This window comes from Urtica dioica, chromosome 4 (genome assembly GCF_054948205.1).
Source record: "Urtica dioica subsp. dioica isolate 48M chromosome 4, U.dioica_male_clone48M_v1_H2, whole genome shotgun sequence".
NCBI lineage: Eukaryota > Viridiplantae > Streptophyta > Magnoliopsida > Rosales > Urticaceae > Urtica > Urtica dioica.
The window spans coordinates 17,625,285-17,769,463 of record NC_142759.1 but is presented as its reverse complement, the minus strand read 5'-3'; the positions used below and the strand labels follow the sequence as shown (position 1 = coordinate 17,769,463).

Sequence of the window (144,179 nt, the reverse complement as noted above, 5' to 3'; positions counted from 1 at the left end):
ATGAGTTATTTTTTATTTCGTTAAATGTATTTGCTACGTGTGCTGAATATGTATTTATTGACTTTCTTTTCCTTTTTGTAGGATTCAGTTGCCATTTGTTGCTTTAATGGTTACGTGTGATGTTTTAATGACTAATATATACACTGAATCTGTAGTATATTAATTACTGATTTTATTTGCATATTAATAACAAACTATTAATTAAGATTGTTTGATATTAATTTTGAAAACAGATTTGGGCGATAATTATAATATACTACACGTTTTTCAGAGACAGTTTTATATTTTGAGACAATTTATACAATTTATAATTTGACGGACTTACCATTTACTATCGTTATATTACCATTTATTATCATTATATTACCATTTATCAACATTAAAAGAGTTAACAACATTATATTACCATGTATTATCCAATACATATTTCAAATAAATTTTGAGTGTATATAGATGTTGTCTATTATCACTATATTACCATTTATTATCGTGTATCTTTTTAGAGATTTTATTTTAGTTTTCAGAGATTTTTTTTTATTACCATTTATGCGATAGAGCATAGTTTCTTTTATGCGATATTTTGGGTTGATGTTTGGTTTTTCATTTTTCAAATGGTGTAATCAGTTGCTTGTAGGCTTAAGTTTTGCCTCATTAATCGCGTCCATTTTTTCATTTTTTTCCCCATATATTCGTGTCATTGGGTGGGAATATGTTAAAGGGTAATAGAGTATTTAAACAATAGGTAATAAATTGAGGTGGCTAATAAGCAAAAATTATATAAATTGTGGCTAAATTACAATTTCAAGTTTAAAAATGGCTAAATATCTACTCCGCCCTTGTTTAAAATGGCCCGATATGATCCAATTTGGAGGATTATATAGAATTTGACCAATCATGCACAACTTTAGTAAGAGAAATTGTTACCTTAGTGACAACATAAATAATTACCAAAGCAACACTCAGCCATATAATGCTTCTAACTTTTAACTGAATGACCACCTCCTCAAACCTGCAGTCATATACTGGCTTCTAACCTTCAACTGAAGAATCATACCCTCAAAACCCGACATGTGTAGATTAAATGATAATTTGTGACGAGAGCTGGAAAGTTTGAGGATGGCGAACATTCCAATATTTTCTTTTTTATTACTGCACATATGAAATTCTTGAGGAACATCAATAAAAAAGGATAAATTACATTATTCCCCCCTGAAATCAATGCTCGATAACAATGTACACTCTCAACTCGAATTTGTTGCTGAAATTACTCTGAACTCTTGTTTTGATGCACTATTGCCCCTTCCGTCCAAAAAATTCCGTTATCATCTAATTTTTTAGCATGCGACTCTCACTTGACCAATATTTTTGAGCATCTAATTTTTTAGCATGTGACTTCATCGTCGAGATGGTTCCGAGACAGGGTTAGGTAGTTGATGATTCTCATTACTGTGATTTCGTTCGGGATCTTGCCGGAAGCTCGTTGTAGAAGGAGATCAGGTGAGGATTGACGGTTCAGTTTTGTGCCATTGAAGGCAAAATGGAATAACACGTTTGAAAAACCCCCAATTTCAAACTCTTAAATGAGTAGTAGTAATAATAATAATAATAATAATAATAATAGATGATGGTGTTTTAATAATTGCACATGTTTTCATCAAAAAAAATTTGGAGATAACATAGAAATATTGTCAGGTGCAACGTGCGAAAAAAAAATAAAAAATTCAGAATAATTTCTGCAACAAATTCGAGTTGAGGGTGCACATTGTTATCGAGCATTGAGTTTAGGAGGAATCCTGTAATTTATCCATAAAAAAAAACAACCCACCAAAAAAAATATACGTTGCAGCTAAGAAAGTCTAATCTAACCTACATATCCAACAACCAACATATGATCTTAACATTAAAGATTAAATCCACTAAACAAATCTCTTCGACCTTCATAGTTCATCCAAGCCCCATATGACAGGTTAAAAACAAGTTTTTGGATGCTAATAAATTTTATGATTTTCTACTAGAATCCTCCTCTAGTTTTGACTTCATCCAAATTCAACTACAAGCTTAAAAAGGAATAGAAGTAGTGAATATTAAGATGTAACACTCACTCAAGAGAGACAGTATACAAATTAGGAAAGTGGGATTATGGTGAGTCCGAAAGAATGATTCATAGATGGTCTGACAACTCATATTCCCATGCTAGCTGATCCAATATCATGTGAAACCAAGGCCTTTAAAATGCACAAAAGTATCCTAAAACAATTTTAAAATAAAAGTGGATTTCCTTTTATTAGATGTATAAATTAGTTTTCAGAATAATTGCAGAATGTGGGGTTATTATTGTGTTTATATGGCCGTTTGACAATATTGAATATATATTATCCTATTTCTGCCAAATGTAATGTATTTTTGTAGCATATATTCCAAAACACATGTATTATCTTCATCTGCATTGAATGGGTGCCGGTGTATTATTGGATTAAGTCCAAAAATTAGTAATCAGAATGTTACTATTTGTATATATTTCGAGTCATTGTGTGGATATGGTTTTTTTTTTCCCCAATTTAATGCCCTTTAATTCGATGGGTTGTATTTTGGCCATAGTCAAATAATTTTACATGACAAAACCCTTTGTGTAAAAAAAAAATCGTGTTTATTGTAATTCCCAGGTATATGGATACCTGGCTACATCTATCACATATAAAACATATAGGAAAACGATCGAAATTAACTATTTGAAACTAATATATAATTCAATAAAATTGTAAAAAAATTATGTAAATGTTATAAGGAGAAAATTTGAAATACTAAACTGGCTCAAATAATGTCTAACCGCCACAAAAAGACACCGAGCAGATAAAACATGCATCGTACGTATGATTAATGAACATAGATCATGATATATGATAACACACGCCTAAACATAATCGAGAGCTTACAATAAGACTAGTCAAAATTGAATGTTTACAATGATCACGTAAACACGATTAAATATTTAATGACTATGAAGACCATCCATCTATGAAAATAACTCTCACACACACAAAATCAACAAATAAATACATGAAAGAAAATTATCTGGTAGAGCAAAATATAGGGATGAGATTGTTGGGAAAAAAAAATTGCAAAAGGAATATGACCTTTGTTATTTGTTCTCCAATAGTCAATTTGGCGATGACTGAGTGACTTTCCTATTTCATGGATACCCTTTATGCTTGGGCTATTTACACATAGTAGTTACATAATCAAAAGTTGCTTATCTTCACTGCGTCAATCATAAAAAATAAAAATAAAAATAAAAAATAAAAAAACCCAACAAACTACATGGAATAATGCTAATTGATATTTATAGATTTACGTATGTCAACGTAATTAAGATGGTCTTTATATTTTGGGAAAATAACACATTTATACCCTGTGTTTTAGTGAAATGTCGAGTTTAACCCTCGGTTTTAAAAAATGTCGAGTTCATACCATCTGTTTAACTAAAATGATGAAATTATACCATCTGTTTAACTAAAATGACGAAATTATACCCTGAAATAGACAACAATGTCACGAATATTATTTTTATTGACTTTTCATTGACGTTGACTATAATATTTATATATAAATATCAATTATATTTATTCATTCGCGCCATATATGTAATTTATTTAAAAACTAAAAAATAAACAGCAGTCTCTTAATCGCGAAGAACACAGAAAGAGGTAAATGGGTAAACATTGATAGTTGATAGTCATCAAAATCGCATATTCGTACAGAGAATCCAGGATTTAGAGTTACAATTCGAACACGAAATGAAGTCATTTATTAGGAGGTATGCGTTTTATTATTTAATTTCAATTTAAGACTATTTTTATTTCAAAATTGAGAATTTGGAAGTTAAGGTACTGATTTAGATTTGATTCGGTTTTTCTTATATAAGAGTTAATATCAATGAAATGGAGATTTGTGACGCTGTTATTCATTTCAGGGTATAATTTCGTCATTTTAGTTAAACAGATGGTATAATTTCGTTATTTTAGTTAAACAGAGGGTATGAACTCGACATTTTTTAAAACCGAGGGTTAAACTCGATATTTCACTAAAACACAGGGTATAAATGTGTTATTTTCCCTTATATTTTCTTCGTTTTATACACTATTGCTAAAATCCAAGACACGGTAAATGGATTAGCGATTACTTTGAATGTTAGAGGGTTTATTTTTTCATTCATTTACACATATAATTGATTGTATTGTATATTTAAATAATAATTATAAAGATATCATTTAAACTTTAATAGTGAAGACATTTCGTTATTTCAAAAAACTAAATTCATACCCTCACACAAAAAAAAAAATCTCACAAAAAAAATAGTGCCACCCAAGCTATATGTTGTGATGATACTTCTATTATTCAGCATTGCTATACGTTCAAACGTGTCTTGTTACATTACATCCTTAATCAACTTCATTTATGTAAACATTTGACCTCCTCTAATATCGAGGGAATAGAAGTTTAAATACAATTCTGAAGTTGATAAAATGACAATGACTCTATTTAGCATTGTTGTATTAAAAAAAAAATGCTTTTAAATTTACTGTAGAAAAAATGTTATGTTCAAAAGCAAATAAGTGTTTGATAAATTGTTTTTGAAATAGTTTTTGCTAGTAGCAAAAAAAGATTTAACGTTTGGTAAAATAGAAATAATTATGAAAAAAAAAAATCAAAATAGACATCTCTTTCAATTATAAAGAATTATATATAGTGTTTCGTAATAAAATTATATCTATTTAATAAATAAAATAAACAAATAATTGGATGCGTAGCCATCTTAAACACTAGTAATTTATTTTTAGCCAATCTTTCGTTAATATGCTGTAAATAGCCATATTGCTTACGTGGCAGCTTATTAATTAAATTAAGTTTACATTTTTGCCCTTATTTAATTCGGCAGATTGAATTAATTAGGCAGTTTTTTTTTTCAAATTTCGAATTAAATAAATAAGGCAGTTTTTTTTTTTAATTTTTTTTTTAAGGAAACCGATTAGGAAAGTAGTTATAGGTACCGGTTGACCTTAGGCAATCAGTTTCTATTTTTGTGGCAAAATATAATATTCAATCTGCAAAATATCCCTCATTTATTGACTTTATTCTGGAAAACAATTCAAATATTACAATTACGATATTCATGATCTCAGTTGGCCGCCAAAATATTTTAGAACGTCCAAAATATTTACAGAATTTTTTCCAGTTTTTATTTACACGAATATACTGTAAATATGCTTTGTATTTACAATGAATATACTGTAAATATGCCTTGTTTTTACACGAATATACTGTAAATCAGTTTTGTATTTACACGAATATACTGTAAATCAATTTTATTTTTATAATGCTTTACGCTGAAACACGAGATATTAACTGTAAATCAACTTCGTATTTACAATACTGGAAAAGAAGAAGAAGAAGAAGAAGAAGAAGAAGAAGAAGAAGAAGAAGAAGAAGCATGACCACGACGGAGAACACCATGGCCGACATCACGGCGTGGACAAATGAATATTTTTCTCTTTTAAACGAATCTTTTCTTCTTCCGCCATCTTATTTCTTCTCGTTGCCTCCCCGGAGAATAAAGAAGATGACAGAAGAAGAAAAGATTCGTGGTGAGCCTGTCGACGAGGGTGCATCTCGGCGTATTCTGTGGTGCGTTTTTTTAATAGATTTTATGGTGCGTGATGTTTAAATTCATTTGTTAATGCATTTATGGAGTTTTAAATACTCCCTTGATTTATGCAATGTAGTTATGATCGAATTTTTTTTTTCTATTTAAATTATTACGCTGAAAATAATGGGCGGGAATAACAAAGGGCAATCCCGTCCAAATTTGACTGTTAATAAATGACACTGACTATTTACAGCATATTAACGAAATGTGGGCTAAAAAAAATTTCTTATTTTCGGGAGGCCATTTAACTTAATTACCCTAAAATAAATCATAATTCATAGTTAAAAGATAGAAATAATTTTTATATTTACTAATTTATATTGTATACACACATATATATGTATATATATATATATATATATATATATATATATATATATATATAATATACGTGACCCAAAAAATATAAATAGTTGTTTTGTATCTTTACATGTTTCTCTCTCAATATATCTCCATTAATATATGTAAGTTTTAATATATATATATATATATATATATATATATATATATATATATATATACACGTCTAGATTTGTTTGTTATGTTCAAAGCGTGCATGACTAGTTAAATGTGGTCATCCATTAAAAAAAAATTACTTTTTAATTCTGATAAGAATATAATAAAACTTAAAATAATAAAAATTATAATACAGAGTCTGGGCAGATGGTAGGAAATGGAATTCCATTTCCATTGACCACGGAATTCCGGTCAATATTGGAAGAAATTTTTCTTTCCACCGTTGACCAGAATTCCGTGGTCAACGGAACAGAAATTTCCACTTCCAAATGGTGGAAGGAATCATTTCCGACCATATGTATAGGGATTGATTTTCGGCCGTTGGATTTGCATCAGCCACAAATCCAACGGCCGATATTAAAAAAAAAAACCATTTAAATTTTTATACGGAAATTATCATTTCCGTCCCCCTTCCGTTGACTTCCACCCCATCGATGGAAGGAATCCTTCCACTCGCCCAAGGTAAGAAAGAACCTGTAACCACTGTGTGAAACAGTGTGGAAAGGTCCCCACACATCTGCGTGAATGAGATCCAAAACATGTTCGCTAGTGTGAACAGAGTTAGTAAAAGGAAGTCTGTGTTGTTTTGCCATAGGGCAGATGATACAAGGATCAGGGTCCTGAGTAGAGGAGGTAAACTGTAAAACATTTTTGAGTGAAAGAATTTTCTTGTAGGAGGGGTGTCCCAATCGATTGTGCCAAAGTCGTGCCGAGACTGCATTGATCGGATTTGTGTTGTCTTCAGTCAACACGTATAGGTCATCCACTTGGTCACCCTTCCCAATCATCTTCTTGCTGAGCAAATCCTGTATAATAAATCCTGTATCAGTGAAGGCTACTCCGACCTTGTTGTTCTTAGTGATGGCACTAACAGACAACAAGTTATATTTGAAAACAGGAACATATAAGACTTCACGCAGAATAAGTTTAGAGTTTACTTTAACATCTCCAATGTAATGTAATGAAATGACACTGTTGTTAGGCAAGGTGACAGTCGACCCATATGTAGGACTCAAGGATATGAACATGGATTTCTGATTACAAATGTGCTTTGAGGCACCAGAATCAAGAATCCATGCTTTGCCAAACCTACTTGTCGAATGTAAAACCTTTACTGAACAACAAAAACCTGTTTGGAAGGATGCAAGATTTGCGTCAGCTTTGGTCTTGGCAGAGGAAGATGAGGTTGAGGTGAGCTTGTTGGAGAGCATCTCGATCAATTGGTGACACTGATCATCTGTGAGGGCGTTGATAGAGGCACTTCGATGATTCTCTTGTTGTCCTTCTGAGTTGCTGCTTGAAGCCTTGGATCTTGGTGAATACCCTGGTGGATAGCCATGAATTTTGAAGCATTTGTCCACCGTGTGGCCAGGAATCTTGCAATGAGTACAGTAGGGGCGATCCTTCTTGTTGGTCTTCTTGGAGGTGGAATCATCTTTGACTGCCATGGCATTGGTGTTTGACTGCTCCTGAGTAGAAGATTCTAATCCGACTGCTCTATGTTTTTCTTCTTGAGCAACAAGAGAGAACACCTTGTTAATTGGCGGTATTGGATCCAAGAGCAGAATTTGACCTCTAGAGCTAGCGTACGAGTCATTCAATCCCATGAGGAATATCATGACGTAGATATTGTCATTGAACGTAGCCAATTCCTTCGTCGCTCCACATTTACAGCCTCCACACGAACAATTGGGCTTGAATGACTGGAAATCTTCCCATAGAGACTTGATTCTTGTGAAGTGTGTGGATACGGTCCTGGAATCTTGAGTTAGGTTGACAAGATCTCTCAAGACTTGGAAGATTCTAGGACCATTGCTTTGCTGAAATCGCTCTCGAAGATCTTTCCACACCGCCTCAGCTGAATCGCCGAATTGAATGCTCGCCGCGATTTCCTTCGACACGGCGTTAAGGAGCCACGAGACAACGATATTGTTGTTTCTTTTCCAGGCGTTGAATCTTGGATTATTCTGTTCTGGTTTGGAGATTGTTCCATCGACGAAACCCAACTCGTTCTTCACAGAAAGAGCGATTAGCATCGATCGACTCCAAGAAGCGTAGTTATCACCATTGAGCAGCTGAGAGACGAGAATTGCTCCTGGATTGTCGCTGTGATGGAGATAATAGGGATTCTCCATCGGATCATCGATCGGAAGCTTCTCTGTCGCAACGATCGATTGAGAATCAGCGGATTCCTGTGTGCTCGGATTCATGGTGGCTTGAAGGCAGTGATGAGAACTAGGTCAAGAAAGCTTGAGAAGAGTGCACGATTTTGCGGATTTGTGCTCTGATACCATATTGCATTTCACGATCTTGAGATTGGACAAGAACGAGAAAGAAGAAAGAAGAGAATGTTTGAAACAAATTAATTCTCTGATAAAATGAATATTGATGTGATGATCTTTAATTCAAACACAATCAGCAATATTTATACAAGTCAGCGAGTAAAGCTCGCAAACAAAAACGATTTGTCGTAAACAAACAAAACTAAAAACGACAAGTGAAGAATATAAGAATAACAGACTAGCCAAATAACTGACTAGCTTGACCCAGACTCAATACTCCCAATAATACCACATGCCCAGGTTTAGGTGAGGATAATATTACGCGAGGAAGCAAAATAACTAACAAATGTATAATAGTAATTGAACAAATCGAAAAGAAAAACATTTTTCAAAGACTACGAAAAATTCTCTTTGATATCTATCAAAAACACATTCAGTTTTTCTAAAAAATTTTTTTTTACTAAACGTCTAAAAACAATTAAGATTATAAAAAAAACAAAAACAAAAAAAAAACAAAAACTAGCAATCCCAAACACACCTAATACATAGAGTTCATTTGTCGGTTAAAACAATAATTCGCCTAATTATAATGAAAACATTAATGTCTGTGTAATTTAAGAAAGACAGGAATGCATGAACTCCATCATAAAAACTTGACAAACGAGAACTTCGTTGCAAACAAAACACCATAATTTTTGGAGTAGAAAAAGGACAAGAAGAAATGTGCTTTATGAAATCAGAGAAAACAAAACAATCATATAAGTTATAAATTTTAACAACGCTTGTGAAGTGTGTTAAAATTCAAGTCATAATTTTTTCTCAAATGGATCTCTCTCTTTCAGCGAAAGAAAAAAATAATAATCATAACAACCATGTTTTGATGTCAGCCATCATAGTTGCAATAATAACGTAAACGTATAGATGGAAATTATTTTACAAGAGAAAAGGAGACAAAGATGGAGCTCCATTACTCATGTTGCTATATATTTGAATAGTTTAATTGTTAAAAAAATGGCTGAAACTTCTAATCTAATTAAATGTAGTTCATTATAGATTCAAGTTTCAGCTCACATAAAAAGCTAAACTATCATCATCTCATTTTTCTTATGATGATTTTTGCAGGTGTACCTCGACCCTCGACCCTCGAACTCATCTTGTCCATCTCGTTTTTGTTCAATGATAAAAATGTATAAATAGAGAATAATTTTCTTATAAGCCTTTATGGTATGCACCTATTGATTAATTAAAATTATTGATAATTATTAGATCTAATGTCTTAGATTTTTGGAAATTTGAATAATTGTTCAATTTAGGAAAATAAGAATGTTTGCAAATCAAGAATGGCACGCTAGTATTATGATAAAATATATTATTTATGTTATAGTTTGTTAAATATTTTATAATTTATATATGCTTTTTATTAATAAAAGGGTTTTTCAACAAATATATATTGATAAAAATTAAAAAACTTAAATTACAATTAAGCTCAGGGAAAGTTCAAAATTTCTTATAAAAAAATGAAAAGTGGATTACACAACAATAATGATATATTACCATCTTTACATGTATCACGAACCATCAGCAATAATGGTCAAACCTCATTTGCTTTAGATTATTGCGTTCTTGAAGACCATCATTCTCGTGGATTCTCCTATTGAGATTAACGTCCATAAAAAAAAATCACTATTTAGATCTTAGACTCAAATATAGAGTATTGAAATAAAATCACTAAAAATAAATATCTAATGGTACAAAAATTAATCTAAATCTGGTGTCAAAGAGATCTTACATGAAAACTTGCAATAGGACAAACCTCGATTAAACCTTTTTTTAGGTCGAACCAAAGTTTGAAATGCCTGATTTTGTACCGATGATCCAAAAAAGCGGAAATTGTTGTGACCGATGAAAATTGCGACGGAAATAATGTTGCACAATTTTAAATATAAAAATAAGTTTCATGCACATATAAGAAGTTCTAAACATACATAATAAGTTTCAATTACAAACACACATAATACACAACCATAATAAGTTCAAATTTCAAAATCAGATAGATATAAACAACACACATAATAAGTTGAAATATATCAAAGTCAAACACAATATAAGAAACGCACATAATAAGTTCTAAGCACATCATAATTTCATGACCTACCCCAGATATGAAATTCACTAACAATGTTTTATTTTCATATTTTCAAATACTTGTTTACGAATACATATATATATATATATATATATATATATATATATATATATATAACTACAATATCCTAACAATTAACTTCCAAAATTAACATCAATTTAAAATTTGTAACCTCTCCAAAAATATTAAAACACAATTTCCAAAAACATTTTCAAATACTTGTTTACGAATACATATATATATATATATATATATATATATATATATATATAACTATAATTTTCTAACAATTAACTTCCAATTAACATCAATTTAAAATTTATAACCTCTCCAAAAATATTAAAACAATGATATGTTTACCATGAATCAAGTACAAACAACATCCAATGAAAAAACCTTAAAAATTATAATTTATATACTGAAAAACACAAATAAACGCAATTTTCACATAATTTCCCGAAATATTATTGAATTTGCATTAGCTTTGTCGGCTTTTGGCTGACACGACCGAAATTGCGGCGTGAAATGCGATGGAAATTGTGATGAAAATGGCACAATTTTTTGTGTTTTACACATTGGGCTAAACGACATTAATGGACGCAACGACATAGAAATTTTCATGCAACTTCGACGTAATACCGGCGACACAAAATGACGAAACGTACATATGATTGTAAATAAGACGGACTTCTCAAATTTCCGCAATTTCGACGTAATTTTCATACAAATTCCCGAAATTTTTAATATTGGGTTGAACACATTAGTGATTCATGACTCTCATGCCTCAGAAAAGACGGCTGCTAAAACAAAAGACTTAATCTTTCCCGTTTCACATTTTGAGTTGAAATTTAGTTTTAAAATTTGATACGTGATTTAAATATATAATGATATTTTGATTTAAATTTATAAGTTAAGTTAAACAAGTGTTTGTACTGTTGTTGTTTTTCCTATACCAGAAACAGTATATGTTAAATTTGTAGTTAGTTTGAGATAAATACCAAGAAGCTATAATATCAATCCTCAATTGTAATAACAAAGTAGAATCAAATAAAGTAAACAGTTGAAAATTGTCATTTTAACCGAAGAAAAGTAATTAAAAAATATAGCGTTTTAGAGTCTCTTAATTGAATAATAAACAAAATAATAAACTGGGGTTTAACCAATTTTTAGGAATTGAAGTTAATGGTTACAGTAACTAAAAAAAAAAAAAAAAAATCAAGATTAAGGGTAATCGAGGGTAACCAAAACTCTACCTTAACGTGCAATGTAAAACAAATATGTTAGGTTGAAAATAAAAGTAGTGTATGGATGTTACCTATGATACAACAAGTTTAATATGATTGCCAATAAGCATGAATTTTTGGTACAAACTAGTTTGTCTTGGCTATATATAATTTAATAAATAAAAACTAGTCTGTCTTAAATTATTCGGTAAAATAAATAAAAGTGAGAGTAAATAGTCTTTTTTCACAGGCCAAATCCGAAACGTATAGGATACCGAGGCCCACGATTTGGGCCCTGAAATAATCGTGGAAATAGACATGTGGTCCATGGACCAACCGGGTTGTAAATATAAGTGAAATATGACCTTGAAAAAGGAGCGAGTCAATGCCAAATACCCTTATATTGGTCCCTAAAATTTAATAATCTTTATTTGCTTACCAAACAAAATACCAACAATTTTTGTCCGTATCTTTTCGCAATTTTTCCTTTTGGAATAATTCATCTATGGGGTAAAAGAAATCGTGGATTTTTTTATTTTATTTTTGTAACTAAATATGTATTCATATATATATATATATATATATATATATATATATATATATATATATATTCATGTGCTTCATATTTTTGTCGATAAATATAATTTAAAGAAAGGCATTGTAGCAAAATAGCCAAAATGAAACTATGAATTTTGTTTTTAGCCTATGTTTAACAATTTTTAGGGAAATAGCCAACAGGTTTACGTGGCAATAATTAAGGTCTGATTTACCCTTATTTATTAACAAATTCGTAATTTTCTCTCTCCTACTTTTTTCCTACACTTTTTTTTTTTACATAAAAACATCAAAAAACCATATCTATCTCATATGAACTCGAAATTAAGTGATTCCAAATCCTACGGATTCGTGACGCCGAGATCTTCAAAAAAAGATCCATTGTGTTTGATGAAAAATCATGTTTAATACTATAGATGTAGAAAAATCATGTTACTACCTTAAATATGGAAATAACTGGAAATTTTTGAAATTATCAAAAAAATAAATGGAAACGTAACTATGATGCATTAAACATAATTTTTCATCAAACACAATGGGTCTACTTTTGAAGATCTCGATGCCACGAATTTGTAGGATCTGAAATCATTTAATTTCGAGTTCGTATGAGAAAGATATGAATTTTTTAAGTTTTGATGAAAAAAAAATTATTTGAAAAAAAATAGTAGAGAGAAAGTGACGAATTTGTTAATATATAAGGGCAAATCAGACCTTAATTATTGCCACATAAGTCATTTGGCTATTTCCCTAAAAATTGTCAAACATAGGCTAGATCCAAAATTACATGTTTAAAGTGGCCTAGTTAGTTACAAATCTCTTTAAAGATCCTTACGTCATATTTCATTTTTCATAGCTTGCATTTCGATAACATTTAAAAAAAAAAAAGAGCAAAAACTAAACCACTTGAAATTATGACTATTAAAAACTAACTAAATTTTAGTAAGAAAATAGCTCAGCAGGTCGAAATTAATTAAATTAATTGAAGGACAGTGTAGCAAAATAATCGAAATGAAACTATGAAATTTGTTTTAGCCTACGTTTCACAACTTTTAGGGAAATAGTCAATATATTTATGTGGCAATAATTATCTGATCTGCCCTTATTTATTAATAAATTCGTCATTTTCTCTATCCTACTTTTTTCCTACACTTTTTTTTACATAAAAACTTAAAAAAACCATATCTATCTCATATGAACTCGAAATTGAGTGATTTCAAATCCTACAGATTCGTGACGTCGAGATCTTAAAAAATAGATCCATTGTGTTTGATGAAAAATCATGTTTAATACCATAGATGTAGAAAAATCACGTTACTACATTAAATATGGAAATAACTGAAATTTTTTTAAATTATCAAAAAAATAAATGGAAACGTAAATATGATACATTAAACGTAATTTTTCATAAAATACAATGAGTCTATTTTTTAAGATCTTGACGCCACAAATTTGTAGGATCTGAAATCACTTAATTTCGAGTTCATATGAGAAAGATACGAATTTTTGAAGTTTTGATGCAAAAAAAATATTCGAAAAAATAAGAGAGAAAAAGTTACGAAATTGTTGATAAATAATGGCAAATCAGACCTTAGTTATTACCACATAAACCATTTGGCTATATCCCTAAAAATTGTCAAACGTAGGCTAGATCCAAAATCACATGTTTAAGGTGGTCTAGTTAGTTACAAATCTCTTAATTGAACATCTAATTTAATTAACTTCGGCCTTGGGGTTATTTTATTAATAAAATAAAACTTGAGCTATATTTTTTAAAGGAGGATGAGCTATTGAGTTATTGACTTAATTGCCCATATCTTTTAATAACTAGCCATTTTTAATTATTTAGGCAGTTTTTTTATAAATCAATTTACTTTTTTATTCTTTTATCTGTAATTCGTTTTTTAATTAAATTTGTTAAATTTATTTTAATTTTTTTTATTTGACTTTCTTGTTTTATAGGATTCTATTTAATTGCTAATTACTCTGAAATTTCCTGATTAAAAAAAGAAATTAATCGGTTTCCTTTTTTTTCGTTTTTTTTACTAAATAATGCTAAATATATTGGCAGTTTTTTTAGTGATGATTAACCTCATTAACAGGGCATTAAGTGTAGTTCAACAAAATTTCCGTTGTTTAAAAGAAACACACAATTAGTTTGTAGTAATAGCTTGTTTTTGGTTGGATCTTAAACAAAAAAAAAAAAAAAAAATTAATATAACCATAAACAAACAACATCAAAACTCTTGACTATAAAATGTTACAAAAAATTTCGAAGTTGAAGACGTTTGAGCTTGAATCACGCATGAAATGCGCTTTTCTTATAGTATCTCTTACACCTTGAAAATGTCTTGAGGTCACAGACAAGAATACCGCAGGATACAACAAGCCTGAATTAGGATTGCACCAAGACGCAGTAAAATCCGAACGTAGGCAATAACGATTTTTTTGGAGAACGTGTTTTAGAGAGAGAGGTAGGTTCGAAAACTAATTGACGAATTCCAGTAACCCATTTTAGTTTATATAATAATTCGTACATGTTCCCGAAAGGTAACAACGAAAAGTCGTACACGTTCGTTTGAACGAAAGTTATAGTCGCAAATGATATGACCGTTGGCCAAACAACCGTTCGTTTCCAATCGACATAGTCGTTAGTTCAAACGGACACTAAAAAATAACCACCATGTCATAGGATGCGGCCGTTCGTAAGGCAACCGCCACAACGAGAATCGCCGCGAAAGAGCCGGCTACATGTGCCATCTCGCATGATTTCATGCTGAAGTGCATAAGTTTGCCTACAAAGAGCTACTAAAGCCTCTACGCTCGAGCCCGACGCTGGCGCCGCGCTCGCGCTTGCTTGCGCTAGCAACGCACATAAGAGAGTGACAAGTGACACTCTATAGGCTCCATAGTATTTAATAAGGGATTATTATAACATATATAAGGAGCTCAAATCTTTACTGTTTGTTCCATGCAAGGCTTTTTGCCACACACACATTCTCTCACAACACACTATTTTGTCATTTAGTGAACAATGATAGGAAAATAGACTATTGTCAAATAACAAATGTTTTTCCAAATGTTTTTCGAGTTAAGATTCTAAAAGAATTGCACATCTCAGATTCTACTATGACATTACACTACTACAAAATTGATTTTCTGATGCGCAAGACTATCAGATGCGACTAAGTCGCATCTAAATAACTTTTAGATTAGTCGCATCTGATAGTCAATCAGTAGCCGAAAAAATTCGCTCAAATTGTCTTTTGATTTTGACAATCCGATGCGACTAGTCGCACCTGAAAATATGATGAAACTTTCAGGTGCGACTGTGTCGCATCAGATAGTTTTAAATTTTAGGCGGGCCTCAAATCCCCCTCTTTTATTTCATTAATCTGACGTGGCGAATGAATTTTTTTTTTTTATTATTATAATCAGGTGCGACTAGTCGCACCTGATTATAATAATCAGGTGCGATTCTGTCGCACCTGATTATTAGGGTTTTGTTTAAAAACCCAGGTCGCGGTCCTTCTTCTCCAGCCGCTCAAACTCTCTGAACTTCAAAAAAAAAAGCCCTGCACTTAAAAAAAAAAAACCCTCTCTCTCTCTCTGACGTCCGCAGCGCTCCGCCCTTTCCACCACCTCCGCCGCGTCTCTCTCTCTCTGCCTCATCTGCGACACCAGCCACGCTCCGCCGGCAGCAGCTCCTCCGTCAAGCCGAGCTTCGATCGGCGGCCAGCAGCTCCTCCGCCAAGCCGCGCGCGCCACCACTCTCCAGCTCTCTCTCTGCCTCACTCTCTCTCTCCGGCTCTCTCTCTGCCTCACTCTCTCTCTGCCTCACTCTCTCCGGCTCTCTCTTTGCCTCAGTCTCACTCTCTCCGACCTCTCACTCCCCGGCTCTCTCTCTGCCTCACCTCTCACTCTCTCCGACCTCGACAGCCTCGGCGTCTCTGCCCCGACAGCCCCGCTGCCTCGACGCGTGCTCAGCCTCGGTGTCACTGCAATCCCGGTAAGCTATCTCTCACTGCCTCTCTCTCTCTCTCTCTCTCTCTCTCTCTCTCTCTCTCTCTCTCTCTCTTATTTTCCCTTTGACTGAACTGATGCGTTGTCCCGTGCTCAGCCTCGTCAAGCTGCTGTCCCGAGCTGCCTCGCGCGTCCCTGCTGTTTCGACGAGTCCCTGTCCTCGACGAGTCTCTCTCCCCGCTGCACCGAACCGTCGCTGCCTCGATCCCTCCTCCGCCGTTTCACCGAGCCGTCCCCTGTTGTCCCGAGCTGTCCAAGTAAGTCTAGCCTTTTTTTAAAAAAAAAATTGTTTGTGTTGTTAGTTTAGTTAATTAGGTTAGTTGATATAAAATGTTAGTTAGTTAGTTAATTAGTATGTAAATGTTAGTTAATTAAATAGATATGTTAGTATGTAATTATTTAGAATGTTAAGTGTTAGTATGTAAATGTAAATGTTAGTTAATATAATTGTAGTTAATCATTGTAAATTTTAATTACATAGTTAGTAATATGTTTAGGTTCTTTAATTTAATTTTGATTAGTATGTTAATTGTAATTGTAAAGAAATTGTAATTAATTACAATGTTTTGTGACATGTTTTGATGTTTTGTGACATGTTTAATATAAAATGAAGTTTAGGTTAAAATTAAGTTAATGAATTTGTGATTAGTTTTAGTTTCTTTAACATGAAATGAAATTGTAAGTTTAAATAAGAAATTAGTATGTAAATGTTAGTTAATTAAATAGATATGTTAGTATGTAATTATTTAGAATGTTAAGTGTTAGTATGTAAATGTAAATGTTAGTTAATATAATTGTAGTTAATCATTGTAAATTTTAATTACATAGTTAGTAATATGTTTAGGTTCTTTAATTTAATTTTGATTAGTATGTTAATTGTAATTGTAAAGAAATTGTAATTAATTACAATGTTTTGTGACATGTTTTGATGTTTTGTGACATGTTTAATATAAAATGAAGTTTAGGTTAAAATTAAGTTAATGAATTTGTGATTAGTTTTAGTTTCTTTAACATGAAATGAAATTGTAAGTTTAAATAAGAAAAATAGTTTGTGACATGTTTTGATAGTTTGTGATATTTTGTTTATTTCGATTTTTCATTTATAAATGTTGTGATCGAACCACGGAGGTTCGGTTTAGGGCTGAGCTAATTTATAGGATAGTTCTGGATGGTTTGTGTATGTTTTTAAATAATTTTGCAGGTTTTTGGTTTGTCAGTATAATAGGGGAAACTCTGCCGAAATTTCGGTAGAGTTTCGAATGAATTAGTTTAAAACCTCCCAACTTATTCGATCCGAGCTCAAAATAACATAGAATTCATAATCTCTCTTTCATTTTGATTTCCGTCGTCCTTTATCAATAACTCTTCCAAACTTTCATTTCTCGCTCTCATTCAGCGAAATGTCCAATCCAAGTAGAGATTGGATCACGGAGAATAATCGGGTGACATTGCAGTACAAAACCGGTGTTAACGAGTTTATTCGCGCTGCAAGAAGATTCCCTAACGAAATTGGCAAATATCGGTGTCCTTGCAAACCTTGCAACAACGTGAGATGGCACGACATCGGGGTTGTCAGGAATCATTTGCTGAACAAGGGGTTTACCCCAAGCTACACAAAATGGTATCATCACGGCGAGCTCGAGCGTGTCGTACTTCCTCATGAAGAAGATTCCATCGGAGGAACAGATCAGAGAGGAATATGAGGATTGCACGGTGCTGTGGAGGATATCAGGGATCACGAGGATTTCGACGATGCTACGGAGCCGACCCAGAGCGAGGTGCGTGCAGAGGAGCAAGTGGAAGACCTCTTCACCGAGTTGGAAGCAGAATTGTACCCTGGATGCAAAGAGTTTTCTTCTTTGTCGTTCTTGGTTTCGTTGATGCACCTCAAAGTCACGAACCATTGGACGAACAAGTCTTTTACAGAACTCTTGCAGCTCTTGAAGAAGTCTCATCCAGCTGGTAATCGAATTCCGGAGAAGCATTACGAGGCAAAGGCGAAGCTGAAGCGTTTTGGCATGGGATACGAGATGATCGATGCGTGTATTAACGACTGTGTCCTATTTCGAAAAGATCTCGCGGAAGTCGACGTGTGCCCAGTATGCAACGAGAGCAGATGGAAGCCAACTGGGAAAATGATACCGCAAAAGATTTTGCGATATTTTCCCCTGAAAGATCGATTGAAGCGGTTGTACGCGTCTCGACACACGTCGCTTTTGATGCAGTGGCACGAAAGAGATCGCGTCAGGGAAGTTGGTGTTCTACGACATCCTGCGGATGGTACGACGTGGAAAAACCTGGACGAGAGATACCCAGGCTTTGCTGCAGAGCCTCGAAACGTGCGACTTGGACTAGCTGCGGATGGATTCAATCCGTTCGGAGAAATGAGTTTATCGTACAGCATGTGGCCTGTGGTACTAACTGCGTACAACTTGCCGCCTTGGTTATGCATGAAGAAAGAGTACTTGATGCTGACGCTTTTGATCCCGGGGCCTCACTCACCAGGAAAGGACATGGACGTGTTTTTGCAGCCAATTGTCGAAGAGCTGAAAGAACTGTGGGAGACCGGATTCCGCGTTCGAGATGGCGCCAACGATGAAGTGTTTCGATTGCGTGCCGCGCTACTTTGGACGATTAACGATTTTCCAGCTCGATCCTATTTATCGGGATGGAGTGGCCAATGGTATCTCGCTTGCCCGACGTGCAACCTTGACACGCCGTCTTTGAAAGTCAGAAACAGGATCGTTTACTACGACCATCGTCGATTCTTGCGTATGCGTCACCGATTGAGAAAAAGCACCGATCACTACAAGGATCGCCACGAGAAACGTAGTAAACCCGAGAAGTTGACTCCGCAAGACATACTCGCTCAGTTGGCTAGTGTCTCTTCCATGACAACTGGCAAACATGCTGGCTCTGTGGGCAGAAAACGAAAGCGAGCCGAGTGCGAACTAAATTGGGCCAAGAAAAGCATCTTTTACGAGTTGCCGTACTGGTCAGATTTGGAGTTGAAGCATAACATGGACTTCATGCACATAGAGAAGAACGTGTGCGAGAATCTTCTCGGAACCTTGCTCAGCTTAGAAAAGAAGAACTACGACACAGATAAGGCGAGGTTTGATTTGATGGACTTGGGCATCAAGATCGCTCTCCACTTGAAAAAACAAGGGGATTCGTGGTACAAACCGCGAGCATCGTACACCTTAACCCTTGTTCAGAGGCAGCGATTTACCGAGTTCCTCCAATCTGTCAAATTTCCAGATGGGGTCGCTGGGAATTTGAAGAAAAACGTGACTGCTGATGGAAAACTCACAGGTTTGAAGTCGCATGATTGCCACGTGATCTTGCAGAGGTTGTTGGCTGTTGGTATTCGTCCTTTTGTGCCAAAAGAAATACATCAGACGATCTCCGAGCTTTGCAACTTTTTCAAGCTGATAAGTTCGAGAACCTTGAGAGTAGAAGATCTTGAAAATGCGCAAGAGTCTATCATCGAGATCTTGTGTAAGCTTGAGATGATATTTCCACCAGCTTTTTTCACGATCATGATTCACGTGGCGATTCATCTACCAGATGAAGCGTTGTATGGCGGCCCGGTGCATATGCGGTGGATGTACCCATTTGAGAGATACCTTGGGACATTAAAACATTTTGTCAAAAATAGAGCTAGACCAGAAGGCTCTATTGCGGAAGCTTATGTTGTAGAAGAAGCTCTGACGTTCGTTGCAAGGTATCTTGAAGATAAAAAAAGTGTAGATGAAGTTCAAGTGCAAGAGCTCTCTGTTTTTCGATCCGAGATGTGTGTGCCTTATGGGATGATGAAACCGATAGTATTAGACGATGAACAGAAAGAGAACGCGGAGTGGTACATCTATACCAACTGTCCTGAAGTGGATCCATATTTGACGTAAGTTATCGTTGGGAATGTGTTTCAATTCATTCTTTTTTATATATTGCTATTGAAGTAATGTTTTTAATAACAGCGAGCATTTGGATCTCTTGAGCGAATCTGGAGTTCGCGATATTGAAGCGGAGCATAGAAAGAGGTTCAAAATTTAGTTTGAGAAGAAGGTAATAACACAATATCGATGCAATTTTTTGATAAACGCACAAGTGCTAATCAATGCTTTCTTTCGTAATCAGATTTTTGATATGAAAGCTAGTGGTTCTGACGTGTCTGACGAGCTCTATTCGCTTTCTATCGGTTCCCTTCAAGTCGCCTATCAATATCCGAGCTGCTTTGTAAATGGCGTGAAGTTCATCACTCGTCGTCGCGATAATCAACGAGTCACTCAAAATAGCGGTGTATGTGTACTTGTGGATGATTTCACTTACTATGGTCGAATGGAAGACGTCATCGTCGTGAACTATAGGCATAACTGTAGTGTTGTATTGTTCAAATGCATTTGGTACGGTGACAAGTATCATGCAAACCGACTAGTGCACACCGATAAGACTACTGGAGAAACGAGTGCTTATACTGCGAAACAGTGGTTTAAAGGGGAGCCGTACGTACTCGCGACTCAAGTGAAACAAGTTTTTTACATCGAAGATCTTATTAAAGGCGGCGACTGGGAAATCGTCCAGGAATGCAATCATCGAGGGATTTGGGACATTCCTGAAGTTGACCCCTCCAACTCAGCCTCGATCCCATTGACTATAGAGTTGTCAAACATCGAGCGTTTGAATCATCGACACGAAATCGATGAAGCTGAGTTAGTGACTGTCGTTGACGATGATGAAGAAGACGATGATGAAAATGAGAGACATGTCGTTTTTGAGGGAGAAGATGTTGATGTCGATATAGAAGATGATATTAACATTATAGGCATAGATGATGATGAATGATTAATATCTTTTTTGTATGTTTATTTACTATATAATGTAACCACGGTTTTCCTCCGCCATATGTGAGGTTTGTTAATAATAAAATCCGTGGTGCCGTCCACGTTTTTTTTAAACAGAAAACTAATATTTATTTACTAATATTGTTCACATCTTACAGGATGTCAGATGCAGGTGGAGCAGGTGGAGATGAGTCTCCGCTACACCGTTCAGGAGCAGGTGGAGATGAGTCTCCGCTAGAGACACCGGGTTCCCAAGGTCCTAAGAAAACAAGGGGACCAACAACCGGGTCTACTTCGGCAAAAGCAGCGCATGGGGTACCCGGTGCGAAAGTTGTTAGGTACGACCCAATCAACCAAACTTTCTACCAGGACGTAAGAAAAACAATAAAAAAGGTAGGAGTATTCAACAACCGCGTCGGCGCTTTGGTGAAAGTCCATATCCCGGTCACACTTCGTGATTGGAACGAAGTGACGCCGCAGATGTTGGGCAATATTCTGAGCGCACTTCATTCCGAGTACACTTTCGTGTACAAGGATGATGAGACCGATGAGCTGCTTCCGGCGGATTGCTATCGTCATCAGATTGACCAGACTATCATTCGCGATGCAAAGCGTATGAGGCGCAACCAAAAGTCTAGATTATCAGGGACTTTCTTAGGAAAATGTTGTGGGCAAATGAATGTCGCCAAGAAAGAAATCCCAAAAGGATATCAAAAAGACGATTGGGAGAAGGTGATAGAGGAGTTCGCAACTGACGATTGGAAGGTAATGTATAATTCTAAAAATTATGTTATCTTCTATGAAATCGAATTATAATGCAATTTAATATGTGCAGAAAAAGTCTACTCGCAACAGAGACAATTCCAAGAACAAGAAAACGAAGTCCACACAAGGGTCGATTTCTTTTTTGGCTCATCGACATTTGAACGTAAGTTTATTCTAATTTTGTAATCTTTTTTTTGCAATAAATACATTACTCATATTTTCATAAGAACTGCAGAGTAGGGAAGATGGGACTTTGGCCTCGGCGTTAAACACGTGGGAGAAAAAACATCAAGACGATCAAGGCAATTGGACGACAGCTTGGGCGCAACAAGCATTTGTAAGTTACTTGTGTTAATTACTTAATAATCAAGTTTCGATAATCTTAATAATTTTTTTAATATATGTTTGAAGGCGCGAATTATGACTCAAGTCGAGGATATGCAGCGACAAGCAGCGGAGTCAGGCCAAATGTTTGACATAGACCAGGCGGAGCAGTTCGCGATGGATACTGTTCTCGGGCAACGTCGAGATTGGTATGTCGGGATAGGTCCCTCAATCCCGAGATCCTCGTATCTCTTGGCTCAGGCTCAGGACGACAGCTCGTCCTCAGGTTCTTCATCGACGCGCGTTCCAGATCCAGTGATTAGCGAGCTACAAGCAGCGTTGGCCGCACAACAAGCTCAGATGGAGGCGTTTCAGCGACAGTTCTTTGCCTACACACAGCAGCATCCGTCTCCCATGCAGACATCCCCCGCGATGATGCACCCTGGCACGACGCCGCCATCAGCTTCAATGCCGAATGTTCAGACGCCGGCATCCGCTTCAATGCCGAATGTTCAGACGCCGCCATCCGCTTCCATGCCAAATGCTGATCAGACGCCAGGTTCGGTAGAATTTCAGCGACATCGTTCGAGCGGCAGCGCATCAGGCCGCCAAGGCGCACGAGCAAGATCTGGCGGAAGAGGAGGCCGTGCATTCCAGAATTGGCAGACTTCGAATGAAAAAGGGAAACAAAAAGAATAAATTGTAATTTTTTTAATTTATTGAATGTAAATTATCAAATTTTATGAATTTAATATTATTATTTATATACTTATTCTAATTAATATTATTCAAATTATTTATTTAATTTAACAAAAAAATTATTTAATTCATTTTTTAAATTATAATTTTTATATATTTAAATGGCTGATTCTATTAGAATCAGCATTTTAAAAAAAATAACTACAGACAATCAGATGCGACTAGTCGCATCTGATACTTTCGCGGGAAGAGTATTAGATGCGACTAGTCGCATCTGATTGTACTAACACCCGCCAAATATTTCGCGGGGAATTACTATCAGATGCGACTAGTCGCATCTGATACTCTTCCCGCGAAAGTATCAGATGCGACTAGTCGCATCTGATACTATAATTCATGCTTTAATTTCTTATTTTTAGGGATATTTAGGTGCGACGTTTGGTGCGACTTGTCGCACCTAAAATGTCGCACCTGATAGTGATGACTTTCAGGTGCGACTAGTCGCACCTAATATCATCAGGTGCGCACTTTCAGGTGCGACTTTGTCGCATCTAAAGTCGCACCTGATGATACTTTCAGGTGCGACATTTATGCTTTCAGGTGCGACTTTTGTCGCACCCGATGCTATCAATTGTATTAGTGTTAGACTCTAAATTTAGAAGTCTATATGCCTTGATATTTGTAGCATAGCCAACAAAAACACTTTGTATCCCTCAAGGACCCAAATTGGTCCTTTTAGGATCCATGTTTTTGTAGTAGGCTAGGCATCCCCCACACTTTGAAATACCCAATATTGGGCTTTGTCATTTCCATACCTCGTACGGATTTACTTGAGTTTTCGTTAAAGGAATTCGGTTTAAAATATAACATGCAGAAAGTAAAGCTTCACCTCACAAACTAAAAGGCAATTCAGAATGCATTAACATAACATTTATCATCTCTTAAAGTGTCCTATTTTTACGTTCGGCTAAACTGTTTTGTTATTGTACACTTGGTGTGGATCATTCATGAACAATACCGTTTACTTTACAAAAAGCATTAAAATCACTAGGAAAATATTCTCCACCCCTATCACTACTAAGGACTTTAATATTAACTTATAATTGATTTTCTATTTCAGCCATATACACCTTTAAAGCATTAAAAGCCTCATCTTTTGGTACCTTATTCCTCCGGTTTGAACTTGTACTCGAGCGCCTTCCAAATCTTCGTCGTCGATGGATTATTGGTGTAGAGATCGTAGAGGCGTTGGTAAGATAATCGCCCTAAAATTAAACACTCACCCCATATATATATAATATAACAATTGTCTCGCGAAGAGCACTTGGTTCAGAGCACGCAGTTCTGAAAACTCTAAGTTTGTAGGCAGGATTATTATATAAATATAGACGAATCTAATACAAGAGGTAAAGAAAATGAAGGTGTTGAACGATAGGTGAAACTCTTGACTTGTGTTTGTGCTTGTGTGTGCAAAAAAGTGAATTCTCCTCATTTTATAGTGGTTGAGATCGAGTATGTGGGGGTGATCAGTCCCACGTCTCTTATGGTTATTGGGTAAGTGCTCGTAGAACGTGTGTTGTAGGTAGTTATGTACTCGAAATAATTGTTGAGGTGTGCATTTTACTCAAGTTTTTCATTTATTTACACGTGTTTTTTTTGTTCGACTAGTCTTTGACCTATCAGTTTCTCTTCTCTTCGAAGGTTTGCTCGATAGGGTTCGTTCTTGGCTTATGAACATATAGTTTCTTAATTTATTTTGAATCCTCAGACCTATTTGATTCAAATTCGTACTGCTTCTTGAAACATCCGATCATTTCTTCGAATATATATGCGAATTATACAAGTAACTATATATTTCTCAGTATGAGTATTCCAAAGCTTGTACCATCTCCTACTTACTTATCTTCATTTCCCTTCAAAGCTCGAACCTAACTCTTTAGAGAGGTTTCATTAGATTCAAAGAACACACAACAAAAACACAAAAGCGCCGTCGAGACGAGGGACCCAATTACTAATCAATTACAATTTATAGACACAAATTATTAAATAGATAGGAACGTGTGAGAATTTATTCCGTGGAGGCTTTCTTTTATGCATGAAATTAAACAACCAACAAAATACTCCATCCGGAATATCACAAACTAAAGGACAAACTTAATGAGAGACCGACTTAATGATATGTTTTGTCACCCCCCAAATAGAATATCACAAACTAAAGGACAATCACAAAAGAAGCAGAAGAAGAATATATGTATATATCCATGTTCAAAGATGACAAATAGTCCAAACGTTTATGGTACCAAAAATGTCAACTTTAAATTCGTTTGGTTACATAGATGAGAGAGTTGTTGGTTTGTTTGTTTGTTTTTTGTATTTTTTTTTTTTTTTTTTTTTTTTTGTATTTTTTAGCAGAAGAGATTCACTGAGATTGACCTGCACCGTGTTCTTGACATGGTAGATTTATCTAAAATTTAATGTCCTTTGATGATTTTGCTAGCGTAAGGTTCATTGCCGCAAATCAGAGGTCCATCGGGCTAATAATGAGTCTTCTTTACTATATGATAGTTTATTAGGGGGAGTAGTATTTTTTTTTTTTTTTTTTTTTTAATGTAGGGGGAGTAGTATTTTAAAAGCCTAATATTTTGGGATTTATTATAAGTATGACTTTTTCAATAATTTTAGACCAAAATTATTTAAGTTTATGTTAATCTAAAAGTATGATTACACATTTTGTGTATTTACCTTATTAACATTTTTCTTCTTCTTCTTCTTCTTCTCTCTCTCTCTCTCTCTCTCTCTCTCTCTCTCTCTCTCTCTCTCTCTCTCTCTCTCTCTCTATCTTGTGGCTGATTCGTTTAAAGATTTATTAATATTTTTGTCAATAAATTTTATGGATGTTAATAAATCTTCAACAGACCAAGAATCTTCAAACGAATTCTCATAATCTTTGAAGATTTATTGACATCGTTGTCAATAAATTGACAAAATGTCAATGAATCTTCAAACGAATTCCTAGATTCTTCAAATGATCCTTTTTTTTCAAATAGTTCTATGATAACGAGAATGAACGCCATGGGGATTTAGCAACTCAAAAACAAAAAAAGACTAGTAACACGAGAGAGAGAGAGAGAGAGAGAGAGAGAGAGAGAGAGAAATGATTAAAAACGTAAATACACAAAATTGGTAATCATATTTTTGGATTAAAACAGACTTATTGAATTTTTGTCAAAAATTATTGAGAATGTCATACGTGTGATATAATCCCTAATATTTTTAAAAGGGACATTTCCCTTGTATAGGACTAATTTAAGGAACATTTCCGTTTTCCTACTATTTTTAAAAATTTATCAAACTAGGACTAGTAAAAAAAATCCTACCCTAAATCAAATGAGAGATAACAAAATTCTACCTATTATACCCTCATACTAATTACCAACCTACCATCTTCCCCAATAAAATCTCTTCTTTTTTCTCTTTTTTCTCTTTTTCCCCGCTCAGCCCATCTAGCTCACCCTAATTTTTTTCCGAGCTTACATCTCGGTGGTTGATCTGTCTCTCAGTCCAGTAAAGCTTCCATTCTCTCTCGGAATCACATCTCGGTGGTGGATCTCTTTCTCTCGCAGTCCAGCCCAGCTTCCGGCAAAGCATCCATTCTCTCTCGGAATCACATCTCCGTGGTGGATCTTTTTCTCTCACAGTCCAGCCGAGCTTCCCTTATCGCTCCGAGTGTTTGATTTTTCTGTCAGTCCACGTAATCATCTCTCTTACTCTCGGAATCATCGCTGTTGTGGATCTCTCTCTCTCTCTCTCAGTCCAGCTTCCCTTCTCGATCGGAGTCATCGCTGCCATAACAGCTCCGTCGTCGTATCCTCTGAATCTGCAAACCTTTATTCCCCTGGGTCGCCGGCCGAGAATCTACAAACTTCGATTCGTCGGCTAAGTCCGTCGAGGGTGCAGTCCAGTGATCAGGTATGTAGTAGATTTATGGTGAACGAAACGTATAATTGATACATGTAAAGGAAAGCTACAAACTTAGGGTTCCGGTCCTAGGTTTGTGTGTTCCTTTATTAGTGACATGTTAGGTAATTAGTGATATCTGGGTAGACTATACATGTTTAAGATTTAGTGTGTCGTGGTAGGTGATTAGTGACATCATAGTATATTAGTGACATGTACATGTAGTTACTTGTTTTACGTTTATTGACATGTTTGTTGATTAGTGACATTGGCATGTACCAGTAGTTAATTGTTTTAGGTTTAGTGACATGTTTTTTGATTAGTGACATCAGTATATATTAGTAACATGTCCAAGAAGGAATTATTTGAAGATGTAATGACATGTAAGTTGATTAGTGACATGTACAAGAAACTATTTGAAGATGCAGTGACATGTAAGTTGATTAGTGATATGTACTTGAGACAATGATTTGAAGATTTAAGGACATGTTTGCTAATTAGTGAAATCTGCATGTATTAGTGATATGTAGTGATTACTGACATGCTAAACGGTAGTGACATGTCGTGTTTGAGATTTTTGATGTGCAGTTATGAAATGAGATATTTTTACGTTCGTCAAGCATAGTGGTGTATGGCTCAGAGACGATTATTACCAAGCCGGTGTTACACATGCATTGCTCATACCGCCGACGATAAACTACGAAGATTTTATGAAATTATTGTTTGCGGGTTCAGAGGGGAAGTTGAATCCAGAAATACATAGGTTGAATGTTAAATACAGGTAAAACCTGTACGATTGACTCTGACATGAGTTTGGCTTATTATTTGCACATTCGGAAACAGAAATCGGATACAATGAAATTCTCCCTGGTTTTGAATATTTTACTGTTGGGCGAAGAAAATGACACTGCGCGTGTGGGTTCAACTCCGAACACAGTCGAGAGTGGTTGTGCAAAAGCTGAACCTGCAGAAGTCCCAACTCCATAAGACAGAGGTGCAGAAGTTCCACCTCCACAAGAACGAGTTTCAGTCGAACCAACTCGAGAAGACCAACTTCTAGAAGACTCCACTCCAGCCTTACATGAGATGGGTAATGAGCGCGGCAGCGATGAAGTTGATGAATCGGGTGAGAGCAATTATTCTGGTGAATCGGGTGCGTTTTCTGAAGCGCATTGGTTAACAACGAGTATGGATGAAGGATTAGTCGAAGTGGTTGATATCGATTCCCAACAACTGTTTATAAAGGAGGAATGTACGCGAACAAAAAAGCATTACAAATGCATTTGAGCTTGTTTGCGATTCAAAATCATTTCAGTTACAAGACCAGAAGCTCTACTAGAACGTATATCCATGTGGATTGTCGCGATCCTACGTGCATTGGCCTGTTCGGGTAGTTAGGATGAGGAACACGAGCATATTTCAGATTCGAATGTGATTAATTCTGCCACTTACAAACTTGGTTTTTTTATGATTATTTTTATTTATCTATATGTATGAAGTATGTAGTCAGTAGGGACAAGTTTAGCTATATGCCAAGTGGTTTAAGAAGTAAGTAGTGACATATTTATCAATTTAGCCGTTGACATATGTCATAGCATCCGATCTTTTCAGATTCGTCTCTGTTCATACATGTTCGACGGAGTTCAGAAATGGAACGCACCCTCAGGCCACCTGTACTTTGATATGGACTTTTATGAAGGACAAATACATAGATCCCACATTGTCTCCGTATAGGCCGAGGGACATCATGACTCACATGCAGAAGAATTATGGGGTGGACGTGAAGTATAAAAAAGCTTGGAGAAGCAAAGAGAAGTGTTGGAGTTGTTATACGGCACCGAGAAAGAATCTTTCGGTAATTTACCTTCTTTGAAGTTCATGATAGAGCAAACTAATTCAGGTTCTTCCCTCGACATTGTGACCACTGTATGGGCCCAGTATTTCAAAAACTTTTTCATGCCTCTTAGCGCATGGAAATGAGGATGGAAACGGTGTCGTCCTATCATTATCGTTGACGGTGCGTTTTTGAAGAATTATTTTAAAGGTACTCTCTTTTCGGCCTGTGCGATGGACGCAAACGAGCAGATCTTCCCCCTAGTATTTACTCACTCGCAGCACGGATACTGCATGTTCCATCTACTGCAAAATGTGAGAAATAAGTTTAAAGGATTGACGAAACAAGCGAAGTGGAAATTTTTCGGTGCTGCAAATGTGTACACGGTCGTTGAGTGGGAAAAGTTTATGGTTATGCTCGATGAGGAGAACCCAGCAGTCCGAGCCTATCTTATGGATGTCGGTCCAGCCAAGTGGGCGCACTCTCATTTCAGCGATAAAATGTACTCTATTATGACATTGAACAATTCCGAGTCTCTTAACGCAGTACTTCTTAAAGCTAGGGAGTTCCCGATATCGAAGATCGTCGATTTCTTGAGGGAGAGAATGACAAAATGGTTTTTTGAACGGAGGCAACGTGCCACTGAAACCGTAACGCATCTTTCTGTTAAGGCACACCTCAAATTAGTCAGTTACATCGCGAAAGCTTCTGGAATGCAGGTACTAATTTAGTAAACCACATGTCGTTAGTCTTTGATACAAGTATTTATTTAGTTACATGATCGACTTTAATGACATGTTACCTTTGTAGTGACATGTTACCTTATTAGTGACATGTTAACTTATTAGTGACATGCGACCTTTTAGTGAGTTACATTTTGTAGTGACATGCTGCCTACTGCACTAATGACAAGGTTAGTGACAGGTTATCAAATTCGTTGTTTGTACAGGTAAATCCATCCTCTGTGTACGAATTCGAGGTCATTGACAAATTCGAAAAAGCATGGGCTGTCAACTTATACCATAAGACATGCACATGTCGTGTGTTTCAGGTTGACAATTTCATATGCCCTCATGGGATTACAGCTTATCGGCATTGAAATTTTGTTGTTGAAGATTATATTTCGACGTACTACACAGCAGAAAACTGGGTATCTGCTTACGCATGTGTAATTCATCGATACGGCAAAAAAGAGACATGGCAAATCCCGGAAAGAAGTGAAGCAAATCATTGTTGAAGCACCAAGATGTTACAAGCGATAGGTTGGCAGACTTAAGAAGACCAGAACGCCATCTGACGGGGAAGGGGACGTGGTTACTAGAAGAAAATGTAGTCGGTGTCGTGGAGTAGGACACAATCGTGCCACATGACAAAACTCGATCCCGTTGAATGTCCAACGTGCATTATAAAACTCAATCCCATACCTTTGAATCAAAACATTGATTATTCATTTTTTTTCCTCAGACATATTTATCACCATAATTTGTAAGAAGCAGGTTGATGTCCATAGTGACATGTATGCGTCTGTAGTGACACACATGTCACTATTGTTGTTGGGACTTTTAGTGGCTCATTTACGCGTGGACTTTTAGTGACTCATTTACGCGTTCAATAATATCATTAGTGACATATTACATTGATTTGATTTGTAGTGACATTGTTGGTTGGTAGCGTTAGAACTTTGTAGTGGTTGACAGCATTTAATATTATGGGAAGGTAACTACATCTCTGCATCTATAAGTGACTAGTTATTTGCGGTTTTAGTGACATGATGATGTCGTTAATGACATGTTTATGTCCATAGTGACATCTTGTCGTCGCTAGTGACACCCTTGTCACTAGCTTTGGGATTTTTATTGGCTCATACATGCGTTGACTTTTATTGGATTTTTAACTTTTTGGAATTTAACCTCATAATTTAATAAACATTTTGTTGGTTGGTGGCATTTACAACTTTGTAGTGGTTGGCGACATTTAATATTATGGATAGGTAACTACATGTCTGCGTCTATAAGTGAGTAGTTATGTGTACTTTACTGACGTGTTGATGTCGGTAGTGAAATGTTTATGTCCATAGTGACAGATTTGCGTCTGTAGTGACATCTTGATGTCCACCAACCAACCTACCAGTCAACCAACCAATTCCGTCACTTAATTTGTTTGGATAATTATGGTGGTTGTATTGTATTTATCACATTAGAGGACATTTAAGTGGTCATAATTTCGGTAGATAGCAATTAATAAATTCCTATAAACATGTTTAAAAAGACGTGCAGGGATTGTATAAACGCTTTCACACATCAATGGATATCAACAAGGCAAGCGGTTCGAAGGTCGACGGGGAGAAACACACTGATACAGAACTCCCTGAGGCACAACTCACCGACTTTCAAATCAACGAGGCTGAATACAAATGGTATTTGGATACTTATGATGACAGTGGAACATGTCCAATTTACTGTGTCGAATCTGTGTTGAAAGAAGTTTATGGAGATGACTGGGAGGACCTCTTGAAGTTAAAGGGAGATTTTATGGAAGTCGTGCCCAGTGGGAAAATAGTGTTTATGTTGAAAAGGCAGAGAACGGATATCCTCTACAACAAGAGGATTAACAAGAAATTATCTTTTCTGTTAATGTATGTGTACTACATACTTTTGTTTTCCTTTCTTTTCCTTCCATGCAAGTTTTTATGTATTCATTAGTGATTTGTAAGTTATTGTAGTGACATGTTTCTAGCCATAGTGACGTGTTCGTGACAGTAGTAGTGACATGAAAAACATTTAGTGACAAGTTGTCCCGCTGCCTACATTTAAGTTGGTAGGTGGAATAAATTAAGTGAAATTTAAGTATATTGTTGACATTTAATCCAAGTACTTGGAGATGGTAGAATTTAATATCTCGGATTTTGTGGTTGGTACAAAATTTAATCCAAGTGGTTGGAGTCGGTGGCATTTAATCCAATTTAGGGACGTATGTTGACACTTAGTGACATACAAAATGACTAATGATAGACAAATGAAATAATGACACAAAAAATTAAATATTGTCTGATATATAAAATAAAATGTAAACACAAAATATTGTCCAAAAATAAAAAATATAACAGTCCCAACACTAACGACAAAGGTGTCAGTACAGACGAACACATGTTACTAAGGATATCAACATGTCACTAGCGACATCAACATGTCACTCCGGTCAAGAAGTAACTAATGTTGGAAATAGACAGTAATACTCATGTAACTAATACTGCATGGATTGTGTCACTAATAATAACACCTTATGTCTATAATATTAGATATTATGGTATTTCATATACAATATTATATATTTAAATGTTGCATTAAGGCCGTCTTCCTACCAACAAAATCTGATAGTAAATGAGACACATTAGTATCTCCTCTTTGTAGATTTTTAATGATATTTAGTTACTTGTATGCGAGGCGTTTTTAACGTGTTGACATGTTTTTAGTGACATGATTATATCCATAGTGAAGTGTTTGTAACATGCGTAGTGACATGAAAACATTTAGTGACAAGTTGGTAGGTGGAATAAATTAAGTGAAATTTAAGTCTGTTGTTGGCATTTTATCCAAGTAGTTGGAGTTGGTGGAATTTAATATCTCGGATTTTGTGGTTGGATTCAAAATTTAATCCAAGTAGTTGGAGTTGGTGACATTTAATCTAATTTATGGATTAATTAAGAGCTTTAAATTCTAACAACTCATGTTTATGAGGGAATTAAATAGTCACTAAAATTAGTGCCTATGTAAATAAATACCAGTAAGAATCAGTAATAATCCACAATACGCACTACCTAAAGATAGAACGTCCAATGGATGCTAATGAAGAGAAAAAGAAGGGTAACCTCGAAGAGGCTGCTTCTAGCTCGAACCTCCAGTCCCCCAGTAATGAACTCTCACCCCGTTTGATTGTGGAATCCTTCTTGAAAGAGACTTTCTGCGAAAACTGTAACGCGTATTTGAAAGCAAGTGGAGCTATTGTGTCCGACCCTAAGAGTGAGGAGAGTGTGGTTGTCCCAAAGAATGAACCATGAAATAACTCGACGTAGTTATTTGTACTGTTCGTTTGTAGCGTTCTTATGTACTATGTAATCAATTAATTATTATCGTATAAATGTCACTATTTCTATAATCAAGTCAATATAGATGCTAAAATGCGACTCCACAATGGCGTCACTATAGGCGTTATGATGTCACTTACATCACAAATATTTCACTGTACACATCTCACCATAGACGTCAACATGCCACTAAATTTATCAACATATCACTACGGGTAACGACTGTCACTAGTGATACAACCATCTCACTAAATGGATATCAGACGATCACACGTTACTATGGATATCAACGTGTCACTAGCGACATCAACATGTCACTCATGTCAAGAAGTAACTAATATTGGAAATAAACACTAATAGTCATGGAACTAATACTGCATGGATTGTGTCACTAATGATAACACCTGATGTCTATAATATTAGATATTAGGATATTTCGTATACAATATTAGATATTTAAATGTTGCATTAAAGCCGTCTTCCTACCAACAAAATCTGATAGTAATGACATGTATTTATTGAATTCCAACCTCTAGTGTGCCAACTACCCAAAAATATTAATTGACCCAGGTTCTCTTACTCATATATAAAGTGAAGCAATGAAGAACAATATAAATTCGACCCTTCACGAATATTACGATATATACGTCATTCACGAATAATGTGCTCTTTTTTATAATTCCAAACATAAAAAAAGAGCACATTTTTCGGGAATAACGTGGATATCGTCCACAGTTCTTCTATTCTTTTACCTAATCGAACTGTAAATTAATATCTGCTCTTTGTAGATTCATGTTTAATGATGTTTAGTTACTTGTTTGCGAGGCATTTTTTCATGGTGACATATTTTTGTAGTGACATGTTTCTAGTCATAGTGACGTGTTTATAGCACGAGTAGTGACATGAAAAACATTTAGTGACAAGTTGTCCCGCTGCCTACATTTAAGTTGGTAGGTGGAATAAATTAAGTGAAATTTAAGTCTATTGTTGGCATTTAATCCAAGTAGTTGGAGTTAGTAGAATTTAATATCTCGGATTTGGTGGTTGGGTACTAACTTCAAAAATGAAAGAAGAAGAAGAAGAAAACCAAAGAAAACAAAAACAAATAAAAAAATATCTTACTCCAAAAATGGAACCTAAAGAAAAAGCTCTCATTCCACCATCAACTTCCCCCAAAAATCCCGACCACAACAACGAAGGCTTAACAGATTTAGTGGTTAACCGTTTGAGTGGGAGGGCAATTTTAATTGGGGAAACCGTGCTTCGAGAATTGTTAGGCCATAACTGGGAGACTAATTTGAAAGCCACCGGAGCTCTTCTGAAAGTACCAACTACGGGAGAGATAATTTTTGTTCCAAACTCTGCCATTTCGTGAGAATTGTTTGGCGATAAGCCCGATATTCTCAATATCTCATGAATATGTACGTAACTGTTTTTCACTATCTATCTGTAATGAATGCTTTTTTATAATCAGTATTTATGTGTAATTAGTGACATAGTGATGTCACTACGTCTCTGTCTAATTAGTGTCATGTTCAAGTTGGAGTTGTCATTAGTGACATGTTAATGTCACTACTTCCCTGTAATTAGTGACAGGCTAGAATCAATCCAGATGTATCTAGTGACTAGTTATAATCAATTCAGATGTAACTAGTGACATGTTATAATCAATCTCGTTGTAACTGGTGACATGTTAGAATCAATCCAGATGTAACTACTGACGTTTTCTGGTAAATACTAGTAACAACATGTTTTAAAAAACGATAGAAGAAAACCAATACAACTCTATATGTACGTTCTCATAAGTTGGACCCCCAAATGAAAGAAGAAAACCATAATGAAAGAAGATAAACAAATCCAACTCCATCTTACTAGTCACCGATACTCATTCATCGACCTCGGACTCGCAGTTGTTCGCAGCTTTGATTGCACCATGCCTGAAAATTTCCATACACTGTTTTTTCATGTACATTGTCATATCTTCTTGATGCAATTCAGTCAGAGGCAAGCCGTGTGTAAGAAATTCTACTATTTTAAAGGCAAATTACCACAATCACCACTGCAAACAAACACACATGTTAGTATTTAAGTCAAAATTTTGAATTGTTTATGTTTCGAAAAATTACCCGTTCAATTGTTGTGGCATGTAACCCGCGTGAACGACCTGGAATAGTGTGGAGCTGGGATAACTTTAGACCATCATACACTTGTTTGCACATGATGACGGGGATCAGTTCAACCATTTGTGCGATCACCGGATGCACGTACTCTGTGTCACACCGTAGAGAGTCATAAATGGTGAGGGTTATTCCGGGGACGGAAACTACGACTAGGAGCCCGTGGTTGTTGTTGACGTTCACTGGAATGTAAACCATCTGAGCCTTGACCTAGGGCAGCAATGCATCTTTGTTGCGTTTTGGTGAAACAATTGAAGTTACGACACCGCATTTCCTGGTCCAGTCATAAATGTCTTTGTCCTCGTGTTTACTCCATTCTGCATGAACCATACCAAGTTGGACGCTAAAAAATGTGTTCATGGTCGTGAATGGATGCGTGATACCCCTGACCAAACCCTTCTTTCAGAGGTAATAGAAGGCCACATCCAAGTGCTGAAACGACATATTTACATGTCACTAATTTTTACATATACATGTCACTTAACTACTATTTACGTAAAAAAAACATGCACTTACATCTCCAGACAGCCACTTAACTGGGGTCTAAAGCTGGTAGAACCAAGTCTTCGAACGTGTATCAAACACTCGGTAATTGAACCTCCTGTGCAGCTTCTCGTAGATGGCGACGTACCCAACATCATGTTTGGACCTTTTTTTTTACATAGTCATTTATTGTAGCAGCAATCCAGTACTTAAAATATACAAAAATTATGATGTATATCTTACCTCTTCAATCCTTTTTTCAACCACGTTGCCATGTCCTCTACATCAACATCCGACGGCGCTGCCTTAGGCTCCAAGAGCGGATGCTTTGCTGGCTTCCTTACTCCGGTGGTGAATTTAGCATAGAGCTTTGGCACTGTAGGAGTGTATGGTTGTGGACTTCTCCTAACCCTCTTCTTCTCCCGTAAGATTAAATTTTCCATACATCGAATGTCACAAACGCATAAACATGCCAATAACTGAAGTACATGTTAGTAAACAAGAAAGATGTCACTAATGTTATAACATGTCACTAACGTAGATTCGGGTCACTAAATGCAGAACATGTCACTAAGGCAGACTTAGGTCACTAGATTCAGAAAATGTCACTAAAGCCGAATTATGTCACTACAGACTAAACATGTCAGTAAACCTCTTAGACGTCACTATAGGCATGCGATGTAAATATCTATATATTATTGCAGAATTAAGTAGTTTACCGGAGAGTCTGGAATGTTTATTATCGCCTCTTCACTCCAAGATGTCTTCGACGAATCATACGCACTGGACATGTAAGTCTCGAAGCGCCGCTGCTCTTGGGAGTAAGAAGTCTGGCTAGGGGTGACTTGTATGCAAGAACTGAATTCTCAACATCCGCGTCAATGCCTGAAGACGCAGACGAATCCAAATCCACTAGGATTAAATATGACGATGAGGCTGGTTCGGCTAAAGATGCGGCATCAGTACATCCGCCGACAGCAGTTGGGACGGGATGCGCTTCTTCTTCTTTTGCATCACCTTCAACCGCATCTCCAGCAGCAGAGTCTACACTTCTTTGCTTTGCCTGCTTAGCCTCATCTCCATCATCATCATCATCATCGGCATCGTCGTCCTTTTTTTTTGTCTTCTTCTTTGCAATCCCGGTCTTCTTTTTTCTTTTTCTTCTCATCTCCATCTTTCTCATTTCCTGTATTATTTCTTTATCGGTAGTGACAACGGTTGGGTCACTACTGACATCATTTTTCTCACCGATGACAGCCTCTTCGTCACCAGTGACAACCTGTTTCTCACCGATGAGAGAGTCTTTGTCACTGGCGAGGGTCTCGTTCTCCTCATTCTTTTCTTCTTCTTCTTCTTTTTCTTCTTCTTCTTCTTCTTCTTCTTCTTCTTCTTCTTCTTCTTCTTCTTCTTCTTCGTCAACTTTCTTTCCCTCTTCTTCTTCTTCTTTTTCCTTCTCACAGGCTTCACTTACACCTGCTTGTCACCCTCCGTCACCATGGTTGATTTTCTCTTTCTCAGCCTGTTCTCTGCTCCTCCTCTCCTCAGACTCTTTCTCTGCTACCTCCTCCAAAATCTTGTCCTTCGCCGCCTTCTTTGGCGACCGCATGTCAAGATCCTCCAACACGTTCTTTAGGTCATGCGCAAGCGAACCTATGTGTTTTCGGATCTCTTCCAGCTCTACTCGCAGATGACCAACCTCATTCTCCAGGTTAGTCAATTGCTCCTGAAAAATCAGTCGCAAAATCTCTCACTCAACATGTCACTAATATTTCCAACAATGCCATTACCGTCTGAACATGTCACTAAAAGTTACTTTTGAATTACGTACCTCGGTTTTTGTGTCACCCGACTTGGTCTTCTTCGAGGCAGGCGGTAAAACAAAGTCTCGCGAAGGTTTGGAGGACTCGGGCTCTTCATCACCAGCCTTCTCGCTACCAAGATCTCTGAATTCGATATCGTCGAGCCCAATTCATTGGATACCCCCGTCGGTCACTTTGGAGTTCGAGGACCACTTCAACAACAATGGATCTACAGAAGCATTGAAGACCCTGTAGAAACCTCACTCTTGAGGTCTCGGGATGCACTCGTATGCCCAGACCTGCTGAGGATGTAAGAACCCAGGGAGATGCGGCTTCGACTTCGTCCCTCGCTTCGTCTTCGCCTTCGTCACGAATGACCTCACTCCGGATATGAAGTAGTCCCACGCTATGTTGCCCCATGGAAAGTTGTTGAATTCGTCGGGATCATCTACCATCTTTATGTATAACAAAGTCGGCAATGGACTGGCCGGTTGGCCAGAGAGAAGCACGTTGTATAAAAAATGGAGAAGTATGAAGCGAGTCCACTTTACGTCGCCCCATTCCTTGCTCGGCTCAATGAAAGCAAAGATATTTCCTCTAGAGGCAAGTGCCCTTTTTTGGAAAGTCTCGTCGAAGAGGCCTTTTTCAATTACATCTGTGTACTCCATCTCCTTGAAGTTGTAATCCTTGGCCAACTTCAACCCCATTATATCTGCGTAATGCTGCTTCGTGAACTCCCTAGGAGTTCCGCCAAGCTCGATAAGTAGCTTGTCGGCCGATTGGAGTTGTCCTTCGTAGTACCCGGTCCTCAACATCAGATTGCTAATTAGTTTTGAAGACTGTGTGATTGTTGGCAGAGACATAAAGCGTCCAAAACAAGATTCCTTGAACAAATCTATTTGATTTTGTGTCATTGCACAGTTCTCGGCAAAGTTATCCACATTCCCGTGGAAGTTGAAGTTGTCTTCGCCCGTCTGGTCCTCGCTGACATAACTTTTCCATGACTGAACATAAATCAAAAGATCAGACAAACAATTACAATTCATCATGAAACACAAACCTGAAGCAATTATTTATTTTCGACTACTTAAACCATGTAACTACTGACATAAATGTAACTAAACCAGGGATGTGATATAACAACAACTGTAAATAAAGCCTGTGATCAAACACAAAGAAAGTGAAACAACTTTTTTTTTCCAACTTCTTAAAACAACTTATCCAGAATCCATAAATTCCACTAAACCAGGGTGTGATATAAATACAACTTCTTACTGAAATTCTTAAACCATGTAGCTACTGACATAAATGTAACTAAACCAGGGAAATGATATAACTGTAACTTGTCACCACAACTGTAAAATGTAACTACACTCGTAAATAAAGCCTGTGATCAAAAAACATATCAAAAACAAAGAAACTGAAGCCATTTTTTTTTTTTTTCTTTCCAACTTCTTCAAACAACTTATCCACAATCCAGAAATTCCACTAAACCAGGGTGTGATATAAATGCAACTTCTCACTGAAATTCTTAAACCATGTAACTACTGACATAAATGTAACTAAACCAGAGAAGTGATATAACTGCAACTTGTCACTACAACTGTAAAATGTAACTACACTCATAAATAAAGCTTGTGATCAAACAACAGATATAAAAAAAAAAAAAACTGAAGCCATTCTTTTTTTTTTTCTTTCCAACTTCTTCAAACAACTTATCCAGAATCAAAAAATTCAACTAAACCAGGGTGTGATATAAATGCAACTTCTCACTAAATTTCGACTACTTAAACCATGTAAATACTGACATAAATGTAATTAAACCAGTGATGTGATATAACTACAACTTCTCACTACAACTGTAAAATGTAACTACACTAAAGCCTGTTACCAAATAACATCTTTCACACATAAAAACTGAACTGAAGCAGTAATTTATTTTCAACTTCTTAAAGAATGTAACTGCAGACATAAATATCACTAAACAAGGGTGTGATTTGACTAAAACTTGTCACTAAATTGGTCACTTTAACTACACGTCTCACTAAAGCCTGTAAAATTTAACTACAGCAAACCATTCTATCCAGATTTAGTTACATCTTCGTCACTACTACTTTGGTAACTAACTAATACTTGACAATAAATATTAAACATGCAACTACAATCTGAAATCTTTCGACATTTAGTTACACCTTTGTGACTAAATCTCTGTCATGTAATGCAAACTTCTGCTTACCATTTCAACTGCATCTTCATCGATTTTCTCACTTTGCTTCAGCCGTTTGGCAGGTGATTTCTTCGGCGATGGAGCCGATTTCCGCTTCTTTGACAGTGATAATTTCGCCAACACCTTCCCACCCTTCTTTTGTAAAGGTGGTGTCTTGTTGGGGGACGATCGACTTGAACGACAGAGTGATGAATTTGGGTTCTTGGTATCGGTCTTCCCCGACAAAGACATTTTGGAAAAATGGGTTGCGTTGAAAAAAGGGGTTTTTGGGTAGCGGTTTAGGCAAATGGGTTTTTGGGTATCGCCCTTAGCACGGTTGGGTTTTGGGTAGCGGTTTAGGAGGAGGGTCGTGGGGGCGTGGGGTGGTTACTATTGTTAGAGGGGCGTGGGGGGCGGTTTAGGTTCGGGGTTACATCACGGAAGGGTGGGTAGCGGTTTAGTTTATGGTTTAGGAGGAGGGGCGTGTGAGAGAAAGAAGAGGGAAGGTGGCATGAGACGGTTAAGGTGGGCGTGGGAGAGAAAGAGGGAACGGAGAGAGAGAGACCTGAAATGAAAAAAAAAAAAACTGTGGGAGGGAGAGTAAGAGGGAACGGCCGAGAGAAGTGAAATGGAAAAAAAAAAAAAAATACACAAACATGGAATGGACGAGAGAGGGAGATGGAGACCTTAAATGAAAAATATAAAAGTTAATATATGGATTATATAAAAATGGGTATAATAGTATAAGCACATTTAGGGAATCATAGAGGACTCTTAGTTTGATAAATTTTTGAAAAAAAATAGGAAATTAGAATGGGCCTTAAATGGCAAATCTTCCAAATTTGTGAGTGCTTAAATCCTTCTTTTGAATATAGTGTTTTTTTTACATAAATAATTATTTTCTTATAAATGAAAATGTAAAGAGTAAATAAAGTCAGATCAGGCATTACGCATTTAACGAAATATTTACAACTTAAAAAGTACTAGTTCGTGACACAAATTTAGACTAGTTATTCTTGCTTTAGTTAAAAAATAAGTACAACCAAAAATAAATTTCACTATTAGACAAATTCATTTTAAGTTTAGACCTGATCTTTTTGGTACAAGCATTGAATGTCCTAATAAATGTGAATAACGTTAACCAACTTATCAAAATTTGCAATCTAAAAAGAAAAAAAAAAAAAAAACTACCCAAGGATTTAGCTTGGGTGACAAGAACTCCTGTCTATAAAGTGAGCTCTACAAGAGAGTGAGTGTTCAATTCTTTGAAACGCAATATTAACGTTTGAAGATTAAATCTTATAATTTGTGTTTAAATGTAAAATGTAATCGATAATATGATGTATGATTTAAAAAATGAATTATTAAAAAAACTATACAGATCAAGTTATTCAAATGCAACGACAAAAATAAACAAATGAACACACGAGAATTTTTTACCATGCTTAACTTGCGAGAGAACAATTTCAGTAATCAAGTGTCAAACACAAGTTAGAATCTCAAGATTTTCTCTTCTTGCACAAGTTTCTGGAACATATCACGAATTCAAAAATAGAATATACAACCGAGATAAACTAACCACGCAAAGCAAAAACGACCTATGTCTCATCCGGTACAAAAACTGAGACTTAAGCCCAAAGTCAACTCAAGTCCCAAGCACTAAGATCATGTCAAGTCCAAACTCATCACTCAACACTTAGCTAAGAAAAATATAGTAATAAACTTCAAAAAAAAAAGGAAGAAAAATGTCGTCCATCTGTGGTTCGTCTGCCGGTCATTTGGGCCTTGGCACTAGCACTGTTTCGAATCCATCTTTGCCGGTGCGGACTCGTGTGGGTCATTCCCGTCCGCCTTGACCCAAATTTGTATGAGCCTCGTCTGACTTCGTTTTGGATTCATTTTGTGTCCCCGTTGGTCCATCCTTCTTTGACCCGTAAGCGTCCTTCCTTTCTCTTCTATAGATACCAAATCTCTCACAAAGACACGAGGTTAGACTTTTAAAACTCAAAACTCTCTCTCACTTCTCACTTTCTCTCTTTAAAACTTAGAGATAGGAGTGGAAAAAAAAATTCGAAAAAATTATAATTCACATTCGTGAATCATTTTTTCGAAAAGACAAGAACGGTAAATTTAAAGAGTCAACTATATTTTAGTCTACGTGCTGCTATAAAATCAAGCCTTGATGAATTCTTGATTAAGCGTTGATTGAAAAATGACATTTTTTTTAATAGAATCACTTTCTTATATCTTTGTTAAATTATTAAGTGAGAGAGAGATAGAGAGAAAGTATAAACGATCATTATCAAGAAAGTTACGTCACCAAAAGTAGGAGTCAAGTGGCACTGCGTGCTCAGTGACTCCGCCAAAAACGACAACATGCTCTTTCAGACACTATATTATTACTAAATATTTAATTAACTCTGTCAAGAACATTTTTAACGCCTTGAATTGAACCTCATGTGCTAATATTGTTCCATATATCACATACATAATTTGCATTATTTCAGATGAGGCCACGAGATATGTGTGTGTGGTGCTTACTTCTCCACCGCGCTCGCTCATATCCAAAACTCAAATCACACCAAAGAAGAAGAAAGAAATATCTCTTTCATACTCATATAGTATATACACACTTCATTCAATTCTAAAAAGAAATCCCAATTTTTGTTGCCATTCAGAATCATACTTTTTTTTTTACACTCAGTCACTCTCTAGTCTTCCACTTGTTGCGTCTTCAATGGCTTCTTCCATTTCTGGAGTTGCCACGAGAAACCTCAAGCTAAGCACGTCTCGTAGTTCGTACAGGCTTAGCTCTGGTCTATCTTCCAGGTCCGGGCTTCAATCTCATCTAGGTACGCTCTATTTTCATTTTTCGTTTTTGTTATTATTGGTTTCCGCTTGTTTTCGGTCCTCAATATAATGTCAATATCGCTCGTATTTAGATCCGCGAGTGCGATTTTGTGGAGCCGAGAATGGACGGTGTTTCGCAATCCAAAGCAAGGCTCGGAGTCCGATTGTTGCTCTTCCCTCAATCACCATATCTTCAAGGTATATCTTGACCTTTACATAATGTGATCACTGCAAACATTTGGATTTGATTATGCCTAGTAATGTGATGGAGAAGAAGAAGAAAAAAACAGCATGATTTTTTAGCCTAAAATGCCATTGTTGATGACTGTGGTCATTTCAGATGACTTGATTGTATTTTTTTCGGCTTTTGATTTCTGGTGTCTGATTTTGTTTTTCAATAACTTGTTAGTGAACCAACAGTTTGGGTAATGAACTAATGTGTGGACATGTGATCGAACTTTAATATTTCTTGTATGTGTAGAGAATGCCAAGTTATGTGCAAAGCTGCGGAGAATGTATCTGGGGACGTTTCGAAAAGCCCTCAGACCGAGTTGAGCACGTACGAGAAAATAATTGAAACGCTGACCACTCTTTTTCCTCTTTGGGTATGCGTTTTCGATGCGGTCGAAGTTTTTTTTATTTTTTATTTTTATTTTTTGGATTTGGGATGGTTATTTCTGTATTCTTATGTCTAAACGAATCTGTTTGCCTTTGACAGGTCATTTTGGGCACGATTATCGGCATCTACAAGCCTTCTGCGGTAACATCTCTTGCCTATTATCGTATCCCTTTAGCTGAATTATTAATGAGGATTTGTTTTTTATAGATGGGTTCTAACTTTCGGGTTCTTACAGGTAACATGGTTGGAGACGGACCTGTTCACTGTTGGCCTGGGATTTCTCATGCTGTCTATGGGTTTGACTCTGACTTTTGAGGATTTTAGACGGTGTTTGCGTAATCCGTGGACTGTAAGTGGACTCCAAATCTGTGTCCTCTTCGTAGTCTGAAGTGAAAGTAGTACAAGTTCAATTTTTAGCTGAGTTGAATATTATGATTGTTGAAATTTGTGTTGCAGGTTGGTGTAGGATTTCTCGCTCAATACTTGATCAAGCCTATGTTAGGCTTCGCAATTGCAATGGTAATATCTTTAGTAGATTTTTTAGACTAATCTGTGATTCTGTAACCAATTTTCGGTAATGTGATTGATATGTCGTCTATTGGGAAAATGTTTTAGAAATTCTGAGAAACATTCAAGACCTTTTAAAAACAAATAGATGCAACTCTGATCATACAAGTTATCTACCTCTGTGGCACAGAACATGAGTTCATGGCTGTAGAAAATAATGTAATATCTTTTTTTTTTCCTTTCTCAATTTTATTTTTATTATTATTTAACAATCAATTCTATGGATAATTTCAGACGATGAAGCTTTCTGCACCGCTTGCGACGGGTCTTATATTGGTGTCGTGTTGCCCTGGAGGCCAGGCATCGAATGTTGCAACATATATATCAAAGGGAAATGTGGCCCTTTCTGTTCTCATGACAACGTAACCTAGTTAACCCTTTCTCTGTCTCTCTTTAAAAGTAAAGCTAGACTTGCTTTTAATTATATTTCTGTCGAAAACGCTGTAGGTGTTCGACCATAGGAGCTATTATTATGACTCCGCTTCTCACCAAGCTTCTTGCTGGTCAGCTTGTCCCTGTTGATGCCGCTGTAAGTTGTTCAAATACGTGTCCCAATCGTTGCGTGATTTATCCATATATGCTCTAATCACTTAGAAGTATTCAAGCTTTGTGTGTAACACTCTTCTCTCGATCTATTCAGGGCCTAGCGATCAGCACTTTCCAGGTTGTTTTGGTACCAACAATTGTTGGAGGTAACATTTTACCTCTTTCTTTGTACTTCCAGTGGTAGAGAAAAATGGTTATCTAGAATGTGTAAACATCTTTGTAGGTAAAAATAAAAAATCAATTTCCAAGACCCGGCGATTAGAATCTAATCATCGTTTTATCTGACAGTATTGGCAAACGAGTTCTTCCCAAAATTCACTTCAAAAATAATCTCGGTGACGCCTTTAATCGGAGTTATCCTCACTACTCTATTGTGCGCAAGTCCGGTAAGTCTGTACTGCAGATCACATCAATGTAATGCGTCACAATGATTTGCAGTTTTCTGCGGAATAAACTAATTAACGCACCGTGATCGCTATGAATCCATTAGATTGGACAAGTTGCAGATGTTCTGAAAACCCAAGGAGCTCAGCTGATATTGCCAGTGGCTGCACTTCACGCCGCGGCATTTGCTCTCGGTTATTGGCTTTCCAAATTCTCGTTCGGTGAATCCACTTCTCGTACAATATCAATCGAGTGTGGGATGCAGGTAAACTTTACCAGCAAGTTAACCGAGTTTTAAGAACTAAAAAATTTAAAACTAAAACGAGGATTTTGGTTACTGGTAAATTCGGGTAACCAGAATCTTCATTTTCTAATGGTGAATAATTATTCCCTCCTCGAGTCTTTTGTATGAGCTCTATTATGTAAATATGTAATGCCATTTGCAATCAATGCTCGATAACAAGTTCCCATATCTTGGTACAGAAACATCACTGTGTAATGTGGAGCGGTTGAATTTATTGCCTATTGGTTTTTTTCTTGTGTATTTTTGATGATTTGGTGACTTTTAGAAAAACTTGAAGTCTCATGGACTTGCTTTATTTGGCAGAGCTCGGCGCTGGGATTTCTACTTGCCCAAAAGCATTTCACTAATCCACTTGTCGCCGTTCCTTCGGCTGTCAGCGTCGTCTGTATGGCGGTATGACCTCGATCGCTCTTACAATTTCACTCTTCTTGTTTTCGCATATAATTTGAATATATGATCGTCTCTCTCGTTTCTTTCCTTGCCCGACAGCTTGGTGGGAGCGGTCTCGCTGTGTTTTGGAGGAACAGACCGATCCCGGTCGATGACAAGGATGACTTCAAGGAATGATCCCAAGATAACATTTTGTCTTAGTAATCTTAGTTTGAGGTTTTGTTGATTCTAAAACATTAATGTTTCTGCTTTGTAGACATTATAGTGTGTAGGTTTCATAGTATTTGCTGAGAGCTTTGTGTTATTTGGTTAAATTAGTGTCTTGAATATTTTCTTCTTAGCTTAAGTGGGTTTTTATTAAGAAATTTCACAAAATAGACCTAGTAAGTGGTCTATATTCATGAATGGACTTCTGAGTTGTAGTTTTATAACCAGCTTTTAGACAAAATTATCCTTCAATTATAACAACATATGTTTAGTTTCTTTATAACGAAAAAACAAAAACACCACTCCGAGATATTTTTTTATTTTCTATTTTAAAAATTAAAAAAAGTTATTAAAAGAATACTAAAAAAAAGGGAAATAAATTCAAAGGTGGTATAATTTTTTTCCCCCTTCTATTCTAATATTATCTTATTTAAGTATTATCATTTAATTTTCCAATCAACTTTATTAAATGCAAAAATCTTTATTTTTACGTATTCTATCCCCTTTTTATTTACATATTCACTTTTAATATATATTTTCATATCTACTTTAATAAAAACCCAAAATTTCATACCAATAAAATACCTCCAAAGAATACATATATATATATATATATATATATATATATTTTCTCTCCTATCATTTTTCTCCTTCTTCCTCTCTCATTCCGACGTTTCAAATCCTTTCTTATTCTCTTCTTCTTCCTTCTTTCCCTCTTCCTCCATCTTTATCTCTCTTCTTATTTGCATACTTGTTTTTATTTATTTTTTCTTACATACTTTATTTTATCTTCGTTTTTAGTTGTTGTACAACATATCTGAGAAATACATTTAGAAAGTCGCGTTTTTAAGCTTAATATATGAAAAATAAAATTTTAATTTTCAAAGGAAATCTATATTTACCCTCACTTATTTAGCAATTAAATATATAATAAAAACTTAAATTAGATAATAAAAGGAAAATTACAATTATCTCTTTCCACGAACATATATAACACAAAAGTAATTATTTAAACAAAAACAAAGAAATTATATAAACAAAAACAAACATACATTTATACAAACTTGATTTGGATTCATCACTCAACTATATATACACACAAACAAATATACACACACAAACACATACATCAATCTAACCACTCCTTTGGATACCAAAAACAAAAACAGAACATCATGCTGCCAAAGTTCTAAATATGGCCTCCAGGAGCGTTTGAGCACGCCGACGATGACACATGAGTGCTCAATCTGCCACAAGATGTTTTCGACAAGACAAGCTCTTTCACTATGGGAGAATAGAAACACCTTCTCTACCAATTTTTTTTTAATCTTTTTAAGATCGTTACATTTCTTATTATCCATCTTCGGCGCATAAAAATGAAGAACAAACTTGATCAAGCCCTTGCTGGATCACCAACCAAAGAAACCTCAACCAGACAGCCCAAGATAAACCTGACATACGTCTCAAGGTTTCTTGTGACTGAAAGAAAAAAGGTTGGGATTTGAAAACTGCCCCAAACTATACATGAGTTTGATAGACAACAAACACTACTCATTTTCGGCGTCGTTACACTTACCTCATATATCGAACAACATCGCTCTAAGAATCTTCCTTGACCAATTATTCGCACTGATGAAAGACCATACATCATCTCCGCCTCTCTTTTCTTCCTTAAGCAAACCTCCACTGTAAGTCGCCTCAGCGCTCAAGTCCTTCACTAGCTTTTGCAATTTGAGGTAGCTCATGTGTTCATGAATATATGTGTTTGTGGGGAGAGGGAGATATATATATATATATATATATATATATATATATATATTTCATTTTTTTACTTGTTCTAAACTAAAATTATATTATATAAATAAAGTAGAAGAACTCTCTGTAGACAGAAATGGAACATATCAAGAACGAGGATGCAAAAGCCTATGATTGGCTAATTTAGAAAGGCCCCCAGCATTGGACTAGGAGCCATTTCAGAACAGCGCCTAAGTGTGAGATTTTGCTAAACAATCTTTGCAAGAGTTTTAATGGTACCAGGTCAGTTCTATTGGCAAGGGAGAAATCTATCTTAACAATGCTAGAGAGAATGAGTATGTACTTGCTTCAACGGTTTAGTAAGCAACGACTTGCTGTCTAGAAGTGGAGTGGTGAACTCGGCCTTAGAATTTTTAAAAGTATGGAAACAAACAAGGTGTTAAGTGCAGAAAATATAGCGCACTGGGTAGGGCAATCTTCATTCCAGGTCTCCAACATGTATGGTTTGATGTATAGTGTTAATATTGCACAACAAACATGCTCTTGTAGACCTTGGGATCAATCAGGTATTCCTTGTTCCTCTTTTAGTTTATTAGATGCTGAAAAAATTAATCTAATACTATATGTGTTATGTATCAGGTATTCCTTACTCACATGCCATCAGTTGTATATGGAAAAAACATGAAGACCTATTGACATACGTATCAGACTGGTACAATAAAGAAGGTACAACAACACATACATGAACATGATCAGTCTGATCAATCCTACTGATCAATTGCCAAAGACAAGGATGAATCCACTAACAATGCCACTGGATAGAGTTAAACCTGGAAAGCCAAAGAAACTCAGGAATATAGAACATTATGAGATTGTACTTCGATGTGGAACCAGTAGGACAAGAAGATATGTCAAGATGACATGCACAAAGTGTGGGAAAGATGGTCGCAACAAGGCCACTTGTTTCCAAAGACAACAAGAACAAGAGGTGCGGATTTACATAACGTTGAAACCATATGATCGATCACTTTGTTAATGAATGAGTATTTGCAGAGGCAATAACGAGCAAACAGCACACAAAGCACTCATGGCGATCAAGGATCACAACCAACTACTCAAGGACCTCGACCAATAACACAAGCACCAGATATCAGGGTAAGCAATAGATTTCTGTATTTTGTTGATTCTTTCTATTTTGTACATTGTCTAACTCATGTTATCTACTATATTCTCAGATAAGCTCACGTTTTAGGACTAACATCATCAGGAGGGGCGTAATGGAGCCTAGAGGGCTCTTTAGAGATTGATAATATGTTGATCAGGGCTCATTTTTTTTTTTGTTAGGGTTTAGGCTACGTACAACCCTATAAAACTTGCCACTTTTTTTTTTTTTTTTTTTTTTTTGTAAAAGGCTAAACATATTTAGTTTCTTAAATATTTTGTGTAACTTGCCACGTAGGAGATGAAAGTGTTTGGATGTGTGTAACTATTTTGTGTATTAAGTAGTTGACAGTTATTTAGGATTTTGTAATTTCAACTTTGCTTATAGCTATTTGTGTTATAGCTATGATGAGTGAGTTTCTTACGTACGAATCCAAAAAATATTGAGCGAATCTGGACCATTAGATTTCATCTAAAGGCTCAGATTGACTCCGAAAAATATATTCCCAACCTTTTTTAACACCTCTTGTAACCTAAAAACACATCTTTTATTCATTCTCATTTGTAATTTTTTACTTTGCACCTTTTGAGAGCTGTTGAGGGGAGAGATAGAGTTCTTCGTTGGAATCGACAACTCTGGCGCTGTGCACTTGAACTCCATTAATAGTTTTTCTTCTTTCCTTCTCTTTACTTTTATTTTGTAAGCTCTGAATTATTGTGAATCTCTGATTTCATTTATTATGAATTCTCTTTTGCTCTACATATTCATTCTCCTACTTTCTATAATTATTTTGTGCTTGTCTATGATCATGAATTCCATTAGAGGCTAGTTCTTTAATGGAGTTGTGATGTAGCCGGGTTTAGTTTAGTTAGGGGGTTTCATACGGTTAGATAATAGTTTGATTGCTTTGGAATTTGTAATCTTGACTGAAATAGTTCTTCATTATGTTCTTGTGCTTGATAACCATTAGTATAATCTTTTAAGAGTGTTTAATTACTTGAGAGAGAATAGAGACTCTTGTTTTTGTTTTAGTCAACGTATTGTTTCTAGGTTGCTAGACGGCTTAGATTAATTGTGTAATTGCTTGATATCTTGTGCTTAGTGCGTGTGATTGCTGTAACATGATTAGAGGCCGAGAGGATATAATCCGACATTTGCATAGGCTTGCTAGATCACTCGAGAGAGGCTAGTGGATATAATAGAGAGAGTGAAATTAGTTTACATAGAAGTAGTCGTAGTTGTTCAAACCCGAAACCCCTGATTCTTTGTTGCCCAGTGAAATCGTGACCCCTATTTCTCGCGTTTGGAATCTTGTGTTCATTTTCTGTTTTGTTTAATTGTCAATTTAATTTTGCATTATTCACATCACGCTCCTCGAATCAACTTAGAATCAATTCGTTACAGGTTAATTACGGTCGCTTGAGTAACTAGTCTTTGTGGGTTCGACATCCGTTACTTCTGTAACTATATTACTTGTTCGATACGTACACTTACGTGCTTGATCATAAAAATCGCAACAAGCTATATGAAGCAATGTGTTATATATAATATATATAGATATATATTTACGGGTATGGATATTCAGAGCTATTTCTCTATTTTTGTTATAACTATATATGAATGTGTATGAGAATAAAGAGTGAACATGATTGCAGTTTGATGATGGGGTACAACATTACATTGTTAACATGACTCAAACTAAAAAATCTTATAATCAACACATCATATTTTCAGTCATTAACACATTCAGTCAAACACCTTGAATTCGACTACTTAAACAACACCAAACAAAGAAGAAAAAAAAGCTTGAATTCGACTGACTACTTGAACAACACCAAACAAAGAAGAAAAAAAAGCTTGAATTCGACTGACTACTTGAACAACACCAAACAAAGAAGAAAAATGACTATGAGAAACAAGAACTTCATTTTTGTGTGATTTCGAAGCAATCAACATCATCACATGCTTAGTTGAATCATTGGCTGAGAGACACAGTACGCATCCTTCAAACTCGTTGTTCACGCGTACATCGAGGCCGTCTTCGAGTGTCTTGATCTTCTTCAACAACCCGTTATTATTGGGATCGACCTCAAACACATTGGTGGGTCAATCCAGTTGAGAAAACCACAGCCTTTTACACTTGAATTCTGAAACACAAAATATTCTACATTTTTTCAAAACTTATAACACAAAATCGTGAATGTGTTCATTATCGACAACACAAATTCAATGAAGACAAACTTTGTACTTCGGACACCAGAAGAACCGTCTTCCTGGGTTTTCATTAGTCCACGACGCTACTCAGAGAGCATGAACAGGCGGGTCCTTGTTGCTCAATCGAGCTATGTAATTTCCTGCGATAGGACAAAACATTGTCACTACTATCCATCACTGCCACGCGACGCGAACCCAGTAGAGAGATTTTGGGGATTTCAATTCGAACCCTAGCTGTGATTTTGGGAATTTCAAACCCTAGCTACAATTATGGAGATTTCGATTTCTAATTGTTATTCTTTATTTTTTAGATATTATATACAATATTAAGTGATAGGACAAAGGGAAATGATGTTATATACAATATTAAGTGATACAATATTAATAATGTTGATATTAAGGGGAAATGATCGAGATTTTATATTACGAGGGACTGATTGTAACATGAGATGTAGTTCAGGGGGAAAAATGTCAGTTATTCTTTTCTTAGTTCTCTCAGTTCTCAGTCCTCATTCCATCGTCCGATGAGCAGACGAACACGCACGGAATCAAATTTTAAAAAAAAATTCTTTTATTTTGAACTCAATCATTGAAGAACATATTAAATTTCATCGGAATTAACCGCGTTTGATAGAATTTAATCATAATTAATCAATTTAATCATATATAAGGGCAACAACTCCTTATTGAGTCCCTATTGCCCTAAAACGGAGTTGATGATTCCATTATACCCAACTCTGATTAAACTCGATGAATTCCAATGAAATTCAATATGTACTTCATGATAGAGTTCAAAATGAAAAATATGATTTTGTTAAAAAATTGATTCCACGCGTGTTCATCTACGGTCGTCGGATGAATGGGGTGAGGAATGAGAACTGCGAGAATTATAGTGATAGAGAAGAGAAGTGAGAAAATGAGCAAAGAATTTGAATAAGGGATATATGTATTGAGAGGCATATTTGTTAAAAAACATGATAAAAGTCTAGATTTGAAAGTGTGCAAGTAGCAAGCTTATTCATGAATTATTCTTATTGTGAAGTCTACAAAATGAAATTATATATATATATATATATATATATATATATATAGACACACATATAATTTTATTTTCTAGATCTACGAGTAGCAATTTTTTTTAATAGACTTGTTATGGGCAACATATAAAATATTGGACTTTTGTCACGTATTTGGACAAAAATGTCCCTCCAAACACTTTCTCTATTTCTCTCACTCATTTCTCATCTCTAATTCTTTCACGGTTTTCACTCATCTGACGATATCCAATGACATTAAGCAGACACATGCAAAATCATTTTTTTTTCATTTTGAACTCTATTATTGAAGTAATCATAATTTAGAGCAATACCGACTCCCTTTGTAGTCGTTGTGGCCCCGAGAAATTGTTGTTGCTCTTTATTGTGATTAGAGCAATTAATTATGATGAAATTTAATATTTTCTTCAATGATAGAGACATATAAAAATAATAATTTTTTTCAAATGTAATTCCGCGCATGTTTATTGGAGATCGTCGAAAAAGTGAGAACCGGAAGAGTAGAGAAGTTAAAGAAAGTGTTTAAAGGGGTATTTTTGTAAAAAAGAATTGTGACAAAAATTTAATTTTGATAAGTCGCACATATTTGTTTTTAAAATATTTAATAGACTATTTTTTTGCTATTTCGTTACATGTCATTTTTCTTTTATTTTTAGCTTCGAGGGAAAAAATAAATAAACATATAGTTAGTTTTGAGGAAAAAAATAAACATATAGTCATTTAGACCACATAATGTCTATAAATAGAAAGCCGATTGCAAAGTTCAAGATGTTCACAAGTCTCGGCTGTACAAATATTTATCATAATTTGTCAAAGGATTAAATTAAAACCTTGTACTATTTTCAAAACTTGTTTTGGTGCATGAAGTACTCAAGATTTGCTACCTCGAAAAACAATGAACTTGATTATATTTTTGAAATTAGTAAAAGGCGGGCTAGCTAACTAGCCCAAATTAGGCATCTCTTTTAAAATTCTAATTTAATTATTGCTTTAATTAAGTAAATAGCACAATTCCTTAAACAACAATATTATCTCCGTATTATGCCCCTAAATGGTCAAACACGACCACCATTCTCTGAAACGAATTCTCCAAACCTCTCAATTCGTGATTTCAGAAAACAGACTATCGAATTCTCACCACGACCACAGTAAATATAAGAGAAAGAAGAAGTTGATCAAATACACCATTACTGACGTGGTAGTAAAAGCAATCGTCACCAGAATCTTCTTCCTCATTGTGGTCCGTATTTCAGGATCGGCGAGATTGACCTCCGAAACCTAGCATATTTTGGCCATCCAAGTTCGTCGTTTTTCCACCTCGGATTTGGCGCTGAGTTAAGAATCAAGAACACTAACTTCTTCAGGTTCGAACACGAGGTGACGAAGCTGTTCATTTTTTTGCGACGGCGTCATTTTGGGACAAGCAATGATTAGGCTGAGATCATCGAATGAGGCTCTGATTTCTGCGACGGTGACTGGGAATTTAATGGCAGCGGAGATCGGCGGTGCCGCTGTTCGAGATCGTTTCCGGAGGAGGATCGTCACAGTTAATCGAATTAACTATCATAGTTAATACGCAGAACTTGACTTACGACCTTCGAGCGACCGGATCGGCTCAACCGTTGAGACTCGCTGATGTTCGAGATTGTTTTTGGAGGAGGATTGTCACAATTAATCGGATTAACCTTCTTAGTTAATCCAATTAATTATCACAGTTAATATGCAGAACTAGAGTTGTGACCTTCGATTGGTTTGATCGGTGAAACTGCGGGACTCTCGCCGATTTTCGAGATCGTTTTTGGAAGAGGTTCGTCACAGTTAATCAGATTAACTGTCGCTGAACTGGACTTGCAGAAGCGAACTCGACTAAGACGATGATAGCTCGTCCCTCTCTCCGTCCTCCCATCTTTCTCCATCTCGAATTGCGCCACCGTGACCTTCTGATTCAATCAATCTCAACGATTCGATTTTCGCACGAGAATGCGAATATTCACGAAACCTCCTTAATAGGAGCTGGAGATCGACATAACATCCCCACCAGAGAAAAAGCCTCGTTCTGTATCCCCGGCCATGGCCTCTCAAGCCTTCGTCTCCGACGCGAGCTTAATTTCGCTCTTCATTAAATCTCTGACACGTCAAGATTTTGAAGTCCGACGAGAGGATTGAGGATGAGAAATGGTGGCGTAATGATTGATCGACACTGCCGAAAATGGTCGTTGGGTAGAGGTGAGAGAGGAGAGACATGGCTTCCTTTCGCTCACTGTTATGAAAAATGAGATCGATGGTAATTAGGGGCTTGCAGTGATCTAATGAAGAAGAAAGAGAAAATGGAATAACGTGTGAGCAGTAGCACATAAGAGTAATATTGAAATTCAAAATAATGTAGGTCATTCTCTTAAAAGAATTGATAATTTGTTTATTATTTTAACAAAAAAATTAGGTAAAATGGGCAATAAAAACGTTTGGAATTGCTATATAGATAACGTTTCGAAAATATTAGATATATAGTCAAAGATGACGTGACCTAATACATGGAAATGACTATTTAGTTAAGATTTACGTCTGTAAAAATATGAAAGTGGTTATATATTTACTTAAAATTTACTAAACGTTGATTATTTAGCAATATCAAACTATAAATATGACTATTTATCTATTGAATTCTTATTTTAATTGCCTATATTTAAAGGGGTTAGTTGGTTACAAATCCCATTAGTAAATAGAAGAAATAATAATAAAGACCGCATTCACATCTAAAAGTAAAACAATAGTCAAAGTATAAAGTTTATGTGCTGTAAAGTTTAAAACTTTGACATTGGATCGCTACAAAACAGAAAAAAAAAGGTGCCATTATCAGAGATATAGAATATGTCCTTGGAATGATCTTATGATCTTATCACAAAAGAGTACGATATTCGCACTATATCCACGTGTTTATTATATATTTATATATTTGTTTTTTATTTACTTAAATAAACTGAAATCAGTTAACTTGTGACTTGTTTCTCAAGTCTTGTTTATTTTTATTTTTATTTTTATTTTTAATTTTTTATGTTTCCTTTTTATCAAACCATTACCTTAGAATCTCATATAATAGATGCGATGCACTTGAAGTAGATTTATGAAATGAAGAAACTGTATCACTTCTCTTCTCGTGGACTAATTTATAATAAAAAGAGGAAATGACGGTAAAAGTCTCTAAAGTTTTCAGAAACAGTTAAGTTAGTCCCTAATTTTTTTTTTCAACGATAAAAGTCATTAATATTTAGTTTTTCCAATTCAGTAGGTCCCTAACCCCATTATGTTGTTAATATGTAACGGTGTTAGCAAAAAAAACGTTAGTTTTGTTTGAAAACACATATTAAATCGAAAATAAAACAATTAAATGAAATTAAATAAAAAACGAAAAATAAATAAATAAATTAGGCTCTCTCCTCTTTTTTCCATTGTTCTTCTTCCTCAGACCTGTAAAAAAACTTCTTCCTCAGGCCTGTAAAAAAAACATCATCTTCTCGAAGCGACGCCATTGAAGAAGATGAAGACGTATTCAATCTTAAAAGCGCTCTGAACCTCGAAGACGATTCCAGGGTTAGGGTTTTTGACATGGTCCGCACGCGTGGTCTGGTTCACGCCTGGGTTTGCTCGTAATTTCCTGGTTCGCGGCTTGTCTGGGTCGCGCGTGGAAAGGGTTTGGTAGTCGGGTTTCGCGCGAAGGTGTTGGGTTCGGGTGAGGTCTGGGTTCAAGGAGGTTCGCGAGGTCTGGTGTTGTTCACGATTTTCTTTTCTTTTGTTCCGTGTCTTTGGCTTGCTACGATGAAAGCGCTGCAGCGGCGATCGCAACGCTCTCCGCCAGAGATCTAATGGCATTCGTCGATGGCGGTAGTCCTCCACCGGGAGATCTGGTTAGGGCGGTGAATCGGAGGATGGAGGAGAGAAAACTCGACGGGATCGTGAAAGAGTTTGGTGCTCTGTTCTCAGAGAGCTCTTCATCGTCGTCGGAGGAGTTAGAGGAGGAAGATGGCGAGAGATCGTCGACGACAACGCTTTCCCGGCAGCCTTCGGGGAGGCTATAGAGGTCGACAAGCTACTCGGCAAGGATGGGATGGAGAGCGGAGGCGATCGTTTGCCATCCAAAGAGCTCGCTTGTGGCGGTGATGATCCAGGCCATCGCTCATTGCGTGAGCTACGTTTGCCATCAGAGTATATAAAAACAAGAGAATTTAATTTCTTTTTTTTTTATTTGTTTTTATTTCTTTTATTTGTTTAATTTCTGACTTAAAACATGTTTTCAGTCAAAACTAACGTTTTTTTTACTTAACATTGTTACATATTAACAGCTTAATGGGGTTAGGGACCTACGGAATTAGGAAAAGTAAACATTAAAGACTTTTATCGTCGAAAAAAATATTAGGAACTAACTTAGCTGTTTTTGGAACTTTTGCCACCATTTCCTCTAATAAAAACTCAGTACATAGCATCCACGCAATTGAAACGACGACATATATAACACGCATTGATGGCTCTAGCTTTAAGCATTTTACCTCAGGCATTAATTAAAGCCCTATTTCTATCAAATTTATGTCACTTCAAATATAAAAATGAAACAATTTATTTTAAAAAGCAAAATTAACCGATTTCAATTAATTTTTAGCCAATGAAAATCTTGATTAATGGAAATTTATCGAGATTTTAATTTCTTTTTTAAATGAACCGCTGTAAATGTAATGGCTAAAAAAAGAGAGAGTTACGTATATAACTTAAGAATCTTGAAACAAGTATTACTATACTTGTGCCACATTATCAAAATTAAAATTTGATGATGTTACTAAAATCAAGAGAGGGAATTATTCTCTAGCAAAAATACCATTTCGTGGTCGTTTTCTTATTTCATGATTGGTTTGCTACGGATTTTTTTTTTTTTTTTTTTTTTTTCACGAAATCGAGCGAAATGTCAAGAAATTTTGTATACCGTGGTTGATCTATCACGAAATTATGAAGTGTATTACTATTTTTGCACAACTCATTTAGTAATAAAATTGTCAAATTTTGAGTTTTAGTTGATTTTAGTAAAGTGACATGAGTTTAATACATTTGTGTTAAAATCCATACTTCTTTATATGGTTACGCTATAATTTTAGTCTAATTATCCAAAAATAAATAAAATAGTTCAAATTAAAATAAGATGCATGTGTCATATACTACAAAAGAAGTATGTATGAATTGGACGATATGTTTAATATTTGAATAGTGACTATAGTTCAAATTGAGGGTAACTATATTAGCTATTTCATACCGTTCTTTAAAAAAAGAATCCGATAATAATTAAGAGCTTTTTTGCTCCACGACATGTAACAATAATATAAACTAGGCATGTACATCGGGTCAGTCGATCCCAGAAATCCGACCACCCAATCCGACCCATTTGCCCGAAGAAACCCACCCGTTCAGACCCGACGATCTTCGATTCAACCCAAACCGCACCGAAGGCATTCATCAGACGGATTCGGTTCTCGTCGCCAACACCACGGGTCACCTGACCCAACCCGAGGTAAGCCCTACTTACTTCGCTTCGTCTTCGATCGATGTAACTATTTTTCCCCGAATCTTTTTCCCTCTGACCTAAATTTTTTTTCTCCAATTTTTTTTCCCGAATCTTTTTCCCTTTGATTCTGGGGAGAAGAGTAGAGCTTTAAACAGACTAAGCTTGATTCCGCCTCTGACCTCTGGTGCCCAAATCATATCTTCTCTTGTTGATTGAACATCGTGAAGTCAAATCAGGCTCAATAATATGATTCCTTGGTTTTTATTATTAGTTTGGTTGTTTGAAACTTTCTATATTGTTCGAAAAAGATGAGACTTTGTGAATGAATTACCTGGTTTTGTGACATGGTCAACTCCCGAGTGACCATCGAGAGCTGGTTCTGATAATACCTGGTTTGTGAATGAAACTTGAAAAAGTTGTGAGTAGACTATCTCTATATTATAACATTCTTTTTCATGTTTTTTCGTTTAATTTGCTATATGAAACTTGCGAGTAGACTATTTATTATTAATAATTATATGTATTCACATATTAAAGGTTTTGTGCAACTTTTTCATAAATTTTGTGTTTGATTTACAAGCCTATGATAATGCTACCGATCTCTTATCATAGTGTTACCATTTTCTACTAGTTTTAACAAATGTAAAACATAATGGAAGCTTAGCCAATAATGATAGTTTGATACACAAATTATTCAACAGGCATGATTAATTACCGATCTCTTATGATAGTGTTACCATGTTCCGGTCACCGTTTAAAATAACTCAACAGGCATGAATAATTTAGAGTAACATTAAGAGCCAGAGGCTATGACAGTTTGCGCCAAGACCACTAGTTATTGTCTTCGGTTATTACTGTGAACCCGAACAAGCCGACTCGAACCGCCCCAAACAAACCAATCCAAACCAACCCAATCTTTTTAGGTTCGGGCTGGTTTGGTTCACATACTATAAGCAGTTTGGTTTGGGTTTTCAAATTGACAAACCGAATGCATCGGGTTGGGTCCGTCAAAAGTATAAAACCGAATAACCCAATCCGATGTACAGGCCTAATATAAACGCATTGTTTTAAAATGAAGTTTGTTGGAAAGAGAGTTATCACCCCGATTAATTAGATGATATAAGTTTTCATTATTTTCTTTTATGTTTTACTAATGAATTTAAAATTTAAATAGCCATATTGATCTTCAACTAGTCCATAGATAGAATGGTAGTTTTTATCTTGTATCCAATTTTAATAGGTCGAGTAATCCTCACTTTAATCGAAAAATGGGTAATACATGTTATTATTTTAAAGAGGGTGGGTCTGGATAACAATTTTTTTTTTTTTTTTTTTTTTTGCGTAATTAGTTATCTGCATCTAGCCTATTAACATCTAAAAAATTACTTTTACTAAGAGAGGAACGTTGGTATATAACGGAAATGGATTCTGGAATTCATACGTTTATTTTTTTTAGCCAATTGACTAGTATCAAAATGTATGAAATAAACTAATTTTAAAAAATGGGTGTAGTTATTTTCCACCCGTTATCTCATCCTGCTTTTAAATTTAATATATAAGCATGGATAACGGGTACTTTTGTGAAATTAATACGGGTAGCTATATAATTATACCGTCATCATTCTTGCGAGAAATCCTCACAAAGAACAAAAGACTATTGCAATAAAATGAGCCACTTTATTCATAGATCATTTAACAAATCAAATTGAAATATTGTTAGGTAAAAGGCTTAAAGGCAGTATAAAGAACACAGACTAAATAGGAAAACCTTGATGATTATTTCATTACTCGACTACAATATTTATACACAGTGTAGGTGTATTGTTTGAGAAAAGAAAATACAATTACAGGCTGTATAGCGGTAATAACAGGACGAATATTTTTGCAGGTCAGCTGTCAATGTACGAGGATCTTCATGCTATTGGACACATGTCAGGTGGTCCTCACTAGGAGGAGAAGGAATTGGTAGAGGACTGCACATTAGTCGTTTGATGAAACGACCAGTGAAGATGAGGTCGTTTATTTACATTCAATACCCCTCCTCAATTCCAAAGCTCCTAGAGGTACTACCTTCAGCTTATTTCTGATTTTGTCGAAGAAATTTCCTGATAGTGGCTCTGTCGATATGTCGGCGCCTTGATCGGTGACAGGTACGTGATTCACAATTAGTTTCTTCTTGGCTACATGTTCTCGGACGAAATACAAGTCAAGTTCTATATGCTTGGTGCGAGCATGTAGAACAAGATTTGCAGATAGCGACATTGTCCCCAAATTATCGCACTAGATCACCAGAGTTCTATCCATTTTGACTCGGAGTTCCTGTAGCAGAGACTGGAGCCATAACACTTCTGCAGTTGCTGATGTTAGGCTTCAATATTCAGATTCAGTGGAAGACCGTGACACAGTGTTTAGTTTCTTTGAGGACCAGGCGACCGAATTTCCAGCGAAGTAAATACATAATCCCGTGGTGGATCTTCTTCGCAGTGAAGTGAATGCCGTAGTTTATCGTCCCCTTCAGGTATCTTAGAATCATTTTTAAAGCTTCCCAGTGTTGGTCCAAAGGACAGTGCATGAACTGGCTTAGTTTGTTGACACTGTAGGCGATTTCAGGGCGTGTGATGGTGGCATATTGCAGAGCCCCTACTATGCTGCGATAGTTTGTACCCTCCTCAATAGGGTCACCGTCAAACGCCAAGAGCCGAAGACTGGATATCATAGGTGTTGGAGAATGAGAAGCTTTGTCCATGCCGAGGCGAAGAAGAATGGACGTGATGTAGCTTGACTGACTGAGATGAGGACCTAAGGAGGTGTGGTGAACCTCGACTCCTAAGAAGAAGTGAAGTGGACCCAAACCTTTGAGGGCAAAGCATTTTTTGAGGGACGAGGTGATGGAATTGATCTCGACATCATGGCTTCCGATGACACTGATGTCATCAACGTAAACAAGAAGAAACAGGGTCGAGGAGCCTTTGAAACGCATAAATAGAGAGATGTCGGCCCTGGAGTTTGTGAAGCCATGTTGAAGCAGCCAGAGACGCAGCTTGTCAAACCAAGCACGAGGCGCCTTCGTGAGGCCATACAGGGCTTTGTGAAGACGACATACATGGTTTGGGCGTGACTTGTCTTCAAAACCCAGTGGCTGATGCATATAGACCTCTTCGTCTAGAGTGCCATTCAAGAAGGCATTATTGACGTCGAGCTGTCGTGATGACCATTCATGGGATAGAGCAAGAGAGAGGACAGTGCGAATGGTGACTTGCTTCACGACGGGGGAGAATGTCTCCGAGAAGTCAAGCCCAACAACTTGACTATGCCCTTTGGCGATGAGGCATGCCTTTAGACGAGATAAGGTACCATCTGATCGCTTATTTACTTTGTAAACCCATTTGAAACCAATGATAGCTCGATTTGATGGAGGCTCAACTAACGACCATGTTTTGTTGTGATGCAGGGCGTTGAGTTCGTGCACCATAGCTTCTTTCCAGCCAGTAAAGGATAGCGCAAGCTCAGGGGATGAAGGCTCAATTGGGTCAGGGGCTGGTTGAGAGGCCATGGTGAGTGCCTTGGGCTTGAAGATACCATCCTTGGAGCGGGTAGTCATGGCGTGAACATGTGTGGGAGCCTCGGCTTCAACAAACTACTCATGAGATGAGACCTGAGAGGAGTCAACAAACACATGAGTGTCCTCGTGGACAATATCAGTGGAGGCAACAAGAGCAATCACAGTAGGAGTAGTGGTAGAGTACGTATCAGAGGTAACCGGCTCTTCTATTGGGATTGTAAGGGGTATAGGACGTATGTGTAGTGGATTGATGATTTGGAGATGAGGGATAGGATTGGGGTTGATTATAGGAGGTCTGATTGTAGAATTTGTCTTATTTTGAAAAGGAAAACATGTTTCATCAAAAGTGACATGCCGAGAGATATATAACCTATTGTTTGAGTCAATGCAGTTATACCCTTTGTGCTGATTGCTATAGCCTATGAAGGTGCATACTTTAGACCTATATTCAAGTTTGTGAGAGTTATAGGCTTCAAGATGAGGATAAAGCACAACCGAAGATTTTTAAAAAGGAATAATTTGGTTTTACCTTGTGCAGAGTCTCGAGGGGAGTCATGAGCTGCAGGGACTTGGTGGGGAGTCTATTGATGAGAAACACACTGGTGGTGAAGGCATCTTCCAAAAAACGAGGTGGTAAGTGGGATTGGGCAAGTAGAGTTAAGCTCATTTCAATGATATGTCTATGTTTGCGTTCAGCTGTGCCATTTTGCTCAGGGGTGTGAGGGCAAGAGACTCTATGATTGATGCCATGTGTTGAAAAAAAAGGTATGTAGATTTCTAAACTCACCTCCCCAATCACTTTGAAAGGTTTTAATTTTGTGATTGAATTGGGTATCAACCATATTTTTGAAGTGAACAAATTTTTCGCAGACCTCAGATTTTGTTTTTAGCAAAAAAATCCATGTAAAATTTGAAAAAGCATCAATGAAACTGACATAATACCGATAGCCATTGCTTGATAAAACAGGTGAGGGGCCCATACATCTGAATGAATTAGTGAAAAGGGTTCAGTGTAAATGATGCTAGATGATGAAAAAGGTTGTTTGTAGCTTTTGCCTTGCTGACATGGTTGGCATAAATGAAAGGTACTAGTCATATCATTCAAGAGATTACGACCTTTTAAAACTTTTTGAACAATGTTGTGGGCAGGATGACCTAAACCCCTATGCCATAAGTCTATATGACTGTGGTCAGAGTTTAGAGACATTGCATTGGCCGAGTGACCACTGAATAAACAAGGACCAGGGTCATTGATTGAATTTACAAACTGAGTAAAACAAGAAATTGGTGAGCTTGAAAGACTTTTGAGCAGAGTAGATGATCTTTGGTGAGTGGTGAGGCTGAAGCGATATAGACCCCCATCAACTGTCCCTTTGAGCAGTACTCCCCGAGTTGCTAGGTCCTTAACAAGACAAAAGGTAGGGTGAAACTAAAAAAATACATTATTATCTCTTGAAAATTGCAGGACACTAATAAGATTTTGGAAAAATGATATTTTTGACCCCTCAACTTTTTCACCAGTAACAAGTTGATCCCTGAACAAAAAAATCTGCAGTTTTACCCCTTCGTCATTGTAATTGTTTCATATTTGGTCCTTACAATACTTATATTGCCAAAATAAACGAGATTCGATCGTGTGTTTATCATGTGTTGAAAAGCAATGCTATATTGGTTATAACATGAGATATTAATTCGAGAGAGACCCATTTTGAGAGAGATTAATTACTTACCGATGGTGGCGACAACGGCTTCATGAAAGCCAAACCGTCTCAGAAACACTGCCGAATGGATTCGAATGTTGCGAATTCATGTTATTACCAATATATTTTTTTTATTTTTTTCCAACACATGATAGACACACGATCGAATTTCATTTATTTTAGTGATATAAGTAACATAATGACCAAATATGATACAATTACAATGATGAAGGGGTAAAAATGCAGATTTTTTTGTTCAGGGACCAACTTGTTACAAGTGACAAAGTTGAGGGGCCAAAAATATCATTTTTCTTAAGATTTTTTGTGATTTCAGGGACAAGCAAAAGTTTTGAGAGAATGAATTTTGGAGAATTTTTTTGTGAAGACAATAGAAGAGCATATACGAGAGTTACGCAAACTTGCACCATTTCCCACGGTGAGTCTGTTGCCACCAGTGTATTTTGACCCCATGTTCATGTTGCTGAGCTCGCTGGTGACGTGGTTGGTAGCGCCCGAGTCAGGGTACCAGTCAGAGTTGTCAGGGGAGTCTTGCTGGCCTGTGAAGGTAGTGTTGAAGGCGGCTACGGAAGAGCTACTCCCTGAGACACCCTGGGATGTTGGTGATGACCCTGAGAAGTTGGAGTCAAACCTGAAGTAGCAGCGCTAGATGGTATGACCACTTTTCCCACACAGTTGACACTGGAGGCGGTTCTTATTCCAGTCACGACCACCCCGACGGCCTCTGCCACGGTAAACGCCTCTTCCAGAAAATTGTGAGGTGTGTGAAGAGGTTGAGATATAGTTGTGGACAGGGTTTGTGTTTCTTTGAGGGTACGACTTTTTTGTGGTTTGTGAGGCATATTGTGCTGATGGATTTTGGGTGTCATTTGACGGGTCAAAACGATTTTCAAAGCTTAAGAGGAAAGCTGCAACATCATTTAGGAGGAAAGGCTCAGTTTTGGAGGTGATAAGGACAATGACAGGGTCATATTCATGGCCAAGTCCTGAGAGCACGTGCAAGATTTGGTCATCTTCACTAAGTTTTTGACCAGCAGATGCAAGAATGTCTGCAAATAACTTCATCTTGGTCAGGTATTCTCTCATTGTTAAGTTTTCCTTTTTTTGAGTCTGTATTGCATGATCCTTGCCCTTAATTGAGAGGCAAATGACCTTTCAATAGTGTCCCAAATCTCACTGGAGCTCTCACACCCTACCATGTTCACGAGAACAGTCTCGGACATAGATGCAAGGAGCCATGAAGCCAAGAGTTGGTCTTGTCTAACCCATAAGACATATTCAGAGTTGCCTGGTCCTTGGGTTAGCTGACCAGTGGTAGGGTCTCGGGTTACAAAGAACTCATTAGGTCTAGGGATAATACCAAAAAGAAAACCATTTAGGCCATTGCCTTTCACATTAGACAGAACTTGTTGTTTCCATAATAGGTAGTTACTGTCAGTGAGTTTAATGGCGAGTAAGTGGTTTGATGGGTTAACGAAATGAGAGTTGTGATGTATATGTGTGTTTTGGTTTTTCAGACTATGACCCTTTATCAGTAGGGTTTTCTGTCATTTTCAGAAAAGCCTGAGCTCTGATACCATAAAAGGCTTAAAAAAAGTATAAAGAACACAGACTAAATAAGAAAACCTTGAGCTACAATATTTATACACAGTGTAGGTGTATTGTTTGAGAAAATAAAATACAATTACAGGCTGTATCACGGTAATAAAAGGACGAATATTTCTGCAGGTCAGCTATCAATGTACGAGGATCTTCTGGCTATTGGACACGTGTCAGGTGGTCCTCACTAGGAGGAGAAAGAATTGGTAGAGGACTGCACATCATTCGTTTGATGAAGCGACCAATGAAGATGATGTCGTTTATTTACATGAGGGCCCGTTTGGTAGTTCACTCAAAAAGTTTTTGTTTTCTATTTTCTAGTTTTTGTAGTTATACTGAAAAATTATTTTGCAGTTGTTTTCAAAAAGCTGTTTGATACAGTTTTCATTTTTGTTTTTGAGAAATTGAAAAAACTGAAAAAAACTGTTTAGTACAGTTTTCATTTTTTTTTTGAAAAAATGAAAAAAAATGAAAACTATTTGGTACACCTTTTGAAAAAAAAAAAATGAAAACTATTTGGCGGTGATGGTGAGGCTCGGTGGTGATTGAAGAAGATGGCCGGATTTTTATTATTTTTTAATTTTTTCAAGTCTTTCCAAAAACACATTTTATTTGTTTTCAGTTTTCTTTACTCTTTTACAAAATAACTTCAAAATTTTTTAAAAAAATTTTCCAAAAATTTTACCAAACACAATTTTCACTTTTTGTTTCCAATTTTTTTTTATCTCAAAAACTCTTTTTGAGATGCGCTGTCAATTGGGCCGGCCGGCCCAAGAAAATGAGGCCCTTAGCAGGCCCGGGCCTAGGCCCAACCCGTCCCAATAATGAAGGGGCCCGGGTCAGCCCAACCCAAAGTAGAGAATCATCAGGACCAGCCCGGACCCAGGCACAAGGTCCTCTGGTTCACGGGTCGGGCCTGGTCCTCGGCCGGGCTTGGGCTTGGTCCAGGGCATGGTCTTGGGCCTTGTTTGGGGTTTATTTTGGGCCTGTTTTGAGCTGTTTTGGGCTTTTTTTTAAGGTCTTGTTTTGGGCTATTTGTTTTTTTTAATTGTTTTGGCTGCTTAAGGGCCTATTTTGAGATTGAGATTGATTGGTATTTCTTTTGTATATAAAACACTGATAAATTGTAAAAAAAAAACAAAATTCCTCAAAAAAATCATTTCATAACTATAAAAAGAATTAAAATACTTAACCGTCTTCATTAAAACTTTTGTGAAGATGACGACGATGAATGATGTCTCGAATTATGAATCAGATAATACTTCCACATAGTATATACCTGATAATACTTTTGTGCCTTTGCAAAATACTTCCAAAAGTCCATGAGAAATAAAATGAACGATTTAGAGAATTAAAGATGTACAATAGTATCAAATAAATCTCTTGACTTTATATAGAGAATATGACATACAAAATGAACAATTTAGAGAATTAAACACCAGGAGCTAGAATATTATATATTTTTCTACTTTATTTTAAACAAGTGTAAGTGTTATTGATATAATATATATATATATATATATATATATATATATATATATTTAGAGAATAAAAAAAATTGGGTCTCAAACGGGCTTGTGCCTGGGCCGTGCCGGTTCTGTGCCTTTCAAGGGCTTTGGGCCGGGCTCGAATTTTGGGCCTAAAACGAAAACCCAAACCAGGACCAATTTAAAAACCGCCCCGGCCCGACCCTTCTTTAATCCGGGCTGGGCCGGCCCAAAACCAATTAAAATAAGGGCCGGGCCGGGTGGCCCGCGGGCGGCCCGGCCCAATTGACAGCTCTACATACCAAACTCAATATTTGGCAAAACAATTAATGAGTTGCAATATATGAGCAGTTGCAATACCCAAGAAATGATAAATTTTAAAAACAATTGCAAAATAATTTTTCAGTAAAACTACAAAAATTAGAAAATAAAAAATAAAAACTTTTTGAGCTTTCAATATGGTGGCGACGTCCCCATTGGAAAAAGAGAATATATTCTCTTCCCAGAATAGCATAGGCATACATGAATTAAAAAAGATAATAAAAACTAAAAGCAGACATTGAGGGAATTTTTTTTTTTTTTTTTTTTTTTAGAAAACATCAACAGTAACGTGTCAAAAACAACATAGAGTAGCCGATTTTGTGGCCGGTAACGAAGTGTTTGTTTGAGACTGCTTGGACCCTCTGCTTTCTCAACTCTGCCTCTCTCGCGATAATGTAAGTAAGAATCTGGTTATTTATTTATTTAAATGATAAATCTTGACTTCAAAATAAGACAAATGAGTAAATATCACAAACTATATTTTAATTGACGTAAATAATTGCATACATTTAGACTGACCCCATTGACGTGAATTCTCTCTCTCTCTTTTTTTTTTTTTTTTTTTTGGCGGGAGTGGATTCTCTTTAAAATTAAACTTATGACAAAATTGTATAATATTCGGTTGATTGACATAGTAGCAATTCCAGTCGTCTTATGATTCTGAATGAACATAATTGTAATATCATAATTACAATCTACTGACCACAGTTAACAGACACACATTAATGATGAAGAAAGACAAAGCACCAAGACCCATCCAACATGTGAAAAAAAGAAGTCAATTAGTCAAACAAATCAAAACACTGTGCCTGGCTGTCAAATATCCATTCATTTGTTTGCATCAGTTTTTGAAGATTTGCGTGATCTTTTTTTCCTCTAAAACTTAGCATATATTGGAAATGTTTAGACTAATTAATGTCACATCAATCAGTTAATAATGGTCATAAACATCTTCTTTTCACATACGAGGTGGTTTATAATCAACGCAATATAGGGTTATCAGTTATTGTTTTTTAATAATGTCATTAATATTATCTATAGTTTTTCGTAATCAACGTAATTTTATATGATATAAGTGAAACCATCGAATACAAGCTATTCTCGCAATTAAAATTAAGTTGAAATATAACATCGGCCTATAATCCAGTTCATGATATATAAAACACCATTATTTGTTATTTGATAGGAAAAAAACATTTTTTTTATGTGTCTAAAATGTATAGATTAATTAGATAAATACCCGTTCAATCAGTATTTATAATTTATTATGTATTTATATTTTAAGAACTGGTAGTTCCGTTAAAAAAAAGTGGTAAAATAAATAAAGAGTCAATCAAAGAGAGCTCGAATGGCAAAAAAGAAAAATTAACATTTGAAATTGGTATATATTGCATACACCATTTGAACAGAGTAATTTTTATGTATTTTTTTGTTGTTGCTAATTACACAAAATTTGGCAATTTATTAGCACAACTTGGCATCAATTTCTCCCCTAAAACATACTCTATTTCCGTAAAAAAAATTCATGGAGTAAGCTTCATAACATGCAAAAAAAAAAAAAAAAAAAAACAGACTTATGGTTTTGGACAAAAATACTCCTCATCTCAAATAAATTTCATCAACTTTTCTTCCTAACTTCCATACTAATCAAGTTTTATATATACTAGCAAGTGACCAATCTAGCTTTAATCTATTTTATTATGCATTTCTAATGATTTCAGATTACAATACATCATATTCGAACATTTTTTTTTGTGACTTGAGAAAAATTTAAGTTTTTTTAATCTCTGCACTCTTATCTTTCCCAAAAAATTTAAAAATGATATATAATGTCATGAGACGACGGGACGTGTTAGATGTCGTTTTTTATGTGGCTTTAGGCCTTTTGTCTCGTATTATTTGTGTGATATTCTCTCGTTCCAAATTATTGTAAGATGTCTTTTATGTTGTGAGATTTTTTTTTTTTTTTTTTTGGTCTTGAGATGTCATTTTGCCCGTCTCAAGTTTTTTGTTTTAGCATTCTATACGGGTTTTTGGTTAAAAAAAATTAGTTATTATTTTTAGCATATTATGAGGCTATCCATGAAGTTTCCCTGCCATCGACTACTAACATTATGTGCAAATAGTTTAAAATTGTAAGGGTATATCTGAAAATTATCAAAATTTAAGGGATCTCAGTACAATTTCAGAACAAATGCTAAAATCGTGATATAATGAAAAATAAACAAAAATTATAATAGAGCGATAATGCAGTTTTGGGAAAGGTAGCGTGGAATTTTGGCAGAGCAAGACACGAAAAGCAGTCCCTTCTCTACCAAGCCGACGAAAAACAAAACAAACTTTTTAAAATAAGAATAAATTAATACAAAATAATTGAAAAGTAAAAAAAATAAAAAAGAATGAAGAAAAGAAACCAGAGACGTGAAAATTAAAAATACGTCTTATATCTTATATAAATATAAAAAAATAATAAAACCAACGAAGTCGTCTTCTCTCTCTTATTAAATTCTTACTTGCTCTGGACAAAACGAAAATAGTATTTATGAGAAAAAAAAAAGAGTTGAGAACCAACAAGGAACAAAGTGAAAGTTCTAAGTAATCTTGTAGGGAATAGAATTATACGAAGATTTTTCTCGGCCATTTTTTGGTTGTCGCTCTTTACATTCCTGAAAGGAAGTATGTCTCAGACCAACTGGGAAGCCGATAAAATGTAAGTTTCGGTTCATGCAATTTCGATTTTTTTTTTTTCTCATTTCGCGTCTTTGAATAAAAAGTTCTCTCTTTTAATATTGTTTTTGGTTTTCCTGAGGGTTCGTTGTTTATTTTTTTTCTCACTTACTAGGGTTTTTAGTTTAAATTTTTTTCTTCTTCCTAATTCTCCGTTCTGTCAAATGGGTGTGTATACCATCAATGGGTTTCGGGTTGCTTTCTGGTCAAGCTTTCGATGAAATAGTTTTTGTGTTGTGTATGTGTGGGTTCGTGGTTAATCATTATGCTTTTCATTTTTTTTTCATCAGTTGTCTTTTTCATGTACTTTTATATTGGTGGATTTTTTTTTATGTTCAAAGCGTCTTTTTAATTCCCATGGTTGTGATTTTGACGTTATCTTGTAATGGGTACCACTGTTTTTTTAATTTTTTTATGCATATATTTATACAGAGACATATATGCTTCTGAAAAGTTACATCCTTTTTGCGTTTTGTTGATGAAATTCGTTATGTGTTGATGATTCTGGGACTTCATTACAATTTTTTTGGGGGGTTTTTTTTTCCGGACTATTAGACTTGTAATGCTTTCTTCTAGGGTTGACTGAGTTATGACTTCATTTTTGTTGGTTTGTTTATAGGTAAGACTCTGTTTTTGTGAGTGTATATGTAAATATGGCTTTGAGAAGTATAGCCAATAGGGAATAAATAGTTGGAACACATTCACAGTTATGAATTTCATTTTTTATTTTTTATTTTTAAATTTTGGTGTGTGGACCAGTTCAAGGAATTTAGGTTCAAACTTCAAAAGTAATTTAATGGGTAAGGATGCATTGTATGAAAGAACTGTACTTCAACTCTGATAATGAGGATTCGATGAATTTGACTGAATTGTGTTTAATCTCAGTTCTGAACTTCAAAATTTCAATTAATTGTTTTTTTTTTTTTGTTTTTTGTTTTTTTTTATCCTTATTCTATGACAAGGTTGGACGTGTATATTTACGATTACCTTATGAAAAGGAAGCTACACAACACTGCAAAGGCCTTTCAAGCTGAAGGAAAAGTTTCTACCGAGCCAGTTGGTACGAATTCATGAAGCAAAAAAATCTTTTATCAGTTGTTTGCTTAGTTCATCAAATAGTTAAATTGTGTTTGTATTTTGGTATTGATCAGCTATAGATGCACCGGGCGGGTTTTTGTTCGAGTGGTGGTCGGTTTTCTGGGACATATTCATTGCTCGAACTAACGGAAAGCACTCAGAAGCTGCCGCTTCGTACATCGAGGTTTGTCTAACTAAAAAACGAAACACGCTCGTTGCTATAGATTTTCTAAACCGAGGCTAAGAGTCACGATTATTAAACAAAGTTCCGACTTTTTTCTCTAAATATCTCATGAGGAGTTGAACCTTAGACCTCACGAGAAGAGTTTCAATACAATTAGGAAATCACCGGTAGCATATAATTTCTTGTCTCCTTGTCTGTTTCGAAAAATGTCAGAATCAAATGAACAAGGCCCGAGAGCAACAACAGCAACAACCGAGCCCGACTCAGCAACAACTACAACAACAACAACAGCAGCAACAACATCAGCAGAAAGCTCCGCAACAGACTCAGATACAGACACAGCAACAACATCAACACTTGCAAATGCAACAGCTTTTGCTGCAGAGACAGGCTCAGCAACAGCAACAGCAACAGCAACAGCAACAGCAACAACAACAACAGCAACAACAACACCAACAACAGAGGAGAGATTCGGAGGCGGGTCTCACGGGAAACGACTCTCTCATGAGGCAGCAAGCTCAGAGCCACTCTCCCACTGCTAGTGCCATTGCGGCCAAGATTTACGAGGAAAGGTTGAAGATTCCTCTGCCCAAGGACTCTTTCGACGATGGAGCCATGAAGGTGTGTGTGTCGAGGGGTTCGGTCTTAAATGTATTGTTTTCCTCGTATTTACTCTTTTGGATTGTCTGTTGCAGCAAAGGTTTGGGGACAATGTGGCCCAAATGATGGACCCCTCAGTTTTGAAAGCCGCTGCTATGGATGGGCAGGCTTCTTCCGGGTAATCTAAATATATCTATATATATATATATATATATACGTATGTATATCTGTGCTTTTCTCGTCCCTTGTTTGTGCAAACTTTGGCGTACTTTGTGGGGTTATTGTCTTTGATTGATTGAATTTTTTTATTTTTATTTTTTTTTCCGGCAGGCAAATGCTGCACGGCACACCCAATGCTATGTCTGGAAATCTTCAGCAAGGCCAAAATCGGAACCAGCAGCTTCAAATACCCAATGTTCCTGGGTCATCAATGGTGAAATAGATGTCGATCTGTGATATATGTTTTCATAGTATTAATAGTCTTAATATTAATCTTTTCTTGTTTGTTGGAGCAGGAGATAAAAAATGTCATATTGAACTCCAAAGGGGCTGGTTCGGATGGATCAATGTCTGGAATTCACGGTACATTTTTATTTACCCTATCACAGGCTTAATGGATTTAGAATTCTGTTATGATAATAATTAAACTCTGTATTATGTCTTAGACTTCTTATTCATGCTTGCAGCAAAAACTCTATAAAAATAATAAATATGTGCAGAATGGGTTTTTGACAATTTGAGGTTTTTGATACAGGGCCGAACCCAGGTGGCAACAATTTGACTCTAAAAGGATGGCCTCTGTCGGTACGACAGAAAATGCAATTCTCTATGCAATACATTCATTCGATAAAGCTTTGTCAATCTTCTTCTTCTCTTTTTTTCAGGCTCTTGACAAACTTCGGGCAGGAAATCCGATGTTGCAGTCGCCGCAGCCATTCCATCAGCTCCAACAGCAGCTTCTGCTTCAGGCCCAGCAGAATCTGACGTCCCAATCTCCCAACGATTTCGAGTCGAGAAGGCTCAGAATGATGCTCGCCGGCGGCGGACGGAGCATGAGTTTCGGCAGAGACGGGCAGTTGACTTCTCTCGGGAATGACGGCCAGGCTGGCTTCCCCGTCTTACCTCGCGCAGACCCCGAAATGATGCTCAAAGTATGCTCTCGTTTTTTTTTTTCCCTTTCTTTTTTCTTGTTCAACTTTGACATTGTTTTCTTATGATGAGAAGTACATGTGTTTCAGATTCAGCAGCAGCAACAACAAATGCAGAGCAACAATCAGCAACAACAACAGTATTCTCAGCAGCACCAGCTTTCGGGCCAAACCCCTCAGAACTCGAACCAGCAGATTCGCCAGCAAGACAAGATCATTGGACCCGGCAGTGTCGCCGCAGATGGTAGCATTTCCAACTCCTTGCAAGGGAATAACGACCAGGTTTGTTTGAACCGTGAAAATGAGTTTGACTCGGTGCATTTATTTTTTCTTCGTACTTTCTTGGACTGTCTAACATTAATAGTATTTCCATGTCATGTCTAATCACTCAAGGGTTCGAAGGGTCAGATCGGGAGGAAGAGAAAGCAAGCGGTGTCGTCTTCGGGTCCCGCCAACAGCACTGGGACGGCGAACACGACGGGGCCGTCTCCGAGCTCGCCCTCGAGTCCTTCTACCCACAACGCGCCCGCCGATGCTATGCCTCTTAACAACGCCGCTTCCTCTAAATCTCTTCTTATGTACGGATCGGACAATCTCGGCTCACTCACCACCGCTTCGAATCAGCTCGTATGTTATGCTTACTGGTTTTGATTTCTCAGAGTCGTATAGTTTGCTCTCACCTCAATTCTCCACGAGAGACATAAATTTTATATGTAGAATATAGGATTAAAAGGAATATGGATTTTTTTCGGACTTTCCTTTACATGGTACAAATTTCATGCCTCCCCTCCATTGAAAATACTGTATATTCCCAAGCTCCTAACAATTTCACTCCTTGAGCTTTTAGGGTTAGAGCTGGACCAGGGAAAAAAATGTTTGTAAGAGAAATTATTATTTGTAGTGTTCGGAACTCGGTATTGAGAGTATAATAATAACATTAGATAATTAGGGGGTTAGCAATAGAATGCTTGGAAGTTAGACAGCCTATAAATAAGAAGAATTAGTAGAGAATAGGGATGGAAATTCTATGAGAGACAAGAGTGAGGAAAAAAAATACCCATTTAGGAGATCACGGACGTCTCGGAAGTACCTATCTATTTTGTTTCGTTTATATTTCGGTTAATCCAAATACAAAAGTATCAGCTTGTATCAGGTAGTTGATGATGATGATGTGGAACTTTGAATTGCAGGGTGATATGGATCGGTTTGTGGACGATGGGTCGTTGGAAGATAATGTGGAGTCGTTCTTGTCTCAGGAAGATGCCGACCCAAGAGACAGAGTCACTCGCTGTTCAGATGTCGGCAAAGGTACACCACACATCCATTTTCATTCATATATAATACATACAAGTACACGGTTTTCATTCATTATATAATCCATTTCATTTTCATCCAGGGTTCTCGTTCTCGGAAGTGCGGGTTATTCCTGCGAGTACGAGCAAAGTTGAATGTTGCCACTTCTCTTCGGATGGTAAATTACTGGCCACTGGTGGACACGATCGTAAAGTAAGCTATGAGCTACACAAATTGTTTCTTTTAACTCACACACACACACACACACACACACACACACACACACACACACTCACACATATATATGTGTGTGTGGAAAGAAATTTAGGCTTGATGGAAATATTGTGCAGGCGATACTATGGTGCACGGAATCGTACGCGGTTAAGTCGACACATGAAGAGCATTCGCAATGGATAACAGATGTTCGTTTTAGTCCAAATGTCACCAGACTTGCCACTTCTTCTGCTGACAAAACTGTCCGCGTCTGGGACGCCGATAATGTTAGTCAATCTTTCCTTTAATGCCGTGTTACCCTATGTTTTTAGGATGTTCTATCTAAATAGCCAAATGAAGCTAATGGATATTTACCAAGGTTTGTTTGAAATTAGGGAAATAGCCAGAATTTACAAAAATGTGCTAGTACGAGGTGTCAATAAATTTTTTGATAGTGGTAAATAGGTTGTAGACGTGTGTATTTTTATTAATAAAAAAATGTAGTGTTTGGCTATTTTGCTAAAAACGAGAACTTTGATTATTTTGCTAGTCAATTAGTTTCAATATTTTGTTTATTGTTGTAATGTATATGTATACATTTATTTATTTATTGTACTTATATAGACAAAAAGTAGGTCATTTGAAAATCGTAAGCATGAGAAATAAAACGCTTCGTCTTTGATGCAACCCGTATTTTTTTTATTGCGTTTCCACAAATGAAAGATACTTGTCGGTGACTAAAAGTATGCCTTGACACTCCCATACGAGCTCTTGGTGGTGCTTTGTTCATTAATTATGCCATATTTTTTTTTCATTTAAGTTGAAGTAAAGGTAGCTATTACCCCTAGTAAAGGAAGCCATTCCCTTATAGGGTCAGTAGATATAATTCATAATAGTTACCAAAATATATAGATTCTTGGTTATCTGATTATGGAGTATAAAAATGGGATATGTGCAGCCGGGATATTCGATCCGTACATTTACTGGGCACTCATCAACTGTGATGTCACTGGACTTCCACCCAAACAAGGACGATCTGATTTCGTCGTGCGACAACAACAGCGAAATCAGATATTGGAGCGTCAAGAACGGAAGTTGCACCGGAGTCTTTAAGGGTGGAGCCACCCAGCTCAGGTTTCAGCCTTCTTTCGGGAGGATTCTCGCCGCCGCATCCGATAATTATGTCTCGCTTCTCGACGTCGAGACCCAAGTTTGCAGCCTCAAGTTACAGGTATGATACTAATTTATTATTTTCTTTATTTATGGATAAAGTGCGAAATAATATTAATACCCCTAACATATTGAATCTCTACTAAATATCAGCCCCACTTTTCAAATTTATTTAAGTTTACCTTTTCCTAATTTTACAATGTTAGTTCGGTAGAATTTAATTTTCAAACTCTCTCAAATCAAGTGTCTAGTAAAATTTTCAAAATTATGGATTAATTTTTTAGTTGCAGATCAATTGAAAAGTTGGCATTATTTTGCACGATTAAGAAGGGCATTAGTTTACCCCCTTTATTTTTTCTTTGATTTTTTTTTTTATGTTGAATTGTTTGAAAATGTATTTTACGGTGTGATGGTGTAAATTGCAGGGTCACAAAAGCGTGGTCCACACGGTGTGTTGGGATTCTTCGGGGGACTATTTGGCGTCGGTGAGCGACGAACTGGTGAGAGTGTGGAGAGTCGGGTCAAGCTACAAAGGCGAGTGTGTTCACGAGCTCAACGCCACGGGCAACAAATTCCGTACCTGTGTCTTTCACCCCACATACCCCGTCCTCGTCATCGGCTGTTACGAGGCAACAAATCTCAACCCTTTTCTTTTTCTTCTTTTCTTTATATAATACAATGACAAACCCGGTTCGTGTTTTGACTCATTTTTACACATTCTCTCTCTAGACTCTGGAGATTTGGAACATGGCTGAGAAAAAGACGATGACTATTCATGCTCATGATAAGCTGGTATCTTCGCTGGCCGTGTCCAAAGTCAGCGGCTTCATCGCTTCGGCTAGTCATGATAAGTGCGTCAAGCTCTGGAAGTGATCCATGCTTTTTTTTTTATCTTCTTCTTTTCGGGACAAGAAATCGGTATAGGTTTAACTCTCTCCCTCTCTCTCTCAACTGGGTTAAGCTATGTCTGTGATCAAGACCTTATCTTGTGAATATTGACCTCATAGGGTTTTTTTGTTAGATGGGAAAATGGGTTGTTTTTGGTCACAGAAACCCAGTCTAACCTTTCAGTCAGAAGACAAAATTATGAGGGTGATGCCTTTTTTTTTTTTTTTTTTTTTTTTTTTTTTTTTTTTATTCGGATCGTTTTGGGGTAAATGTGTAAAAAGGGGTTAGTTTTTGGTATACTAGTTCCCTCATGAAAATCGAGGTCATGTCCTTGTGACGTTACCATGACTTAATATATTATAGCTCACTTACTATACTTTATATTATCGTTTCAAAATGTTAATTCTGTCTCGTGATTGCGAATCTCGGTCTTCTAAAGATCTTGTGTAAATGAATCATGTGATGCACTCTTGCCGAGCTGTTTCTAGTTTTACTCTTACCCTTTTGCTTAATGCACCATTTTTTTTTATTACCTATAAAAATTGCTCAAAGGTTATTAATAGAATAGGATGAAAAAATGTCGTGTGGGAACTTGAAATTTCCAAATTTTAGGATATGTATTATATTAAAATTTGAGCAACTCATTGTCTCTTTTGAAAAAATCCTCACATGTAAATAAAGTAATAAACAACTCAAAAGTGTTTGAGCACCACTAACTGTGGAGAAAAACATTTGAGTATTTGCATTGTTATAAGACCAACAAAAAATCGAATCACACCACTTTTTTTCCTGCACCATTATTTCTAAGTCACCATTTTTACACGTTAGAAGTTGGTGATCTTTCCATGTCGTTAACAAAATAAATAAAACTATTGTTGGGAAAAAAAAATTCACAAATGATCTCATAGATGCGATTAGATTTACCTTTTTCTTTCTTGTAATTAATATTGAATACATATTGTTTTACATTAAATTAATATAATTGTTAGATCCATTTTGGTTTAAGATGCCAAATAATTAAAAAAAAGGCAAGTAGTTGCCCTTTTAAATTTAACTATTACAAAATAGTCATTAATTTATATGATTCTAAATGGATAGTCAATGAGTCCCTTTAAGGAATATAATTTGTCTAGTTTAGCCTCGAAATATTTGAATAAATAAGTAAATTTGAATAAAATAAAGAAAAAATTGTACAAAATAGCCATTTGAAACTTATTAATCAGCAAAATAGCCAAAGTTTCAACTTTTCAATAAAGTAACCAAATTTACGTTTTTCAAAATTTTTATGACAGCCAAGATTAAAATTATTGATGATTATTATAAGCAATTTATCATTTAAAAAAAAATTAATCTTGGGGTCAAATTTTTTTTTTGAAACCAGATTGCTATACATTTTGGTTATTTCACTCATTTGAGTCAAACCTTGGTTATTTTGCAAATTCATAACTTTAAATTGACTATTTAGCTACATCATCTAAATGAATTCATTGCTTTTAATTCAAAGTGATTATTTATTTATCAATTAATTAAGGAAGAGTATTAAACACACTAAAGGAAACTGAAACTAATATCAAACGATTTTTTTTAAAAAAAAAAAAAAGAAGGAAAACTCGTTTTACATGCTAAGGAGTAAAGCTGTCAGTTGGGCCGGGTCGGGCCGGCCCGGCCCAAAAAAATGAGGCACTTAGCAGGCCCGGGCCTAGGCCCAACCCGGCCCAATAATGAAGGGGCTCGGGTCGACCCAACCCAAAGTAGAGAATCATCAGGACCAGCCCGGGCCCAAGCACAAGGCGCTCTGGTTCACGGGCCGGGTCTGGTCCTGGGCTTGGTCTTGGGCTTGGTTCAAGTTTGGTCTTATGTCTTGTTTGGGGTTTATTTTGGGCTTTTTTTTAAAGGTCTTGTTTTGAGCTATTTGATTTTGATTGTTTGACTGCTTAAGGGCCTATTTTGAGATTGAGATTGATTTGTATTTTTTTTTTTGTATAGAAAACACTGATAAATTATAAAAACAAAATTCCCCCAAAAAAATTATTTCATAAATATAAAAAGAATGACAATACTTAACCACCTTCATTAAAACTTTTCTAAGTAAAACCCAGAAGATCGGGATAAAAACTTAGTGAAGAAAAAGAGTACGGTTTGAATGAATAAAAAATTACATGTGACTACTTAAAGAAGCATAAACTTCATTCTCTAATATTGTAAAGTACAATATTAATTCTCTAATATTGTAAAGTACGTCGCAATCGAGTCTTTATAACTGTTTTGTTTTCGCCTTCTTGCATCCTCCCAATCCTTTAAAACACATTAGGCCTTCTAAAATATCTGGACTCATTGTTGATCTTCTGTCGTCGAGAACATGGTTGCTTACACTAAATTCTTGCTCTTACACTTAATACTGGAGTGGCAAGAATGTCTCGGGCAATTAAGGACAGTGTCGGAAAACACCCTTGTTTGTTTTTTCACCACTCTAGAATATCCGATTCGTCTGGATTCTCTGTGTAAAATTAAGTTTCCAAATATTTCACAAGCTTGGAAGATGATGTTTGAGAAGATGACGACGACGAATGATGTCTCGAATTATGAATCAGATAATACTTCCAAATAGTATTCACCTGATAATACTTTTGTGCCTTTGCAAAATACTTCCAAAAATCCATGGAAGTAATAAACCAGATCTCACTCGTAGTTCTCAATCTGATAAATAAAGATGTACAACAGTATCAAATAAATCTATTGACTTTATATAGAGAATATTACGTACAAAATGAATGATTTAGACAATTAAACACTAGGAGCTAGAATATTATATATTTTTCTACTTTATTTTAAACAAGTGTAAGTATTATTGATAATATATATATATACATATATTTAGAGAACAAAAAAAATTGGGCCTCAAACGGGCTTGTGCCTAGGCCGTGCCGGTTCTGTGCCTGGGCCGTGCCGGTTCTGTGCATTTCAAGAAAGCTTTGGGCCGGGCTCGGATTTTGGGCCTTAAACGAAAGCCCAAACCAGGACCAATTTAAAAATCGGGCCGACCCGGCCCTTCTTTAATCCGGGCTGGGCCGGCCCAAAACCAATTAAAATAAGGGTCGGGCCGGGTGACCCGCGGGCGGCCCGGCCCAATTGACAGCGAATTAAAAAAAATATAGCAGTATTCTATTATTGTTTGTTGTCATCATTTTTGTTTATTAATTATTGTAATAATGAATTTGTTTGGTTAAAAAAGTCTTGTGGTGCGCGGTGCACCTGATTGCCCTTGACTTCTTTATAGTTTCTGACGGCCCGATAGATGGTTTTGGTTTTCTCTCATAATGTACATAATAAAGTCGACACATTTAATGAACTAAATGCTAGTTAATTTGACCAGTACACTAAAGTAAACTTTTTCACACCACCAATGAAACCCTGTCTTATAATTTTTTTTTAAACGAAAACTGTATTATTGATGATTTTAATGAAGATTGAATACAAAATTCAAGCGGAGATAAACTCCTACAAATAGTTGAAATTGTTAGCCTTCAGCCAAAGTGCTTCACAAATACCAAGAAATGTGGCTCTAAGTATATGATAGAACAATAACCCAAAGTTGATCGGCGATCCGTAGGGGAACCTGTCCAATTTGCATCAATGTACACTTCAATACTCTGATTTTCACTCTTATTGAAAAATAAACCTCGTCCAGCTGTCCCCTTTAAATATCATTCCTTTTAATTCAAAGTGATTATTTATTTATCAATTAATTAAGGAAGAGTATGAATCACACTAAAGGAAAATGAAACCAATATCAAACGATTTTTTTGGAAAAAAAGAAGAAGGAAAACTCGTTTTACATGCTAAGGAGGAATTAAAAAAATAGCAGTATTCTATTTTTTTTTTGTTTTTTTGAAGATAAACGGATTTCATTAGGAATTGGGTAAAATACCCACAAATATAGGAGAATTACATCTTAGTACAAGGAGCACAAAATACCTAAGTCGAAGTGAATCTAACACTAAGTTCAGATAATCGCGCAATTTTGTGCATGCTTCCGATAAGAGGAAGAACAACGAGCACAAGAGATATCGAGCACACATATAGCTCTTTCATAATATCCATAACGGATGATGGAGAAATCCAATCAACCTCTGTCCGGTGACCAAGAAGAAGATGATTCTTCAACCTGCATAGAGAAAACCCTAACAGGAAATCCATAACGGAAAATGGGACGACGGCTAATCCACCTCCATAATAGACCAAATCATGCAAATCACAACAATAAAGTAAAAGTTTCACACACAGACTAAAAATGAATCTAAAAAGAAAATCTAACATCGGAATCAGAGCCCCGCACACGAGGAGCAACACCGATATGATGAGAGGATGATGACCACGAAGAGCCACGTCACACTGTTGTTGCTGAGGAACCACGCTGCACCACTGTCGCCGAGTAGCCAAGCTCGTCCGCTGTCTTCGAGGCCCCGAGTCGCACTGCCGTCGTTGTGGGACGAGCCGCACCACCGTCGATGGGGAGCGGAGCCACTTCATCACCGAGGCTCCAAGGCGCACCGCCGGCGTAGAGGAGACAAGCGGCACCGCCGACGCCGAGGAGACGAGCCGTCGTCGTCGAGGAACTGAGCCGTCATGTCTCTGCCTCCAAGGAACCGCGCTGCAACAATGCTCGTGACTCAAATCGTCACACAAAACCTCCATCACCATTCTTTGCTATTGACTCCTTTTGCCGGATTAGACCCGCCGTACCTCCTCCCCCGGAGCCTTAAGATACCCAATCGGTGACCGAAGTCTCCGCTGGATTTGGCCCCAGGGGAGAGATCTAGATCTAGATCTGAAAAAAAAAACCCTGCGACTGAGAGAGAAAAGCTTTCAAGGAGAGAGAAAGACCATGTCAAAAGTGCATATATTTGAAAAGGACGTATTCTATTATTGTTTGTTGTCATCGTTTTTGTTTATTAATTATTGTAATAATGAATTTGTTTGGTTAAAAAAGTCTTGTGGTGCACCTGATCGCCCTTGACTTCTCTATAGTTTCTGACGGCTCGATAGATGGTTTTGGTTTTCTCATAATGTAATAAAGTCGACACATTTAATGAACTAAATGCTAGTTAATTTGACCCGTACACTAAAGTAAACTTTTCACACCTTGAAACTTCGTCTTATAATTTTTTTTTAAAAACGAAAACTGTATTATTGATGATTTTAATGAAGATTGAATACAGAATTCAAGCGGAGATAAACTCCTACAAATAGTTGAAACTGTTAGCCTTCAGTCAAAGTGCTTCACAAATACCAAGGGACGTGGCTCTAAGTTATACTTTTCTTACTCCTCCAACTCACAAGATTGCCGAATATGACAAAACAATAAACCAAAGTTGATCGGCGATCTGTAGGGGAACCTGCCCAATTTGCATCAACGTACACTTCAATACTCGATTTTCACTCTTATTGGAAAATAAACCTCATCCAGCTGTCCCCTTTCAATAGCTGAGTTTCACATTGGTGCCCATTGGACTATCTACTGGTTTGCATCCCAACATTCTGGTGGCTGTAAGTAGATCTAAGATATATTTCCGTTGTTAAAGATAAATTTCGTTCTTGTTTTTGGCTACCTCCATTTTCAGGAAATACCTCAAGTTTCCTAGGTCTTTCATTTCAAAGTCTCTCGCAAGCTTTGCTTTAACCCAATCAATTTCAGTCATACTTGTAATAATTATGTCGTCAACATAGATTATCAAAATCGCAGACTTTCTGATACTCAACTTGTGAAAGAGAGTATGATCACATTGCGCTTGCTTGTACCCCCGCTTTTGAATGGCTTTAGTGAATCTCTCGAACCAAGCACGAGGATATTGTTTCAGGCCATATAAAGCCTTTTTTAGCTGACATACCTTCCCATTTTTTTCTTTCCGAGTCAAAACCCAGTAGTAATTCCATGTACACTTCCTCCTCCAAGTCTCCATTCAAGAATGAGTTCTTCATGTCTAATTGTTGAAGAGCACAGTTTAGATATGTAGCAAGAGATAATAGTACATAGATAATGTTGACCTTTGCCATAGGTGCAAAAGCCTCTTGATAATCTAACCTGGCTTTGTAATGTTCGACCGATCCAACTGCCTTATAATTCACCGTGAAAAGCCACTCGCACCCGACTGAATTTTTTTCGTGTAGTCAATCAACTATATCCCAGGTATTGTTTTTATCAAGAGCTCCCATATCTTATTTGAAAACATTTTTCCACTCATTGTTTTCGAAAGCTTCTTCAATATTTTTTGGGATCTGAATTATCGAGAGGTTGGTTACCAAAGCCTGTTGCATTGACTTAGAGAAATGCGAATACCCGAGAAAATTATGCACAAGGTGCTGCGTGCATCTATGAGTTCCTTTTCGCAAGGCATTCTGTATATAAATTTCATTAATGTTAAGATCAATACCTTTTTTCGAGTCAGATTCTTGGTGTCCAGGTGGTTTGGTATCCACTTATTGCAAAATCGGTCATCTCTAATAGATGACAGGAAAAATGGATAACAAAAGTAGGTTTTTTGTGGTTGTATAGGATGAGGTGGAGTAGTTGGAGAGTTGTGGAGATGGGACAATAGGAACATGATTTTCATGATTTCTCGGTTTGGATTTGGAAGGGAAATAAGATCAGATTAATCCTAAGAATGTGGATCCCTCATAATCTCCCCCTAAGATAGATTCAAGAACAGAGTTGAAATACTTGGTACCGTTATCAGTGCGTAAACATTGAATTTTCATGTTGTATTAAGTTTCGATCATGGCACAAAAAATTTCAAAAATATTTGAGACTTCATTTTTTTCGCTTAGCAAATACACCCAACAAACATGAGTATGACCATATATGAACGAAACAAACCACTTTTTTATCCGATACAGAGTTGAACCCCATGAGTCACTATGAATAAGTAAAAAGGTCTAGATAGTCGATATGATTGTATAGGAAATGGAACACGAGTGTGTTGGCACGTAAATAAGTTTCACACGAAAATGTGGTTTTATTGGAAAATAACTTTGGAAACAAATGATGTAGATAAGAATAAACTAAGGTGTCCTAGTCGACACTAGAGACGATCCACTTGTTGGTGACGCGAGGAAGTTGGTGACTCGGAGATGGATAGACAGCTCCTATCGGATCATTGATTATGCAAAAAATAGTAAAGTCCCGAAACCTCCCTAGTACTCCCAATCGTTTGCCCCGCGAGCTGGTCCTGAAACATAAACGAACTAGGCAAAAAATTGATGACACAATGATGATCAACAGTGACTTTACTAATTGAGAGAAGGTTCAATAGTGCAAAATCAGTATCGATTTGGATGGTACACATACCGCTTACACGAGTGAGAGAACCATCTACTATGTTCACCATACGATTTTCAAGATATGGAGAACAAGGAACGATTACTTGTCATGTGATTAGAAGCTCCTGAGTCAATTATCCAGGGCTTGGTGTTCGAGGAGGCAATGGAGGAAAAAGTTGTACCATGAGCCAGCAAGGAAGTTGAAGACTCGGATAGAATATTGTTGAGTTAATCAATTTGTGCCTTATTAAATGGTAATTTAGCGGTCGAGTTCGAGGATGTGTTGGACGCAGTCAGAAGGCCTATACTCTCAGGACCGCGGAGATGGCAAGGCACCCAATCAACTGGTTTTCCATGAAGCTTCCAACAAGTAGCTTTCGTATGATGCGGTTATTGGCAATGGTTACAAAATTGAGACGGTTTCTTGGGATTGCGATTATCAGAGTGGTAGGAAACCAAGGCCGATGACTCTATTTGAGGCACTGACTACTGCTACGAGGCGGTGGACATCATAACACGGTGATGAGATTCTTCACGACAAACTTTAGCAAAAATGTCATCTAGTGAGGGCAACAGTTTGATTCCAAGGATACAACCACACACATCATCAAGAGTGCCGCCAAGTCCTGCTAGGAAGTCATAGATCCGTTTCTAAGTGATAATATCATAGTAGATTTTGGTGTCCTTTGGATCATACCATGCTAGTGTATAGAACAGATCTAGTTCCTGCCAAACTTTGCTGAGATTATTGAAGCAAATAGTGACTGAAAGTCACCTTGGCGAAGTGTAGGAAACCAAGTACGCAAATGAAACATCTGAGATGAATACTCAAGATCATAATATCCGATGGCCACATCGTCCCAAATAGCATTCGCTTACGGGTGCAGAAGGTTGATTTCAGCAATTCACTACTATAAAAAGTGGAATAAACGACGGTTATTAACTATCGTTTAAGGCATCCACGACGATTAAAACCTTCGTTTATTTCAATGTCGTATTATGTTATCACGATGAAAGATCTTCCGTCGTTAAATGTCTTTTTAAGCGATGATTCTTTTTTTCTCGTCGTTTAAGGCTAAAATTGGGAAGCTATAATGGTTTATATCGTTGCAACGTGATTTTTCTTCCGTCGTGGCTTTTTTTTAAGAGAAATGTCACGGATATTCCACGACAGTTATTAACCGTCGTATAATGTTTAACCCTCGCCACGATGTGATTATTTTTTTTTTTCTGTCGTGACGACCTGGTGTGCAAATTCATGGAGATTCCACGGCGTAATAATAACCGTTGTGGAAGATACCCCTAATATTTGTCGCGGCAATTTTTTTTTTTTGTCGCGACGTATATTATTGTTTGTTCCACGATGGGAATGTGTTGTTTATACGATGGAAAAAGACCGTCGTGGTTATTAAGTAATAAGTTTTAAAAATACTCTATCGTGGCGAGATTTTGTTTCATGAATTTGATTTTCCTGTAATTATGTTTTTATGTTTCTCACGCAATAATGCTAGGTGGTTTTGCGATTTCCAAAAACCTGCAAATCTTAAAAAAAATTTCAATATGCATACACGTATCCAAATCCATAAATCAATATGCAAATATTCCATTATTCAATATTCATATCCAAATATCTTATAAATAAAAATGAGGACTTAACTACATCCACCAAGAAAAATAGGACTAAAGTACTATGTCCTAAACTATTACGTTCATAAGCAATGATAACTATACTATGTCCACCATAAAAATATGACAAGTCTTATTTCCTAAAGAAAAATAGGATCAACCAATTACGTCCATCAAAATTCAATATCCAAAAAAAAATACCGAATGACGTCTAAGAGTCTCTAACACTGTCAATATCAACTTGTGCAAAATGTTTTTTTTTTTTTTATTCTTTTTTATTGAAACTTTTGAATACCTTCATCGAGTTGCGCATGTATAGCAAAGTATTATATCAGCACTCCGTATTTCGGGGTTGTATAATGTTTTCTTAAATCGTATTTTATACCTTTAGAAGTTTTGATATCATAAAAGTCTGAAATCAAGGAGAACCAAACATGACTAGGGAGAGAGAAAAGAGAGATTATTTTATTCTCTTATTGTTATTTGATATTGAAAAACACACGTTCATTATTTATAAATAACAATATAATTAATTTATAGTAACAACACAGCCTAATAAAAAGGAAATAACCTAAGTGCCTAACAACTTAACACGTAATAGTAATGCTATGGAGTAATTAGCTCATAAACTAACATAATACGCAACTATGATATCGTTAAACAATAGTAATGCTATAAGTCCATGCAAATTACTTTCAACATATTTTATTTGTTGAATTTTATAAGCTCGAAAGCATTGTTAAAATGGCTTGACTTGGCAGCCCGAAACTCCTTCCACGTCACGGGGCGATAAAGAGCGGGACGATCAAAACCCATTAGCTGAGTCAACGGGGACACTTCCACGTCATCCGGTGGGCCATAGAAATAAGCAGCCGAGACCCGGTCACGTGTCGTGCTGGGGACCACGCGATGCGACGCGGTCTTGTAGAGTCCGTTGGATAGGATGTGCATCAAGTCCGCCACGATCACGACGATCGCACCGTCCACTGGGTGGACGCGCACCCACCCGATCCCGTTCTCCCCAACGACTTCGAGCCCGTCGGAGCCGTTGCTTTGGAGCAGAAGTGTGATCATGGACGAGTCCGTGTGTGGGCCCAATCCCATCGCCCTTGTTGGGTCGGGGCAGGGTGGGTATGAGTTTAGCCGAAGAAAGCCCTCTGGATGAGATAACCCGTTATTATTGGGCTTGGCCCATTTTATGCCTTTATGGGCTAGGCCCAATGACTCGATCATCAAGCCCATAATCTTTTCAGATAGAGCTTTCATCTCCTTTTGGTACTCAGTCATTACGTCGCTGCATAACACATATTATTTCCATATATAGGCAGTCGTCATGATTTCATATGCATTGAAATTATAAGAAAAATATCAATAGTATCTCATATGTTTAATCGAAATGCGCTAATTATCCCATCATTTTTTCAGAAATATGAGATATATATCTCTCTATTAAGTTTAATATAAATAAAACATACCTCCCTTAAAAATCCCTAAAAATATGTTATATCCCAAATACCACCTTTTTGTCTATTTTTTACAAAAATAAAATTTGAATTCCCCGAAATACCTTTAATGAAATAACTATTTGTTTTCTATTTATATACAAAAAAATTAAATCAAAATCTTTCTTTATAAGAAGTTAATAATTTTTTTTATAAAGAGAGGTTTTTTATTTTTTTAATAAAATAATAAATAAAATTTATTTTATTAAGGGCATTTTGAGGGGTTCAATTTATTATTATTATTTTATTTTTGTAGAAAGTAAAATAAAATGATGGTACTTGCGATATAATATATTGTTCGGGAGTTATGTGACATTTATACTGAATGAAGATGTTTGATATTTTTGAAAACCGAAGGAATAAGTCGCGTATTTCGATTAAACACAAAAGATATTGTTGATATTTTCCCGAAATGATATGATCTTATCTAATATATATAAATACCGCATATTTTAATATTGACCAAATATAGGCATGCCCTATCATGATTTTATTATACATATTATATATGTATATATGGGATGGATAAAAAACTATAAGCAATGAAAATATATTGCACTCATAATTTTTTTTTTTTTGAACGGTCAATATTCTAAAGTCGAAGACAGAAAATATCATATGTCACGCTTATGTTTATATACGCGGACGTGTATACATACACAACTCACAAGTTGCAAGGCCAATATTTTAATGTGTGAACATGGTATTGGTATTGTCATATATCCTATCTCACTGACAAATATGAATTGAGGCACCGTATATATAGGTGGTAGAGCCTCTGTCCCCTCAAAATTTATCATCTTTGTTTCTTTATATACATCTCCAATAATTCTATATATCGAAATATTACCACGTGTGGCGCTAATGTTTTCTACGATGGAATAGTTTGCCACGTTGCTCAATCTCACTACTCAGGAACAGCTAAATGGTAAGACTGAAAGTTATGGACCAAATTTAATTATTCGTCTTCATAAGGTAAATTCATTAATACAAATGAATATTGTTTCTAATTTTCTCCGAGGTTTCATTTATTTAAACCATCATAGTTTATACAAATATCTGTAAAAGTGTTGGATGTCATGATCCATATTGTTTAATATTCAAACTTGAATTTTGTTAGCTTTACTACATTAGAAAGGAATATGGAGAGCTTTTTAATTCCTGTGAACATAGAGAAAAGTATAAATAGAAAAGACGAAAAGAAAACAGAAAATAGCAGTAAAATAAAGCGAACTTAAAAGAAAAAAAAAATCAAACAAAGGAAATAGAAGTAGTTGCTTTATGAGTCATATATGACAATGAATCCACAATGATATCTTGCTAGGCAACGTGAATTGCTTGGACAGCAAGTTTTGTTCACGAGAAATGACGTTCTTTTATAGTACTCACTATTTCTTCGAACTATAGCACCTTATGTCAGCTATCAGCATTAACAATAATATGTATGACAATGAAAAAAACAAATAATAATGTCACTTGTGCATATATCATTTAATACGATGTATATATGTATATATACGTTATCATGAAATTCATATAAAAACTAATTTAGCCATGTTAATTACAGAAGAGGCGTTTCAGTATTACCTGAAATTTTGACGATCGACCTGAAGAGGCCAAAGCTTGTGAGCATGTTCCGCCGGAGATCCAACGATGGAGAATCCTTCCGACCACATGAGCTTCGGGAAGAGAGGCGAGATCGGCGGAGTCCCGTAGCCGGTTCCAGACCCGGGCACCCGAGCCGCAGCGAGCTTCCGATCGGCCGGGAGAGCAAAGAGGCGGCGAGTCTGGAGCTCCACTTGCCGCAGAAGCTCGCCGGAGACGCCGTGGCCGGTGACCTGAAACGCTCCCCAGCGCTCGGCGGCACGACGGACTAGGGAGGGGAATTCAGGGTGGGACAGGTCAACGACGGGTATGGTTGACCCGGATTGAGAAGGCGGGTTTGTTGAGGGACGTGATTGTGGCCATACGTGGGAGTCTGGGAGTGTTGTCGTTGGGAATGAATTAAAGTCCATTCTTGGGATTGTTATTATCAGTTGATAACTATTTTATGGGATTGTGATGTTGTGTTCTTTTGTTCTTTATATAGTGGATGCGTGTATCTATATATCATAAGTACGTTTTTTTAGAGACAATCATTCACGTTTATTGCAAAACAGGTATTATCCTACTCATTATATATATATATATATATATATATATATATATATATATATCTATAATATATTATAAGTCATAATCACATAATCACTGTTCATAGACTATTCACTCTATTTTAACATATTAAATAATGACACGTCATAGCTTTTTTCATCATTTAACCGCAACAACTCTTCGTATCCTAATTATTTCTCAAACAAATTGAAAACCTTTCGTATCCTTAAAAAAAAACTGTATTTTTCTGTCTTTCTCCATCATGGGGTTCCATTTTCCGTCGATCTTCACTCTCTCTCCCTAATTTAATCTCCACTTCATTTTTTATTTCCTCTTTCTGCTTCAAAATTCTCCAACGTTAACCTAGCTACGGCGTCCGAGCAATCACGTAAGAATGTTCTGTCTTTCTCCATCATGGGGTTCCATTTTCCGTCGATCTTCACTCTCTCTCCCTAATTTAATCTCCACTTCATTTTTTATTTCCTCTTTCTGCTTCAAAATTCTCCAACGTTAACCTAGCTACGGCGTCCGAGCAATCACGTAAGAATGTTCTGTCTTTCTCCATCATGGGGTTCCATTTTCCGTCGATCTTCACTCTCTCTCCCTAATTTAATCTCCACTTCATTTTTTATTTCCTCTTTCTGCTTCAAAATTCTCCAACGTTAACCTAGCTACGGCGTCCGAGCAATCACGTAAGAATGTGAATCCAAGCTTCTCTTACACTGATGTTTTCCCTTTTATTTCTGGGTTCTTAAATCGTTGGATTTCATGGATTCTTCGTTTCAATGGAAAAAATTATTTGATCAGTGATTTTTCTCTGATCATGTTTCTGTAATTTCGTTTCTCTTCTCGCACCTCCATCGTCGAATTTTGATAAGCAAATGGTGGGTGAAAAACGGTAAAGATTTTATTTTTATTTTTTCCATCAATGGTCCTTACATTCCTTCTCTACCAATTAGTGATTTTATGCTCTGTGTCCCCATTAATTTTTTTGTGCTCTGTGTTTTGGGCGAAGTATCTGTGCTTTTATATGGTTGTTTTGACTGCTCAAGAATATCTCTGTAATTTCGTCCAAGCTTCTCTTGCACTGATGTTTTCCCTTATATGCGAATTCTTTTGAAGTTCGGTTCGTGTACTAAGCGATTTATATTATATTTTTTTGAGAGGTTTTGAAGAGTGGTAAATTTTTTGGATCTCGATTCATGTGCTTGCGTTGGCATTTTCATTCTTTAATTCCCCTGATTACAGAGCTATCGAAGTAACATACAATTTTTTTTTTAAATCTGATATATGCCTCATTTTATTCTTTAATCCAGCAATTTCTTCCAATAGATATGTCTTTTTTTCTCAGTTCTATGTTTGTTTAAGAATCCATGTTATTGAATCTAAGTTTTCCTTCGTTCATAACAGTGTCTACGTTTATAGTTCATCATAAGAAATCTTATGATTGACTTGATTAGGTCAGTTTTATTTTTTGAAACTGATTAAATAGGCGAGTTTACCTGGTTTGAACTTTGAAGTCAATAAGAAGAGTTAATAAACGAATTCATGAAGACCATCAAATTATCTGGTTCGGCAAGTTTTATCTCTTTCTTTTAGGGTTTGAATATTTTCTATTTTTTGTTTCTCTGAATCAGAATTTAAAATTGTTGCTCAATTCAAGTATTTGGTTCACTCCCTCTTTGATTTTTTACTCGTTTTTTGGTTTGGTTTCATAATATATTTCAAACATCTGGTTTGATTTGAAGCATGGCTTCTATAATGTTCGATCGTAAGTTTCTTTGGGGTTTTACTCATTTTCATTTCACTTTGACAGATTTAGAGGGTTAAGGTTATTCTTGGTACTCTTGCAATAGCTAAATTTGGAGGTAGAGAATGACACTTTTGACTAATATTGTGTGGTTTTTTTATTCTGGAATTGTTTAGTTGTGCCTTCTGATTTTGTATTTTTGGCGATTCTTGATAAAACTATTCCTTTTCATTCTTGATATGCTATTCCTTAGTGCAAGCCATTATTGGTGAAGCCGAAGTGGCCTCCGGTGAGGGCGTCGATTGCATGCGGTACAGTCAAGCTCCACCAACTCCAACTTCAAAAGTGCCGTCCAAAATTCTATTATCAGCGATATAAAGGTCTGTAATTTTATTCTCTACGGTTATGGGATTCATTATGAAATCTAGATTGATTTCGCGGTTTAGCTCGGATTTTGAAATTGATTCAATAGTTTGGTCTAGGTGACTCTTATGAGATCATTATTTTGAAAACATCAGGTGACAAATCAATTTTTTTTCTTTCTATTTTGTAAAATGAATTTTCGTTTAATGTTTTCTTGCGCATGCCTAAAACCCTGAATTCTTTGATATATATATATATATATATATATATATATATATATATATATATATATATATATATATATAAATGAATTCTCTTCTTCGGCGCTCTGTTCGCTGTCGAAATTCTCTGCCCAAGGTGCGATTTCTATGTCGCCAATTTACTGATTCATTCACTTTGAACATCACTAATTTTGATTTTTTTTTTTCGTGTTTCATGGAACTGCTTCGTCATAAATATTCCAAATATTGTCAATACTCATTATTATCAAATGGATTGGCTTTTCATGGTGCAACACCTATTTTACTGTGATTGTTTGACTGAATTATAAGATCAAAAAATTGGCTACATAAGCTACCTAAACTATAGGAATTGTAAATTAGCCAACCTTTGGTAAATACTTTGTAAATAGCCAACTTGCATATGTGGCAGCCTATTAACTACCTAAAATATATGTTTGGCTGTGTAAAATAAGTCTTTTATTAATCTGTTAATAAGTTTACTTGGCTATTTACAAGAAATTAACCAAAGGTGGGCTATATCTCAATCCACTATATCCGTGTGGCTATATAACTTAATAACCCTTATAAGATTGTAATTGTATTACAACTTTCTCTTTGATGTTGTCATTTTTGCTGTTTTTTTTAATCATTTGTGTTGATTGGCGGAGTTCAACTAGGCTTCTCACGGATGTGTAATCATAATGCATTACTAGATGTTTGATAAATTCCTCAAAGAAAAACTAGAGATTTTCTTGGATTTGAACTGTAGTTTACACAATTTATTCAGATTGTTTGGTTGTGTGTTGGTCTTCTAATATGTACTTGTACCTTTTGAGAAGATAAGACAATCTCTTCTTTGAGTTTGCTGTTAGATGTCTTTGTTTAGTAAAAATATGCTACAAATCCCCTCTCTGCTCCATCTTTCGATTAGTCAATTGGGATAGTTAACAGGTCACTGATTGATCTTGTGGTTTCAAATGGATTAGAGTTGTTTAATCCCGTTATAAGACCACCATTTCATTGTTTTCACTCCTTAATTTTGTGCTTGGTACTTGTGTTGTCTTTCAGCTATGAACATAGGACTTTGATAAGGGGTTTGTGCAATCCTCGCAACCCTACTCATTTACGTATTCAGTCTAAGTCCAGACCCATTGAATAAAGAAACATTAAAAACAGAACAGCGAATAAACAAGTAAATTTATATGCTTCTTAATGGAAGTTTAACCAGTTTGAATAAAATGCTTACAATGATTTTGCGTGTTAGGCACCTTTTTATTTTGAAAAGTAATAACCAAGTAAATTTATATGCCGCAAAGATTTTTCTTCCCATGGTTATTTTTTTACCGCCATGGGAAATAAATAAAGTAAGAAAAATATTGAGTTTTCTTCCCATGGCTCTTTTTTTCAAATTTGGACAATGGCCTCAGCAGGACTGCTTATTCGAAACAAAAATCAATCTTTTTCTTACGTGTCTTATTGACCATATATTTTCGAATTTTTTATACATACAGAGCTCTGATTTGAGAAAATTCAAACAAAATTACATCCATTCAAGTTATTTCCATGGTTGGTGCACCATTGTTGACTCCAAATTTTCCAATTTATTTGATGAATTGAACTCCGCCAATCAACCTACAGGGTAAACAATATACAACATCAAGAATGAAAAGCTCTAATTAGTATAAGACTGTTGGAAAGAAAGCATGTGTACAAGCCAATCGTAATGTGACCATCAACATCAAGAATGAAAAGCTTTTAGCCATTAGTTGATCATTTTTCTACATCAACTATATCGCTGAAAAGCTCTTCTCCTGCAAGTAGTGAAACAAATATACAACATTCTGGAACATGTAAATCAATAATATATGTCCGTGTGTATTTCTAATATAAATAATTAATTAAAAAATAATGGTTCTCCATATATTGCTATACAAGGTTCACAAAGTGCCTCTTTGAAACCAATATTCAAGGCCGAAGAAGCTATCACAAAAATATTTTTGGTTCAATACACGAGAAAATTCAATTCAACAGGAATGGAACAACAACTCACTGTCAATCAAGTTTACGAGCTGACCAAGCTTCGTTCTTTCAACAAAGAGCTGGAAAAAAGAAGCACACACTGACGATGATCAAGACCAACAACACACAGTCCAAAAGAAAGAGGAATATCACTCCCCAACAACATCAACCTCTAACAAAAAACAAAAAACTTGAGTAACACATGTATTCTTAAGTTACTTTTAAACTTTTTGTTTTGTTAATTTTTCATTCCTTCTATTTGTCTATCAAGAGACCAAACTTTTGGCTTTTTATTTACTAATGTCAATTTTTTTTAAGTATGTCATTGACTATATATTTCCTTGAAATGTTTGCACTTATTATGAGTGTCTCTAAAAAATTAAACTCCCTAAGTATTATGTATGGTTGAAATATTTGATATCTTAATATTCATTTATAATCTCATGCTTTGAAGAAAAACTTGATAAATTAAATCATACATATTTTAATTATTTACTGATTACAACTACAAACACCACGTGCGAAGCACGTGTTTCAGACTAGTATATATATATATATATATATATATATATATATATATATATATATATATATATATATATATATTCCTCTTGCTAGCTGTACTATAAGTACTTAATTTAGAATTTATAAAGGGAGTTAAATGTTTTTAGAGAATGAGTTATTAAAAGCTTTTGCGATTATTATTTCCGTAATTAGAAAATACTAGTGTAAAAAGTTATAATAAAAGTACTACACGACTATTGATGATGACCTACTCACTAATCTCATTGCTGACGACTTTGATAATACATATATATATATATTTATATATATATATATGTATGTATATATATATATATGTATGTATATATGTGTGTGAGATTTTTAGAAGTACTAAGAGCATCTCCAGCGCTCGCAACAGTGCGCCAACGTGAGAAAATATTAAAGCAACTCTAGTTCCCGCAAGCGTTGTTGGCAACGCCTTGCACCAAAGCTCACCTCTTAAAAAAATAGTAATCAATTATAAATGAATAAATAAATGATAAAATATTAATTCTCCATCAACATAGTCAAATAAATGTATTTTTACAACATAGCAATAAATATTTGTACTTGTAAAATTAATTTTATCTACCATTCAATTCAACTACCAATTTTACCATATTTTCAATTTCTTAACACATTCCCCAATTTTAGAAAATAGTTATTTATTAGTTTATATCTAACACAACTACATTTATTTTTACCATGTTCTAATTTGTTTTTTTATCATATTTCCAAATTTTTTACACATTCCTAATTTTAGAAAAAAAATTATTTATTCATTTACATGTAACAACTACATTTACTTATTCCATGTTCTCAACAATTTTACCATATTCCCAATTTTTTCATATACCCAATTTTAGAGGAATTCAAAAAAAATTTCCTACATAAATAAGCATGCTGCTATCCATAATCTCCAAACCAAAATCAAAGTTTACCAAGTTTTTCATTCGCCATTTAAAAAATGGATTCACATAATTTTTCCAACAAGCAAAAGTCTCCCAATTTTCCCTCTACAACCTTATAAACTCTGAATTTTTCGTATTCTCAATTCTCACAAAATTCACCAAATTCTCTACCTCCAAATTTTCTGAACCCAAATTTTCACTTTTCTATGTCCTTTTTATCTCACTTAAATGCTTGGCCCCGCCATAACTTACATCGCCATATGTCTACAAAACACATCCATCACGACTATGTCCGAAAGTCAACCTACAATTGTCGAAGAAGGTGAATCTCAGCAAAAAGGAAAACACAATGTGAAATGGGGCCAAGAAGCAAACATACATCTGATAAGTAGATGGCTTAATGCATCTAAAGATGCTCCATTTTGTCCTAGTGTTCATCGTTAATCATCAAAGAGAAGAACAAAAAAGATCGAAAAAAACAATGTGAAGACCGTTGGTTAGAAAGGTAGCACGTTTTAATGGGTTTGATAAACGAGTACAGCAAGCACACCATAGTGGTTGGTCAGATGAGCAGATTATCGAGAATGCCCATCAGATATACAAGTAAGAAAATAATAACTCCAATTTTATGCTCGACTATTGTTAGAGATTGTTGAAGGATGAACCTAAATGGAATACAATTTACCAAAGGGAAGGTGCAAAGAGGACAAAAGTTTCAGAAGTAGGGGCTTATACTTTGTCATCCAATCCAAACAAGAGCGGCGATGAAGTACGCGAGGTTTGCCCGATTGGCCAGAAGGCGACCAAGAGAAAGGGAAAAGAAAAGGTAAAACATGATACTCATACTACATTCCTAGAAACTTAAGCAAGAAAAGAAAGAGCATTGGAGAAATCGGTGGCGATAAGAGAAAAAGAGGAAGAAAATAATAGGATGAAGCAGTATATGGATTATCTCACTGTTGCACATTGTACATGACTACATAGGAAAAGAAGAATCATGAAAACATGTGTACTTATATTAAGACTAATGTTTTACAGTTTTGAATGTTATGATCTTTATTTTAAGGGTAATTTAGCAAAATAGCCAACTCAAACCTTTAAAATTGCTAAATAGCCAAGGTTTTGTAAATACTAAGTAAATAGCCATTCCGATGACGTGGCCCAATAATAGGTTTTTTTATTTCCGAAAATTGCCCATGAGCGTTTGAATTTTGAATTACTAATTTGAATTTTCGGATGAAATTTATTCCCAAAATTTTTGGAATTGTATTTCCTGATATAAGTGTGAACATGATTTAGTCTATTAATGATCCCTTTATTTTAGGAACTAAATGGACGTGGCAGTTGTAATTCTTTTGTTTCTTTTTATATATTATTTCTTATATTTTTCGTGCAGATTTATATTGCATTCTTGATTTCTGTAGGGATCAGTAAACTAATGTAAATAATGTTGGTTGAGTGTCCATTTACATTTGCGTCGATAGGTTATTTACCCAGATTTACATAAGTCATGTATCAGTTTAACTAATAACATCAAAATATATAGGTCTTAGTAATGATAAAGTTTACTCATATATATGTTTCTTTGGATTAACGAAAAATCCAAAGTACCAAAAGAGTTAGCAAACATAAATCTAAAAAATACACATCATTAAGTAATAGAATAAATTTTGAAATCCTGATGGTGAATTAAAAAGCAAGATAAACGGTTTAGACATCGTCGATGTTGAGTGAGAAACTAGGCTGGCTGCTTGGATTCTCATCAACCTGCTTTGTTACTTTCTTCTTCGTGACATATGGTGAATGTAGCATTGCTGGTTTCTTTATAACGCGTTTTGGTCTCTCATTGATGGCAAGCTTCACTGCAACTGGTTCGTCGTTCTTCTTGAGATGTAAATATGTGTAAATAAAGAAAAGGTAAAAAAAACTTAGACTGTGTGATATTTACTCAGATTTACTGCAAAATATGTCGACTAATATTATTTTCTTCTAACATCCAAACTCAGCAGTAAATATGTTTAAATAAATAGTTGATCCAAAAAACTTAGACAATCCAATATTTACTCAGATTTACTGCAAAATATGTCGACTACTATTATTTTCTTCTAACATCCAAACTCAGCAGTAAATATGTGTAAATAGATATTTGGTCCAAATAACTTAGACTACCCAATATTTACTCAGATTTACTGCTAAATATGTCTACTCCAATTTTTTCTTCTAACATCCGAACACCCAATTTTCTAAACGCATTCACAATGGTATATCGGGAAAACTAACACACTGATACATGATTTCATTTTACTGCGCATCAAGATATAGATATAACACATCAAGATTTATACATCAAACCCGTTCCAAAAACATTTAAACATTCAAAAGGATTTACAATAAACATTGTAATCACTGAAGAACATGCATTATGTTTTAAATCACAATAGTCGGTTCCCCCAAATTTCGTTGTCATGAATAGGGTTATGTGTAAATGTTAGGATTATAGACCAATAATGCACGGACTCATAATACATAGGGAGAGAAATGTTCAATACCGTATATTTTCATAATCGATTCCAAAAAAGAACAATTTTTTCATAGTTTAATATGTAAATCGAGGTTGAATATTAGTAAATAAGAGTTCCAATTGCCAAAAAATCACACATGCATACCTGTTAGAGCCGGAGAGAGGAGGTGGTCTGAAAAATCGTTCCGGTTCGTCGGTTGTCTCCAATGGAGTTCCTGTTCGTCGGAGAGAGGAGATGTTTTGAAAATATTTTTGAGATATATTTTTTCTTAATGGCAGATTGAATATTGGTGGAGAGATAATCGGTAATTAATTGCAGTTATTATTCCTCGATTCTCGTGTACACGTTACCTCTTTTATTTTATTTTTTTTAAGTCAACCGTGTGCTTATGGGCGGGAAAGCCTGGGCTTTTTAGTAAATGCAGATGTGTCTTAAATGATATCTGGCTATTTACTTAGTATTTACAAAACCTTGGCTATTTAGCAATGTTAAAGGTTTGATTTGGCTATTTTGCTAAATAATTGTTATTTTAATAAAAAAAAATATTACTGTATGAGTCTATTTTTTGTGCAATTTTCTATTTTAATTATATTATATTTATTTTTAAATATATCATATGAATCTAAATTTTAAAAAAAAATTGTAGAGAGTAAAAGAATTATGGTGGGCAACTTAAGTAACTTGCATTGAAGTAATTTTTTATAAAAATTGTCAATCTAATGATGTAGAAGAGAGATACAATTAAATATTATTATTTTGGTGATGTGTTAAAGGTTGGCAACTTTTAGTATTGGAGTTGCTCTTGTAAAAGTTGTAAAAAGTGTGTAGTATCAGGATTAATATACCGATAGCAGTAATGGCGTGTTAATGATCTATTGATTTACCGATTGTTATCTTGTGATGAATTTTTTAACAATGATAATGTGTTGTACTAATTAGATTTTTTTTTAAATTACTTATCGACTAGTATCCTATAAAAAGTAATATATTGAAAATAAATTGAAAAATACATTATTTGAATCATAAAATTGGTCTCAAATTGCTACAAATATTCAATACATTAAGGCTTCGTTCGAAACCCGGAAAATAAGAGAGAAAGTGAAAATAGAAGAGAATGTGAAAATTAATATGAGGGAAAACAAGAGAGAAAATCAAAATTTTAGGAGAGAGAGTGAAAATACGAGAGAAAATGAAAATATGAGGAGAAACAAGAGGGAAAACCAAAAATTTTAGGTTGTGTTTGGAAGTTATGAAAAATATGAGGGAAAACTGAGGGAAAATTAAGGAAGATACACACACACACGTAGTTTCTACATAGACAAATGTTGAGGGATTCTCACCTGCCATCCAATTTTTTTGGGAAAATGAAATCCTCATTTTAGTTATACACTTTTTCTCATACTTTACTTTCCATCCTATTTTTATACCATCCAAACAACCAAAGGAAGATAAGAGGGATTCCATTTTCATTTGGGTTATATAGGTATATAGCCACGCGGATATAAAGATTTTGATTTTAGCCAACCTTATATTAATTTCCTGTTAATAGCCACATCAATCTATTTACAGCATGTTAAAAGACTTGAATGACCTAAAATAATTTCCGCCTATTTTAAAAAATTAAAAAACAAATATTCGGTCAATAACTACTCGCGCTATTCGAGGAACATCATTAACGTCATTAATTAATAAACCAAATCACGCAGCCTCAACAAATCACTCAAACACAATTTCAAAAAAGAAAAACCCAAAACATTTCAGAACAAAAAAAAAAAAAAATCTCGGACCGAAACTCAGGCGATCGAAAAAGTTTTGAAAATTTTCGGCGATTGAAGAGTTTTTGGAAGCTTTTATGCGATTGAAGATCATAAACACTCGAACCTGACGCCGAAGAAAAGGTAATATCCCGAGTTTTTTTTTTTTTTTTTAAATGGTTGTTCTTACTTTACCGAGAAATTGTGTTTGCATGCAAATGTTTTTGTTCAAGACTGTTAATTAAGGGTTTGTAATTTGATAATGACGTTGGTTTGAAATCAATAGTATTGTTTCAGTGAATGGCGTTGGTTGGATCTGCTGTAGGAAATTGTTTGAATCTGCATATGAAAATAAGTATCTGTAAATTGGTTGTTAATAAGTTATTATAAACAGTCTGTTAATGGTGTACATACGTCACAAATAATTTTGAGAGTGTGCTGGTAATATGATACTACAGGTTGTTAATTCTGATAGTAACAACCTATAGTAAATTGATTTAGATGTAAATTTGTGAATTGAATGTCTATGTCATTGTTAATGAAGAGGACGTTGCTCAGGTGGAAATTGCTCCGACACGGCAAAAGAAGACATCACCGACAAACCAAGCAGACAACCATCTTTTGACTTAGGAATTTAGAACTTATTTACTGTTTTTATTGTCCTAAAACTCTACTATTTATTGTTGATGCCATGTTACTGTAATAGTTAACTAAATTTGTATTTCAGTTTTTGAAGTTTGAGTTTCTGCTCAATTATGTAGGTATGTGTATAGCTACAACTTTTATCTTTTTTTTTGTCTATTTACATGCATGTTAGTTAATTAACTACCAATTTACATCAGTATGAGTGTGATTGAAAAACAGATCAAAAACTTACCAGAATCTATGAGCGAAAATGAAGAACCATCATCCATGGTGATAGTGAGAAAAAACATTGGACGTTCAAATTTTTGAAATTATGAAACACCAAAGAATTGTAAAATTTGAATTACAATTGACGGCCAATCAAGGATCATAATTATCGTCAAAACGAAAACAAAGTAATATCAATAAATGAAGAATATATTTACAGATTGTATATTAATGTTTTGCCATGAAAATAGAAACTGATTAGCTAAAGTCAACAGCTGAAATTTTCCAAATCCACAAGTCCAAAAATTCAAAAAATCACGTTAACTACTTTCCTAATCGGTTTGATTCAAAATTAAAAAAAACGGCCTAAATTATAATTAATAAGGGCAAATGTGTAAAACAAAATCAATTAAGGAGATGTCAAGTAAGCAACTTGGCTATTTACAGATTATTAACGAAAGGTTGCTAAAACACAATTGTTATCGTTTATGTGGCTTACGTAGCCAATTTTTTGTTTTCATTTCCCTCTTATTTTTCGGGTTTCAAACGGAGCCTAAGTATTCAATCTTGGTTGATTCTGTCTAGTCTTTTGTCGGGTTCGGAGTGCCGTGAGTGCTCAAGGTTGACAATGATTTTGAGCGCTTGTTTACTTCTAGGCAGTGCACTTGTTCGCTAGCTCAAGATCTTTGTTTAAAGGGAACAAGGGAGTTCGTTGTCGAGATCATAATTTCGGTCAAAATAGACCCTTGCCTCCTTTGTTTACTTTGTCTGTCTTCTGCTTATCGTATTCAGTTTAAGACAGTTTTTTTTTTATCGAATGAGGGCCCGATTTCTATCCGAGATCTTTATATGACTAAAGTACATTTGGGCTATTAATGAGAATTTTTGTTAAAAAAAATAAAATTCAATGCTTGTGCTTGTCATGTTTTTGAATTGATCACTCTTCAAGAAAGACGTAGGGTATTATTCCAAAACGTAATTAAAATTCCTCATCTCAATCTTCGTATTCTTGTCAATTAATTGTCTAAATCGTTCTATATTACATTTATCTCCTTTTTTTCTCTTATTAAAATATATCTTTATATTAACAAAAATTTAGCGATATAACACATAAACATAAGCATTTACGTTTTAGTCAACGTTTTATAAATAGCCAATTTTTTTGTAAATGTTTCGTAAATAGCCATATTTACTAGAAATTTACTCTGTGTTTTTGTTATTTTGATAGCGTAAATAGATTTATGCGACTATTTATTAAAAATTAACAAAACATTGACTATTTCAAAATTTAACGTTTCACATGATTAGATAGAGACTGGACACTTATATTAATAATTATATGGATAACGCTTATAAATCTAATGCAATATAAAATTTATTTTCATCACCAACTTTGGGATATAAAGATTCCTTTTGATGAGCCAAAACTAAAAAATAGAAACTATCACAATGATCTTCCAAGATGTATCTCTCAGCTCCCTTTATTTTATTTATATATCTCTGAATTATTTTCCACAACTTCCATTTCTTTTTATTTCTACTCCCCATAATTTCTTTCCTTCATGCTAATTGGAGATGCTTAATTAAGGTTTTATCTTGATCGTTTCAAAGACATTGTACATATGATTTTTCTTGAAGCTACGCCACGCACTAACCATCACGGAGTGATACAGCGGAGGGTTGTTGGCGTCGGTCAATTGAGTCAACGGCGACACCTCTACGTCATCTGGCGGGACATAAAAGAAAGCAGCAGAAAATCTATGACGTGTTGCACTTGGAACCGCTCGATGTAACGCACTCTTGAACTGACCGTTGGATAAAATTTGCATCAAGTCAGCGACAAAGACAACGAGCGCACCTTCGGTTGGGGGCACCGTGACCCACCTATTGCCTTCCTCGTCTTTGACATGGATTTGGAGTCCATTTGCACCGTTGGATTGGTACAACAGTGTGATCATGGAAGAGTCGGTGTGTGGGACCACCCCGATTGCCCTGTTTGGATCCGGACAAATAGGGTACGAGTTCAACTGAACAAACATCGGATTTATTAACCCATGGGCTTTTGGGTTCGCCCATTTTGTGTCTTCTTCGGCTATATCAAACGCCTTGATTATCATGCTCATTATCCTTTCCGACACTTGGTTAACCTCGTTTTGGCATGTCACCATTACATCACTGCAAGACGAACAAGTAAAATCCAACACAATTATTAATACATGAGAATATATATACACATATGTATATAATTATATAATAGGGTGAAAAATTCTAGTTTGAAAGTCCTTTAAAAATTAAATAATTAAGTGTCTGTTTTTCGTTTTATTGGTTACTTTTTATCAACCACTCTTAATTTAAAATATGGTCCATCGGCTATCTAGCCATATGAAACGTTAGAAATTTTCAAATAACCAACGTTTCGTTAATTTTTGGTAAATAGCCACGTAAATCTATTTACGCTATCGAAATGATAAAAAAAACGCAGAGTAAATTTCTAATAAATATGTGTAAATAACGTTGGTTACGTCAGATTTTATGCTATTTACGAAAAATTTACAAAACGTTGGTTAAAACGCAAACGTTTATGTTGTGTGGCTTATATCGCTCAATAATTGTTTAAAATATGCCACACATCATAAATAAGTGTTCAATTGTGTTAAACTAATCGTTTCCCAAGATATTTACAATAGTATCAAACTTATTAAAAATAAATGTTTGGATTACGAGTTATGCATTTATTTTTTAAAATTTTATTGAGAGATATAATAGATACTTATATAATTATAAAAACTTGAGAAAGAAAAAACACTCAACAAATCCATGAAAAATAGATTACCAAAAAAATAAAAAAATAAAAATAATAATAATACATATTTTACTCGAAAAGTAACGAGTGAAAATAATAAATCACTATTTTTTTAACAAAAGATTAGGTAAATACTCAACTAAAACGTTTGAAATTATTATATAGTCAACGTTTCGTAAATTTTAAGTAGATAGTCATAAAGATAACGTGGTATAATAAATAGAAGTGATTATTTACCTAAAGTTTACGTTTGTAAATAATTAAAAGTGACTATTTATCTAAAATTTACGAAACATAGATTATTTAGGAATATCAAACTGTAAATGTGGTTATTTACCTATTGAACCATTTTTTTAAGGGTAATTTAACAAAATAGTCAACTTAAACGTTGGAAATTACTAAATAACCAAGGTTTGGTAAATATCAGATAAATAGTCAATTTTATATAGTTACAAACATAAAATTTAAGTAAAATAGTCACTGTCGTATTAAGTCACGTCATCATTTATGGCTATTTACCTAATAGTTACAAAACTTTGGTTATTTAACAATATCAAACATTTAAGTGGACTATTTTTCAAATTTTTTGATTTTTTAATGCTTCGTCAGAGAAAAAATATTGCATGCGCGAAAATATGAAGAGATATGTACGTGAAATGGTGAGCTTGATGAGAGTGTGGCCAAAGCAAGCGAGCGTGGTCGGCCGGAGAGCCCTTCATGAGGAAGCCCTCCGACCATGGACGCTTTGAGAAGTTCTCGGCCACCTGAGCCACGCCGTATCCCACACTTCCCGGCGCCGCCTTCGCCGCCCTCATCTTCCTCTCCGCCGGAAGACTGAAAAGCCCTCCCATTTGCCCCTCCAGATTCTCCAGAAGCTCGCCGGAGACGCCGTGGTTTATCGCCTGAAACGACCCCCACCGCTCGCACGCTCGCCGGATCTCGGTCGCCGCGTTCGGGCCCGCGAGATCGACCACCGGAATTCCCGACGACCCGGATCGTATGTCTGTGGTGACGATGTCGTCCCAGGCGTGGGATTCCGGGAGCTTCTCGGGGATGTTGTTGGAGTCGAGATGGACAATATTGGGACCGTTTGTCATGATGACAATAAGTTTCTCTGGTTTTGTGTTTGAAAATTTGTGCGTGTGTTTGTGTCTCTCTTTTGCTTTTGGATGATATTATTATCACTTGTGTCGTTCTTCTTATAAATACATATGGGTTTGAGACAGATTTCGTTCAATTACGTTTCTGGAGTCTTTGCATGCAATGGTGACATTTTGGATTATATTCCATATATACTTGTCGTCGTCGTCGCTCTAGTTGATTATTAGGAAGGAGTTTAATTAATTATCTAGCGGATAATTGTCTGAATCAGCATGTATTATCTTCTTATCATCACGTGATCTGGGAGTCACAAACGAGATTATGTGCTTGATTTATTCGTTGTTACTCATTTAACTTATCTTCCTTTGGGATGGGGTTATATACTGCATTTGCCCATCCCTTGTTTGACGATTTAAGTGTTTTTTTTTTAAAGAAGCTTGGCACACAAATTTCAACTATTTATGTATTTGTTTTCATTTAAGTGTATTATTGTCAAGCATTGGGTGTGATTTATTAGGATTAATAACTTGATTAGATAAAAAAAAATCAAAATCTATTTTATTATTATTATTCTTTATAAATCTCGTGATAACATGTACCGAGTTTATATGGATGTTGATTTCATAAATAACTTCGTAAACATTCTCGAATCCAAAGTAAAAAATAATTAACTAGTGGTGCGAATGAACCTTTAACCGAGTTTTTCTCATTTATATCATCCGGTTAAATTTTTAGCTATTTATTATAGAATTCTCAAAACCAAAAACCCCCTTTTAATTATTTTGTTTATTTATTTTACCTAAGTTTTACCAAAAACCAAGTTCAATGTGTCCAATGCTTAAAAAGGCGTTAATATATGTCGTGCCTCAAGCAAACTTTTAAACTTCCAATTTCGAGGATTAAAACTCGACGATTTTTGCTACTTTAGGCCTTTTGGTGGTGAGGCGCACGCCTTAGGGCTCCCGCCTTAGAATTTTTGCATTGGAACCCTGATTAATTATGTTTAGAGTTCTTTGGGTATTTTAGAAACCCTAAGTTTGAAAAATGACCCAAATTAAACAACTTAGTTTTTTTTTTTTTTTTTTTTTTTGTAATAAACTCTTGCACTTCATTAAACGAATGTTTATATATTGTAACACATATAATTTTTGTTTTATAATTGCTAAAAAGGTTGACAAATTATGTGGATACCTAAAACATAGTTTCTCTTATCCAAATTTTGACATATATGCATAAAAAAATATTGCAACGTTTCATTTCTTAAGGTTATATAAATATAATGATTTAGTTTATTGTTTTTATAGATGGAAACGATTGTTCCAGTTTGGGAAATGGCCCTAAGTACTAACCACTTTTCATAAGTTGGACCAAAATATGGAAATCCATGTTTTGAACAAGAATAGTAGTTGGTCAGCTGAGGAAGTACAATTTTGCGCTTTTGTAAACATACTCACACCACACACACACGTGAAAACTAATAAATTAATAATAATAAAAAAAAAAGATTCTCCCCAGTCTCTCTCTACATTCCCGCTCTCTCTCTCTCTCTCTCTCCTAACTTTCTGGCGAAATCGACGCTATAACCACCGCCCGAGTTTATGCAAGTCCGGCCAAAACCCGCTCCGTCGCGAGCCGTCCTCTGCCTCCGACGCACGACTCCCACTACTACAAATTAACATATTAGGTGCGGAAGGGTATTAGGTGCGACATGTCGCACCTAATAGTCGCACCTAAGCACATATTAGGTGCGACATGTCGCACCAGATAGTCTTCCAAGCGACTAAAAATTTCGCTGATGATTAGTGCTATCCGGTGCGACTTTGTCGCACCCGATATGATATTGTCGCGCCTAATACTATTGGGTGCGACATTTGTCGCACCTAATACTATCAGGTGCGACTAGTGTCGCACCTAATGGGTTTAAAATTTAAAACGGTCAGAAATTCCCCCCGAATATTTTGGGTTCTGGAATTTCACATTAGGTGCGACAGTGTCGCACCTAATAGTCATATTAGGTGCGACATTTATGACTACTAGGTGCGACAGTGTCGCACCTAATAGTTTTAGGGTATGTTTTATACCCGAGCGGCTTCTTCTTCGCCCAAACTCACTCTCTCACTCTATAACTCTCTCTTCTCTCTCTAACTCTCTCTCTCTCTCTCCGACGCTCGTCCCGGCGCGACCAGCCCGCCTCCAGCCCGCCACGCCGTGAAGCTCGCCGTCCTCCAGGTACGCCTCACTCTCTCTATCTCTCTCTGTCTCACTCTCTCTCCGTCAATCTCACTCTGTCTCTCTCCGACCAGGCCCGACTCTCTCTCCGACGCTCGTCCCCGGCGCGACCAGCCCCGCCTCCAGCCCGCCACGCCGTGAAGCTCGCCGTCCTCCAGGTACGTCGCGCCATTCACCGTCTGATTTCGTCCCGCATGCCATCGTCTTGTTTCCGTCGGCCATTGTCCATCGTCCTCCTCTCTCAGTGGCTAGTTTTAGAAATTTGTATGTTTAATTTAGGGTTTCTTAGTTTTCTTTATATAAAAAAAATTGGTTTCTTTGATTTCGAAAATTGGTCATCTCAGACCGATCCATTGGTTGCCGAGATGTGAGCTCAGATGGATGCCCAACAAGCCGAGCTGCAAGTGATGCGGCAACAGATCGCCTTCCTCAGCCAGCAGCACAACCAGCCTCCCACGACTCCTCAACCTCCGCCTGCATCGCATCCAGATGGGACGGATCAGCAGACGCCAGGTTCCACGCCGGGTTCTACGCCTGGTTCGATGGATTACTTGCGAGACCGTCCTTACGGAAGCGGCGGAACGAGCGGCAGTGCGTCAGGCAGCGGTGGACGAGGACGCGGAAGCGGTTCTCGAAGTTCTGACAACTTATTCGGTAGAGGAAATTCTACTATCGATAAGTTTTATAAGAAAAAAAAATAGGAATTCATTTTTTTCGCTTTTTTTGGAAAGAATTTGTATTTTTAATTAAGAATTCTATTTTCAGAATATTATTTCTAATTCATTTAGAATTTTGTTTAATTAATATTATTTGAATTTTTATTTCTAATTCATTTAGAATTATGTAATTCATTTTTATTTTGTTAATTTACTTTTTAATTTTTTTTAATTGAAAAAACATATTCGGTGCGACATTGTCGCACCGAATACCATGGCGCGAACACTTTCAGGTGCGACATGTCGCACCCGATATGCATTTACCCGCCAATTCTAAAAAAATTGGCAGGAAAATAACTTGGGCATTAGGTGCGACATGTCGCACCTGAAAGTGTCGCACCTAATGGGGTACTTATTAGGTGCGACATGTCGCACCCAATACCTTCTGCGACGGGTTATCCGGTGCGACGTTGTCGCACCTAATGTCGCACCTAATAAACCTTTAGGTGCGACATTTGAGGCATTGGGTGCGACATTCGTCGCACCGGATAACGTATTTTGTCCTAGTGTCCGATCTCAGCCCAGTCCGAGTCAATCTTCGCGTGAACTCCGACCGGAAAGAGGAGAATCGCGAGCTCCGAGCCTCTCTTTTCTTCGCCGCGTGACTCGGCTGAGACAAAGGAGACACGAGCTCCACCGACTCCAGACCAAAGAAAGCCATCAGAGAAGCTTTTGACGAAGCTCCGACAAGCCTGAGGACATCCGCCGAGCCAAAGGAGACCGCCGAACCGAGAGATTGGCCGAGAAAGGATTGGAGGAACTCTGAAATTGTTTTTTTTTTGTATTGTCGGAGCTGACATACAAGTCTACAATTTCATTTATTGTAGACATACAAGTCTACAATTTCATTTATTGTAGACATACAAGTCTACAATTTCATTTATAGAAGTCTACAATAAATGAAATTGTAGACTTGTATGTCTACAATTTCAGACGTTGTAAACTTGTATGTCAGCTCCGACAAAAAAAAAAAAAAAAAAAAAACTATTTTTTACCCAAACACACGAACGAACCCATAAATATGAAACCCAGAAACACGAATGAAACCCATAAACATGAAACCCAGGAATAAACATGAAACTCGTACGTCAACAACGAAACTCATACCAAAAAATAAACACGAACGAAACCCACCCAGAAATTCTCAGATTTCGTTTGCCAACATGAAGTCTACAATTTCATTTATTGTAGACATAGAAGTCTACAATAAATTAAATTGTAGACTTGTATGTCTACAATAAATGAAATTGTAGACTTGTATGTCAGCTCCGACAATACAAAAAAAAACCATTTTTTACCCAAACACACGAACGAACCCATAAATATGAAATCCAGAAACACGAATGAAACTCATAAACATGAAACCCAGAAATAAACACGAACGAAACACGAAACCCGTACGTCAACAACGAAACTCATACCAAAAAACAAACACAAACGAAACCCACCCAGAAATTCCCAGATTTCGTTCGCCGACATGAAGAGATAAAGTTTACCTCTTCGGCGACGACGACGATGGACAAACCATTGGCGACGACAAACAGAAAAAGGCAAGCTTTTTTTTTTTTTACCTTAAATGAACGAGAGAAGAAAAAAGAGGAGAAAGAGAGAGTTGAGAGCAAGTTTGATGGAAATGAACAAAATAAAAAACCAAATGGCACTTAAGATTTTTCTCATATGGTTAGGTAGTATTTTTGTCCAAAAACAATGACCACAACATTTTGGTCAAAAGTATCATAAAATCTACTATTTAAGGCCATTTCCCTTCCAGTTTTTATAGTTAAAAAGAATAGTCACAACATATATATTAAAGCGAAATTTGTGCAATTTAATGTTATTTAACGATTTTTCTATCACTCTATTCTATGTTTTTTATTTAGCGATTTTTTCATCCATGACTACAGAACCACTTTTGACCGTGGCTCATATATATATATATATATATATATATATATATATATATACATATATATATATATACATATATATATATATACATATATATATATATACATATATATATATATATATATATATATACACACATTTGAGCAATCTAGAGCTTAGGTTAATTTAGTGTAGAAAGCTAAGCAAGAATTTGAATGTATGACTAAATTTTACGAGTCTAAGACTTTTTTTCTATTTAAAACTTAAAAAAGTAGTATAAAAGTGGATTTTAGCATATGCTTATATAATTTACATTATTTTTGTAGGCTTGGGCCTCATTTACATAAATCGCTTCAATTCCCGTTTACGCTTTTAAAACATTGATCCACATTGTCATGGTTGAGGACAAATTGTCAGGTTCATATTTTTCTTGAACAAAACTGGCATGTGACTATAAACTACTGCACTTCGGAGTAACAATTATATCTTTCTCAACGAGATTCACACATAACATGAGAGATAAGCCATACAAATAAGCGACTTAATCATATGAGTCTTCACAATTCACCAAAATGGACCTAAAAACAGAACAAAAGGATTCTATATTTCTGTTGAATAAAGAACAGCTCAAACTTGATCCCTAAATATATGAACCTTAAACACAGCTTGGTCTCTCTTGATCAGCTCGAAGATACACGAATCTCTTGCACCCAAAGAGTTGTCATTCACAAACACAAACCAACCTCGACGTAACTCCGGTAACGAATATCCATTTGAAAGATGATATTCCAACCTAACATCCCAAGACCTCTCACCGACGTGAAGACTCACACCTTGTTCCTTTGCCTCCAAATAACTCCTTGCAAACCAAACCGGCATACTCTGCCCGATCAAGCAAAACACATAATACTCGTGATCCAAATAACAAATTCGAATGCTTCATTTATTTTAGTTTATAACTTACCAATGTAGACAGCTCAAGGCTACTCGACGGAAAATCTACTTGAAATAATGGATATTTTGAGCAGAATTTGCTGGCCGCTTTAGAGGCTTTGCTGCTCCAATTGAACTCTTCAAATCGATTCAACCATATAAAATGCAATTTAATATTTTTCAAGCTTGCGATAAAAATTAGAGAGAGTTTATCCATATTATACTTGTATAGATAGATGTACACTTAATTACCATCCTTTTCAACTAAAAGTTCCTTTGGCTCTTCCACAGCGGTTGATTTCATAAGTAAAGCTTTTCTGCTCCTCATAATTCTCTCAGAGCAGACATGTTTAGTCTTTTTAGATCCGACCCCTGAAAATAAATATTCATATTCCATACGGGATTGAATTTTTTTTTTAAATTCTTTAGGCAGTGAAAACAAATATAGTGGGCTACAGCGCTTACCGGGTACCAAAGTGGAATTGGTGTTTCTATTTTCTCGACAAATGGTAACTTCAAATATGATCGATTTGGTCGTCTTAGCCATTGTAAAGACACAAAGATCGCCTCTTTTTAGACCATTGTCTTGAGCAAAGGCTTTCCAACCAGCCCCGAATGCAGGTTTCTGGTTACCTTTGAAACTATACTTCACAGGCCAAGACTTTCTTTTTCCATCAACTTTAAGAATCACGTGCTTAATACCAGTCCCGAGGTAAGATTTGGCGAAATCCCTTGGGACATTCTTCATGAAAGAAAGAAAATATTCAATAAACACAATGATATTTCTTGTTAATGAAAAAAAAAAAAACTATTCTAGTGAATTTGTTTACCGCAAAAGATTTGGCTTGGACATAGGATGGTTGAATATGAAGGATATAAAAAGGGTGGTTGAATTTAAAACCTCTGATCCTCTTAAGAGCTTCAGACTTTTCTTTTACGCTCAACCTCCCTGCAAATCATATTAGAAAATGTCACACTAAAACATACAAATAAATGAGTACCATGAGATTGGTGTGAGCTAGGCTGACCATTGAACAGACTTGTTCTCGTTCTCTGCAGCGATCCATCTCTCTCTGTTGCTTCCGAAGGACAATGGCTTGGACACGTGTCCATATTTTCATCGTCTCTAGGCTCTTCTTTCACTTCTTTGCCGAAGCTATTGTAGTCAATTTCTATGGTAGTATCATCAAATATGGCCACTTTAAATCGGGAATTCCCTTTATACTCAAAAACCAAAAAGTGGCCAAAAGCTATGGAATAGTGCTTTGAGAATTCAGACCAGCCTTTGTCAATCCAGACCTTTCCGTCACTTGATTTGGTCAAACCGATCTTCCAATCCAAACCACATGGAAGCCTTAAGCAAGCTTGCCCTGTTAAGCTATCTCCACATTTCCTCACAATCTTCTTTGGTATTAGCTGCCACATTTCAACGCTAAATGTAAATAAATTTAAATATGTGATTACTTATACAAAAAAAAAAAAAAAAAAAAAAAAAAAAAAAAAAAACACTAGAAATATCTTTTACACAGCTTAATCTAATCTAGAAATAGACCAGAAATAAAATAAATAAATAAAAAATCCTTGAATTATTCCCAAGTTCGTAAAAAATTTAAGATTCGGGATAAAGAATAAATTTTTATCAAATCCCTGCTACGAAATATGATAATGTATTTTGAAATAGAACTTTGGCATCGTCAGTTCGTCACTGAGTTAGCTTCTCCTTCAAGCTATCTAGAAGCTTCACTAACACCTAATTTCTAAACTGCATTCACATTTCCAAGCAAATATTTCTGTGATTGTCTGGCACAGTTCAAGATTAGAACAAAAGAGGACACAAACAGCAAATCGACGGGTATTTACATATATCGATATATTTCCGTGTCTCAACAATATGTTCTTTTTTCTCTTTTTTTTTTTGTCATATATTTACTGTATACGAGGTCCAAATGATGAAAGATTGTTTAGGATGGTATATATATATAAAAATGCTATCATAACAAGAAATAAATAAATGGGTTTCAAAATATAGAATAAATGCTAAAAAAAAATTAGAATGCAAAGACTCTAGAATACAAATGCTCACAATTTTATTTCCCAGTAGAGGTTTTTTTTTAATAACCGAGAGAAACTTGGGAACGTCACTCATCTTTAATCGGTCAAGCTATCTTCAAAAATGGAGGACAGAGGTTTTTTTTTATTTTTTATTTTTTGAAGAAAGAAAAGAGGTGTTTTTTTTTCTCTTTTTTCTTGGTACTAAAACTTGTACAAAAGTAGTAATCAGTAATCACTGCAATTTCCACTCGGGAAATTCTTCCACAAAATATTTGGGCCCTACTGGTCGTAATGATATTAAGGCCCATGATTCAAAGGGGTTGTCAAATAAAGAAAGAAAAAATGATAGGGATTATTTCTATTCTATGACCTCCACAATTATTTTGGACCAAAATCAAATAAGTCCAATTTTATCCTAAAATATGACTACCTAAAATGAGCTATTACATTTATATCCTTCCTATTTAGTTTCTTTTTATTAGATAATTAAAACCTTCATCTTCGTCCAAAATCAAAATCTCCTCTCTCTCTCTCTTCGTCTCTCTCTCCATTTCGCTCTCTCTCTTCGTCTCTCTCTCTCTATAAAAAACAGCAACAATCAAGATCATCGACCATCACCGTCCCTTCCTCTTCTTCTCCATCTTCTTCTCGTCATCTTCTTCCTTGCGCTCGGCCGCCAATCTCAACACCGAGTCATCGCGTGCACGCCGTGACCGAGGGAAAGGAAATCGCCGCGAGCCGCCGTGGCCGGCCGACCGAGAAGCGAGCGCCGGGAGAGAGAGAACACACCCCGGAGAGTCCAAATCCACGAAAATTAGGTAAGGAATCAAACCTGAAATGGATTTGTGTGATTCTAGGGTTTGTAGCTCAAATTGGGATTTTGATTTCTTGGTTTGATTTCGTGAAATTGGCTGGTTTTGGATCATGATTAGACTTTGTTGGTGATGATTATCATATGGATTTGAGAGATTTAGATTGATGGTTTGAATTTATTCTTGAATTTTGGACGGTTTGATTTGAATTTTTGGACTTGGCCGTGAGTGTATTTCTTGGCCGTGTGATGTTTGTTTTGAAATTCTGATGTTTGGGTGATTAATGATTTGAGAATGATTAAGCATGGTTTGTTAGCACGGGTTCGCATTGATGATTAGAATTGTGACATGTTAACGTGTTTTGTCGTTTTGTTGTGAGTTTTACTTGTCGAGGGTCTAGACTCAATATAGGCGGGCTACGCAGAGCCCACTGCGGCTGTTCGGAGCGGCGAGGATGAGGCCGGGAAATGACGGAGCTACGCTCGAGCATCGACGAGGCGAAGCCGAGACCGGGTGAATAACGGCGTTTCGGTTTAGGCTCGGAGACTCGCGGAACGTTCGTTTTAAAAATTCAACGAGTTATCTAATTATTATTACCTTGTAATTATTAGTAGTATCATGAATGTTGGAATGATGTACAGTTTGTTACACAACTATGGAATAGAGTGCCGAGATCCTGCCCAGAGGAGAGTAATTATTAGTAGTATCATATGTTGTAATTTTCTTATTTCAGATGAAATAGCAAACTGGAGAGTATGTTGTTTCCCAATTTTGATAACACGTGTTTTGTATTGACAGTAGCTAGTTTATTGATATCAATGTCAATAAACTGTCTGATTTATTTACATTGATGTCAATAAACCAGACAGTTTATTGACATCAATGTCAATAAACCTGATAGTTTATGAGAAATTGCCCCATTTGCCACTGATTTTATAATTTTTTCCCACTTTCCACCAAAACACTAATTTTTCCCAAAATGCCACCATCTATGTCAACAATGTTGACATCTATTTTTGCACTTCACTATGAGATGTCAACATTGTTGACATAGATGTCAACAATATTGACATAGATGGTGGCATTTTGGGAAAAATTAGTCTTTTGGTGGAAAGTGGGAAAAAATTATAAAATTGGTGGCAAATGGGACAATTTCTCATAGTTTATTGACATCAATGTCAATAAACCGAGAGGTTTGACATTGTTACTTCAACGTTATTGACATCCTTATCAATAAAACTGTTGGTTTTAAGAGAAGTAGAAGAATTTCATATTCACAAAAGTCAACATCCATAATTATAAAGTATTACATCATCTTCAGAATTACAAAATGGTTACAAAATTAAAACTTATTCAACGACTACTTCTCTGAGACAAAGGAACAAGATCGTCACATGTCTTTCTATTGTGTGCTTCTTTGCTCAACTTCAACAGGAATGTCTGATGCTTTAGCACTGCCATGGGGGTGAATGACACCTAAATAATAACTTCAACAGAAAAAGGTCTCACCTACAATGAACAAGTATTTATAGTTAGTTCTGGAACAATAAGTAATTTTTGTTCTTTTATTATTCATAATAATGTCAATAAACATTGGAACTTATTGATATTAATGTCATTAAAAAGTCACTGAGTTATAGAAAATAATTAGTTCATGTTTTTTTGTATTCATATTAATGTCAATAAACATTGGAACTTATTGATATTAATGTCAATAAAAAGGCATAGTGAGTTATTGAAAAATAATTAATTCCTGTTCTTTTTTATTCATATTAATGTCAATAAACATTGGAACTTATTGGTATTAATGTCAATAAAAAGTCACTGTGAGTTATAGAAAAATAATTAATTCATGTTCTTTTTTTATTCATATTAATGTCAATAAACATTGGAACTTATTAGTATTAATGTCAATAAAAAGTCACAGTGATCTTACCAACATTAAAGTAGATCTTACCAACGATTAAAGTAGAAAGAGCATGAAGGTTTAACCCATGTACCACTATGCTTGACATACACTAAAATATCACTCATTACTGCATAAAAGAGTGTAATCGAGATGTTAATTTCATATTTTAAACGTTTAAAATTCCTTTATAAACATTTAAAATCATAACAAAAAAATTAAAAAACTGTGAAGTTATATTGACATTGATGTCAATAAAATTGCATTTTTATTGACATTGATGTCAATAAATCTTCAAAGGATTTTCCCAGAACCGTTGAAGATTTATTGACATTAATGTCAATAAAAATGCAACAATGTCAATAAATCTTCAACGATTCCCAGAAATTTTCAGAATTTTTTCCAGATTTTCCATGCTTCCAAGAATCATTCTTTTATTGTTTTTTAACTTCAAAGACCACTTGAATTCAACGACTAAAACGCTAGTACAACAAGAAACTTTTTTGAGAGAGAGAGAGAGAGAGATGAGTTGAAAGAAATCCGAAAGCAATCCTCAAATTCTAAACATAATCCTCACTAATGGAGTCCAAAGACCAAATATCATCAGCCAATTTCACAGAATCCTCACGGAATTGAAAAATCTCCAAATTTGAGCATAAACCCTAAATTTGGAATTCAATCCGAGAAAGAGGAATTCTTACCTCAATCCACGAAATTAACCTTCCTTGGTGAGTTCTCACTTCTTCCCCGACGTTTCCCTCGCTCCGGCGCCGCCGTGGCTCGCGGCGAGACTCGTTTTCCTCAGCTTGGAGCGCGCGTGAATGGAGGAGCCCGGCTGGTGAAGATGGCGCGCGAAGGTGAAGGAAAGAAGAAGAGAAAATGGTGTTCATGATAGTGAGGGTATTTTTGTACTTAAAGAAAATAGGTAGTCATAGAATAGGTACTTAGTAGAAGTGTTCAAAAATATTGTTTGATTTATTTTGGTCTAAAGTATCAAAGTTGTTACTACTCATGGCAATTTCTCAAATTGGAAAGCTGTTCAGGGATTCGCAAGGAAGACAATCAATTCGTTGAAGAGCTCATCTCTCTCTATCTTTATCCAAAAGTCCTCAACAATAAATTCGCCGCCATAGCAATCGGAGATGTTGATCGCGACATATATTTTTGTTTTTCATTTGTTCAGGATGGCAAAACTGGGGAGAAAGCATGCTATTTAATATTTTAATAAAATAAATTAAAAAGGCTTGAATATGAATTTACAATTTTATCCTTAAATGTTACTCCATGTAAGCATTATCTGTTTATAATCTTAAAAATATTTAACAAAGGACTGTGTTTGTTGCAATGTAAGAGTACAAAGTCAATTTTGTAAGATTTTAAACATCAATGGGTGAATCGTTATTCGAGTTAAAGTTGAGGGGGGAAATATGTAATTAATTCTATTAATATTTATACAAAATAAAGATTATAAATGTAATTTATATAAAAGTTTATTTGCATCGCCAAGTTGGGAAAGAGATTTCTTCGGTGGGCCAAAACTAAAAATAGAAACTCCACATAATCTTCCAATATCTAAATTTTATGTATCTTTGAATTATTTTACACAACTTGATCAATGTATTTTTTTTTATGGATTTATTAGGTATATTATCATATTTACACTTTGAAATCGCTATTTGGCCAACATTTGGTAAATATTTGATAAATCTTCACATCTACGTATTTACACGTTTAATTGACATAAATACTCAACTATTTTATTTCAATGAAAAGATAAACCAAGAATGCCACATCATGTTTGTGGTTCTTTACCAAATATTTATCAAACATTGGCTATATAACAATCTCAAACGTCTAAATTGCTAGTCAACTAAATTTTTTATTTTTTATTTCCAAATTGATCCCTTTTGTCACGATCGAGAACAAGTTCACAGTTTTCATCGGCAATAGAATTCTCAGGTTCATATGTTTGTCGAACAAAATAGCATGTCAAAATGAACCACCTTGTTCCTGCTTCGGAGTAACAATTAGATTCTACTCAACAAGACTAGCTAAGGTATACAAATACACAGTTTAATAGTCCACACAATTCACTAAAATGGACCTAAGGAATAGCACAAAAGGATTCTATGCTTCTATTGAGTAAAGAACAGCTCAAACTTGGTCCCTGAATATGGAGACCTTAAACACCGCAGGGTCACTCTGGATCAGCTCGAAGACACACGAATCTCTCGCACCCAAAGAGTTTTCATTCACAAACACAAACCAACCTCGATGGAATTGTGGTAAAGAATATCCATTTGAAAGATGATATTCCAACCTCACATCCCAAGATCTCTCACCCACCTGAAGACTCACACCTTGTTCCTTTGCCTCCAAATAACTCTTTGCAAACCAAATTGGTACACTCTGCCAAATCGAGCAAAACACAAAAGATAGTAATGACCCGAATACAAATTTTTCTGATTTATTTATTTTAGTTTACTTACCAATGTAGACATCTCAAGGCTACTCGACGGAAAATCTACTTGAAATAATGGATGTGTAGAGCAGAATTTGCTGGCCGCTTCAGAGGCTTTGCTGCTCCAATTGAACTCTTCAGATTAAACCATAAAAAGTGCATTTTAATACTTTTCAAGCTTGCAATGAATTAGAGAAAGTTGACCCACACACACACACACACACTTAATTACCATCCTTTTCAGCTAAAACTCCCTCAGGGTCTTCCTTAATGGCTGATTTCATCGGTAAAGGCATTGAAGTTTTTCTGCTCCTCTTATTTCTCTCCGTGCAGACAGGCTTAGCTTTTTTCGATTCGACCCCTTAAAGAAAAGAATATTATTCCAATTGGGATTAAAAAATGTAATTCTTTAGGAAAAGAAAACCAATAGAAACTGGCTACAACGTTTACCAGGTACTGAAGTAGAATCGGCGTTTCTGTTTTCTCTGTAAATGGAAACTACAAATATGATCGATCCGTTGGTCTTAGTCATTGCAAACACACAAAGATCACCCCTTTTTAGAGAATTGTCCTGAGCAAAGGCTTTCCAACCAGCAGAAAACCTTGATTTATCACTGCCCTCATTGAAAATGTATGTCACAGGCCAAGACTTATTTTTTCCATCTCCAACTTTGAGGAAAACGTGCTTGATACCAGTCCCAATATAAGATTTGGCAAAATCAACCGGGACAGTCTTCATGAAAGAAAAAAAAAAACATGAAATCAGTACAAAGATATATCTATAAAAAAAAAATAACTATATACATGAATTCGTTTACCAAGAAACATTTGGCTTGCACATGGGATGGTTGAATATGAAGGATAAAATAAGGGTCGTTAAATTTAAAACTGCTAATCCTCTTTAGAGCCTCATACTTTTCTTTGGCGCTTAACATCCCTGCAAATCAATTTCTTATAATCTCACTCTTAAGCATAGAAAATAAAATGTGGTACTATAGCTTCATCAAGTGTAATAAAATGTGTACCACGAGATTGGTTTGAACTAGGCTGACACTTGAACGGGCTAGTTCTCATTCTCGGTAATGAATTTTTTTTTTTTATTCTTTAGGAAAAGAAAACCAATAAAAGTTGGCTACAACGCTCACCGGGTACTGACGTAGAATCGGCATTTCGGTTTCCTCGGTAAATGGATACTGCAAATATGTTCGATTTGATGGTCTTAGTCATCTCAAAGACACAAAGATCGCCTCTTTTTAGAGCATTGTCTTGAGCAAAGGCCTTCCAACCAGCAGTAAAAACCCTTGATCTATGACTGCCCTCTTTGAAATTGTAGCTTACAGGCCAAGACTTGTTTTTTCCATCTCTGACTTTGAGGATCACGTGCTTCATACCAGTCCCGATATAAGATTTGGCAAAATCGACCGGGACAGTCTTCATGAAAGAAAAAAAAACATGATATAAGTACAAAGATATATCTATAAGAAAAAAAAAAAAAAAACTATATACATGAATTCGTTTACCAAGAAAGGTTTGCCTTGCACATGGGATGGTTGAATATGAATGATAAAAAAAGGGTCGTTAAATTTCAAACCGCTAATCCTCTTTAGAGCTTTAGACTTTTCTATGGCACGTAGCGCGGCTGCAAATCATATTTGAAAATGTCACACTAACCAATCAAAGAAATAAAATGTGGTATTGTAACTTCATCAAGTGTAACGAAATGAGTACCATGAGATTGGTGTGAGCTAGGCTGACCATTGAACAAACTTGTTCTCGTTCTCTGCAGCGATCCATCTCTCTCTGTTGCTTCCGAAGGACAAGGGCTTGGACACGTGTCCATATTTTCATTGTCTTTAGGCTCTTCTTTCACTTCTTTGCCGAAGCTGCTGTAGTCAATTTCTATGGTAGTATCATCAAATATGGCCACTTGAAATTGGGAATTCCCTTGATACCCAAAAACCAAAAAGTGACCAAAAGCTATGGAATAGTGTTTTGAGAATTCAGGCCAGCCTTTGTCAATCCACACCTTGCCGTCGCTTGACTTGGTCAAACCGATCTTCCAATTCAAATCACATGGAAGCCTAAAGCAAGCTTGGTCCGTTAAACTTTCTCCACATTTCATCACGATCTTATTCGGTATTTGCTGCCACATTTTTACACCAAACGTAAATAAATTTAAAAAATATATTAGAAATATCTTTTACACAGCTTGATAATAAACCCTTACACAGCTTAATCTAATCTAGAAATATACCTGACCAGAAACAAATAAATAATCCTTGAATTATTCCCAAGTTCTTAAAAAGATTTGAGATTTGGGACCTTTTAAAGAATAATTTTTTTTTTTTTTTTTTATCAAATCCCTGCTACGAAATAAAATGATGTATTTCGATATAGAACTTTGCCATCGTCACTGAGTTAGCTTCTCCTTCAAGTTATCTGGAAGCTTCACTAACACCCCATTTCTTAAATTACATTCGCATTTCCTCGGAAACATTTCTGAGATTTTCTGGGACAGTTCAAGACAAAAACAAAAGACGACACAGACAGCACATCGACGGTTATTTATATAAATCGAAATATTTCCGTCTCTCAACTATTTATGTTTTTTTTTTTTGTCATATATTTACTGCATACGAGGAACTAATGATGAACGATTCCTTAGAATGGTATGTATATAAATACCATCATAACATGAAATAAATAAATGGGTTTCTGAATATAGAATAAATGCTAAAAAAAAATTAAAATGTAAAGACTCTAGAATACAAATGCTCACAATTTTGTTTCTGAGTAATGCTTTTGTTTTGATAACTGATAGAAACTGGGGAACGTCACTCATTTTTTTATTCGTCAAGCTACCTCCAAAAATGGAGAACAGAGGTCTTTTTTTCTTTTTGAAGAAAGAACAGAGGTCTGTTCGACTCTCTCTTTTTTTCCTTGGTACTAAAACACATGCAATTTACAGCGATAAGTTCGGGAAATTCTTCGACAAAATATTTGGGCCCTACTGGTCTTAACGATTTTAGAGAGATTTGCATCAAAGTCACAAATTCGGCTTCAAATTGCAAATGAGTCACGACGAAAAAAGGTGTTGCATAGATGTCACTTCGATAAAAAAAATAGGACCAAAATACCCTTACGCAGATTTCAAAGTAGACTCGCAGTCAAATATTTCGAAAAAAAAGTAGACTCACAGAAGAAATTACAAAAAGTAGACTCGCAGTCAAATATTTCGAAAAAAAATAGACTCACAGAACAAATTACAAAAAGTAGACTCGCAGTCAAATATTTCAAAAAAAAAGTAGACTCCTTTCGAACACGAGACCGCCATCGCTGCTTCCGAGCAGGACGTCCATCGCCATCGCGTTCCCGGCCAGCATCACGCTCGCCGCCGCCGCCGCCACTCCGACGTCCCTCAGGGACGCCTTCACGGCCGAGCACGACTTCGTCGCCGCCTCCTCCTCACGATTCTTAGATCTAGATCTAAGAATCGCGCCGGATTCCGGGTTCACGCTCGACGAGGTCGCACGGTTCTGCAGATCCACTCCATCTCCGACCGCCGCCGCCTTCGCTCGAACCCCTGGACACTCCGGCGCGACTCGGCCGCCAGCCTCCTTCTCCGGCGGGCTGGTCTGCGCGGTCTGCAGAACCCGCTCCACCATCCTCGTGAGTTGAGCGAATTTTACGTTCGAATCGCGCTGAATCTCATCGAATCTCCGCCGGAACCAGCCTCTTTTGTAGGTGAGGGTAATTTAGACTTTTTATAGGTGACAAAAATGCAAATAAGTGATACAGATGCAATTTTAGCAAATAAGTGACACAAATGCAAGAAATGGCTGAAGTTGTGACTTCAGCCGCAAATGCCACACGATTTTAGGGCTCATGATCCAAAGGGGTTATCTGGGCCTCACCTTACCATATTAGCAGAGTAATATGTTCATATCAACACTAAAAAAAAAATTAAGAAAAAAATACTACTAATTTTTTCGAATAAATTGTTTAGACCTTCCAATATTTTAAATTATGCTATGGTGGTGAAATTTTTTACACACGAGCAGGGGTGAATTTTTTAGTTTTTTGTGTTTTGGCCCCTTTAATGCATTTCCTTTTTATAATAAAAACAGTGTTGCGATATTTTCGCACACGTGTCGCCTAAGTAATATTGATTAGTAAGTACGGATGTCGAACCCACGAAGATTAAGCTTAATTAATAATTAAATCAACTAAAACAAGTTGAACTCAAAATATGGGGAAAAGGTTGTCACAATTTTTTTACAAGAAATTAAACAAAGCAATTAAATGTGTTTTTACGGGTTGGTTTCTCGGAATTTTTGCATGATTTAAACACTCAAACTCCGCTAGTCACGTTCACGAAGATATTATTAAATCTCTCTCGAGCATCTAGCAACCTAATGCTATGCCGGAATTTTATCTCTCTATATATCAACATCTAAAAACAAAGCAAGCAATGAACACAAGAATGTATAAACGACTCCGTAACAACCTAGCTATATCTAGCCTAAGAATGAATGACGGTAATTCAACTCACGCACACTAACAACCTAATCTTTCTCAAGCATCAAGATGAATTCAAAGTCATGAATGAGGTCATGAACGCCATAAAAGCATTAATGGTAGAATTGAATTAAGCAAAGAAATAGAATTAATAAATACTTCAATTAAAATCAAATTGAATCCATAACTATATTCTAGACTAGCTACGCCATAGCTCTTAAAGGGATTTGTTTATGGCGTAACGAATAAACAATGAAGAAGAAGAAGAAGAAGAAATAAAATAAAACAAACCCATAATAATTATCATAAATACGGGAGTCAAGAAAATAAGAGACTTTAATGTAGTGTAAACGAGGACGAACAGCTTAATACTTCAAGAAAACTCTCTATCTCTCCCAAACACAATAAGAGAAACTTAAAACAAAAGGTAATTAAAGTGTGTTTTTAGATTAAATAAACTTAATATATAGGTTGAGAGGCTGTTTTCGAACCCATCTGGGTATATAAATAAGATCCAGTGGCCTAGATTTGCTCAAAACCGAGAAATAAAATATTCAAAAATCGTGTCACTGCACCGCGATGAATATTGAGAAATTTCGCGCTCTATGGCAGGGTTTCACCGTTGTGCGACCAAATCCGCCGTGCCGCGATGAATGCTAACTCTTGACTCCCATCGTTGACTTCTTCTTTAATGTGTTGTTTTTGTTCCATTTTGACTCTCAGGGCCTGCAAAACAGGTTCAATGTCATTTCGATACTCGATTAAGCACCAAAAAACTGAAATTCACATGAAAGCTCAAAATAACCGTTAAATAGACTTAAGAACAAGCTTGATGCATGCCGAATAAAGGCGGATTTGTACGTACGAAAAACGCACTCATCAAATAGTAATTATTCTTTTAATTTTTATGTATTGATTTTAGTAATTCTTAATTACTTTAATACTGTTACCTAATTAGAATGATATTACTCCTGTAAAATATAGTTAGAAGTTATATTGAAAATTCTACAACTTATTCTAAACTCCTTTAAGAATTACTTTTTTTAACCACTGTTAAATAAATATTTAAAATTTTACCCAAAAAAAATATTTTCATAGCCCTCCAATGATTTTTATGTTGGCTTCACCTATGCCCACATACATATAAATATTTTTAAGGTTTAATCTCGATGAATTCAAATGTATCATAAAGTATCAGAATATTATTACCGTTTCGAGACTCAGATTTTTCTAGTATCCGGTGGTAAGTCAGTATTATACCGTGGGATGCAAAAAAGGATATGGTAAGTTGTGTCATTGAAGTTACCGTTACCATCAAGGAATACCGTATAATACCGTGGTTACCGAGAAGAATCTAATGAACAAATATTTTAAAAAAATGCATACATAACATAGGATATAAATGAAAATAGTCTACAATATGTTCATAACATTACTAGTCATAATTCAAATAATTCAACATAATGATAAACCACATACCAACACTAGAATCAAAGATTAACAACACAAATTTGTTTAAAATTGTATTAAATTTGGATTAACAAACAAATTAAACAAATTTGAATACAAAATCAAATGATAATTTTCATGTTAAAAACCAGCTAATTATATATATAAACATTCATATTCCACAATTAATTTAACAAAAAAAAACCTAAAAACACATTCGAATCAGAACCCTATTTTCAAATCTGACAAAAAAAATTGAATTTTTTTGGATACTAATCAAATTAATACCAATAAATAAGTTAGAATCTAAAAAGTTGAATATTTCATCAAGGTTTGAAGTTTGTCAGGATTTGAACACGTGCCAGTCTCCACATTTTCTTTTCGTTAGGATGCAAGGAAGAGTCACTTTCAAACTGCCGAATAAAGGAAGGAATCCCTTGAATTTGACTGAAAACATCGACAAATCACCTTCAACTGAGCGGAAAAACCCTAAAATTTCTCGACACCTTTTTTATTTTTTGGTCCCGGTTTCCTCTTAAATACCATGGTTTTTTTGGGGAAAAACCACTGAACCAAGCCAGTTTTCAAGAACCGATTTTCGTCCTTGTTACCGTCTGGGTTACCGCAAAATTCAACGAAAGTTTCGATTTTGTAAGAACCGGTGCCGGTACTCTCCAAAACTCTGGTTTCCATTCTGTTTCCGTGGAATTTCAATCATTGGGTATCGTTAGATGAGTTCCCTTAGAGCCGGACAAATTTCTTGATACATTTTGCCTTATGCAAAGCTCACTCGCCGACCTTAGCTCAATACTGTCACAGACATATAGAGAATATATTTACTGTAATCCACAACCCCGGATCAATCCGCAACTACTATATTATATATATATATATATATATATATATATATATATATATATATATATCTATTGTTTTCATATTTTATGTATCTTTATATCAATAATTATATGAATAAAGCTTATAAATGTAATTTAACATTAAATTTATTCGCATCGCCAAGTTGGGAGAGAAATTTCTTTTGATGGCCCAAAACTAAAAAAAATAGAAACTACCACATAATCTTCCAATATCTCAAATTTATGCATATCTAAATTATCTTCCACAACTTAACCAATCTATTTTTGTTTCTCCTTCCCATTTCCTTCCATCACGCTAACTAGAGAGGATTATTAAGGTTTAATTTTGATCGCTTCAAAGGCATCGTACAAATGATTTTTCTTGAAGCTACGCCACACGCTCACCATCACGGCGTGATAGAGTGGAGGGTTATTGGCGCCGGTCAATTGGGTCGACGGCGACACATCAATATCGTCTGGTGGGACATGAAAGAAAGCCGTGGAAAATCGATGATGCGTCGCACTTGGAACCACTCGATGTAACGCGCTCTTGAGCTGACCGTTGGATAAAATTTGCATTAAATCAGCGACGAAGATGACGAGGGCGCCTTCGATTGGGGGCACTGTCACCCACCTATTGCCTTCCTCCTCTTTGACGTGGATTTGGAGTCCATCTGCACCGTTCGATTGATACAGCAGCGTGATCATGGATGAGTCGGTGTGTGGGACCATTCCAATTGTTCTTGTTGGATCCGGGCAAACGGGGTATGAGTTCAATTGAAGGAACGTCTTCGGATTTGATAATACACGGGCTTTTGGGTTCCCCAATTTTGCGTCGTCTTTGACTAGACCAAGTGACTCGATTATCATGCTTATAATCTTTTCCGACACTTGGTTAACCTCGTTTTGGCACGTCACCATTACATCACTGCAAGATAAACAAGTAAAATCCAACATCAATTATTTATTGCAACACAACTCAAAATGAGAGTGTTCGTATGTAATGTAATGTTACTAGTTAAGAACAGCTATATTAAACCAAAAACGTACACATTTATTTCATGAACAGTAACAAAGGAATGGAATTAATGCATATTTTTCTATATCCTAAAAAGAATGTCACATTATATTTATTCGTTGACCATGGCTTTGGTTTTTTTTTTTCCTTTTATTTTTTTCCAAATAAAATCAAAATATATACTCTCTCTCTCGCCAAATCTCTCTTTGTTATATACACATAATCATATTTATTCTCAAATAATTACAATCAATCACTATAAACAATAGTGTTGATATTTAAATACTTTCTAAGTATTTTCTACCCATTTGATTATATTGACTTTTTTATTACTGATGGAAATTTGATTTGCAAATTAAAATAAATTAATGAAATTTACATATAATTTTCGGCAATCTAATTATAATTTAAATTTAAAAAATCTTGTAATTCCCCTAAACCTAATATTTGAAATTATTTAGGTTAACACTCTTATGAACAAACACAACACAATATATATATATATATATATATATATATATATATATATATATATATATATATAACTATTAATTATACCCTGCAATATTTGTTTAATTGGGCTGAAAGTTTGTGCAAATATGGTAACATATTATTGTTCATAAGGTTATATATTTAGTTTTTATGATCGTTGCTAATAGAGGCTAAATCTGCGGAAAGTAAAAATGCAAATATAAGAATAAATATAGAAATGAAATTAGTTTCTTCAAAGTTTAAAGTGGTTTGTTAACGTTAATTTTATTTTAATAATATTTAACATATCCATCGACTATAATATTAAAAAAAATATGCAACTCCAGAGAATATAAAGCGCGCATACACAATTGAATAATTATAATAGTTGTTAATATCAAAGAATTTGTTAATATAACGCAAACACAATTCAAAATACATGCATGTCTGTTTCGTTATTACAACCTTCTTTTTGATGTCAAAGACCAGATAAATATCATAAAAGTTATTCTTTTTGGAGAAAAATATGAAAAAATATATTAACATATCGAGTACATAATAGCCTTAATTAAGAAAAAAAAAAACAATCCATTTAAACTCATATATAAATAGAATAAATATTTTTTTTCTGAATTAGTTTAAACATTGAAAAAAAAAAGAGGTTCGTTACTATACTAAATTTTTATATTTTCTAATTTAAATTATCAATATTATTTTATAAAAAGACAAAGACTTCCGCAGCAATGCGTGAATATTATTTCACTTAGATGTGTAACAACAATTTCCATGAACCAATAAACAAAGGCTTTCTTATTATGTACTACTATGAACTATGAGCCTTACTCTAATAATACATGGGGATAATATGTAAAAAAGCAAAATCTCGATCTGGTTGGCCATTTTTTTTTTTGTTTTTGGTTCGGGTGGAGGATAATTATAAAAGAAATTTCATTTTGTAGACTTAAAAAATATCAAAATATTTTAGTTGAATCTATTTTATTCATAATATTTGAAATTAGATTTTTATCTATTTTTCGGACAAAAATACCATTGAATAAAGTTTAAAGATCATATTCATATTATCGTGTATTGAAGTTAAAAAAATGGGTAATTTCTCTTGTTTTACATTTTCGAATCAGATTAGATTAGGTTGGATTGATATTTTGACTTAGATTAGATTTAATGTTAATTAGTCTATAAATTTCAAACCTTTTAGACGGTCTGCGATGGTTAGCGATGTAAATTTTGATTTTTTTTTTCAACAACATTGATAGACGTGTTGCGACGGTTTGAGATAGTTTAACACATTTTGAGATAGATCTTGCGACAGATAGAGATGGATAGAGGCAGTTTGCGATTAAACAGTTAGATAGCTATGGGTAGAGACAGATAGAGATGCTTAGAGATGGAAAAAAAAATGTTTTAATTATATTTAAGGGTATTTTTGTTCAAAAAAATGAGCCAAAAGTTTAGTTTCAGATATTATGAATATTAAGATATTTTGAAAAATATTTAATTTAGAAAATAAAATTTCTCTAATATAAATGGATGTAATTTTTTTTTTTTTTTAATAATAATAATAATAATATAGATGGAAAGTACGCATGCAAAAATGTTAGGGAGTTCGAGACGCACGTGAAATCATCGACAAGAGAATCGGGCCAAAGCAAGCGAGCATGCTTCGCCGGCGACCCCATCATGAGGAACCCCTCCGCCCATGTCTTCTTCGAAAAGTTTCCGGCCACCACCGGCACTCCGTATCCCAACCCTCCCTCCGCCGGCCTCGCCGCCCTCAGCTTCCTCTCTGCCGGAAGCCCGAAAAGCCGCCTCATTTGCCCCTCCATCTTCTCCAAAAGCTCGCCGGAGACGCCGTGGTTGATCACCTGAAACGACCCCCACCGCTCGCACGCTCGCCGGATCTCGGTCGCCGCGTTCGGGCCGGCAAGATCGATCACCGGAATTTCCGACGACCCGGATCGGACGTCTGCGATGATGACGTCATCCCAGGCGTGGGATTCCGGGAGCGTCTCTGGGATGTTGTTGGAGTCGAGATGGACAATATTGGAAGAGACAATTGTTTTGATTGTCATTATATATACGTCGAAATGTAATTAGATATTTTGATGGTCCTATTTATAAAGATTAAAGAGTGGGGTTTGAAATAGATCCAATGTACGTGTCTTGAGTCTTTGCATGCAATGGAACACACACGGATCCAATGTACGTGTCTTCACTCTTTCTATATATTTAGTCGTTTTGACCAGATTAATTAATATGAACTAATTATAGAGGGATGGTTCGGATTGTGTCTTAATCAGCATTATTTATCTTCTTGTCTTTTTATCCATAATTATGTTTAAATGTATCTGGGAGTCATAAGTTATTCATGGTCGTGGCGTTGATTTCTGGATTTTGTAGTTCTGATAATCTATGTGAGTTTTTTTTTTTTGTGTTGAAACTCTCTCTCTCTCTCTCTCTCTCTCTCTTGTCCTTTATAATAAAGAGTGGGTTTGAGTCTGATAAGAAGAATGAATTTGAGAGATAGATCCGATGTATACGTGTCTTTAGTCTTTTGTATGCAATGGAACACACGATCGATAAGGACGAAAAGATTAGTCCCCCGTGGTGAGTTTAGCGGATAATCATGTTTTAATCAGCATATCTTATACCATTATCATTTAAAATTTATTACATGAATTCTCGATAAACTTTATTACAAGTTGTCTCCTTAGACTTTAATATTTTTTTTATATGGAATCAAACATTTAAGTTTATAAATAAATAATTGAAGATATATATATATATATATATATATATATATATATATATATTCATAAAAAAAAAATCAGTACTCATTTGTAATATTACTAATGAGAACTGTTTTCTTTATAAAAAAAAGATTTATTAGTATCTATCCTCTATTAAGAATTTAAGAGGGGAGATTAAAATAATAGTCAAACTATCAATTTATTTTAAAATATAGCCAACATTGATTAAAGCCTCAAAAATACCCTTATCTCCCACGCTCAAACACCCAAACACCACATCCCACACTCAAACACCACACCACAATCTTCCTCTGCGATCCACCGGTTCTTCGCCGGAGACTCGCCGTCGCCGACGCCGAAGAAGGAGCTCCGGACTTGATCGCCACCGTCTCGTGTCCCTTCCGGAGAAGCTCGTACCGGTTCTCCTTACCTGTGGTTCCGAGGTTGATTCCGACGTGGTTGTCGCTTGGGTCGCCGAATTCGGAATTAAATCGCGTGTCGAACTCGAAGGCGACGGAGGCGGAGCCGACGCACGCGGCGGTGGAGGTTTGATTTCAGATTCTAGGGTTTTTCGTTCGATAGTTAATCGGATTAACTGTCACAGTTAATCTGATTAACTGTCTGTCAGAGTTAATCTGATTAACTGTCACAGTTAATCTGTTTAACTGTGACGAACTTCTTTCGAAAACGATTTCGAACATCGACGAGTCTCGCGATTGCACCGATCCAGCTGTTCGAATGTTGTAAGTTCAATTTTGCATATTAACTGTGATAGTTAATCAGATTTACTGTGAAGGTTAATTCGATTAACCGTGATGATCCTCCTCCGGAAACAATCTTGAACATCAGTAAGTCATGCGTCTGCACATATCCGACCGTTTGAAGGTAGGGTTGAGATTTCGCCGTTTGAAACTTTGATGAAAACTCGGATTCCGGTGCCGGAGACGGCGGAGATGAAAGTTAATAAGATTTATTGTTGTTCTTGTTACTAATTAATAAAATTTACTGTTGTTCTTGTTACGGGTAATGAGATTTACTATTTTTCTTGTTACCGTTAATATTATTTACTCTGACAGTTAATAATAACAACTCTTAAGGGTATTATTGGAATACTGAAATGTTATTATAACAAATGGGCTACTTTCCTAAATATATTAATAGTTGGGCTATATATAATTTTAAAATAGGGGCTTTTTGGGCTAGATACCTAACCCGCCCAATAAAAAATAGAAGTTTTAAATTTTAATTTTTTGCTTATTTATGGTAATTGACATTAATTCAATATTATTAGTATCAAATTCTCTAAGGGATTATTCCTAAAGTATGATCTCCCCATTAATTTTGGACCAAAATCGATTAAGTCCAAATTAATCCAAATCTATGACCCCATAAATTGGGCAATTACATTTTTAACCCTCTTTCTCTCTTTACCAAAAAAAAAACAAAATCAACAGAGGAATACCACCTCCAGGAAGAGCGTCGTTCTGTGACTCATCGGCGTCGGATCCAAGCATCTCAATCCACGACCCAATTGTCCTCTCCACCGCTCTGAAGATCCCCCGACGCTCGAGAATTTTGAAAACCACCTTCATTACTCGCCGGAGACTTCCCTCTCGGCCACGCTGCATCGCCGGAGTTCATACGACGCTGAGAGTTCCGGCAGAAGACCTCAACGCCGAGGCAAATGTCAATAAATCTTCAAAAGAATTTTCCAGAATTATTGAAGATTTATTGACATTAATGTCAATAAAAATGCATATTTATTGACATCAATGTCAATAAATCTTCAACGAGAACCCAGAAATTTTCAGAAACAGTTTCTTGATAAATATCTGGGTTTTCGTTGAAGATTTATTGACATTGATGTCAATAAATATGCATTTTTATTGACATTAATGTCAATAAATCTTCAATGATTCTGGAAAATTCCTTTGAAGATTTATTGACATTGGCCTCGGCGTTGAGGTCTTCCGCCCGAACTCTCAGCGTCGTCTGAACTCTGGCGATGCAGCGCGGCCGAGAGGGAAGCTCCGGCGAGTACTGAAGGTGGTTTCAAAATTCTCTAGCGTCGGAGGATCTTCAGAGCGGCGGAGAGGATGATTGGGTCGTGGATTGAGATGCTTGGATTCGACACCGATGAGTCACAGAACGACGCTCTTCCTGGAGGTGGTATTCCTCTGTTGATTTGGGTTTTTTTTTCGTTGATTTGGGTAAAGAAAGAAAAAAAATGGTTAAAAATGTAATTGCCCAATTTATGAGGTCATAGATTTGGATTAATTTGGACTTAATGGATTTTGGTCCAAAATTAATGGGGAGATCATACTTTAGGAATAATCCCATTCTCTAATTAACTTGACTATTGAATTTTATTTGTTTTTTAATGTGTCTTTTATTTTATTTTTTTAAAAAGAGATTATCGTAAGATAACAGGTAAAAATACCCTACAAATACAAATATCAAACCCTAATTCACAAGAAAATGCATGACCTCATATTGAATAAAATTCAAAACTAGAATTGATAGATGACACATCATGTGTAAACAATCACATTATATTTAGAGCAACTCTTTGCCTCATTCAATAAACTTTACGGGGTTAATTAATAGATAAATTCAAATATCAGTGGGCCACCCACCACGAGAAATAACGTATGAGTATTTGTACGGCCAAACCTCGAGTAGAAAAACTCGAAAACTGACAACTACATCTTTGGGACATAAACTCATAATTGAAATGTGAAAATACAAAACAAAAATCCAAAATTCAAACACAACAATAATAAAAAAAAAAATTAAAAAAAAAACATTATAATTCTAAATGTTGAAGATGAGACCTTTGTAATTGCCTGCGGCTCAGGTCGATGAAAAAAGTAATTTTAGGAATAGAATCACAATCCCATGACAATGATGGTGAAGTAGTAACCGTAAAAAATATCTATTTGCAACAACAAGAGAAAAAACGCCCAAAAAAAATTATTTACAAAATATATTTCAGCCCCCCTCTCCCAAAATTGAGACAAAAAGGTCTTGTAGGGAGAGACGGCATTCAAAGCGTGTCATATTAAGGAAGAAAAGTAACATCCTTCATCGATTCCATGTTGGATGATCGACATGCATCACAAAGACATGACTTACAATATTATAATATAATAATGATTAAAGTCATAACTAAAAAATATCAATAATGTACGTGTACAATGAAGGATTTACATGGGGTACAACTTAGTAACATGACCCTCCTCAATAACGTATAATAGACTCGAAAGTCTGTAATTCATTCAACAGTTGAGACATCACATAATTTAACTTATTCATGATATAGTTGGATGTGAACTGTATGAAATCACTCGATAGAGAGTTCAATATGATTCTTACTTGAGTAACCTCATTTATCTGTGCCACATGGAGTTCAGCTTCGGTAAAGTAATTAGTCATTTTCATAACATGATCCTGTTGGAATCGATCTAGGGTTTAAGAAAATAATTAACGCTTCGGTAAGCGGTGGAATTTTAAAAATTTTCTTTTACAAGTAAAACCATTTTTACTAACCTAGACAAAGAGCAAGTACATATAAATAAAAACTATTATGAGTTAAGAAGTTTACTAACCTTTCTTGAAGCTTGAAATTTGAGAAGCTTTTGGAAAGTTTGCAACGCTCGTCTCCCCTCGCAGCACGTCTCTCTTTCTTTCCTCGGCACCTCTAGCAACCACGAAAGTTTCTATCACTAAATCACTCGAAATAAAGGAATCAGTGAGTGGACACTTTTAAACACTACGACTTAAGAACGAGTCTTAAAGTCGCAGAGCTAAACTCTAGGTCAAATGAGGACCTAGGTGCCAAAACAATAAAACAAAATTGACTAGAGAGAGAGAGGAGAGGGGCGGCCACAAGTTCTAGAGAGAGAGGTTCTCAATCTCTAACTTATGTGGAATGAATAGAATGAGAGGAATGAGGGTCCTATTTATAGGAGAATGGTTGGCCTTGGAAAGAAGTAGTTTCCTCTTATTTTCCAAGCCTTAATGAGCAATCTTTTATTGCCCATTCCTATCCAAGATAGGCGGCCACCTCAAGCAAATCCCCAAGGGATTAGTTTCCTCTTTTGTTCTCTCTTGGTTGCCTTGGCCGAAATTCCCTATACAAGTATAGGAAATTTGTTTCCTCTTTTTCTTTTGGCAAGTATCTTGATACATTTATGCACAAAATATTCTCTCTTCCTATGGGTATGTTGGGCGCCCAAATGGTGTCTAGAAGGAGCTTCTAGAAGCTTCTTAATTTGTTCTTGACAACATGAGAAAGACCCATTAAGAATTTTCAATAAAATTCTTATGAAATGAAATTAATTCACAAGGCCCAATAATCAAGTCATGGCCGAGTGACATTAAGTCATCAAATGAACTTGTCAAAAAATTTATTGACATTCATTTCATCCTTTGTCTCAAAAGACAAAAATACCCTTTTGACTATTTTCGTTCTTGTTTTGACTTAGCTTCCAGTTTAACTATTCCTAATCGATGTGATTCGTGACAGTGACCTCATGGACCCAAATGAACAAAGCTTGAGCTAAACACTTGGACTCAAAAGTTCACAAACCTTTTCCAAGTTTAGCTTAATGCCAACTGACTCCACTAAAGAGTTGACACTGAAAATCTCTCGGTTCAAATGAATTTATTTTCTACTCAAGAATTCAACCTAATTATGATGAGCGGATCCACTGAATATTATCTATGTTTACCCTTCATGAATGTCATCAGCTAGTCGGGATTTACTAAATTTCCATTTTACCCTTCTAGCTGTTATTTCCTCAACTCCTTTGTCGCTTGTGAATAAGTTAGAAACAATGTATTGACGAGGAACTAACAAGTCACATTGTTTCATCCAAAAGAGTCAGGACTCAATTTGGACACTGGCCAGTTCATTTATTCACACTCCAAGGAACAAAGCATGAGGTGACATACATTGAATTTCAGCAATCTTGTACATGAATTCCATATCTATGAGAACTTCACAAAGTTACTCATGACATTCTCACAACTTAGTACTTCACCAATAGGCCCTGTTCGGAATCACATAGTGAGTCCGAACTCTGACTTTCTCAAATGAGAATACGTAAGCTGTGAAATGGCATGTCTCATTTCAGGATTAAGGTAAGCATGATGCAATTCATACATAGTGACTTCGAGACATAAGAGGTTAAATGGTTTGTTCTTATCTTGTCTCTAGAAGTGCAATGGTCAATTCAGTACCTTCGGAAGATACCTAGAAGAACTATAGAGTCTCCAACTCTCAATGCCTCATAACCAGACATCATAGATTCTTCTAACAATCATACTGAGGTCAATAGTCCTTTGACCCTTAGATTGCGAATATATCGTTTTAAGCAAACTACAAAGAGTTTGTTCATGCAAATCTACATTTGTCTCTTCGTAAGTTGTTTAGTTTGTTTATGGACTAAAGACTAAGGTTTTATCATAAAGCTTCAAACAAGGAAGATTGAATGAACGTTTCAACTTTTTATTAATGAATAAGCAATTACAAGCAAGAGTCTTCGTAAGACTATATGACATCAAATGTACATAAATACACACTACAACTCTTCTTGTGGGCACCATTGACAACAGATCCCGTATCGGAGTCCCCGCCATCATCCTAATGCTCGTGCCCTTGATGGCGAGTTCTATGCGCGCTTGCTCACTTTGCATTCCAAAAATTTCTTGCAGCGAGTCAAGGATCTCCATAACGGTCTCATTCCCTTCCATTTTGGTTCGCAACGCATTAGATATACTTGCGAGCACTTCCAAAAGGGCACAAGGCGATTGGTGTGAAATAGGTATACAAGGCAAAGAAAAACTCGAAAGGAGAAGTCGAAAGATACAAGGTGAGATTGGTGGAAAAAGGCTACAGCCAAAGAGCCGACATCGACTATGACGAGGTATTTGCTTCTGTTGCTCGATTAGAGACTGTTAGACTAATCATATCTCTGGCAGCTCAAAACAAATATAGAGGATACATCAGATGGATGTAAAATTGGCATTCTTAAATGGAGTTCTTGATGAAGAAGTCTACATCGAACAACCACAAGGCTATGAAGTTAAATGAGAAGAAGACAAAGTCTTGAGGCTGAAGAAAGCATCTATGGGTTGAAGCAAGCCCCAAGAGCTTGGAATGCTCGAATCGATAAGTACTTCAAAGGAAGAGACTTCATCAAGTGTCCATACGAGCATGCACTCTATATCAAAATTCAAAACGATGATATATTGATTGTATGCTTGTATGTAGACGACCTGATCTTCACATGGAGCAATCCAAGCATGTTTGAGGAATTGAAGAAAGAGATGACGAAGGAGTTTGAGATGACTGACATTGGATTCATATCTTACTACCTCGGCATTAAAGTAAAACAAGAAAACCAAGGAATCCTTATCAGTCAAGAAGGCTATGCCAAAAAGAGGTTCTCAAAAGTTCAAGATGGATGACTCAAATCCAGTCAGCACGCCAATGGAATGTGGAATCATGTTGTCAAACCACGAGGAAGGAGAAAAGGTCGATCCAACACTCTTCAAGAGTTTGGTAGGAAACCTACGATACTTGACGTGTACGAGGCCTGACATCTTGTATGCAGTCAAAGTCGTCATTCGACGCATAGAGTATCCAACTACAACTCATTTGAAGGCGGCACTACTACAAAACAAGGATTCTACAACGCTTAAAAACCGTTGTGGAATGATTCTACAACGCTTGTCAAGCGTTGTAGAATCCTGCGTTGTAGAAGCTTCTACAACGCTTAAATATCCGTTGTAAAATCCAAGAGGTTTCTACAACGCTTCAACATCCGTTGTAGAATCCAAGAGGTTTCTACAACGCTTCAACATCCGTTGTAGAATCCAACTTTCTACAACGGATATCTAAGCGTTGTGGAACCTCCTACAACGGTATACATCCATTGTGAAATTTCTAAATAATTAATAAATCCCCGCCGCGGCGACATATAATTTTCGCCGCGGCGAGATTTTTATACAACGGATATTATATCCGTTGTAGAATCAACTCGCCGCGGCGAATATTACACGTCGCCGCGGCGGGAATTTCGCCGCGGCGACGTGTAATAATCGCCGCGGCGAGTTGATTATACAACGGATAATTATGCGTTGTAGGAAAGCGATGATTTTTTTTTTAAAACTCGCCGCGGCGAAGAAAAAAGCTCGCCGCGGCGAGACTAAGATTTCTAATCTGCCTGCTCTCGGTATCTTTTCTCGCCGCGGCGAATAATATTTCTCGCCGCGGCTCGAATTACTTGCCGCGGCGAGAAGTATAGTTCGCCGCGGCGAGAATCATTTTTTTTCAATCCAAAATCTGTTTTTACACGATACTAGCACTTGAAAATAATCTTCAATACAAAAAATAATATATACATCTACAACCAATCCATAATTCAATAAAAAAAACTAGCTAATCATCACAGTTAATAAATGTTTGTACATAACTTACCCATTCTTCCCTAACTCTCTCTAAATCCTCCTTTGTATAGGATTTCTTATTTTCTAATTTTCCTACACCTCCTACGACTATATCACGCATATAAGAAATCACAAAATACCCGCATTCCGTGTTTCCCGTTTGTCTCGGAGCGTCCCAAGCCTTGATGTACGTTGATTGCCCGTTACTATGGGCGTTTTGATGCTCGAGCTTGAAATCAACAAGAACCCTATATAACACGGAGATTATAAGAGAAAAAACTACTAGAACGATTTATAATAAAAATTATTTAAGAAATCAAAATATTACCTTTTTATCAATCGATTTAAATCGATTGGGATTTTATTTCTCAACGGGTCAAAGAACATAGCGCTATTTCTCCAAAGGTCGAGGACAACGAGCATCCAATGCGCACCTTTGTTATACGGCATCAAAACTAGTTCACCAAATTTGCAATGTCGTACCACGTTTCCAACGTCATTGACTCGTTTTGACAAATAAGCCTCCTCGTCGTCATTTTCGATGTACGAACTTAAGCTCGGATTTATAAAACAATAATTTCGAGTCTTCTTCGCCTTTTCTAGCCTCGAGCGTAGATAGCTATGACAAACAAATATTTAGTTGATCAAAACACTAAATATTGAACATTGATATTAAAAAACGCATATAAAGAAAACTCTTACTCCATATAAACCGTTATGCTCCCCGCGCCAATTTCCAAGTATTGCAAAAAATCGGAAACGTCTTCAAATGACAGCGGAATCGGGATAGCCGCGAGACTTGGACTAACATTGACCATAATCACATCTCCTTCCGGTAACATTACTTTGTTGGCATGTTGAGCGAGCAATCGATACTTGGGATTAATCACCTTGTACGAAATCTTCTTAGCATCGTCGATGCTAGCTTCACTCTCAAAACCGAGCTTTGAGAGTTGTTTGACAACCGGACCGCGACTCTCTATTCCCGTGTCCATTTCTATGAGTCTCTTCGGCCACGAGACAAACCCGTCTATAGCATCTTCAATGGTTTGAGCTTCTTCGGTGGGAATTGGCAATTTTGCTTTTTTAATCAAAACCCCCAAAACGGCCACGTGTAAATTTCCTTCCTCCAAAGGTGAGAAATGAACTACGCCTCCATTCATGTACGCTCGCCCATTTGCAACATGAATTGTGCCTCCTTTCACAACATCATCAATGAAAAGAAGACACTCGACGCTTTCATCCGAACTCGGTGTCACCGGCGTGGTTGGATTCAATGAGCAACTAGCACGAACACTATTGGGTTTTTCCACAACGACATGATCGATCTTCGGACGATCATCAACGATGTTAGGATCGATCTTCGGACGATCGCCAACATCGTCGTGTTCTAAGAAAATCACGAATATATATATATATATATATATCAATATCTTAATACCAAAATATTTAGCTTTATAGATAAAAAAAAATAATGAACATACCTAAAGAGACCGCGTCATTAACGTGTTCTTCAACGTTTGCCATCTTTTCATCATCAACAACCTTGTCCTTGAGATTCTCTTCCACACGCTCGACACTAGGCGACTCGATATTAGCATCTCCGACATTAATGCTACCATTTCCAACGAAGGCTTTCATCACCACAGATTTCAACTCGCTCATCTCCCGACGCATCCTAATTAATTCTTCGTTCGGCGTTGGAGGAACAAAGTACTTGAAACGCGAAGTGTGTTTGGATTGACCGCAAACTCGCGACGTTCCCAAAGCTTCTTGCAAAATGCTCTTTCCCGATTCCGGCTCCCATGTCCCATGCGTTGCTTGTTGTGATAACGTTTTCTACACAAAATTATTTTCAAATAAAATTACAAGATTAATTGTTATAACAAATGTAAAGTACTTACGATTTTTTCTGCCATTAGTTTGTCTTTCTCATCCTTGAAGTTATCTACGTCTTTCATTCGCGAGTCAATCCAAAGTTCCTCTTTCGTAGGCCATTCCCCCGTTTCTTCGTGCTAGTAAGAAGTAATTATACAATAATTAATAAACAATGGCAAATTTGGAATAACTAAAAAAATAAATGAACCTAACATTTTCTTGATCAAGCTTTCGATATCCATTTCGGCCCGTTCGAGATTTGTACACACTTTTTCCGGTATTTGCTTTCCCATGTTCCGATGTTTGTTTGAACACTTCGGATCGTCTATACTCAACAAATGCTATCCAATCTTCTTCGGTGACACTTGTGTAGAATTTCAAAACACAAGCCGGTCTCTTTAAGGCGATTGGATCGTTGATGATATCTTTGAGTAGATCGTTGTATAGCTCATGACGAAATAACCTTGCCGCTTCTCCGACTCTCATAAGGCAGTCGTGCTTTTGTTCAATAGGAATCGTAAATCCTTCTAACATTTCGTTCCAAATCCGTTCTTTAATTTGATTATTCTCTTTAGATCTCCAATCGCGCATCGAAAGTGGAACGTATTCTCTAGCTAGCACACCAAAGTAACTCGACAACTCATCACCCTCCTTACCAATTGGTTGTCCCTTTTCATCAAATTGTACCAGAATTTTTTTACCTAGAGTTTTGGCCTTATTAACCCGACTCATAAGAGTGTTTCTTCTTTTTCTTTTTTCATCGGAATTTAGTGCTAGTTGTCTTCTAATTTTTCTTTTACTACTATCGCTAGAAGTAGTAGTAGTGGACGACATTGAATCTAATAAACAAAATTCAAAACATAATTCAATTTTCAACTCAAATGTAATCAAAATTTCAACTCAAATGTAATAAAAATCCAATATAAACTTAACTCAAATCACAATATAAACTCAAATCCAATCCGATTCTAAACAAAAACACAATTTCAATCTCAATTCACTCTAATATCAAATATATTTCTCAAATCAAATCAATATCAAACTTAAATTCAATAAACTCAAATCCAATACAATATCTTCCTAATTTCAAATCAATATCGAATTCACACTAAATAATTCCATGTAAAAATGTTCAAAAACATTACCCGGAGTTGGACGAGCACAAGGGCGGCGAAGGTGAGGGCGCGCGGCGAGGTGAGGGTGGGCGCGAGCGAGGTGAGACCGGAGGGCGCGCGGCAATGTGAGGGCCGGAGGGCGGCGTGGGCGCGCTGCGAGGTGAGGGAGGGGGCGGGAGGGGCGAGGTAGAGGCGGGGCTGGACGAGGGCGCGGGGGCTTAGCGAGGTGAGTGAGGTGAGGGTCGGAGAGAGGGAGAGAGCGTCGAGAGAGATGAGTGAAGTGAGGGTCGGAGAGAGGGAGCGAGCGCGCGGGGCGAGGACGCGGGGGCACAGCGAGGTGAGGGACGGGGGCACCGAGAGAGATGAGTGATGTGAGGGTCGGAGAGAGGGAGAGAGAGAGGGGCCGAGAGAGAAAGAGTGGAGGCGAGAGAGGGGCGGGGCGGCAAGAGAGTGGCGGAGAGAGAGAGAGGGACGAGAGAGATGAGTAGTGGAGAGAGAGATGAGAAGAAATGAAGTAGAATAAGGAATGAGAATGAGTGAAAATTGAAAAAAAAACGCTAAGTATAGAATATGAAATGGGCGGGTAGTTAAAAAAATTTGAAATTTTCAGATTTTAAAACGCTCTTACAAAGCTTATTCTAAGCGTTGTAGGAGCTCGCCGCGGCGATGTATATTTCTCGCCGCGGCGAGCTGCTTCTACAACGCTTATAATAAGCGTTGTAGGATACTCGCCGCGGCGAAACCAAATTCTCGCTGCAGCGAGAGTTACCCAGAAAATTCTCGCCGCGGCGAAAATGTGCCATCGCCGCAGCGAGGTAACCCTAGATGTCCTCGCCGCGGCAGTACACAATTTTCGCCGCGGCGACACCTTTCTACAACGCTTAAACAAGCGTTGTAGAATCCTCGCCGCGGCGAAAGAGAATTGTCGCCGCGGCGAGGAATACATTCGCCGCGGCGTAAAATGTATTATGCCGCGGCGAGACTATATGTCTGGAACATGGTGCTCTCGATAAGATTTTCGCCGCGGCGACGACGTGTTCCCGCCGCGGCGTAGGACTCTTGCCGCGGCGAGATTTGTACCTCGCTGCAGCGTGATTTTGTCTCCGCGGCGAACATATATTTTTTCCGCGGCGAGGATATTGTACAACGCTTATGGAAGCGTTGTAGAATGTTCTCGCCGCGGCGAAGTAGAAATGTCGCCGCGGCGAGTGACACGAGACTGGTGATATAAATTCTCATTTCTCGTCCTTTTCACTTTGAACTCTCTCATAACCTCACTCGAAAAAATATTTCCAGTACCTTTCCTACTCATTCTAGAGCGTCCTCGTTTACTAGTCTCATCTACACATTCAAATCTTGTAAGTTCTTCTTTAACTTGTTCTAATTGTTGTTCTCTTGATAGTTTACTAATTAGAATGGGCAATTTTTTGTATAATTAGGGTTTTTCTATGAAGATGAGAAAGTGGATGTAGGAGAATAGATTGAATGAGATATATCGGAAAGGTGTAGATGAGTTTTGTGATTTTGCTAGAGAGAACATGGTAGATGTGAAATCTATTCGTTGTCCTTGTATTAAATGTGGAAATCATAGACATTTTTCGATTGATGTCGTTCGGACCCATTTGTTTGCATATGGAATAATGACCTCGTATCAAAGATGGTTCTACCATGGTTAGGTTTTTCGTTCTACGGAAAATGAGGATGATGTTGAAGATGATATTGATGATATGTGCGCAATGATGAATGATTTGGAGGACGATTTTGTTGAGCGACCGGAATTGTTTGAGTCCATGATGAATGATGCGGAGACACCATTATATGAAGGGTGTACAAGCTATTCGAAGTTGTCATTTTTAGTTACATTATTTCATTTGAAGGCGTCGGGGGGTTGGACAAACACTAGTTTTACTCTATTGTTGGAAACACTGAAAGAAGCATTTCCGAAAGACAATAAAGTACCTTTAAGTATGTATGAAGCAAAGAAGACTTTGGGTACATTAGGCATGAAGTACGAGAAATTCCATGCGTGCCCAAATGATTGTGTTTTATATAGACACGAGTATGAAGATCTAGATGAATGTCCGACGTGCAAAGAGTCACGGTGGAAGAAGGGTAAAATTCCATGTAACGGGGTTCAAGGAGTTCCAGTTAAGGTACGTACATTTTCATCACTTGATTATGAAATACATGTAGCTCATATTCATTATTTATTACTGATTTTCGTTAAATATATTTCAGTCGTTATGGTACATTCCTCCAATGCCGCGCTTTCGTCGAATGTTTAATAGTGTCAAACACGCGAAGAACATAGTTTGACACTCCAAAAAGCGTATCGATGATGGTATGTTGAGACATCCTGCTGATGCTGCACAGTGGAAATCATTCGATTTAGAGTATAAGGATTTCAGTGTTGATACTCGAAATTTGCGCCTTGGTCTAGCTTCTGATGGAATGAACCCGTTCAGCATGATGAGCAGTAAATACAGTGTTTGGCCGGTTATACTTGTGAACTACAATCTCCCTCCAAAGCTATGTATGAAGAGAAAGTTCTTGATGTTAACGCTTTTGATTTCAGGACCGAATCAACCAGGAAATGATATTGATGTCTATTTGGCACCGTTGGTCGATGATTTGAAGATGTTATGGGAGAAAGGGATGGAAGTTAAAGACGCTTACCGTGGAGATTCGTTCAACTTAAGGGCAATGTTAATGTGGACTATTAACGATTTTCCGGCCTATGGAAACTTGTCAGGATACTCTGTGAAATGCTCGATTGGTTGTCCGATTTGCATGAAAGACACATCTTCCATCCGTTTGAAGCATGGTAAGAAAACTGTTTTTCTGGGTCATAGAAGATTCTTACGAAGAGATCACTCGTATAGAAGATTGAAACAAGCATTTGATGGAAATTCAGAAGAACGACCCCCTCCTAGAATTTTGTCTGGTGAAGATGTCTATGGGATGGTTAAAAACGTCAATGAAGTGCTTGGGAAAAGAAAGCGGAGTGCTAGTACTAAAGAATAGTTCAAAGAGAATCCTTGGAAGAAGAAATCGATTTTCTACGACCTTCCTTATTGGAAGACACACTACGTTCGGCATTGTCTGGATGTTATGCACATCGAGAAAAATGTTTGCGAATCGCTTATTGGTACACTTCTTGATGATCCAAATAAATCGAAAGACGGAATAAAATCTCGATTGGATCTCAAAGAGATGAATATAAGAAGCATTTTGCATCCCGAGGAGGGGGGTGGGAAAAAAACAAAATTACCACCGGCAAAGTACACTCTAGATCGAAAGGAGAAATTTTTTTTTGCAACTGGTTTGCTTCTATTAAAGTCCCCGAAGGTCATTCGTCAAACTATAAGAGGTTCGTGTCTTTGAAAGATTTGAGACTTATTGGAATGAAGACGTACGACTGTCATGTGCTGCTACAACAAATGTTGCCTCTTGCTTTGCGAGGAATTGTGCCAAAAGATGTGAGGTTTGCAATATCAAAGATATGTGTATTCTTTAACTCGATTTGCTCGAAGGTCATCGATCCAACTCGATTGGATTTAATGCAGTCAGAATTGGTGAAAACTCTGTGCTTGCTTGAAAAGATCTTTCCACCTTCGTTTTTCGACATAATGATCCACTTAACCGTCCACTTGGTACGTGAAGTGAAATTAGGAGGGCCCGTGTTTTTACGGTGGATGTATCCAATCAAACGTTATATGAAAGTGTTGAAAAGCTACGTGAAGAACTACAATAGGCTGGAAGGAAGCATAGTTGAAAATTACATAGCAGAAGAGTCGGTTGAGTTTTGTTATGAGTATTTAGCTAAAACAGACGAAATTGGGTTACCCAAGAATACCAATTTTGATTCAAAAGCTCTATCTACAGGTATTTTTTTAACACTTTATTTGTTTATTTAAATTATATATGAACATTATTTTTTAAGTATTTGTTTCATTATAGGTACTTATTCGATCGTCAACCGAAAAGAATGGGAGCAAGCAAGTCTCCATGTGCTACACAACGTTTCCGAGGTCACGCCATTTATGGATATTCATTTGAATGAGTTGAGAGTGAATAATTGTTGTCAATGGTGCCCACAAGAAGAGTAGTAGTGTCTATTTATGTACATTTGATGTCATATAGTCTTACGAAGACTCTTGCTTGTAATTGCTTATTCATTAATAAAAAGTTGAAACGTTCATTCAATCTTCTTTGTTTGAAGCTATATGATAAAACCTTAGTATTTTAGTCCATAAACAAACTTAACAACTTACGAAGAGACAAATGTAGATTTGCATGAACAAACTCTTCGTAGTTTGCTTAAAACGATATATTCGCAATCTTAGGGTCAAAGGACTATTGACCTCTGTATGATTGTTAGAAGAATCTATGATGTCTGGTTATGAGGCATTGAGAGTTGGGGACTCTATAGTTCTTCTAGGTATCTTCCGAAGGTACAGAATTGACCAGTGCACTTCTAGAGACAAGATAAGAACAAACCATTTAACCTCTTATGTCTCGAAGTCACTATGTATGAATTGCATCATGCTTACCTTAATCCTGAAATGAGACATGCCATTTCACACCTTAGTATTCTCATTTGAGAAAGTCAAATTTCGGACTCACTATGTGATTCCGAACAAGGCCTATTGGTGAAGTACTAAGTTGTGAGTCTGTCATGAGTAACTTTGTGAAGTTCTCATAGATATGGAATTCATGTACAAGATTGCTGAAATGCAATGTATGTCACCTCATGCTTTGTTCCTTGTAGTGTGAATAAATGAACTGGCCAGTGTCCAAATTGAGTCCTGACTCTTTTGGATGAAACAATGTGACTTGTTAGCTCCTCGTCAATACATTGTTTCTAACTTATTCACAAGCGACAAAGGAGTTGAGGAAATAACAGCTAGAAGGGTAAAATGGTAATTTAGTAAATCCCGACTAGCTGATGACATTCATGAAGGGTAAACATAGATAATATTCAGTGGATCCGCTCATCATAATTAGGTCGAATTCTTGAGTAGAAAACAAATTCATTTGAACCGAGAGATTTTCAGTGTCAGCTCTTTAGTGGAGTCAGTTGGCATTAAGCTAAACTTGGAAAAGGTTTGTGAACTTTTGAGTCCAAGTGTTTAGCTCAAGCTTTGTTCATTTGGGTCCATGAGGTCACTGTCACGAATCACATCGATAGGAATAGTTAAACTGGAAGCTAAGTCAAAACAAGAACGAAAATAGTCAAAAGGGTATTTTTGTCTTTTGAGACATAGGAAGAAATGAATGTCAATAAATTTTTTGACAAGTTCATTTGATGACTTAATGTCACTCGGCCATGACTTGATTATTGGGCCTTGTGAATTAATTTCATTTCATAACAATTTTATTGAAAATTCTTAATGGGCTTTTCTCACGTTGTCATGAACAAATCAAGAAGCTTCTAGAAGCTCCTTCTAGATGAGAGATGGGCGCCCAAAATACCCAAGAGAAAGAGTTTATTTTGTGCATAAATGTATTTAGATACTTGCCAAAAGAAAAAGAGGAAACAAATTTTGCATATGGGATGCATAAGGAATCGGCCACATGAGAGAAAAGGCAAGCCTTGAACAAAATAGGAAACAAATCAAGGCTTCTAGAAGACTTGTTTTGGCCGTGTGTCTCAAGTAGGAATTAGGGAAATTAGCTCATGAATATGTGATATTCTATAGAAGAGGAAACTACCTTATTGAAGGTGAGACCTCTCCTATAAATAGGAGCCTCATTTCCTCACAATTGATTCATCCAAAGTTTAAGAGATTTGAGAGACTCTCTCTCTAGAACTTGGCCGAAAATCCTCTCTCTCTCTCTCTAGTTTATTTTCGATTTTTTCTTGTCTTGGCACCTAGGTCCTCACTCGACCTAGTGTTTAGCTCTGCGACTTCGAGACTTGTTCTTAAGTCGTAGTGTTTAAAAGTGCCCACTCACTGATTCCTTCTTTTCGAGTGATTTAGTGATAGAAACTTTCGTGGTTGCTCGAGGTGCCGAGGAAAGAAAGAGAGACGTGCTGCGAGGGGAGACGAGCGTTGCAAACTTTCCACAAGCTTCTTCAAAGTTCAAGCTTCAAGAAAGGTTAGTAAACTTCTAGCTCATATTGGTTTTTAATTACATGTACTTGCACTTGTCTAGGTTAGTAAAAACTGTTTTACTTGTAAAAGAAAATTTTTAAAATTCCGCCGCTTCCCGAAGCGTTTAATTATTTTCTCAAACCCTAGATCGATTCCAACAAATGGTATCAGAGCTATGGTCAAAGATTAGCATGTACATGTTTTTAAAATTATGAGCTTGAAAATTGTTTTCGAAAGTTTACTAATTTTGTGACAAGTTAGAATTGTAATCTTAGTTTTTTTTAATTTAATGCTCTTGTCTTTAAATTAAAAAGCATGTTGATTTTCTATGAGTTTGGGATGTTTTTAAAACACATTAGAATCAGTTCTAAAAGTTTTTAATTTTTTATATTGAAAAACGTGTTTTAAAGGTTTGAGAAATTTCGAGTAAAATTTTGTGACTAGTTTTGATATCTTGCTAGTTTCTTATTTTTACTTGAATCGTTTTATGCTTGTTGTTATTTCTTTTATGCCTTGTTATTACCCTGCTAATAAGACACAAATAAAAGCTTTAAACAACTTCATAAAACGTTCCGTTACACTTGATTCTTTTTCGCACCTAAATAGGACCAAGCTTTAATTTATTTCTTTTTCTTCGAGCTGGAGTAAACCCGCATTAAAAGTGGGATAACTCTCTGTTCAGAAATCGAAATTTAATGATTCTTGAATCAAATTAAAGCCCTGTCTGTCCTCTGTCCAATTCTACCGGTTTCGGCTCAAAAGGACATCGGAGCCGCCAGATATGGCGATTTTACTCTGAGGTGCGCGGCTGTCTGAAACTCCAGTTTTTTAGAAATCCGGATTTTCAAACCCCACTACCATGAGTTATAGAACTCTAATGAGAAAATTTTCTTGAGCAAAAATGTTTTTCATATGATT

General features: G+C 36.0%; 6 protein-coding genes, 1 long non-coding RNA gene and 2 pseudogenes across 8 annotated transcripts; 4 read left to right on the top strand and 5 right to left on the bottom strand.

The window, feature by feature from the left end:
• Positions 1 to 21,770: 21,770 nt before the first annotated feature.
• LOC149400956 (uncharacterized) lies at positions 21,771 to 28,095 on the top strand. Its single transcript, XM_089610555.1, has 5 exons — positions 21,771 to 22,055; positions 22,126 to 22,218; positions 22,291 to 22,392; positions 22,467 to 22,565; positions 27,934 to 28,095. Exons 1-5 carry the CDS (start codon positions 21,771 to 21,773, stop codon positions 28,093 to 28,095), a joined length of 741 nt encoding a protein of 246 aa, XP_089466681.1.
• A 14,010-nt stretch (positions 28,096 to 42,105) lies between these two features.
• On the top strand, positions 42,106 to 45,683 carry BASS2 (Sodium Bile acid symporter family). The gene is made up of 13 exons (XM_089613531.1): positions 42,106 to 42,470; positions 42,561 to 42,666; positions 42,950 to 43,073; positions 43,187 to 43,228; positions 43,323 to 43,436; positions 43,544 to 43,606; positions 43,889 to 44,016; positions 44,102 to 44,183; positions 44,295 to 44,346; positions 44,489 to 44,586; positions 44,691 to 44,849; positions 45,192 to 45,281; positions 45,378 to 45,683. The coding sequence occupies exons 1-13, from the start codon at positions 42,356 to 42,358 to the stop codon at positions 45,453 to 45,455; spliced, it is 1,251 nt and encodes a 416-aa protein (XP_089469657.1). The 5' UTR covers positions 42,106 to 42,355; the 3' UTR covers positions 45,456 to 45,683.
• A 22,713-nt stretch (positions 45,684 to 68,396) lies between these two features.
• Positions 68,397 to 75,624, top strand: LOC149400954 (transcriptional corepressor LEUNIG-like). Its single transcript, XM_089611461.1, has 17 exons — positions 68,397 to 68,610; positions 69,590 to 69,687; positions 69,779 to 69,888; positions 70,102 to 70,509; positions 70,584 to 70,666; positions 70,819 to 70,921; positions 71,004 to 71,070; positions 71,243 to 71,292; positions 71,373 to 71,639; positions 71,727 to 71,918; positions 72,030 to 72,263; positions 72,827 to 72,944; positions 73,033 to 73,142; positions 73,280 to 73,429; positions 74,101 to 74,373; positions 74,738 to 74,941; positions 75,042 to 75,624. The coding sequence occupies exons 1-17, from the start codon at positions 68,579 to 68,581 to the stop codon at positions 75,183 to 75,185; spliced, it is 2,643 nt and encodes an 880-aa protein (XP_089467587.1). The 5' UTR covers positions 68,397 to 68,578; the 3' UTR covers positions 75,186 to 75,624.
• An 8,962-nt stretch (positions 75,625 to 84,586) lies between these two features.
• On the bottom strand, positions 84,587 to 87,728 carry LOC149400953 (gibberellin 3-beta-dioxygenase 3-like). The gene is made up of 2 exons (XM_089613182.1): positions 87,233 to 87,728; positions 84,587 to 85,437 (listed from the first exon to the last, which is right to left on the bottom strand). The coding sequence occupies exons 1-2, from the start codon at positions 87,658 to 87,660 to the stop codon at positions 84,849 to 84,851; spliced, it is 1,017 nt and encodes a 338-aa protein (XP_089469308.1). The 5' UTR covers positions 87,661 to 87,728; the 3' UTR covers positions 84,587 to 84,848.
• A 277-nt stretch (positions 87,729 to 88,005) lies between these two features.
• On the top strand, positions 88,006 to 92,487 carry LOC149400952 (uncharacterized). 2 transcript variants are annotated; one of them, XR_016296820.1, is made up of 3 exons: positions 88,006 to 88,697; positions 88,966 to 89,929; positions 91,772 to 92,487. It is a non-coding gene; the product is annotated as an uncharacterized LOC149400952 (long non-coding RNA). The 2 variants fall into 2 exon arrangements; XR_016296819.1 differs by lacking the exon at positions 91,772 to 92,487 and having other exon boundaries at positions 88,966 to 89,667; positions 89,803 to 90,581.
• Positions 92,488 to 95,316: 2,829 nt separating this feature from the next.
• Positions 95,317 to 102,634, bottom strand: LOC149400951 (gibberellin 3-beta-dioxygenase 3 pseudogene; annotated as a pseudogene).
• Positions 102,635 to 107,893: 5,259 nt separating this feature from the next.
• Positions 107,894 to 110,646, bottom strand: LOC149400950 (B3 domain-containing transcription factor VRN1-like). Its single transcript, XM_089613315.1, has 7 exons — positions 110,487 to 110,646; positions 109,432 to 109,819; positions 109,234 to 109,352; positions 108,869 to 109,145; positions 108,656 to 108,775; positions 108,435 to 108,541; positions 107,894 to 108,352 (listed from the first exon to the last, which is right to left on the bottom strand). Exons 1-7 carry the CDS (start codon positions 110,547 to 110,549, stop codon positions 108,098 to 108,100), a joined length of 1,329 nt encoding a protein of 442 aa, XP_089469441.1. The 5' UTR covers positions 110,550 to 110,646; the 3' UTR covers positions 107,894 to 108,097.
• A 4,681-nt stretch (positions 110,647 to 115,327) lies between these two features.
• Positions 115,328 to 117,786, bottom strand: LOC149400949 (B3 domain-containing protein Os01g0723500-like). Its single transcript, XM_089610554.1, has 7 exons — positions 117,363 to 117,786; positions 117,155 to 117,273; positions 116,829 to 117,065; positions 116,085 to 116,367; positions 115,867 to 115,995; positions 115,702 to 115,769; positions 115,328 to 115,582 (listed from the first exon to the last, which is right to left on the bottom strand). Exons 1-7 carry the CDS (start codon positions 117,784 to 117,786, stop codon positions 115,328 to 115,330), a joined length of 1,515 nt encoding a protein of 504 aa, XP_089466680.1.
• A 5,005-nt stretch (positions 117,787 to 122,791) lies between these two features.
• LOC149400948 (gibberellin 3-beta-dioxygenase 3 pseudogene) lies at positions 122,792 to 126,037 on the bottom strand (annotated as a pseudogene).
• Between the last annotated feature and the right edge of the window lie 18,142 nt (positions 126,038 to 144,179).

Bases quoted from the DNA above. Each gene is read 5' to 3' on its own strand.
- LOC149400956 (XM_089610555.1), top strand. From the start codon at position 21,771: ATGTTGGGCAATATTCTGAGCGCACTTCATTCCGAGTACACTTTCGTG. The intron at 22,219-22,290 runs GTAAGTTTATTC...TAAGAACTGCAG, and splicing joins TGGCTCATCGACATTTGAAC to AGTAGGGAAGATGGGACTTT. The intron at 22,566-27,933 runs GTTCTCGGGCAA...TGTTGGGCGAAG, and splicing joins AGCAGTTCGCGATGGATACT to AAAATGACACTGCGCGTGTG.
- BASS2 (XM_089613531.1), top strand. From the start codon at position 42,356: ATGGCTTCTTCCATTTCTGGAGTTGCCACGAGAAACCTCAAGCTAAGC. The intron at 42,667-42,949 runs GTATATCTTGAC...TTGTATGTGTAG, and splicing joins TCAATCACCATATCTTCAAG to AGAATGCCAAGTTATGTGCA. The intron at 44,017-44,101 runs GTAACCTAGTTA...AAAACGCTGTAG, and splicing joins CTTTCTGTTCTCATGACAAC to GTGTTCGACCATAGGAGCTA.
- LOC149400954 (XM_089611461.1), top strand. From the start codon at position 68,579: ATGTCTCAGACCAACTGGGAAGCCGATAAAAT. The intron at 71,919-72,029 runs GTTTGTTTGAAC...TAATCACTCAAG, and splicing joins TGCAAGGGAATAACGACCAG to GGTTCGAAGGGTCAGATCGG. The intron at 74,374-74,737 runs GTATGATACTAA...TGTAAATTGCAG, and splicing joins TTTGCAGCCTCAAGTTACAG to GGTCACAAAAGCGTGGTCCA.
- LOC149400953 (XM_089613182.1), bottom strand. From the start codon at position 87,660: ATGGACTTTAATTCATTCCCAACGACAACACTCCCAGACTCCCACGTA. The intron at 85,438-87,232 runs GTAATACTGAAA...TGTGTTATGCAG, and splicing joins GTCGATCGTCAAAATTTCAG to CGACGTAATGACTGAGTACC.
- LOC149400950 (XM_089613315.1), bottom strand. From the start codon at position 110,549: ATGAGTGACGTTCCCAAGTTTCTCTCGGTTATTAAAAAAAAACCTCTA. The intron at 109,820-110,486 runs GTGAGCATTTGT...GAAATGTGGCAG, and splicing joins CTCTACTGGGAAATAAAATT to CTAATACCAAAGAAGATTGT. The intron at 109,353-109,431 runs GTCAGCCTAGCT...TATGATTTGCAG, and splicing joins GAGAACAAGTCTGTTCAATG to GGAGGTTGAGCGTAAAAGAA.
- LOC149400949 (XM_089610554.1), bottom strand. From the start codon at position 117,786: ATGTGGCAGCAAATACCGAATAAGATCGTGATGAAATGTGGAGAAAGT. The intron at 117,274-117,362 runs GTACTCATTTCG...TATGATTTGCAG, and splicing joins TAGCTCACACCAATCTCATG to CCGCGCTACGTGCCATAGAA. The intron at 117,066-117,154 runs GTAAACGAATTC...TCTTTCATGAAG, and splicing joins TGCAAGGCAAACCTTTCTTG to ACTGTCCCGGTCGATTTTGC.